The sequence below is a fragment of the Myodes glareolus genome, chromosome 10 (assembly GCF_982192425.1).
Source record: "Myodes glareolus chromosome 10, mMyoGla1.1, whole genome shotgun sequence".
Lineage (NCBI taxonomy): Eukaryota > Metazoa > Chordata > Mammalia > Rodentia > Cricetidae > Myodes > Myodes glareolus.
Window position 1 is genome coordinate 1082299 of NC_142035.1, and position 126068 is coordinate 1208366.

General features: G+C 46.5%; 3 protein-coding genes across 13 annotated transcripts; 1 reads left to right on the forward strand and 2 right to left on the reverse strand.

Moving 5' to 3' along the window:
• Positions 1 to 24071: 24071 nt before the first annotated feature.
• Slc17a9 (solute carrier family 17 member 9) lies at positions 24072 to 41507 on the reverse strand. 5 transcript variants are annotated; one of them, XM_087910902.1, is made up of 13 exons: positions 39767 to 41451; positions 33872 to 34069; positions 33404 to 33543; positions 32112 to 32211; positions 30187 to 30317; positions 29117 to 29213; positions 28840 to 28936; positions 28184 to 28271; positions 27473 to 27507; positions 26522 to 26650; positions 25891 to 25946; positions 25749 to 25778; positions 24072 to 25156 (listed from the first exon to the last, which is right to left on the reverse strand). In XM_087910902.1, exons 1-13 carry the CDS (start codon positions 39856 to 39858, stop codon positions 25120 to 25122), a joined length of 1230 nt encoding a protein of 409 aa, XP_087767028.1. In that variant the 5' UTR covers positions 39859 to 41451; the 3' UTR covers positions 24072 to 25119. The 5 variants fall into 5 exon arrangements, with proteins under 5 accessions (XP_087767028.1, XP_087767026.1, XP_087767030.1 ...); XM_087910900.1 differs by having other exon boundaries at positions 26522 to 26637; positions 39767 to 41437; XM_087910904.1 differs by having other exon boundaries at positions 26522 to 26637; positions 33942 to 34069; positions 39767 to 39923.
• A 6028-nt stretch (positions 41508 to 47535) lies between these two features.
• Positions 47536 to 54822, reverse strand: Gid8 (GID complex subunit 8 homolog). Of its 4 annotated transcripts, none has more exons than XM_048441312.3 (5): positions 54664 to 54822; positions 51588 to 51717; positions 50252 to 50469; positions 49316 to 49513; positions 47536 to 48445 (listed from the first exon to the last, which is right to left on the reverse strand). In XM_048441312.3, exons 2-5 carry the CDS (start codon positions 51703 to 51705, stop codon positions 48272 to 48274), a joined length of 708 nt encoding a protein of 235 aa, XP_048297269.1. In that variant the 5' UTR covers positions 51706 to 51717; positions 54664 to 54822; the 3' UTR covers positions 47536 to 48271. The 4 variants fall into 4 exon arrangements, with proteins under 4 accessions (XP_048297269.1, XP_048297271.1, XP_048297270.1 ...); XM_048441314.3 differs by having other exon boundaries at positions 50252 to 50448; positions 54664 to 54821; XM_048441313.3 differs by lacking the exon at positions 54664 to 54822 and adding an exon at positions 54249 to 54451.
• A 147-nt stretch (positions 54823 to 54969) lies between these two features.
• Dido1 (death inducer-obliterator 1) lies at positions 54970 to 109261 on the forward strand. 4 transcript variants are annotated; one of them, XM_048441310.3, is made up of 17 exons: positions 54970 to 55119; positions 75781 to 75966; positions 77184 to 77295; positions 78101 to 78929; positions 79756 to 80077; positions 82564 to 82776; positions 83620 to 83839; positions 91957 to 92386; positions 92504 to 92663; positions 93720 to 93836; positions 93979 to 94083; positions 94914 to 95049; positions 95276 to 95804; positions 96160 to 96313; positions 96618 to 96707; positions 97397 to 97592; positions 104600 to 109261. In XM_048441310.3, exons 4-17 carry the CDS (start codon positions 78103 to 78105, stop codon positions 107860 to 107862), a joined length of 6762 nt encoding a protein of 2253 aa, XP_048297267.1. In that variant the 5' UTR covers positions 54970 to 55119; positions 75781 to 75966; positions 77184 to 77295; positions 78101 to 78102; the 3' UTR covers positions 107863 to 109261. The 4 variants fall into 4 exon arrangements, with proteins under 4 accessions (XP_048297267.1, XP_048297266.1, XP_087767025.1 ...); XM_048441309.3 differs by having other exon boundaries at positions 54978 to 55126; XM_048441307.3 differs by lacking the exon at positions 54970 to 55119 and adding an exon at positions 65488 to 65643.
• Positions 109262 to 126068: the final 16807 nt, after the last annotated feature.

Sequence of the window (126068 nt, forward strand, 5' to 3'; positions counted from 1 at the left end):
CCCAGGCAGGAGTTTTTGCCAAAATGCTAAGACACACATGAGACCTGTGATGCTTTTGGTAGCCACAAGGCCTCTGACAGGGTATGTTTTTGATGCTGTTCTCTGCTGCCCTTGCAAGCTGACGGCTTTCATGGCTGTGCCCAGCCCGCTCAGCACTTCCTTCTTTCTGACCACTCACAGCACCGATGTTCTAAAACCCCAGAAACAAACAGTCTCTGTGCACAGGGAAAATTCCGTCTTATAAAGCCCTAGCATTCTCAGACTGCCTTGGTCTGTGCCGTGGTGCCATGGTCTGATGAGGGGCAGAGGCAATCCCAGAGGAGCTTGCCATGACCTGCCTGTCTGACTGGCATGGCATGGGTGGGAACCTGGACTCCAAAGTCTACAGACTTTCTGGGTGTGTCTTACACATGTGCAACATGCCAGTGTGTACGTGTGTGCATATCTGTGGAGGCACACAAAACTTTCTCCCCATTGAGACTCCTGAGTTCTAGGTTTCAGTCTTTAAAAAAAAAAAGATTTATTTATTTATTTTATGTTTATGAGTGCTCTAGGCCTTTAGGCCAGAAGAAAACATCAGATCCCATTACAAATGGTCCTGAGCCAGTATGTGATTGCTAGGAATTGAACTCAGGACCTCTGGAAGAACAACCAGTGTTCTTAACCACTGAGCCATCTCTCCAGGCCTAGGTTCTAGTCTTGAAGTAGACTGTTCACAGCTCTTTGGATCACCAAGCTTCCGATCTCCTCTGGCTCAGAGAGATCCTTGGTTGTCCAGCTTTGCAAAGGGCTGAAAAGGATCTTCCTATCAGCCCAGGTGTGGTGATTTTTTTTTTCAAGACAGGGTTTCTTTGTGCAACAGCCCTAGCTGTCCTGGAACTAGCTCTTGTAGACTAGGCTGGCCTCAAACTCACAGAAATCCACCTGCCTCTGCCTCCAAAGTGCTGGGATTAAAGGCATACACCACCACTGCCTGGCGTGTGGTGATATTTTATTTATGCTATAATAAAGCATGCCTGAGGATCGGAGTATGGATAGAGCCACTAGGCAGCCATGGTAGGCAGTGGTGGCACACATCCTTAATCCCAGCACTTGGGGGGTACAACAGAGGTAGGTGACTCTCTGTTTGTTCAAGGACACACATCCTTACTCCCAGCACTTGGGGGGGTACGACAGAGGTAGGTGACTCTCTGTTTGTTCAAGGACACCCTGGGCTACACTAGATTGATCCAGTCTCAAAGAGAAACAGAGCCAGGTGGTGATGCCTCCACACCTTTAATTCCAGTACTTGGGAGTCACACGCCTTTAATCCCAACACTAGGAAGGTGGAGACAGGAAGGGATATGTCTGGGCGGAGAGGGGAATATAAGGCAGGAGGAGACAGGAACTCAAGGCATTCAGTCTGAGGATTCGTGGAGACAGGATCTTGCCTCCATGAGTCTGAGGTTAAAAAGTCTCTCCAGTGACTGGATCCTTTATTTCTCTGGTCTTTCAACCTTCGTCCCCTTATATCTGACTCTGGGTTTTTATTATTAAGACCAATTAGAATCTAAGCTACACCCAGGAAAGGGCCATGTGGGGCCGGGTGGCTCCTAGTTTGAAAAGATGTGGTACCTGTTCATTAGAATTGCAGGACAGACTTCCCAGCACGACAAGGAACAGGGACACTGTGCGATATCCCATTGGAAAATGGCTACACTAACAGATGGCAGAATGGACAGATTCCAAAGACACTGCCTTTCTTAGGAATCTCACTGCAACCTGTAGCCCTCCGAACACACCCGTAAGACGAACAGGCCCACAAGAGGATGTTGGGTTTCAACTGTTCCTACCCCGCACTCTGCCCCACCTCACGGGTGAGCAAGTTCTCTCTGGCACTGTGAGCTCTTTCCTCAGACCCTGTCCCCAGAGACCATGCTTGAGATGGGCACTCAGGCCTCCCCCTGAATCCCACCTGGGCTCCCCCTCTCTGTGGAGTGGTGGTGACGTGACGAGGCCGTGAGGGTGAAGTGGGACAGTCACATTCTCCAGGTCCTCAAGTCATTGTTTAAGCAGCTGAGAGTCACATGGCTTCTGCTAAAACATCAGTGACGTAGCCTTGTGGCTCTTTGGTCAAACTCCCCGGTTAGGGACTTTCAGGTAAAACCAGGACCTGGGCTCCCACTGAAAGAATATTTGTGGCCAACAAAACAAAACATCATTGTTCTGAAAGACCTGAAGGCGAGAGAATGCACGATTGCTCTTCAAGGGAGTAGATTGGTCTCCCGCGATAGGATTCTTTCCTTTTCTTTTCCTAATTTATTTTGTTCATATTGGTGTCTTTCCAAATGATGTCAGAAGAGGGCATCATAGCCCCTGGAACCAGAGAAACAAACAATTGTGAGTCACCGTGTGGGTGCTGGGAATCAAGCCTGGGTCCTCTGGAAGAGCAGTCAGTGCTCTTAGTCACTAACATGTTCCAGACCCTTCTGCCCCTCTTCCTCCTCCTTCCCCTCCTCCCCCTCCTCTTCCTCTTCCTCCTCCTTGTCCTCCTCCTCCCCCTCCTCCTCCACCACTACTTCTTCTTCTTCTTCTTCTTCTTCTTCTTCTTCTTTAATCACAATAAACATATGAATAACATATATCACCTGAACATTTTCTTACATGATTCTAGAGACAAACCTGAGTCTTGCACATGCTAAATAAACAATTCTATCACCGAGCAACACCCCAGCCCGATTTTAACCAATTTTAGGTGTCTCATCCAGCAACACTAAGGATGTTCAGAATGTCAGGCAACCCCCATCTTTCTCCAAAACGTTTTTACAGCTCACAATTTTCTTTTTAAGGCACGTTTATTGAGGAATTATACCTGTACAGAAAAGTGTCCCCTTCTGAGATCTTCAGTTCTGTGGGTGCTGATACTACATATCAACACCTGTGACCACGACAAGCTATAAGATATTGCCATTACCTACCCAACCCCCCAGCACTCTGACCCTGTGTCTCTGATCTTCCTTTGTGCAGGTGATGGCTCCAGAGTGTTGCTTCAGTTCAGCAATTAAAAGGGAGGCTTTGCTCAGCACAGACCAACCCAAGTTTCTTATTATGGGTTTCTCAACCCATCACAAGGGTGAGAACCGATCTACATCTGGCATTGAAAAAACAGGACAATATTGGGAGTTTAGCCTTGCTCTCACGCATGCATTGCCTGCCTGCAACTACCATGGCTGTCACCCTTAGAGAGTCCACACCCCTGATTTCTATAGGTGTTTCCTCAAGGGAGACTCTGGGGTAGGAGAGATGTTTGGGGATGAAGACCCCAGTTTGAACTTAATAGATTGCGGGAAAGATCCCACACTCTATCCCAAGACATCTAAAGATGTTCCTGCTTGCAGCTTCTAGTCACCAAATAGCATATACAGAGAAGCCCCACCATGAAGGACCACTGCTGAAAGCCCCTTCTGAGTGAGCTTGTCTCCTGCATTCCTAGAGAGGCTTTTATGGCTCAAGTACAGTTAGGGCTGCAGATCCGCCCAGCAGGTGAAGATAAAATGGAGGGAGAGTCAGGGTCAGCCTGAGCAACTTGAGGTGGGGGGAAGTCCCCACGAGTTGACTAAGCAGAAATGGCAACCTAAGAGGGAACACGTGGGCCAGGAGCTGCAGCTGAGCGCTTGGTTCTCATGGCTGGAAGCCTAAGCAACCACAGACTTTAACCCAGTCCTGAGGGATCTTACCAGAGAATGCTCCTATGAATGGCAAGGAAGAAAGCCCTGGATACATTGAAACCATCCTTAATGAGCTCCAGGGAAAGATACCACTGAATGCTGGCTGCCTCCCAGAGACAGAAATGGAGGAGGGGGGAGGTTTCCAACTCACATGTCATCTCCTGTTTTCCCTTTGGTTCTTCTTTGATCAGGAGATATCTTTAATAAGTAAAATAAGTTGTCAGGATTGAGCCACACACTGCTCAGGTGACAGGACACACACACACACACACATGCTCTGGAGGGTTATTCAGGGCCACTTCCTGCACTGATGCAGAGCACACACCGGGATTTAAAATCCCCCAGTGGTAACAGTTATGCCTCCAGCCAATGGATGGTAGAGATGAAGCTGTGATTAAATTTCCTCCTGTAATGACCCTAAGTAAATCTTTGCAATTTTCATTTTGCTGAGAATTAATATAGATCGGTGCCCTTGTCGCGGACTCCCACTTTAATCCAAAATCGCTCGTTAAGAAGAGACCAGCAGACGTCGGTGGGCGAGACCTGTGGCTGAGCCCTGGATGGGAATAGCAGGGCAGGCAGGCTCCAGATGGACAGAAGCAGCTGCCCTCGTTACGTGCTGGGCGCTGACCTGCTTCTCTTCACATTAGACATATTAAACAAGACCGAGAAATCAGGAGAAGTTACACAGCGAGGGCCCCCAGGGAAAACACTCTGCTGTTTCTTCTGAATGATGACGGACATTCATGCTCCCTGGGATGCTGGAAGCAGGGCTGGGAGTTTGCAGTCCAAGCCCAGAATGAAATAAGAACCCTTATTCCAAAACCATTAAGGATTTTAGAACAATGACAGCAGAGACTTGAACCATGCTCGGATCCCTTTACAGTCTCCAGGCCCTGGAAAATGCCCAGGTCGTAACGTCAGAAGACACCTAAGCCCAGGGAGTTCCTTGCACCCAAAACTGGCTTACATCATATTTACTATCTTCTTCCTTCTCCTTGCATAGCCAGGACCTAAAAGTCACAGCCACATGTGTCACTTGCCCATACACTCACATACCACACATACACACACACACACATTTGTACATGTATGCACATGCACACACAAGTGCACACCCACACATACCTGCATATGTTTGTGCATGCAGTCCATACATGTCTAGACAGGTACACACCTATGCTTGCACATGCCCATGCATACTCATCCACATACCTGTACATGTGTGTTCATATGTATATATACACACTTGCATATGAATGCCTTACACACAATTCTCTGGACACTAATGCCTCTTGGGAAGTGGTAGCAAATGTGTCTGCTGCTATAACCCTTGCTTTGCTCAGAAGAATGAAACCCATTTGGTCTTGGTGTAAAGATCTAATACAGAGTGACAACTGGCAGCTCTGCCCTCGGCACTGCCAGACCCTGGTATGAGGCCCAAGCAGCCCGGTGACTGGATGCCAGTAACTTCCATTTCCAGGACCAGGAAAGGACTAGGCCACTCACTGAGAGGATACTATGCAGCCACCCACTAATAGCATCCATCTGCCTTGTCCCTCTGATGCAGACAGTTCTAGGACCCAAGCAAACACATGAGCAGAACTGTTTGCAGCTTATACAGCCTCCATTTTGATTCTTGTTGTTTGAGACAGGGTTCCATTTTGTAACCCTGCCTGGCTTTGAACTCCCTATGGAGCTAGGCTAGTGCTGTATTTGGTAGAGATCCATCCACCTCTGCCTCCTGAATGCAGGGACTAAAGGCTTGTGCCGCCATGCCAGCTTGGCCTGAGTGATGATCCTCACAGGGTATATATAGTCCCAGCATAGCATGACCTTAGCCACCATGAACAGTAACTTTGATGATGGGTCCTAAGTGACTCTGGTTGGATGTTTAGCATAAATTTCCAGAAAACCATAGTTGAAACAAATCTGCTACAGTGATGCATACAGCTCTCCCAGTCAGCGATCAGGCAGGGATCTGAAGTGAGCTTGAGATAAACCAGCACATCCCAGTGAATAAAGCTATTGCGTTGTCTTGTGTTCATGCTCCTCCTGTCCAAACCTGAGACCCACTGGGCCTGCTGCCATTCAGGAAGAGGGAGACTCGGTGAGTTCCCAGCTAACTGAGCTCCATCCCCATATAATTCTGGACCTGCTTGCCTCTCTTGGCCTCACGGTACCTTGGGCCAGTCCTCATTCACAGGACTTTCATCAGTCCAAAGTAGGCCACCATCCTGTTTTCAGGATCCGTGACCATGCTCTCTCTGATGAAAAGTGAGAAAACTGTGAGTATGGAGAGGGGAAAATATCCCCCTTGTCCTGTTCTGTGCATCCTTGGGAGATCCACTGCAGGAGCTCAGGACAGAGCATAAAGATGGGGCTGAGAGAGGCAGGAGAGAGGATCGTCTTTTTTGTTTGTTTGCTTGCTTTTTTTTGTTTGTTTGTTTTTAGAGACAGGGTTTCTCTGTGTAACAGCCCTAGGTGTCCTGGAATTAGCTCTTGTAGACCAGGCTGGCCTCGAACTCACAGAGATCCACCTGCCTCTGCCTCCCTAGTGCTGGAATTAAAGGCGTGCGCCGCCACTGCCCGGCTCAGGAAAGAGGATTGTCACCATTGATTCTGGGTTCCTGTTTCCAGGTGTAAGAGGGAGCATATTTTGTTCTCGGTCACCTGGTGTAAAAGGTTCTTCTGTTCATGTGTTGCTTTCATTGGTTAATGAATAAAGAAACTGCTTTTGGCCTGATAGGGCAGAACTTAGATAGGCGGAGAAGACAAAGCTGAATGCTGGGAAGAGGGGCAGAGTGAGAGACACCATGGATCTTCTGCCTGAGACGAACGCTGGTTAGAATCTTGCCAGTAAGCCACAGTCACGTGGCAATACACAGATTAATAGAAACGGGTTAAATTAAGATGTAAGAATTAGCCAATAAGAAACTAGAGCTAATGGGCCAACCAGTATTTTAAAGAATACAGTTTCTGTGTGGTTATTTCAAGGCTAAGCCAGCCGGGCAGCTGTGAAGAACAAGCAGTGGGCCATCTCCTTGCCAGTCACCTAGCTCATGGCACTTAGTGTGGAGCTTCAGGGCCTCTGGCAGCAGCCTCAGGAAGATCCTCCAATTCTGTGTAGAGTCAGTCACTCAGCTATGCCTCAGGCCCACCCAGGATACCGGGTTTACACTTCCTCTTTGGGCACATTCAAGCCTTACCTCTGACTTTCTTCTGTCAGAGGAACCAGAGGCTCAGAGCTGGTCAGCCGTGTGTTCCTTAACCCTGTCCATCCTGGCATACATGTGAGGGCAAAAGGCTGCACACCTGTGAACATGGTGTGGGGAAGCTACCTGATTCCAAAAACTACTCAGCAAAGTCACCCACCAGCCCAACAGCCTCTCAGCTGTCCGCCCAGGAGCTCCACGGTACCCGTGGGCCCGGTGCTATTGCTGTGTGTGCCGCTCGCTCTGGAAACACAAGTACCAGTGAAAAGAATCATAGAGTCATATCTTGTTACTCTCACCTCACAGGGGAGACAAGAGGAGGAGGTGAGGGGGTTCATCGCAGGTCCTTCAGGTGCTGCCTAAGGTACATAAACCAAGGTCTCTGTGACTCACCCTCACCCACAGAAGACCCATGCCCTACCTAGTCCAGTCAGGGTTGAAACGTTTCTGGAAAGGGATTCCATGCAAATTTCCCTGAACTCTGGTTTTCTAGACACTCACTTTAAGACATTTATAACCATAGCCAGGCAGTGGTAGCTCATGCTTTTAATCCCAGCACTTGGGAGGCAGAGGAAGACGGATCTCTCTGAGTTCGAGGCCAGCCTGGTCTCGAACCCTATCTCGAAACCCTATCTCGAAAACAACAACAACAACAACAAAAACAATAACAAAAAAAGACCTCCCAGCCACACAGCATGGAGAGTTACCAGAAGCTAGAGGCATGTTGTGAGCCACCCTAAGAATGCTAAGATTGTAGAGGGCCACCCTAAGAAACAAACTATAGTAGCCAGGCTTTCTGTAACAGGTTGAATCCCAGTAGCCAGGAGGGTGGCCTCAGCCCTCAATAGCTTCAGGAAGTGGTGTCTGATCCAATGGAAAGGAAAGATCAAGGGAAGGAAGAGGAAGGGAGGATGAAGAAAGGAAAGAAGAGAGAAGAGGCATAAGCATGAAGGGGTAAGAAATAGATCAGGGGAAGAGAGGTGAGGTGAGGAGAAGGGAGGTGAGATGAGGGGAGGGGAGGGGAGGGGAGTGGAGAGATAAGGGTTGGAGATGTGCTGGTTTGGAGTAACACCTTCCCATCTGCTCCCCTTCCCACCCCTCCCCTTCCCTGTATCCTCCCACACGCATTCCTGTGACCTGCACTGTGCCGTATCTGCCCTCTCCATCATTCGCGGTGCCTATTGCAGATCTGTGGCCCTAACTCCTCGTGTTCAGCCAGCATGATGGGCCAGTTCCCTGCTTATCTGTAATTTTCAGGCTCAGAAATACCTTCAGGGTAGACAAAGCTCATCAAAAGGTTGGGTATAGGTTGCTGACCTCTCACACAGATTCTGTGTGATGGCCAAAAGTGCCCCATGAAGGGAACTTTGGGGGCATGGGTAGAGAAGGCTTTGAGTGGGCTGGGCCAGTGCTGCCAGGATGGATGAGTTTTTAATCACCGTAGCTATGAGAACCTGTGAGTCGGCCTAGTGGTGAGTCCCCAGCTCAGCTCAGCTGAGCAGTGACTATTTTACCTGTATGCCCCATCTGCTTGTTTTACCTGCACACATCACCTGTCCAAGTTGGTCACCTCGTAAAAGGGGTAATTGTATTTATCAGGTTAGCCTGTGGATGTATCTATGAGGGATTGTCTTAATTATTAAATGATGTATAAGACTTCAGTCCACTGTGGGAAGTACCACCCCTAGGCATGTGTTTGTGGACTATATAAGAAAGCTAGCAAGCCAGGCAGTGGTGGCACATGCCTTCAAGCCCAGCACTCAGGAGGCAGAGGAAGCAGATCTCTGGGAGTGCAAGGCCAGTCTGGTCTACAGAGTTAGTTCTCAGATAGCCAATAGCCAAGGCTATACAAAGAAAATCTGTCTTGAATCCCATCACACACACACACACACACACACACACACACACACACACACACACACACACACAAGGAAAGAAACAAGGCCAGATGGTGGTGGTGCATGCCTTTAATTTGGGAGACAGAGGCAGGTGGATCTTATTGAGTTTGAGGCCAGCCTCGTCTACAAAGTGAGTTCCAGGCAACCAGGACTATTATACAGAGAAACCCTCTCAAAAAAGAAAGGAAGGAAGGAAGGAAGGGAGGGAGGGAGGGAGGGAGGGAGGGAGGAAGGAAGGAAGGAAGGAAGGAAGGAAGGAAGGAAGGAAGGAAGCTAGCAAATAGTCTGGAGAGATGGGCACTTGCTGGTCTTACAGAGGAGTTGGGTTTGGTTCCCAGTACCCGCATGGTGGCTTTAACATCAATTCCAGAGGATCTGATACTCTCTTCAGGACCCCACAGATACCAGGTACCTATGTGGTATGCATACATTCATACAGGTAAAACACTTATATAAAGTAAATAAACCTAAAGAAAAAAGAGAGCTAGGTAAGTAGAAGCCTGAGGTGAGTAAGCATGACAGCAAGCCAGCAATGATTGCTACACCAGGTTCCCACTGAGTTCCTGCCTGACGTCCCTCAATGATAGATGTGATGTCATAGAATGCCTTCCATGTCAGTCACACAGCCTGTCCTGGATCTGTGTCAGCGCTAGGGACCTCCATGTAACCATATGCGTGCAGTGGTTTGAAAATCAGTCCCCTGGGTGATAAATCACAGCTGGGGTCAGGAGCTCTGCTGATCCCCACAGGATGTTCTTAGCTCTTTCTTTGTACCATGTGATAGTGTGGGCTGTCCCTGACTCCTGGAAAACCTCAGTGGCCCTAGCCCCTCCCAGGGCCTTCTCTCTTTCCTCTCCCTTATTGTCTGGGTTGACATCTGGTTTTGCGCAGGCCCTGGACCCATGTCCACCTCTGCACAGGAGAGAACTATGACCCCCATAGATCCTTCCTGTTCTTCGGGGTCTCCTGGCTGTCAGAGATAGTTCTCCAAGAAGCAATTATCTCCAGCAAGCAGAGTTGGGAGACAAAGCTGGGGAGAGGCTTCCACAGACCGGCCTATGCCCTCTTCATAAGCCCAGCTCAGCTCCGCCAGGCACAGCCCAACTCATACATATTGATGATGCTCCCTCGGTGTGGAGCCAGCTCCTGGCTTCATGGTCCTACTCGGACTGCTGCAAAGTGCCCTGCTCCAAGATCGATCAGGCTTTGTTGAGTATCAGGCCACACTGTGGCGACAGATGGATGCCCACTTCAAACCTCCATGCACAGAGCCCGCACAAAGGATCCGGGGATGTTTTTAATATCACACACTTGCCTCAGGCGAGTTTTCAATCTCCGTCTAGCGGGGGCTCGGGCTTTTTATCAGGCAAACGCCTTAAGCACTTTGTCAACTTGGACATCTGGCCACTCCGTTAAAAAAATGTTCCTTTGCTGAAATATTTAGCGGTGTAGCAGGGGCCTAGCTGGAGACTCCAGCTGCCATACAGACACTCGTGCCTAGCAAAACACAAGTACCCACTAGCAACTGGGGACCCCAGACCGAATGGGGTCCACTATGATCCCCAAGCCCTGGCCTGGTAGAAGCCTGGTATTGTCTACCTATCAGAATCTGTTGCATCTTGAGGCAAGATGGATGGTCCTCTTTGACTTCTCTCTGTAGTGTTTCCAGCCAAAGATCCTGGGAGACTCTGTGAGTCCAAGGGTCACAAACAGACACAGAATGAGACAAATGCTAGACACACAGCAGCAAGCCTTGGTGCACTTAACTCTGTGCAGGCCTCCACAGGAACAACACATCAGCCAATGCCTAGACAGACAAGCCATGTCCCATTGTGGCCGATCGCTTGGTCATGAAGAGCTCAGAGCTCTGACATGCTACAACACAGATGAGACTTGAACTGTGGTCGAAGGAGAGCCACAAAGGCCACATATGTCTCTGGTTCTTTCATTTCTAGGTAGAGCAGACAATAGTGAACCCACAGGGACCAAGAATGGCCACTGGGGGCCACCAGGACCTGTCTGTGTTAAGCGGGGAATGAGAGTGACTGGTTCTGAGTAGTGAATATTCTGTGAAAGGTGAAAAAGATGTGGAGACAAGTGTGCTAGTTGCACAATTACAACTTATTTGGTGCAGCTGAAATGAGCCTTAACAACACTCAAGTGATTCAGCTTGTTTTATTATTGTATTACACACACACACACACACACACACACACACACACACACACTAAAGTTAAAAAAAACTCAAAAAAAAAAAAGCTGGGTAAATGCCTTTAATCCCAGTAATCAGGTGTCAGAAGCAGGTGGATTTCTGTGAGTTCAAGACCAGCCTGGTTATATATATTGAGTTATATAACAACTAGAGCCATGTAGAGAGACCCTGTTTCTAAAATCCAAACAGCAGGGGCTGGAGAGATGGCCTGGTTTCAAGAGCCCTTGCTGTTCTTACAGACGACCCAGGTTCAGTTGTCACTGTTATCCATGATTCCAGTTGAAGGTGATCTGACATCCTCTTCATGGTGCATGTATACATATGTAAGTAAACATGCATACATACAAAATGAAATCTTTTTTAAAAAATGTAGGAGGTAGTAAAGAGAAGGAAGAAAGAAGGCAATTGTAATGTCATTTCAGAAAAAAATCCAAAAAGTTTTGCAATTTTTTAAGTAATTTCTGAGTAGAGAGGGTGAGGTATTGGCTATAGCAGCTGCAGCCTGCTGGAGGGCAAAGGTCACTGCACTGGTTTGTGTCCCACCAGGCAATGGTGTGAGAGGGGCTGAGGCACAGTGGCACATGGGAGAGGAGAAGAAGACATTTTAGTGGGACACAGGAAGCTGAGGGACTGTGGGAAAGGAGCCCTGGCCAGGGTGGAGGTCAGGAGAGAGGCAGTGAGGACATGGACTCAAGTCTGGTTTTTGCCCGGCAGAGAACTGCTATAGGAAATAAAGGGAAACGGAGGTAGCTGGAATCACTGTGATTGGAAACCTAGCCTGTAAACACATCCCAGAAGGCAGCTCTGCCAGCAGATGCATGGTGTAGACTCATGCACGGCAACATTTGCCTTTGCCTACTTCCTGGGACCCTACCCAGTTCCCAACAAGACACCTGTGTGCCTCCACCTACCCACTTCCTGAAGAGCATTTGTCCGTCAGAACCCAGTTCCTGATGCAGAGGCTAAGGCTCAGAGGCAGACTTCATTACAGATGGCTGTGAGCCACCATGTGGTTGCTGGGAATTGAACTCAGAGCAGTTCAATTGGCCTCCTTGGCACCCAACAGCTCCTGAGCTGGTTTCTCAGGACTGGCTCATGCTGACCCCAGTCTCCTCTCTCTGGGACCCACTCTGGGGCAACAGAGCTACTGCCCCTCTTCCTGCCCTCAGAGGTGGCTCACTGCAGCCCTGCGGAGTGTTTGGACCCAAACTTGGCCTTAAGTCCTTGTTTGCATCTTGAAAGCTGCAGACTTGGCCAGGGGCCAACCTCCTCTGAGCCTTAGCCTCTGCATCAGGAATTGGGTTCCGAAGGGACAGACTCCATCACACTGCAGGAGCTGGCCCTGCTCAGTGCAACTTCTTCAAAAGGAACATTTGTTCTTCTTTCAAGGAGACGGGGCTTCTCCCGCACTGCTCCTCAGATGAGCTTTCATGTCCCAGCAAAGGCTCAGCGACATGAAACACTCCTGCTTGGAGCCTGCCAATTATGTCCTGTCCTGAGACACAGTGTTACCCTCTCCTGTGGCTGCCATGCTTCACGACAGCAATGTACGACTGCCCATGGTGCTCCTTCCATCTGAGAAAGTCCTGGGCCTGTCACCCCCACTTTGGGGGCTTTTTGTGTCACTTGCCTGCATCTGTTCCCTGGGGACTCCAGTGGGTCTGGGCCCACAGCCTCTCCCCTGTGGCACTGGGACCAGAGCCACCGGCCCAATTCTGCTGTTCCCTGCCTTTAGATGTTCAGCAACATGAATATTCTTATTTTTTATTTAAAACTAATTTGGAGCCCTCACTCTCCAAGGGGCTTCTAATCACCAAAAAGTGCCTACGGCAAAAACTGATTGACAGGCCAACGTGGGCACTTCTGAGGAACAAATTGGCCATTGGCAGCGCCACCTACAAAGAGAGATGCTAAGTGCTTGTTATTTATGAGCTATTAGGAAAACGCTTTCCACAGCTGCTTCCCACATGGGCAAAACACCTGTCAGACATCAGCAAACCATGAAAAGGCACTCAACCCATAGTTACTTTGTTTAGAAAGTCATTAAAATTAAATGTCAGCTAAAACTTAGGAAAACATTTATTCTTCAAACCCCTTTGAATCCTGCCCGCGAGCCAACAGACACCGACCCTGTCTTTGTGATAGGAAGATGTGGGGATTTTGTGAATTGCAAGACAAGACTATGAGAGGAAGCCAGAGCCTCCTGGGGCAAGACCTAGTGGGCCACACATGTGGTATGGGCATGGGAGCATGGCCATTGCTTCCTGGGGTCACTGCTCTAAACAGGAAATACTCTAATTGTGGATATGCTCAGAGTCTTCTCCCTGCCACGGAGACTGATTTCAATGGCCAGCTCCAGAGAGCAGCTGATCTCACAGGGTTGGGTGAAGGCTGTCCCCAGTGCTTCTATATGGTCCTGTCCTCACCAACATAGGCAGGCTGGTTCTCCACACATCAGGAGGCAGCTGCAGCCTCTCTCTCTCTCTCTCTCTCTCTCTCTCTCTCTCTCTCTCTCTCTCTCTCTCTCTCTGTAAAAGTACAAGAGGCTGCCAATTAAGGCCAATTCCAAAGATGCCTCCTGACAGACTCCGGGCCCAGGGTGAGGTCATGGAGACAAGCAGGGGAACTAATTAAAGAGGCAGAGGGTCTCCTTTGCTGGAGGTTAATGCAAGTGTCCATCTGTCTCCCAAGAACACGAATAATAAAAACCCAGAGACAGAAATAGGGGTTAAAACTGAAGATCAGAGAAGCAGAGCCACTAACGAGATCTTTTACCTCTACCAAGACTCAGACTACCTTGACTGCACTGTGTCTCTACCAGACCTCAGACTCCAAGAGCTCTTTTCTCTTTCCCTTTATATTCTCTCTCCACCCAGCTACATCACTCCTGTCTCCACCTCCCTCGTGCTGGGTTTAAAGGCATGGGATCCCAAGCGCTGGGATCACCTTTGTGTGAGTTCTATTTCTCTTTTTAGACAGATTCAATCTCGTGTGGCCCGGAGTGGCCTTGAGTCCTGGAATTAAAGGTGTGTGCCACTACTCCTTGGCCTCTTGTGGCTTAGCTCTGCACTCTGCGATCTTCAGGCAAGCTTTATTTATTAAAACACGCACCAAAAAAATCACTATAAGACTGGCCCAAGGCACTTGCTTTCTGCAATCTTCTCAATATGGACAGAACATTGGGTTTGAGGGGCAAGAACCTTCACTATGGGCAAAGGTCAGTGGACAGGAATGAGAGGCTACATCCATGACTGATGCTGGCCAGAGGGGCAGAATCCCACAAGCTACCAAGAGAGGTTCCTAAGAGACTGTAGTCAGTAGCAGATCTGGCTCCAAGAATGCTGCCTTTAGCTAGAATTTTTTGCCTGTTCTTGGCTGCCTGGTCCTTGGACTAGGCTGGAGGGTCACTTGCTGTCCATTAAAGGCAGATGGATGAACAAACAGTAAGATTACAATTAGACTCCAAATCAGCTAGGATATCTGTAGCGCCTGCCCTACGGGACGGTGCATGAGCCGGGAACTAGGCTGGAGACTTAAAAACACACGCACACAGACAGAGCCACAGGGACACAGGCCATCCTTGATACAAGAACGCCAACTTTATTGTGTTCCAGGGAAGTTTATATAGGGATCCTTAACTGATAGCCACGCCCCAGCTCTTGGGATTTCCAGATGTTAAACCCACCAGAAACCACTCCCCTGCCATCAGGAACTCATGAGGGTTTCAGGCTCAGAGCAGCTGCAGGCACAGGTAAACAAGCTGTTTGTTCAGTTCAAAGACAAAGGGTCTGAGGCAAGCAAAGAAAGTCATGGGGCCAGGGGTCTGCAGGCCCCAACAGATATCAAACCGGAGAATGTGGGGACCCTAAATGGAATATCAACTCTGATGCACTGGGAATGCCTGCAGGTACGTTCTCAGCTCTGTTTACAGAATAGACACATGACTCTTAGATGGAGAGACCAGATGACCAGAAAATCCCAGAAAGTCAGAACTGAGGTGTAAGCTGGCTTGTGTGGACACCAATACCTCTGTAGTCAGATAAGAGGTTCTCTGTGACCCTATTCAAGGCAGGGGCCAGTCTTGCTCTTCTTGATGAAACCAGGGAAATATTAGGATATATTTCCAGACTGCATCCTGGCCCAAAAAAGGTGGGAGCATGGGTACCACTCATGTGTTCAGAGGATGGTAATTAATACTTAATGCATTAAATAATTTAACTGGACAGGCTATGTTTTATGTCACATATCTTCCATGCTTACTGGTGTCTCTACCAGCATGACCTTGACACAGATTCTCCCAACTAAGGGTTTCTTCCTGAAACAGCTCTGAGTTCTGGCTGCCCACTCTGATAAGATGGAGCACAGCTTTGAGATAAGGTAGGCTATCCATGTTGGTCAAAATCCCTCCAAGCCACAGTCGTGAGCTGACTAAGGCATGAAGCATCAGAGACTCTTGAGGATGGCCACTGGACCAAACTGGATGCTCAGACAGCACTACCTAGTGGACAAGCTCTCTGGCCACCAGGCTCCCCCAGGAAATGGTCACTCCTAGAAAGCAGTCCCTGTCCTTACTCCAGAGCTTGTCACTGTCCCAGCTCAGACCCTATTCCCAGTGCCTTACCTGCTTCTGCACACTCCTTACCGTCTGCGCCTGTGATCTCGATTCAGAACCCCAGCACCTAGCCTGGCACCAGGATGCTGGGCCTGGCCATTCCTTTCCTGTGGACTCCTTTCTCCTCCTAATCTATAGTGGAAGTGGCCACTACTTGAGAAATAACCCCCTTGAAAGGCCAAGTGTGGTAGCACATGCCTTTATTTCCAGCACCTGGGAGGCAGAAGCAGGCAGATCTCTGAGTTCAAGGCCAGCCTGGTCTACAGAGCAAGTTCCAGGACAGTCAGGACTGTTTCACAGAGAAACCCTGTATCAAAAAAACCAAACAGACAATTAAAAAAGAAAAGAATCTTTGCACAGCATGACAGCTGGAATCCAACACTAAATGTCCCAGACGTGTGCAGGACAGGGAAGCTGCAGAAGCCATGATCTAGCTTCTGAGGCCACCAGAATCAGGGGGTTGAAAGACATGCAGTCACATTTTCAATGGCCTCAGCAGAGAGGGGCCCCAACCTTGAGCTCCTGCCCTCTCAGGGGAGACAAGGACTCTCAGGTACTTCCTGCAGCTCATGCTTCCCAGGCCAGGGGAGGGGCTCTTGAGTTTTCCTGTCACTGATCCCTACCAACTGGGCCGACTCCATACCAATGAGCACTACTCAAGGACTACAGGAAACAGGGACCCCAACATGGACCCCTTAGGGTGCCTTAGGATGGAAAGTGCATGTGTGCCAAGCTGTTAAAAACCTGTGAGCGCTTCCTTGCCTGTAAACCCGAGTCCATACATGTGTACACACACAATCACACATACATTGCATTTGTGTGTATGCAGATATGTGCATGTGTGGTGACGTGTTGATATGCCCATGTATTCTGAATGTGTATATGTGTGTGTCTGTCTGAGTGTATGAGTTGTGCCGTGTTACACAAACGTAAGTGAATACTGACTGGTGTGTGTGCAGTGTGTGACCATGTCCTGTGTAAGACAGAAACAGAGAAATGGAGAGACAAAGACAGGTAGAGACAGAAAAGTGGGCATGGTAGGGACAGAGCGGGACTGGAGAAGTGAGGGGCCAGCAGCTTTCTGCTCGAGTGTTTGTCCAGCAGGAGCTGGGGTAGTGAGAGGACCCTGCAGCCTGAGACAGGCAGGAACTTTCTGCTGCTGTGTGTCAGGGGTTGAGCAGGAAGCCCTCCCTCACTGGCCACAGTCACTTTCTCCAGGCAGAGAGCAGCTTGGTCGCCTGCATCAGGGCTGTCTGGGGTGATCCAGCAGGGAGAGGAAAGCTGGGCACAGCACTAATCTCAACAGGCGACCTTGTTCATCAAAGCAGGTAGCAGGGCTTCTGTCTCCTGTTCCTTCTCCCTTCCGGGGCCCAGCGTCACTGCCAGGGGCTAGGGTGCTGCCCGCTGCGCTCTGGGTGTCACTTTTACAGCTGTGCCTTAAAGCCCTGGGAACCCGTGTGTAGAAAGGAATCTTTCCACGGGTGTTAGAAGCTGAAGCCCTTCTGCGTGTTGCTGAACTGGATGAGGAACTGTAGCCTCCCTACCGCTCATGATAAAGGAGAATAAAGCTGGCACCAGGAACTTTATGTCCCTAAAGACAGGCCTCCCCTCCAGTACTCTGGGCCCTTGGGGAATCAGTGGGCACAAGGTGCAGCATTCAGGGGACTCTTATTCTCCCTCCCTTCTGTAGCCTTCGGCCAAGGTCCTCTCCTGTACTGGCCTATGACCCTCATGGCCGTTAGCCTCCCTGTAACTTCACTGAATCAAGAGTGTCTTTTGTATTCCAAAGGCCAAAGGGCCAGGCTTGCCTTTAATTAAAATGCACATCCTTTAATTAAAGGCCCCGTAACACATGAAGGGCATCACTGAAATACGACGTGTGACATAGTCATTACCCTGCTGTTAATTACTAATTAATGAAGCTATTTCAATTAATAGCTTCTCCACCACTGCTCCCCCTTGGACAGACCCCATGCTGAGGTGAGTCCCTGAATCACCAAAAACTGGCTTCTTTCCAGAGACTCCAACCTGAATATTCATGACTCAACTTCAGTGCTTTTCAATTAAACATAATAAAATAAATCCCATCAAAAGTATATTTCTAGCTCACAAACCATCTCCCTTCACTACCTTACCTAGCAGGAGCTGGTGGATGGGGGAAGGGCTGGCAAACAGGTGAACAGAGTAACCTGGGGTCTTGGGAGTCTCCTCAGCCCAGGGCACATCCCAGGTCTGATGGCTTCACCCAGAAAACTGATGTCCAGAAATTCCCAAGAGAGCGAGTGGGCACCTCAAGGCATTGTTATCCTACAGCTGAAGGACAATAATCCAGACATGGGGAGAGCCCCGAGATGTGGAGGGGACATTAACATACTAATTATGAATATTAAACAGCCATTAAAGACTCTGCCTTGAAGAAATGACAGGGGAGTCTTACTTAAGGTAACTAGGAGGGGGCAGCCCTGTCCCCGAGCTGGAACCAGAGGGTGGGGGACCCCTAGGGAGGTCTGCACAGGGCTTCAGCAGTTTGGGTAGGCACAGTCTCAGCTGGAGGGACATTTAGGCAGAAAGAGGTAGGAGGACTCCAGGCAGGTGGTTCAGGGAGACACTAGCCATGACCAGGACAGGCCTCCAGGGCCACAACAGGACCCCAGGTTGCAGGAGATGTGTCCACTCCTCCCCACTCCCTTATGAACATTCTAACAACTATCATGTAGATTATGGTCAATCCCAGAATCATCACATGAGAAAACAATGTATAAAGTGAGGTGGGCGCTGCTGCCTCCCGCTCCAGCCCTAACCTGGTTCTCTTGCTCTAGGTTGGGTTCCCAGGAGAACCTGCCCAGGATGGATCTTTTCTTGATGGGCCCCAGTGTGAGGGAATGAGCCTCTTTTTCCATGAAGGATTATCCCCTGAGGTAGAGATTGCGTGTCTCCGGTGCAGAGTACTGGAGATCCACATGTATTCAGGTGGAGGACAGCCCTTACCACTGACACTGAGCCCAGCATCTCATGCCCACTCTTGCCCTGAGAGGGGTTGAGGACAGGTTTCTGAGGCAGCAAAGTGCCTATGATGTGGAGAGGAGGATGTGGGAGGGCAGGTGGTGGAGTACCACACCTCAGCATCATTGGGAGACCGGACCTGCAACCTCTCTGCTCCAGCGTTCTGCATCTTCTCATCAAAGATGGAGTCAGGAACCCATGTCCAGCTCTGCTGGCCAGCAGGAGATACTCAATGCAAATGTCCCAGACTCAGGCTCCTCCCCAGCACCCAACATGCCTCTCCCAGCCCTGGAGAAGGAAGGACTGAAGGCCTAGAGAAGGTTCTTCCTCGGTGTCATCTCTGTCTTTGTCTCCGTATGGACTGGGTTTGACTTCTCCCCTGCCATCTTCAATATTCTCTCCGCCCCTTCTCTTCAACACAGAAGACCGCCCCTCTCCCCCTTCTATCCTGAGAAGGACACTAGGTAGTACCAGTCCCCACAGAATCCCGAGGTTGACACGGCTCTGTCCGGCAGTGCCCTCTTTTGGCCAGAAGTGGAATATGTCAATGACTGTGTGCAAGGCTGTGGGCTGAGCAAACAAAAACACTCCCAGCCTGGTCAAAGGCGCCCACACACATTCATGCCCACACTCTCTACCGACTCTGTTTCTGGGAAGCAAAGAGGATTTGTTCTCAGTGTTCCAGGCCTGCAGGAGAGAGACCCCCCCGGACAGCAACAGGAATCCTGAACTGATCTGGAAGCCCTAAAAACATGTTTCGAGACACTGAATCAGGAGGAAGGGTCTGGCATTGATCAATCTAAGGATCTGAGAACCTGATGACTGTGGCTCAGCCTTCAAACACAGCCAGGCGAGCTCTGTGCACGGTGCAGGGCTGAGGAGGTGGGCCCAGCTGAGCTCCACAAGCTGATAAGGGAATGGTAAGTGAGGGAAGAAGAAAGGGAGTCAAGCTTCCCCTCACTGCTCACTCTGGTGTCTCCAGGGTGTCTGCTCCCGAGCTTCTGAACCCACTGCCCTGTATGTGAAGACCACTCTTCAAGACAAATGCAGCTTACACATGATCGCTGTAAGATCCTAACACCTCGACCAGCCCTCCCCAGGAAGGCTCCCTCTTACGCCCTTCTAGCTACCTCTGAAAGGCCCCCTGTCCATCGTGGCCAAGATTTTCTACCCAAAACTCCTCGGGACAGCCAGAGGACCTCCACATCCCAGTGACTGCTTCTAGAGCCTGGAACTGTGAGAAGCAGGTTATAGGATCTTGCTGAGAATTTACCAGAAAACAAATTATCTAGCTGACTCCGTCGGCACTCGGCTAGCTGCTGCACGCTCACCCTCTCATGGCCCACCTCATCCTGGGCTGTGGCAGAAGCCTGCCTATCCTACCCTGATTATGGCTGCCTAAGGTTACAGACACTCAGCCCCACCTTGCTATAGTTTCTACATTCTCCTTCCACAAGACACAGCCTGAGGGTGTCAGAACCCGGGTCTGAGCTGATGGCCCAGGTGAAGCGGCTGAGGAGAGGAGGTGGTACCCCTGAAGCCCAGGCAGCAGTCTCTGCTTACCCTTTGAAGGTGACTGCATCAATTCAGGGGGCTTCAAGGTACTGAGAGGCCGTATCACTCAGGGCCTCCAGGAGAGGGGAACTTCCCCCACAGGGAAAGACTGCCCAGCTAGCTGCGGACAAAGTCCTAAAGTGTCAGTTTTATACCCACATGGGCTGCAGCACGGTTCACACAAGGACAGAAACAACCCATCACCTGTCAGCAGGCGGATGAACAGGTGAGTGAAGTGGGGGCCATCCCTGCAGTCCCAGCTAACGGGAGGCTGAGGTAGGCTGACTGAACCCAGTAGCCAAGAGACAACACAGCAAGACCCTCTTTCCCCAACTGTTTTAGTTACAGTTTTTTAAAATATCTATTTATTTATTTTAAATATTTATTTATTTATTATGTATACAATATTGTGTCTGTGTGTATGTCTGCAGGCCAGAAGAGGGCACCTCATTAAAGATGGTTGTGAGCCACCATATGGTTGCTGGGAATTGAACTCAGGACCTTTGGAAGAGCAGGCAATACTCTTAACCACTGAGCCATCTCTCCAGCCCTTAGTTACAGTTTTATAGTGCTGTGAAGAGACATCATGACCACAGCAACTCTTACAAAGGAAAGCATTTAATTGGGGCTGGCTTACAGTTCAGAGTTCAGTCCATTATCAGCAAGGCAGCAAGCAGGCAGACATGGTGCTGGAGAAGAGCTAAGAGTTCTACATCTGGATCTGCAGGCAGCAGGAAGAGACAGGAGCCACTGGACCTGATTTGAGCTTCTGAAACCTCAATCCCTGCCCCCATAACACACTGCCTTCAATAAGGTCAACCCCCCATAACATACTTTCTTCAATAAGGTCAACTCCTGCCCCCATAACACACTTCCTTCAATAAGGTCAACGCCCCCATAACACACTTCCTTCAATAAGGTCAACCCCACACACACATAACACACTTCCCCCAATAAGGCCAACCCCCCCTCCCCATAACACACTTCCTTCAAAAAGGTCACACCTCCAAACAATGCTGCTTCCTCTGGGCCTATGGGAGCCATTTTCATCAAAGCACCACACTCACCCAGTGGCCAATGGAATATTTTAAGTTGGCTTTCCTTCCAGCCCTGTGGTACTGAAACTGACTGAACCCAGATACTCTCACATATGAAGCAAGAGCTGGAGTACTGAACTCCGTCCTAGATGCAAACAATGGAGTATTATCCAGTTTTGGAAAGGTAGAAACTTGGTTTTTTTTTTTTTTTCAAAACAGGGTTTCTCTGTGTAGCCCTGGCTGTGCTAGAACTCACGCTGTAGACTGGGCTGGCCCCAAACGCAGAGATCCACCTGCCCCTACCTGCCAAGTGCTGGGATTAAGGTGTGTATCACCACCGTCCGGCTAAAGTAGGGAATGTTGACGCCTGCCTCAACATAGGTGAATCCTGAGGACATCGTGCTGAAGAGATAATTTCTTCACAAAGGTACAAAAGGAGTCAAACTCATCCATAAAAAGTAGGGAGATGGGTGCTAGGAGCTAAGGGTAGGGAGGGGAGTTAATATTTGACAGGGACAGTCTGTTTTGCAAGTTAACAAAGTTCTTAATGCTGGTGTGATGATTGCACAATGCGATCAGCTTAACATCGCCCCACTACACTTTTTTAAATGCAAGATAATAAATGTTGCATTACCTGTGAGACGGTGGGGGAGCAGGAAGGAGAGGAGACTGTCTTGAGACAGACTCCACCCCTCGCACCGATAGGATGGAGTTGTCTTAGGGTTTTCATTACTGTGATAAAACATCATGATCAAAAGCAAATTCAGGGAAATGGGTAATTTCACCTTACAACTTCCAGGTCACAGGTCGTCACTGAGGGCAGGAACTCAAGGCAGAAACTGAAGCAAAGCTACCAGCTTGCTCCTCATGACTTGCTCAATCTGTTTTCTTTTCCTTTTTTGTTTTGTGAGACAGAGTTTCTCTGTGTAGCTTTTGGAGCCTATCCTGGAACTGGTGCTGTAGACCAGGCTGGCCTTGAACTCACAGAAATTCACCTACCTCTGCCCCAGAGTGCCGGGATTAAAGGCGGCATGTGCCACCGCTGCCTGGCTCAATTCTTATAAAGCTCAGGATCACTTGTCCAGTGATGGCATCATCCACAATGGGCTGGGCCCTCCCACACAATGGCTGCACAGGGTCCATCCAGATTGCCTGTAGGCATTTTCTCAACTGAGGCTCCCTCTTCCCAAATGGTTTTCACTTGTGTTAAACTGAAAATCACGAGTCAGCACAGAGGTCTTCTTGGGTATAGCACCCCAGCCTCAGGAACTCAACTATGGAGTCTTCTGGAAGCCCAGCCTGAGCTTCTTAGAAAGTTCCCACTAAGTGAAAATCAGGCCCTATCCTACAGGGCAGGCTAGAGAGACAGCTCACTGGTTAAGAGCATGCTCTTTCAGAAGACCCAAGTTTGATTCTCCCTCTCTGGGCAGCTTACAACTGTCCATAAGGCCAGCTCCAGAGGATCTGATGTCCTCTTCTGGCCTCTGTGAGTGCCCCACACATGTAGCGTACATTCACACACGCATGCATAAAAATAAACCTTAAAATATTGCTTTTATCAAAATTGGGAGACTATGGGGAAAATTTATGTTCGTATGTTACTTTACGGTCCTTCTGATGATTTGGTTTAAGGCTACTTGCTCTGGAAATTTGTGCACAGTACCGACAGAGTTGCACAGACAGGCGAGAGAGCACTGTGGTTACTGAGTAAAGCAGTTGGGGTCTTACAGCCACACCAGTGCTCCTGAATCACTGATGTCTCTGCTTTGAGGAGCTCCTCTGACTGCCTGGCACCTCGCTGCTTTCCTTCTGAGCAGGTTATAAAACATCCTCAAAACATGTTCATTCTTTTTAAAATAAATAAATAAATAATTGTATGGGTGTATGTGTGCTTGCCTGTGCTGGTGCGTGTGGAGACTAAAGGCAGGCATGGATGTTTTCTTCAACAGTGCTCCTTCTTCTGACAAGGTCTCTCCTTATACCTGGAGTCCGCCAATTACGCTAGACTGGCTGGTCAGTGATCCCCAGGACTTGTTGGGGTTACACGTGTACACCACAGTACCTGGCTTTTGTATATGGGTTCTGGAAATCCAAACTCGGGTCCTCATACTTGTTCAACAAGTATTTTACCCACAGAGCCTTCTACCCAGACTCCATAATGCTCATTCTTAGAAATACAAGAGAATTATGTAATGCTCTCCTCCAGGCTGGACATGGTCAGAGGCCCTCACAAGTCCGTTAGCATGCCCTCACAGAGGAGAGGGAGAGCATGAGGCAGTTTAGCCACGCAAAGCCCTCCCACAATGGTTGCTGAGTGAGGAAGGCTTTTCTTGTGGTATAGCTGTCTGTAAGTTGCCCCATGTTCCTACAAATAACTCCAATGAAACTCACTGGTAAATTGGGCATTGTGGCATAAACCTTTAACCCCAGCACTTGAGAGGCAGAGGCAGGAGGATCTCTGTGAGTTCTAGGCTAGCCTGGTCTACATAGTGAGTTCCCAGGATAGCCAGAGCTATCTATCTCAAAACAAAACAAAACTCATTGGACTTGGGTAGAACCATTTTTTGTTTGTGTTTTGTTTTGAAACATAGCCCTGGCTGTCCTGAAACTCACTATGTAGACCAGGCTGGCCTCCAACTCATAGAGATTCACCTGCCTCCTAAGTGCTAGGATTAATGGTACGTGTCACTGTGCCTGGCTATGTAGAACCATTTTGTGTGTGTGTGTGTGTGTGTGTGTGTGTCATTGGTGATCTAACTAGGAGTGAATAAAAGTTTGTTTGTCTCCCCAGTAAAAGTTCATGCAACAAAAGGTGTTGAATAAAACAGTGATCTTCTTTTAAATAGTTTAATAGCTTTCACTTAAATAAGGCTCTGGTGAGACTCACCATGTCTATAAAGATAATCTCTAACAGGCATCTTGGAGAGTTCATGATCAGTTCATAAAACCACTGGCTCCACAAATGTATAAAAGGGGAGGTAGAAAAACAAGGTCAGAAAGTAGGGGGAAGTTTCACCGCGTCCTGGGATCTGTGATAGCTGAAGTGTCCAGCAAAGCCCAAGGAGTTCCAGGCACCTACCTACCCAGGACACATCAGTAGTGCGGAGGAATCCACAGGAAGGGAACCAAGGGCTGTGCAGGGTCTGCAGAGGCTGGCAAGGACCCCTAGCTACTACACACTGGTCCAACTGGAGTGGCAGTCTGACTTCTGGGGGAAAATGGGAACCATGTCCTCTCCAGCGCTGTGGTTCTTGTGGGCCTGTCTTACCACAGGGACATGGCTGAATGTCTATAGACATCTTGGATTATCTCTACTGGAGAGATGGAGGTTGGAAGATGCCTGGAAGTGGGGGAGGGTCACAGCTGCTTCTGAACATCTTCTAGCACACAAAACATTTTCAGCACAGAGAAACAACCCACATAGACGGGAGCTGGGAAGACCCTGTCAGCAGTGCAGAATCCTTAAGAGCAGGCAGCAGTCCTTCTGAGTCTGGGAGGGGGGCAGGATAGTCCTGACCAGCAGATGGGTACACTGATGTCCAGAGAGGCCACGACCCTACTCCTGACACAGGCCCGTGTGGGTTCAGGTGTCTGTCTCCACCAATCTCTCCGACTCATTGGGATTCTCCAGGAGACCGTGGTCTTTGTTGTTTGCTTCACACATGTGAGGTGCAGATTCAGGGTTTCACCAACAGAGCTGTTTTCCTTAGGCTGCCGACATCAGGGTCCTGGGTGGGACCGGATAGTCAGGGAGCTAGAGGTCCTCATGATCAGGGGTCAGGTCCACCCTCTGGGCCTTCCCAAACACCAGAAAGGTGCCCAGTCCCAGGTTGCTGATGATGGCCACCAGGTCGAATATACATGTCCAGGAGCCAGTGGCCTCAATCAAGTAGCCACTCAGACACACGCCTATCACACCTGGACAAGAGAGGCAGAGGCTGAGTGATGCTCCAGGGAAGCTGGCCCCACACATTCGTGGGCTCCAGGGGCAGAGCAGGGCAAGGCATGGATGCCCTGAAAACCCTGGGATAAGTTTCAAAGTCTGAGCTGTGGGCCACAGGAGTCTCAGAGGACAGAGACGTCACAGGCCACTCCAAATCACACACTGATGGTGTCCCCATACCGTGTCCCACCCAAGGGAAACAACAGAAGGTAGGAAATGAGCCTGTTAGCCCAGGTACTCAGTGGAGGGACCAGGGGGTGCCCTAAACTATGGGACTTGGGGTGAGTCAGGGGAAAATGGCTTGCGAGGCCCCCACCATCAGCCATGTCCAGTGGCACCTCAGCTGAAATATCTGTGATCCCCCTGGGTCATCTTGGGGCTTGTGCTGTACCTTGACTCTGGGACCCCGTTGACTTTTGGATCACATTGGCTTTGGGATCCCACTCAGTAGCCCTGGTTGAGTGAGATGGGGCAAACCCCATTTAAGCTCCGCTCTGAGCTCATTTCCTGACTGCCCCAAACCTAAGAACAAGAGAACCTCTAGCCTGGACCTAGAGCCCCCCTTACCTGCCAAGGCCCCTGCAGTGTTGGCCACACCTGTGAACAGGACATGGAGAGAGACACCATGAGAAGACCTCCCCTGTTGCTCCGACAGCCCAACCACCTGGGACAGCCCACCGGCGTGGGTGGAGATAAACAAGTGGCTCACCGAACAGAAAACCAGCACAGGATGGGGCCAGGTCCTGAATATTGACTGAAATACCACTGTAGGAAACAGGAAGGAAGGCGTGTGAATGGCCACAGGCTTGGCCACCGCCACTTTACCTGAAGGGGCTACTAGAGTGAAAGAGAGGGTGGTTGTAAGTCACCAAAGACACCCAGACCTGCCCTGCCTCTACCTGCCAGGCGCTGGTAGGCTGCTGGCGCCATCTACCCCATGCCCTAGAAGCTGCTCCTGAGAATGTACGCAAGGCCAGAGAAGCATGCTCACAGTAGGCTCGCTGTCTGTTCATTTGAAACAACTTTGAACTGGGTTCCTGAGATGCTTAATTGGGATTGCTATTGCTCAGAATAACACACAAGATACAAAAAGAAGGGACAGACTGCAGAGTGATATCAAGCTGGTATTTATGTTCACTCATCTTCCTGGGCTCTCCTCCTAGCACGGGGGTAGGGGTGGGGGAAGCTTTCCTATTTTCTTGAATGACCCTGGTTTGGTACCCAGATTTGCTCACTGTGACAGATTATACTGAGCTGTCCCTAGCTCCACCTTTATAAACCCCCAAACTAGAATGCACTAAAACCTGGCAGCCCTTTGGGATGGAACTGTGGACTCTTACCTTTGGTTGAAGGTCTGCAAGCCAATGGAAGCTGATGCAAAGATGACAGCCTTGGGGAAGCTTGTGGTGTGACCCAGACACAGGGCAAAAATGCTTGACAGACCAAGACCCATCACCTGGAGGACAGCACTGGTGAGAAACCAGGAGCCATGCTAGCCAATATGGCTCTATCTTGGCCCTGCCCAAAATACCCCTAGTGTTTTGAACAAGATCAGGATGGTTCTACCTAAGAAATCCCCTCCCAGGCTGGGGCTTCCCTGCTCTCCATGCCCTGGCACAAAAGGGGACTGAGACCATGTTTAGAGGGTCTCAGGTCCGTTAATATGGACCCCAGAGCATCTTCCAGGGGCCACCTACAGCAGCCCCTTTCTGGGTCCTATTGATGTGGATTGACCTCCAACGGTTTGATATCCCAGCCTTTCGAATCTAAGCTGACCCTGCCAGGGGCAGGTACTGTATCTGGAGCCATGAAACCTGTTGGTGTAGTTTTCCCAGCCCATATCTTTGATCTCAGCCTGTGGAGTACACAACCCTCGGGTCCTAGGAGTCCATAACAAAGTAGGGACGAACATAGAAGAATGTGGCGGTTTGATTAAGAATGGCCCCCATAGATTCATATAGTTAAATACTTGGCTTCTAGTTGGTGGAACCATTTGGGAAAGATTAGATGTGGCCTTGTTGGAGGAGGGGTGTCTTAGAGTGGACTTTGAAGTTTCGAAAGGCCACACCATTCCCAGTGTTTCTTTCCCTGCTTTGTGGCCGTGTCTCAAAATGAGAGCTCTCTCAGGTACTGCCTGACCGTTGCCATGCTCCCGGCCATGATGGTCTCAGACCCCAGCCCTATGAAACTGGATGCTCTAAACAAACCCTTTCTTCTGTAAGTTGCTGTGGCCACAGTGCCTTACCACAGCAACAGAAAGAGTGGACAAGGGATTCCAGGGATTTTCCTACCTGCATGAACTTACGCACTGTGATGACTCTGTAACCTAAGAGGGAGAGAGACCCAGAATGAGTTTCCATCAGCTTATCCGGGTGACCCTTAAAGATGTCCAAAGTCACAGAAGAGGAACTGGGGTGCCCAGGGCAACACTCAGGGCTCCCCTATCATGCATGGATTGAACCCTTCCTTGTTCGGTATTGAACCCTTGTGTCAGAGGGTTTCCTGTTGTGCGGTTTAGGTAGAAATATGGAAAGGTAGCCCCCATGGGCCATCGCAAAAGTGACAGCTATCAGGCAAGCTTAGCCCAAATTATCTGATCTTACCACAGCGAATATGTGCGACTTTCTATTGAGGAACACCTGTATCCTGACAAATGAGCACACGTGTGCATGTGGCCTCTACACCTGAGTCTGTAAGGGCATTGCCCCATGGGGCTGCAGTGTGGCCCCTGGAGCAAATATGGCTACCTGTGACATTTGATGCACGTCTTCCTTTCCCTGTAGAGGGTTCACTAGGATTCCCTTGATGACCCCAACCTCTACCCATTAAAGGGGAGACTCCTTAGCCCCAGGCTGCATCCATTCCTGAGCTGACTCTAAAGGATGGTCTGTCTGTCACAGCACGGTGGTACGGTCTTTCCCCAGTGATGCAGCGGCATTGCCAGAGCGGAGTGAGATCCCTGAGGCAGTGGTTTACCCAGGACATTTTTCCCCAACACTCACCCTGACTGATGAGACGATCAGAGAGGAAGCCACTGAATAGACTGGCGGGAATTGCCAGCAGCCAGGGTACTACATTGAAGACCCAGCCCTGCAGGGAGAGGTGCAGCCTCAAAGGTGGCCAGGGTGGCACCGAGCCTCTGGATGATAGCCAGGCAAGGGGACCACCCCAGTTACCCCAGCTCCTCGTTGTCATCTGAGCTCTACCCAACAGGACAGCCTTAACCAGCTCATTACCAGCCCCTGGGCAAGTGTTGAGTCCACACTAACGGCTGACACCTGAAGCCACGTTCCCCACATGTTCCATGTGACAGGGCGAGAGCCAAGTGGGTCTGCCTGGGAATGTACAGCCAAGAACTCCAGGGTTCACTGATCTCCCTTGGATGTGGCATCAGCAGATTAGCCAGCCAGTCCTGAGAGAGGGGGCTCTTCTGGGCAACAAGTCAAAGTCTTGTGCTGAGGTAGCTACCACTATTATAATGTGTAGCTCTCATAGCCTTGAACTAACGTCTGTTCCCAGATGGACTGTCATCTCAAGACCTGAAGCTCGTAGGGTGATGGGGTTGCCAAGCAAAGGATGTTACCACCCCCATACCAGGACCTTCACATCCCAGGCTTAGCCCTCTTTACCCTGTGAGGACCCAGGCAGCATTACCCACCTTGGAGTGGGGGAAGGTCTCCTTGAAGAAGGTGGGCAACCAGGAGAGTAGAATGAAGAAGGAGCAGGCTGAGGACAGCTGGGAGCAGACTGCAGCCCTGTGTGGGGCACCGGTCTCAGGGTTCTACCCACTGCCTGTCCATGACACTGATTCCATGTGGTACCCAGTCCTTCCCCCAAGACACTAAGGCCCTACCCTCTGAAACCTGGGACATTTGCTGGAGTGAGAGGACTGGATCCTGCCCAGCACAGCCAGCTCCATGCCAACCCTAGCTCACCAGACAGAGGGCTTCCGGAAGAGTTGTCTCCAGGGCACCTTGGAGGGCCTGACCATAGGCAGGTCTTGTGCCAGGACATCCAGGGCAAGGTCAAGGTCTAGGGGAACAAATGATGTCACAGTGATAGCTCCCAGCCATGATGGTCTCAGACCCCAGCCCTGAGAAACTGGACACTCTAAACAAACCCTTTCTTCTGTAAGTTGCTGTGGTCACAGTGCCTTACCACAGCAACAGAAAAAGTGGACAAGGGATTCCAGGGATTTTCCTACCTGCATGAACTTACACACTGTGTCCCTGACACAGCAGCCAGTTAGGAGCTGCTAGGCAGAGGAGTCGGGGTGCCTCCTACCATCCCTTCTAAGGAGTGGTTATCAGGTGCCAACACCCGTGAGAGTGCACTTCTGTGTCTAACCTGGACCCGTGCCCAGAGTCCCTCTGGGGCCTCCTCTTGCTACCCGAAGACTCAACTTAGTCCTACCACCTGCCTTAATGTGCTAGATTCCCTGTGTCAGCCTGAGCCTCAATGGAACAATATGACAAGAATCCAGGGCTGAGGCAGGCTAAGGGATCAGCACTTGGGTTTTCAGAACTATTTTCACCAGGCAGCTATGACTACCCACAAAGATACCCTCAATACTGATACCTATTGGCATCAGACCCTCACCTAAGATTCCAGCCACTCTTGCCTTTGCTTCCCCCCCACCCCGAAGAAAGGGTTTCTCTGCGTAGCCCTGTGTCCTGTAGACCAGGCTGGCCTGGAACTCTGAGATATGCCTGCTTCTGCTTCCCAAGTGCTGGGATTGTAGGCAGGCACCCCCACCCCCCATGCTCTTTGTAATATTGCTCCAGCTACAGTGGTTTGGGAAATTATGTGAGGAGAGATTCCATCCACGCTGGGGTGAGACCAAGCTAGACTCGAGTGGAATTGTTTTTTTGATCTGTTGTTGGTGGCCTGTCTGGGGCGAGCGCATTTTTATTCGTGCTTCCCAGAAAATGTCCATGCAACAGATGTTTGAAGCACGGCCGGCAGGGGAGGAGGCACAAGGACTGGCCCGCACGGCCATAGTTACCTTTCTCATTCAGCAGGTACCTGTACACGTAGTATACCCAGAGCAAGGTGAGACCACCGGAGAAGTAGAAGACACTCTGCCAGCCACACCAGTCCAGGAGCACCGAGCCTATGCCCCCAGTCACCAGGGTCCTGGGAGATACAGAGGAGGGAGGGCTGCAGTGACCTTGGTGGCCATCCACAGATGAGTCAAACCCCAAGGGAAAGGAGCTACTCAGATGGCCTGTCTCACCTATTTTGCTCTTCAGGGAGACTGGGGGGTGGGACGGTTGGGGCAAGGGGAATTGGGGAGCAGCTAAGAACTCAGCACGAGAATTGTTGCCATTGCGTTTTTAATTTCTTTCTTCTAGACCTTCAAACTGACATACAATTTGTCATGTCGATGCTTGGAAGGAAAAACGGTAACAATGAAAGGGTAGTTTAGGAAGCACTGAAGTGAAAATACTCCTTCTTTCTTTCCTTTTTCCCCTCCATACATTGTGGAGTATAATAGTCTAGAAAATCTTCCAAGTGCAAAAACATGGCTGTGAACACCAAACCCCACAGTCTTCCTCTTTACTGACTCCAGGGTACTATGGCCTCAGATGCAGTAAAGGGCACCTCTGCCTCACCCTTCAACCTCATCACCCTGTGCACTCAGCCAAGAAAGAGAGCGAGAACACTGGGCTCTAGGGTGAGGTTGAGCAGCCTTCCTTCTTCCTGGACATTCATCTGTGTCCCAGGCACAGCACCTGGGGCAGTAACCTACCCTTGGTGGGGGCAGCACTTTCTCTCCCATCCCTCCTGGTCATGCATAGAACCCGGATTGCTGTGCTGGGATTGACGATGTATCCTGGATCCCTCTGCAGAATTTGAGCCCTAGTATGTCTTTGACATCCACACCTCCCAATGTGAACTGAGCCTTTAGTGTTAAATCAGGTCACCCTAATCCGTAGAGTTGGCCCCTCACACAGGTGGCCTCTGTGCTCCCATCCCCCAGCCCCCAATCCTGAACTCAGAAATCGTAGACCCAGGCCTGGATGATCCAAGAAGTTCCCATCAACCTCCCAGGAGTCTATCCAGTATGACAGTTAGGGGCCCTTCCTCCATGCATGCTCACATAGGGATGTCTTGCAGAGGTGGGGCAGCTTCTGGCTCCCCTAGGGAAAAGCGGGTGCTCAACCAGTCCGCATGCTGGAGCTTCAGCTTACAGTATCCAGAAAGGCAGAGACGTGCTGTGATGGTTAACCTTATTGTCAACTTGACAAGATATAGAAGCATCATAGAAACACACCTCTGGGTCTACAAAGGTATTTCCAGAAAGGTTAATTTCCAGAGAGGGAGGTAGAACTATCCTGAGTGCTGGCAGCGCCAAGCCACGGGCTGGGGTCCTGGGCTGAATAAAGAGCAGAAAGTGAGCCAGTGTGGTGGCACACACCTTTAATTCCAGCACTCAGGAGGCAGAGGCAAGAGGCGTCTCTGTGAGTTCCAGGCCAGCCAGAGCACAAAGTGAGACCTTGTCTCAAACAAACACCCCCCCCCCCAAGGAGAAAGTGAGCCGAGTACCAACAGGTATCTCTCAGCTTCTGACAGTGATACAGTGTGTCCAGCTGTCTCATTTCCTGCTGTCATGACTACCCTGCACTAAGGACTGTACCCTCAAACTGCAAGCTAAAGCAAATCCTGTCTTCTTAATCTGCTTCTTGTCCGTTGTTTTGTCAAAGCAACAAATGCAGCAACTGTCACAGACTTGAGGGACAGCGATCAGCCATCGAATCTAGCAGTAGTCAACAGAGTCCTCAAGGGACAGTGACCAGCCATCGGAACCTAGCAGTAGCCAACAGAATCATCAAGCACCTCTACTCTGACCATCACTGCTGGACTTGAAGGATGGCCCTTAAGGGCTCAAGTGAAAGCTTCCCGAATCCCTGGTAGGTGAGGCCTTACCCGAACTGGGACCCAGCACCCACAGTGCTGTAGGTAAAGGCTCTTTCACTCTCCGGTACTCTCTGGGACAGCAGACTGGCCAGGGCTGGGAAGTAAACACCTGAAATGAACAGAAAATGATGTTGCTGGGTGGCAAGAGACAGCCAGTGAGGGCCAGGACACCATTTGGGTTCGGGCTGTGAATCCCAAGGACATCCATGTCTCCTTTCCATTACTTCACTGGGCTGTAAGGGACCAGAAGGGCTGGGCTTTTGACAATATTTAGGGAAGAAACCAAACTAATTCAGGGTGAGAGTTACAATGTAAAGCATCCCTTGAAGAAAACTTTACTTCAAAGCAAAACACCTCTGCCCCCAGGCAAACTACCTTGCACCCAGGGGTGTTGTGCATGCACACATATGCTTATACGCCTCACATCAGCTCCCCGGAGACACTCAATAGCCTTCCCACTAACACATTTACACATATATGTGCACACAGAGTCTACACAGCAGATTCTCAGCTGTGCTCTGGCACTTTCAGACACTTTCATGTGTGAGCCATGTACATACATGTACCTTTCCAGAAAAGCACCTCTACCTGTGCTTCTTACAAACAGTTTCCTCCTTTGGTTCATAGGCAGCTTAAAAGCTTGGAAATAGTGGGGCACACAATGCTAAGCCCAGCACTCGGGAGGCAAAGGCAGGCAAATCGCTATGAGTTTGAGATCGGTTAATCTGGTCTACATAGTGAGTTCCAGACCAGTCAGAGCTGCACAAAGTAAGACCCTACCTCAAAATAAATGAAAAAGTGTGAGTATTCTCTCCATTATAAAGTGTTCTAAACCCCAGTCTGAAGAGACTCCTTGAGAAGTCCCTTTGTGGGTGTGAAAATAGGAACCCACAGCTTCCCTGTTATTCTTACTCATAACGGGGAGGCAGGAACCATCAGCCTTTTTCCCCTTTGGAACTTTTTATCACCATGTCAATAAATGGGGGATCCTCAGAAGGCAGCTCTTGCTCCTTGAGAGTGTGGGACCTGGGACTTTTTCAGAGGACAAAGACCCACCACCCTGTGAAGGAGAACCACAGGTTTGGGGAACTCCATCACCTCTCTCTGCACATAGATAGCAACATTTTGTCAAGACACACACACCCATCCTTGCCCGGAGTCAATACTCACAGGCTGTCATTCAAATAAATATCTTAGTTATACAGAACAGACTTTTGAGCAAAGGGTAGCACACAGGCACACGGGTGTGTATGCCGCTCTGTCCAACCTTTCCCAAGGTGAAAACTGGAGATGGCCCTTACCTTGGAGCAGACCCGTGAGGACTCGAGAAAATGTCATGAAGGCCAGGTGGCCATTGCCAAGATGAGCAAGCAGTGGCGTGACGGCCGTAATGAAGCCCCAGGTGGAGGCAGACAGCAAGATGACCTTCTCACCTCCGATGCTGGAGCAGACGTGGGGACAGGATGAAGGACTTTTTGAGAGGGCTGAGGGGCGCCACCACTAACCACTTGAAGTGAGCAGTGCAGTGACCTGCCCTATCGAGAAGGGGCCTCGGGCTGAGTGCAGCGCATGGGGCTGAGCCTGGCCTGTCTGTGTCATGTTTCTGTACCCACTGCCTTAGAGCTGCCACACCCGACCTCCTCTTCCCAAATATCTGTTGAGCTCCTCCTCCACCGGCCCCTCCTCTCCTGTGACCATACTGCCTCTCGGAGGCACCCAGGTGATGGCCCCCCTTCGAGCCCGAGCAATGGGGAGAAGGGTTTGGTTACCGATCCCCAAGGTGGCCGCCCACCACCTGAGTCAGGCAGTAGCCCCAGAAGAAGCTGCTGAGCACGATACCAGCCTCCTTCTTGTTCCAGCCGAAGTCCTGGCTCATGGCAACGGTACAGACGGGCATGGTGACGCGAGCACAGTACAGCAGGCATGTGCCCAGCAGCAGCATCCCCGTCCACGTCTGGCACTCAGGCCTGTGACACAGACACACAGAGAGAGGTCAGGACCTGGAGAAGGCCCCCAGACAGCATCCCCGTCCACGCCTGGCACTCAGGCCTGTGACACAGACACACAGAGAGAGGTCAGGACCTGGAGAAGGCCCCCAGACAGCATCCCCGTCCACGCCTGGCACTTGGGCCTGTGACACAGACACAGAGAGAGGTCAGGACCCGGAGAGGGCCCCTAGACAGCCTTGATTACTCAGATACCGACCCATGGGCTAGGGACCGGAGAAGTCGTGCATACCTAAGGGTGGGAATCAAGATAACCTTTTTGGTGGGGGAGTTGGGCAGGTTAATAAACTTTTAAAGGCACTGAGTCCACTGACTTCTAGAAGATAAGGTCCATACTAAACTTGGGGACTGAGAACAACACAAGAGCCCTCAGGACGGAGGCAGGGCAAACACGTGACAGCACATTCACAAGGCTCAGAGCCTGGGTCCATGCTTCAGGGTGCCAGGACTACACCAGAATCCCACACTGAGGACCAGATGCCAGCATTGCCCATATCCTCAAGTCTCTTGTTGACCATGGGGTTGCAGAAAGGGAGTCAGAACAAGTAGACAGTTAACAATGTGCAGGGCAATGTGCTAAGCATGGGAATCCAAAGAAGGCAAGGTTCAGGGGGAGCAGAAGGCTCCTAGGGAGGAGTACAGTCAGCCCTCAAAGGTCCCCAGCAAAGCCTTTGAGCCTTCCCAGAAAGAGGCTGTCAGGAGAGGATAAGGAACTGTGGGGGGAATTTGCCTTGGAGGAATTCGGGCAGGGCAAGGTTGCTGGGCAGCTGGAGCTCACACAGCAGCTCACACAACTGGGAGCTCAGGGCTTCCCCCTGAGTGGGGTTTATTGTACGTCGGACAGTGGGGAGGCAAAGAGCCTCGGAGGGGGAACAGAACCTGCCTAGGCTTCCAACTAAGAAAGGGTCTCTTAGAGTGAGGTATGTGGCCCAATTACAGGGGTCAGGTTCATGCTTCCTGGGAGGATCTATGAAGATATAATTAACTCTCTGATATGGTTAGGGTCACGTGGTAGACTGGTGGGTTTGGCTGGAGGGAAGGGGGGGTAGCAAGCAAAGCACCCCCCACCCCCATCTTATCGTGCAGACTAGCCTAGAATGATGGAGTCTAGGGTGACTTCAGACTCAAAGCAATCCCCCTGTTTCAGCTTTCAGAGTGCTAGGCCTACAGGTGTAAGCTACTAACTAGCTTGCTGTTCCTGCTTCTCCTTTTTAAGACAGGGTCTCTCTGTTTTGTCCTGGAGCTGGCCTCAACTCACAGAGATCCTCCTGCCTCTACCTCCTGAGTGCTGGAATGAAAGGCATGTGCCGGCTAGCTTCTTAATCATTCAAGTTTTGAATTAACATCTGCCTGGAGAATTCTATTGACAACAGGGAAACAGGAAATCTTCATGACCTCGTCTGCCCTGGCTCCTTGCTCTTTATCAGCAATTTTAGGAGATGGTGATGACAGACATGTAGGTCTGGGTCCTGCTAGTGAATCTGATCACACATGCATAGACCTAAGGCCCACATTATTCCCTCACCTCAGCCTGGAAAGACCCCAGCTCTGGGGGGGGGGGGATCTGATTCCTTTTTTTATTTTTTTTATATTTATTTATTTATTATGTATACAATATTCTGTCTGTGTGTATGTCTGCAGACCAGAAGAGGGCACCAGACCTCATTGCAGATGGTTGTGAGCCACCATGTGGTTGCTGGGAATTGAACTCAGGACCTTTGGAAGAGCAGGCAATGCTCTTAACCACTGAGCCATCTCTCCAGCCCCTGATTCCTTTTTTTATTATTGTTCTTTCTATTAGTGGGAATCAAATATAAGATCTCACTCTTACTAGGCAAGTACTCAACCACTGAGTCATGTCTCTAGTGGGAGGTGGATTTGAGATTTGCTCTTCTGTCTGAGTGGTCACCTGGCAAGCAGATTCTCTTTTGTAAGAGCTCATTGTTTGAGTGACTGACGTAGTTTATGGTAGGCAAACCTGGCCTGATTCTGCCACAACAGGACAGTGGAGAATTGCCCTTGGCCCATGAGACACTCCTCTTAAAGACACCCTGTACAACAATATCAACACGGATGTTCTGCAGAGCACTGGCCAGTCAGTCACCAGCCATTAGAATGTCACACTGACTCACAAGAGCATACCATCCATCTAGGACAGCAATGGAGAAGTGGGTTGGGACGTCTGGGGATTCTGCATAACTATCTTCATGATGATTCTAGAAGAAATCTACAGTTAAGGTTTTTTAAATAGGAAATGGGTTTGAGCTCTGGGGAAGTGGGTGCCCAGTACAGGAGGAGGGAGGGCATGAGGGAGGACCACCTTTCTGGCAGGGGGCAGGCAGGAGGGTGGCATGACTGGACACAAATTCTTTGGAGGTGGTGTCCTGAGGCAGGTGATACCGCCCACCTCCTCAACACAGGCACAGATGGAGCAGGGAAGAGACAAACTAGCAGATACCCAGTTAGAGTAGCAGGCTTGGGGGACCCAAGGTCGCAGCACAGGTAAACAGGAGCAGGGTCAAAGGTGAAGGCCAAAAGGCAGAATGGACTGACCATGGGAGCAGCAAAGTCAGAATAAAATGGCACAGAGAAGACTTTGAGTCACAAGCCAGGAACCTAAATTGTGTGATCCCTGTCTAGCGGGGGAAGAAGGTGGTGTGGGTGTCAAGGAGCAGCAGGCAGAACAGAGGAGAAGGAACAGCGAGACAGGCAGCAGAAAGACGGGCTTCTGGAGGCAACACACCCTGTACTCCCCAAAAGATGTGTGGGGTCCTGGGGACCAGCCGCAGGCTCCTTCCAGAGAGCTCAGGAGAGGTGGAAACTTCTGAGGTCTGCCCTGGTAATGGCCAACGTGGTGTCTACTGTGTGGCAAGGAACCTCTGAACCCCAGAGTCAGGAAGGAATCTCTTGAGTAGGTCCAGGAAGAACTGAGCCCTCTGCCACCTATCCGGGGACCCAGGCACTGGGGAGGGCAGCAAGCTGTAAGCTTAGCAAATATGATGTCAACAAATCTTCTGTTGGCTGAGGAGGAAGACTCAGAGCTCAAGCTACTTTCAGGCTGGGCTCCCGAGAAACTACTTTCTTCCATAGTCAGAGAAGACGAGGCATGGACAGCAGGCAGGAGGGGATCGTCGTCTGGTGAGACTCCATGTGAAATCAGTGGGTCTGAAGCGTATTAGCTGGGGAAACTACCAACAGTTGGTCCAAGTAATGTTTTGTCCCCATTAGCTGGTGCCACATGTACATAGTCCAGGCCTCTAGGAGCTGGGCTTTTGAGTCTTCCCCTCCTATCTCCTCAAGACTCTGTTCTTGGATTTAACAGAACTCTTCCCAGTAAGAGCCCAGAACACAGCAACCCCTGCCCCCCAATTCTGCTTTTATTTCTTGTCAGTATCCTGAGCAAACATTGTCACTGGATTATTGAAAACACGGGGCATCCAGTAAAGCATTAAAGCCGCCCTGGAGGGGCTGGAGAGATGGCTCAGTGGTTAAGAGCACTGCCTGCTCTTCCTGAGGTTCTGAGTTCAATTCCCAGCAACCACATGGAGTCTCACAACCATCTATGAGATGTGGTGCCCTCTTCTGGTCCGCAGGCATACATGCAGGCAGAGCACTGCTGCCCTGGAGGGTGTCCTGCTTGCAGAAGCCCAGCCCTAGGTGAGGACTCTATATGCAAAAGAGCAGAACGGGTGGCTTGTTTCAGCTGACTGGAGGGTCTCAGCAGGAGCACAGGAGCGGCACTCAGTCACCCACTAAAGTACACAATCCAAAGGTGTCCTCTATGTGACCAATGCAGCAGAGAGTCACCTGTGCTCAAGAGGGAGCCACACAGCATGCTGTTCTTCCCCAGACCTGTTATTGCTAGAGACCAGTTAGAAGCAGGAAGTCAATTAGACCCACACCCTCCAGATGAGAGGAGTCTCAAACTTCCTGGTGGCCCCTTAGAAAAGGCCTAGGCAACACTTAAGTCCTTCTGGAGGGGCCCTGCTAGGTCAGCTGCCTGAGGACTAATTAGAACCCCAGGTCCAAGATCCCTTATCAGCTGGGTGGTGGTGGTGGTGCACACCTTTAATCCCAGTACTTGGGAGGCAGAGGCAGGCAGATCTTTGTGAGTTCGAGGCCAGCCTGGTCTACAGAGTGAGTTCCGGGACAGCCAGGGCTACACAGAGAAACTCTGTTTCAAAAAAACTAAAAACAAAAGAAAACACCCAAAAACAACAAAACAAAAAAATATGATCCCTCATCTTGCCGAGAGCTTGAGTCAGGATTGCCTGAAAAGTTCCACCTGCCCGACTGGCGCCAGACTGCCAGACTGGTACTCTTAGCAGGCATGACACTTCCTCCCAGGCTCCCAGAAGCCTGTGCAGAGCATCCAGGGCTGAGCAAATGGGTGGTCACATGGCCCTTGGTTCAGAAAGGGAAAATGTGCTGGCACCAGTAGGCAGGGCATCAGAGAGACCAGAGCGTACCCTGGAACCATATCTCCCTAACTCAGCCTCCACCAACCTCCCCACACCCCAAAATTTGCACTGCCTCCCAAGTCACAAAGAGGACTGGACGAGATGGTGGGTAGACAGAACACTTATTACCCGCCCCCCCCCCAAATTCTCGCCACAGCCTCGGCCAGAGGTGATGGGAGCAAGCTTACAGGGAGAGCAGCAAAGGGCCAGGCAGAGTCATTAAATTATAACCTACAGCAAAACTGGCACATAGTTTAGAGTTCTCAGAAAGTCCAGAGTGGTGCCTCCAGGGGCCAGGTGGTGCAGAGGCATTGGGACAAACGTGGGGTAGGATGGGAGGTAGTAAACCAGAGAGCGAGAGCAAGCGCGAGCGAGAGAGCACATGATGCTCCTCTTCTGGCCCTCTCCTAATTGTCCTCGGGGGTGGAGATCTGGTTCTGCACCTCTCCATGACCTCCTGCTGTGCCTTTTAGCTGCTCTAGGAGGACCTAGAAATTCCTCCCTGTAGATCCAGGGCTCTTGCCTCAGGTGACTGGGAGGTGCCAAGGTTTGACTCTGGCTCTGGGTCCAGCACCTCCACCTGGGGGCCTCAAAATCCAGAGCAGGGTGTGAGTTCTTTTGTACTCTGAGTCTCTTCTGGGCTTTTGGTCTCCTGTTTGAACCCTCTCTCGGTGGTCCCTTGGCCAGATGCCACCTTCTTGCGCCTGGTTTCTGTGGGGCTACTTGCCTGAAGGGCAGTGGGAACAGTGGGAAAGTAATATGACTGAGGATGGGTAACTGCTGTCTGTGTTTCTTCTTAGTTCAGAAGCCTTGTGAACTCAAGACCTGCCTCTGTGACACAGAGGTGCTGCTTGGATCGCCAGGTTGTGAGCATCTGTCTAGCCCAGTGCTTTCACTGAGCATCCCAGACCTCAGAAAACTGGGAGAAGAGCTAAGGGGCCATTTGCCAGATTTTGGTACTTGATTAGAAAAGAAGGGTCCCTTTACTTGGTTGAGCATTTGTGTCCTCCCTCTCTTGGGGGGGGGCTAAGCCGCCCAGGGAGGAGCATGCCAGTTCCAGAAGTGAAGGTGGCAGGTTACAGAGAGGTTGGAAGGTACCCCTAAAGTCTGGTGCTCCCTGAACTCAGGTCCCGTGAAGCAGCGTCTCCTTAAACGTAAACGTCTTCCTTGCCCGGGCGACACCCACATCCCCATTCACCTGGACCATTGTGTATCCTCTGCTGCTGCAGATGGGGTCTTGCGGGCTTCCTCCGGTGTTGGCTGCATCAGGCTGGGGAGCTGAGATGGCATGGGCACCGTTGTGTCCCGGTACCGTGCCCTCCCACCTCAGGCCGAGGCCAACCCACAGGGCAGCACCGCCCAAGTCCACGTGTCAGACCCAGTGCTTCCGTCTAGCTCTCCTAGGACGTGTCGCCCCCGGAATTGAGTCCCGCCCCACTGATGTCTGGGGAGGCAGGGCCAGGGACCTTTCAGCTCCGAAGCCCCAGGCTTACCACTTGGACTTCCGGCTGGAGAAGAGAATTCCCTGGGGGATTGTGGCCCCAAACCTGCCAGCAGTAACTTTCAGCGAAGTATGTATGAAGGTCTCTGGTCCTGTCTACAAGTCGTGGGGGGGTAACTTTAAAAATGGATCTTTGGGGGCGAATCTGAGTTGGTAAAAGCACTAAGGGCAGTGAAGTCACTGACCATGAAATCCTGGGCAAAGTGAGTGATGACCACCTGCTAGGCGCTAGGGTGGGTCCCAGCCACGCCTCACCAGCGGGCTTGAGGCTCCCTCCTTACACCGGCTCATCCAGCCTTCCTAAATAAATCCCTCCCCCACACAGCTGCAGGCCACCAGGGACACCCTCACTAAAGGCTTCCCACTGCGCTCGGAATCTCCACTTTTCTCTCCATCCTCCACAGAATGCCTTCTGAGCCTTCAACAGCCCAGCCCCACCACAGGTCTTCACTATAGTATACATATGCATTAAAAAAAATATTAGGACCTGAGGCTAGGGTGTGCTCAGCATAGTTGAGGACCTGCATTCAATTCCCAGAACTGGAGAAAACAATCAGGACCGAAAAGCAAAGCTAATCTTCCATCTACATCAGTTATCCAGAGAAAGGTTTGCTTCCCTAGTAGCCCAGGGATGGCTTGTTAGTGTATGGTACTAATCTGTTATCTTCTAGTTAACCATCTTATTATGTGATGTCCTTCAGAAACTGTATTGGATGATCCAAAATCAGAGCGGGCAGCCGTTTAGCATTTCTTCTTGAGGGGTCACTGCTCTGGGGACAGATGGACAAAAGTAGAGAAGAGATGTTACCCTAAAGCAGGAGCAGCCACAAGGTGCTGGAGATGCATCTCTAAGGCCAGAGCATCAGCGGTAGGGTAGCTAGTGAGCTACACTGCCAGACTGAAAGGGCAGGGGAGGCCAAGGTACAGGGGAGATTTAACGGCAGATTCTGAGGACAGAGTCCCCACCCCTTCAGTGTTGGGACACCCTTGCTATTATGTGAATAGCTGAGTAACCAAGGTACTGCCAGCGGTGTGGTGGGGAGTGGAGGGTACAGACTCCAACACCACCCAGGTCCTGGGGAGGGAGAGGTCTGAGTTTGGGGCTGTGGATAAGAATTTAGGGCTTTCTTCCCCAGGCTCCCACAGTCATTAAAGGGGAAGGTATGGGTACAGCCAGAATTGCCCGAAAGATCACAACTGGCTGGGAGGTGAGCAATATCAGCAGTTGGCAGTAGCTGGGGTGGACATTCTCTAGTTGATACTATGAGCTGCCCCACACCCAACTAACAAAACCATCTTTGCAGTTAAATTGGAAGACTCCACATGGAGACAGCAGACAGGTAATACCTGTCATAGGCCACCGTGCACAGGCTTCTTGCTCTGTAGGGTGCTGTGCCTTTTGGGTGCATCTGCCTGCCCTGTGTTATCTGTTTTGTTATACAAATCTGGCACAGGGAGCCATGACACGCTTCCTTGAGCTGAGTGACTCACGCCTTGCTGCTTATGCTATCATCCTGGCTTTCTTTGGTTATATTCTACTGAGAATCAAGGCAGTGTGGTTCAGATGACCGGGTTCATGAGCAACAGCAACCCCCAGACCTTACCCTGGGCCTAAGTGTCCTCCAAGATTCCATTTATCTCCTGCTTCCTCTGCAACCCAACATACACAGTTCTGAAGATGAGAAGTCCAAATAAACCAATAAAATAGACTTTACTCCACTCTTACTGACAGGGAACGGTAAGAAATAAGTCTTCAGGAGCCAGATGCAGTGTTGCAGGCCTGCGGCACAGTTGTAGGCAGATTGGGTTACAAAGTAAAAACTGAAAGTAAAAAAGATTTTCGTACTGAACATTATTTGCAGTCACCTTCTAAGCTGAATGTGCTTAGAGCAGAGTTCAAGCAGTTAGGTCCGAGTCTACGGGAAGCTACACAGTGGACATCATGACAACCAAAGATGCCTGTGTGTGGTCAATGCCCTACACAAAATGATCTCTGGGGCTATGGAACAGCTCTTCTTTGGGTGCTGGTGCCTTCCGCTGAACCTTATAAACACCCAAAGTGCTGAGAGGTACCACCACCACCACCTCCACTACTCCCTCCCTCCCTCTCCACACCACAGGGTGGTCTGTTTTACATCTGAGCACAAGTTGGGAGGGGTTGCCAGATATCTGACTTACAAGAGGGAGAACTCCTGTGTGTGCACGTGGGTGAAACCTGTAAAACAACCTCCAGGCACTGCAGGTCGGGCCTGAGGAGATGGGCAGTCATGCGTGGCATAGCAGATTCAGCAAGTGGACAGTCGCACGCAGAATTAGCTACCACACTATCGTCCAAAAGTCCTCAATCCAGAGTCTCCACCAAACTTTCAAAGAAGCCAGACAAGAGAAATTTCATCAGGACCTGCATCTCAGGAGGAAATTCCCTTGAAGTCACATGCAAGCAGCTGGAGAGATGGTTCAGTGATTAAGAGACCTTGTTCTGACAAGGACCTGAGTTTGAAGTCTAGAACCCACATGGCAGCTCGCAACCGTCCATAATTCCAGTTCCAAGGGAACTGATACCCTCTTCTGACTTCTGTGGGCACTAGGCACACATACAGTGCACAGATATGCACCCAGGCAGAACAATCATACACAGAAAAGTTTTAAACATCTAAAGAAAAAGAGAAGTCATATACAGGCAGCATTCAGTGGTCACATCTGGTTACAGTTGGGCATAAACAGGTCTGCAGTCTTCTTCTGTATTAGGGTCACACTGGGCCTTTAACCTGGTCTTCATCTAGGGGCATGGATGAACTGCAGATACAGAAGACTCCATAACTCTCCATAACGCCCATACCAGCCCCAAGGCCACAACACTCACGTCCTACCAGTACATCAGATTCACATATAACACCACTGATGGGCAGCCAGGACTTATACCACCAGGGCTATTCCGTTCCAAAACAATCAATCTCAGGACATATTACCTATAGTGCACAGAACTGTCAGCATCTGCGATAGGTAGTGACATCAGAGGCCATTCAAATTCTGTGTTCTTTCATGTAAATATAAAGTCTCAAGTCAGGATGATATTCCAAAGTTGAGTGAGTATTCATGATAGGAAGGTGGTCCCCCAAACCCCTCACACTCAACACTCAAGAGTTCACGTTCAAGCATATCAGAGATCTCTGACACTGGGAAGTTTAGCAGTTACCCTCTTGGCACAGGAGGAAACTGTGAGTGATGGTCAACAGTGCCAAATCATGGCCCTGCCATGAGGACCCAGGGATGGCAAAGGCTCTTTCCTGTATAGTCACCACCCACCACCCAATGCAGGATGCCTCTGTAGTGTGCTGATGGTGCTTGGAGGCTTCGTCTTCCTGCAGTTCTCTCAAGCCCAGCTGAGAAAGCGGCTGTGGACAGTCCATCCACATGACCAGCAGCATGGGAGCCACTGCATACTACACAGGGCACCCACAGCCACCTCATCCTGGGGCCCACAAATGCTGCAGTTGTCAATGGAGTGGACTGGCACCATGCTATGGCACAGTGGTGCTTGCATTTTTCATTTCTGGAAGCATTCTTATAACAAGGTAAATACTGCTGAAGTGGGGACAGAGCAAAACCAAGTGCAGCCACATCTTCCAACTCTTCCAAGTCTAATACACTGACTTGCACAGGTACCTCTCCAGGGAAGTGGGGGCGGGGCAGAGCTTTCAGACAATCATTCTGTGAAAAACATATAAACTTTCACTAACAAATCCACAGCAGACAGCCAGAAGCTACCCAACTGTACTTCTCAGATGATGCGTGGGTGGGGCAAAAATGCCCCTGAATGAAGAATTACAATTAAGTATGCAGAAGTACTCTACCAAGCTAAGGATTTATACAGACTCTATATATCTACTGCTGCCAAATACATTTGTGAAACAAAAAAATACACACATAGTGTCAGAACAAGATGTATGAACAGACCAACAGTGAGTGAAGGTTGGCGGTCAGACTGTATACCCACGCGTGGTCTCCACTGCACACAGCCATACAATTCAGTGTGCAGATGCAGGGGTGTAGACAGAGTGAAGGTTGGTGGTCAGACTGTATACCCACGCGTGGTCTCCACTGCACACAGCCATACAATTCAGTGTGCAGATGCAGGGGTGTAGACAGAGTGAAGGTTGGCGGTCAGACTGTACCCACGCGTGGTGTCCACTGCACACAGTTCAGTCTGCAGATGCAGGAGTGTAGACAGAGTGAAGGTTGGTGGTCAGACTGTACCCACGCGTGGTCTCCACTGCACAGTTCAGTGTGCAGATGCAGGGGTGTAGACAGAGTGAAGGTTGGTGGTCAGACTGTACCCACGCGTGGTCTCCACTGCACACAGCCATACAATTCAGTGTGCAGATGCAGGGGTGCAGACAGAGTGAAGGTTGGCGGTCAGACTGTACCCATGCATGGTGTCCACTGCACACAGCCATACAATTCAGTGTGCAGATGCAGGGGTGTAGACAGAGTGAAGGTTGGCGGTCAGACTGTACCCACGCGTGGTGTCCACTGCACACAGTTCAGTGTGCAGATGCAGGGGTGTAGACAGTGAAGGTTGGTGGTCAGACTGTACCCACGCGTGGTGTCCACTGCACACAGTTCAGTGTGCAGATGCAGGGGTGTAGACAGAGTGAAGGTTGGCAGTCAGACTGTACCCATGCGTGGTGTCCACTGCACACAGTCATACAATTCAGTGTGCAGATGCAGGGGTGTAGACAGAGTGAAGGTTGGAGATTAGACTGTACCCACGTGTGGTGTCCACTGCCACAGTTCAGTGTGCAGATGCAGGGGTGTAGACAGAGTGAAGGCTGGCGATTAGACTGTACTAGACTGTACCCACGCGTGGTGTCCACTGCACACAGTTCAGTGTGCAGATGCAGGGGTGTGGACAGACCATGCTGTTCACGTGACACTTGGGATTTGGTCTTTTGTTCATTCTGAGACCAGAGAGCAACAACCCGTAAAGAAATCCCATTCCCATTTCATTCTCTTGATGACATCAGTGTCTTTATCATGGAACAAGTTAAGAGTCTTTTGGGAACCCTGATTCCTCCTCTCTAAACTATGGCACAGAAGAAAATAAAGACATCACACTGCCCACCAGGTCGGCAGGCCCGACCTCAAGGCACTACTTTTCTGGTACATACACTACCGAAGTCTCAAATACCAACTCTGAGCTATAATTCAAGTGACAAAACAAATACACTCCATCTTCAGTGTGCAATAATTACCATGCTTTAGAAGTACATCCCATTTTCAGTGAGCAATAAACACCATGCTTTAGAAATACACCCCATATCTTCAGTGAGCAATGAACACCATGCTTTAGAAGTACATCCCATCTTTAGTGTGCAATAATCACCATGCTTTAGAAATACACCCCACATCTTCAGTGTGCAATAATCACCATGCTTTAGGAGATTTCAAACTGGGGTTACTCCTTGCACAATTCTATGATGCTGGAACTGAGCACCAGAATATTCTCAAGTTCCATTTATTTCAAGGCACTTTCCATCAAAAGGTGCAAAAAGAAATAAAGCTACTTTGTAAAAAGCCAAAAACAATTCTTTTGAGTAAGACACAAAGGAGACAAGTAGAAAAAAACTAATCTATCCTGCATGCAAGTAACTTAACTTCATTTTTTGCTGAAACAGAGTCTACATGTACCCCCTTGGAAGAGGATTTCTGGACACTGGCAGATCATGGATAAATAAGCAGTTCTATTTGAAGTCCTCCAGCTTCACTTGACATCTGTGACATTGGCTGATTAAGCTACTGACTGAAGTGGTTAAGATTTATGTCTTAGAGCTGTCTAACATTTCATACATGCAGCCAGGCTCTTTTGTGTGTATGTGGCTAGCCCTACAGAAGAAACCAGCCTCTTTTGTGTGTATGTGGCTAGCCCTACAGAAGAAACAAGCCTGTGTGTATGTGGCTAGCCCTACAGAAGAAACCTGTCTTTATTATACATTTCGTGCCCTCTCATTTTCAGAACATATCAAACTCATTAGCTATAAGAAAGACCTTATACATATTAACAAAAGATTAGTTTTCTGGTGCTTGTTTGTTTGTTTGTTTGTTTAAAAGAGGATCTCATACATAATACAGCTTAGGCTGAACTGGAAAAATTCTCCCTCAGTCTCATGAATGCTGTAATTACAGGCAGGAGCAACCACACCTAGCTTTATATGGTGCTTTAAAAACAAACACTGCATCTTTATTGATACCCCGCCCCAGCCACTGCTTCATTTAACTTACTACCTGAAAATTAAATCTTCCTTTCCCTCTACCTTAAAAAAAAATATTTTGTGTTTGTGAAAGTACACACATGTGCCTGCATGTCTGTGTATATGGAGGCCTCAGAGCTGGGAGACACATGACTTGTTACGTGGATGCTAGACTCTGGTCCTCGTGACTATTCGTCATGTCCTCTTAACCAAGGACCCATCTCTCCAGTAACTCCTTCTATCTTATTCTTATCCTCAAACCTGGCGACGCCGAAGGACATTTGTCTAGGAGGTCAGGGGAGGTCTGCTCACTCCTCACTCACAAACCAGGAGAGCAGCAACAACTGCATCCTTGATCCTGTTACTAATGGGATCCTGAGAGGAATACTGCCAAAGCACCTGCCTTTTGATCCGAAAGCAGAGAGCTGGAAGACTCTCCACTCCATCCCAACAAGGAAAGTCTCCTGTGGGAGAAAAACAGATGCCAATGAACAACACTCAAGTAGGGACACGAGACTGCTGGTTAGTTGTGTCACCTTGCTGCTCAGGTGACAGCAAGCTGAACAAACCCTGGCTGACCTAGCTGGTCAGTGTGCACTGCACTGCTCAAGATCCAGGCGAACAATCCCAACTCAGCAGTCAGCAGGGACACTGCTTGTGAGCACCAGGCACCGGAACTCTCTGCTCTGGTGTCAGACAGGGAAGAGCTCCCAGCAAAGGACGGCGCCCATACCATCTCCACATTCACAGATAACCGTGAGGGCTCTGCAGATCTGTGCACCCCATCCCTACCCCAGCCTTAAGCATTGCTCCAAAAATGCCCATCGGGCCTGGGCCGCTGCCAAGGATCAACAAAACACACCTGCACCCGGCATGACACATGCACACGCTCAACACTTGGAGCAGTGACCTCAAAGATAATGTCCCCCAGTCTTCCACTAAGGAGGAAACAGCTCGTGAGAAGCAGACATTGCAGCACTACCAGCATACAAGCAAAAGATGAGAAGCTACTTTGTCAAGCAGAAAGAAGACCAAACTGGCTATGACCACCCAGCCACCCCTACCAGCACCCAGTTGCCATGCTGTCATGAAGGGCATTCCCTAGGTAGACGGACTCTTCAGCTACGAGTACAGGTGCTGTCCCTGTGCCAACAGGGGAAGGACACCCAAACAAGGGCTGCGTGGATGAGAACTCTTTAGAGGCCATGGTGGTCATTCTGGAAGTAGAGAGAAATCTTTATTTTCAACAAAGTTGCCTACAAGAGATAGTTCATTGATTCACTATGAATGAGTCTCTCATCACATACAGCACCAAAAAAATATATTTAAAAAATTAAGAAAACACAGCCTCATCCCTCACGCACACACATACATATCCCCTCCCAAAAGCCACACAGCTCAAACCAAAAGGTAAAGAACTAAACCAAACTCAATACCCACACACAAGTTATCTTTGAATTAAGATTTACAAATTTATATATTCTTTCCTATGCAGGAACAAAAAGAGGAGGAAGAAAAGAGAAAAGAAGAAAATCTTGAAGAAAGTCTATGAAGACCCAGGAGAATAAACACTGCCTGCTCGCACACTAGCAGAAAGCAAAAGGACGTCAGTGCTTTTCATAGACTGAGCATGAGCCGCCGGTTGGAGTGACACTCCCTAGCAGCGCAGCACACATCTGGCAAACCAGATCTTCTAGGGTCAGCAATACCGGAAGCACTGGGAGAGTCAACTGCAGTGTGCAACCCTCGGGATGCAGGGCAAGGCAGAGGTGGTGTCTTCCATCATGGGTTTCCTAGTGTTTAAAAAGGCCATTTCCCCTTTTTAAACAATAAGGGCCAAAGAAAATTACAGGGGGAAAAGGTTCTCTACTGCAGTGACAAATTTGCCAGTCACAGCCAGAAGGGAATGAGTCCTGTGCTGTTTGACAGTGCTGGGTCCGTTGCACAGGCTCTACTTGGGCTCCTCAATCACACCTTTGCTGAGGTCTGTCATTTTGGGATATTTTACTTTCTTCTGGTCTAGCTCATTCTGAGCCCAAAGTAGCAGTTTCAGTAATTTTGCCAGCTTGGGTGTGGACTCTCGATTTTCATAATCCAGAACAGCCTGGTTAACTTCACTCCACACCTAGAAAAGAAACAAATCCAACAGAGATGGCCACACACGTGGACTACCAGCAAGTCTGATAATATACTTAAGACATCTTTTCTTCCACCATCGCCTAGCCCAAGACATCTTCTTTCAGTGCTAGGGATAAAACCCTGGTCCTTATGCACGTCAGGCAAGCACTCTATCATTAAGCTATAGTCCAGCCCATCTGGACACTGTTCACACCTGAGAAGCTTGTTACTAATTTAAAAACACATTAAACATGTGAGTAGAAGCCACTCCAGGGACCCTAAAAGGTCATCATCTGCAGGGGCTCTTACACTTTCTGCAATGTCACAGTGAGGTCAGCTAAGTGTCCTGGCCCTTTAAAACAGAAGTGTTGTGAGGTGTGGAGGAAGAAGAGCAGCACAAGGGCTGTGAGCTCCCTGCAGGCAAGCCTTAACGAGACATCCTCAAAGAGGGGCAGTCCTTCTAATAGATGTGAAGGATGGAGACCTAGGAGAGAGGGATCCAGCCTATGGGGAAAGGAGGACATGGTTCTGGGGAGGCAATGAGCTGTAATGCTTACAGCACACAGAAGGAACAAACAAAAGTTTCAGTAGAATAAACAGATCTTAGTTGGAAATACTAAGGATACACATTTCTAAATTGATGGGAAAGTTAAGAGAATAAAAATTGGTAAAGGGTTTTGGATACCGACAGTCATAATGCTGCCTCTCCTACTGTACAAGATAAAGGGGTACAGAGCAGAGGCGCTGCAGTACCCTACTGAAGTACCCTCACCCAGGGCTCTGTGTCTCACCCCATCACAAGTGTAGCATGTGTATCATCTTTACACAGGTCCCCTGAGTGTCCATGAACACAGCTCTTCCCTTACCAGCCTTTTACCTTTTGCCTCTGCATCATGTGGAGAAGGTCTCCAAAAGGTGACTCCTCAGGACTGTCAAATGCCAACAAGGCCAGCGTGCGCTCCATTTCTGTGAGGCACTCTCTGCTCTCCTCACCCTGCTCCGCCAGTTGCGTCTGGGCGAACTCCAAAGCTGCTTCGGTCTCACGTTGACGGATGAGCTCAATCAAGTGCTGTTGCTGGTCAGTATCAAAGACAGACAAGCTGAGCTAGCACACACCCTTGTAGGTGACACCCAGTATGGTCAACAGCAAAGACAGCCAAGTTTGGTACACACACACACCTAGATAAACACTTGGCCCCAGACGGCCAAGTTTGGTAGACACACACCTAGATAAACACTTGGCCCCAGCCAAAAGTTTATCTTTTGGGGTTGAGGGCGTAATCTAGTGTTAAAGCACTTGTTTAGCATGTAGTCAAGGTCCTGGGTTCTACCCAACACTGCCACAAAAAGAAAAAAAAAGATGTTTCAACGGAAAAATTTTTCTAGCATCTCTAAGACAGTGCATTTCCCTTAAGAGCAAAAAGGAGGTTGGTGAGATTGCTGCAGTGAAAGCGTTTGATCCCCAGGACCTGGGTAAGGGTAGAGGGAGCAGACTCCCAGGACTGTCCTCTTACTTTCATACACACTATGTCTTGTCTTGTCTTCTCTTGTCTTCTCTTCCTCCCCTTTCTTTTCTCTCTCTCTCTCTCTCTCTCTCTCTCTCTCTCTCTCTCTCTCTCACTCACTCACACACACACACATACACACACCTTTAAAAAGTATTGATTTCTACAGTACATACAGCAGCAGTTACCTCAAGGCCTGCTATTCCCTTCCCAACACTAAGCAATCTTTTACTAATACATACCGCCAATGTCTTTCATTGCAAACAAGCCTAACTTACCAAGCAACCACCACAGACTCTGGAACTCACCTGAAGGTGGAAGTAAAGGTATCGGTTTGTGTCCAGGAGCTCTGGGTGAAGGCTGTTGATCAGGGCAATGGCCTCCTGGATCTGACCTTTCAGAATCATCTCCCGAATTTTGATTCGTTCATCAAGTGTTTCTAGGTCTACACTTGGTTCGATCCCAGACTCCATTCGAAACTTCTCTGCTGCTTCCTTAAAGCCCTCTGAAAAGAAAACTACCTTCACTGCCAGGAAAAGATCAAGAATTAAGGCTTTGTAGCTCTAGAGAGCCAACCACCATTAACTGACCCTACATGTAAAGCACACTTTCCCAGGGACTTTTATTTATTTATTTCTGTGATTAATAGTCAATGCTGTCATTTTTTTGCAGCTATCCACAATGCCTAGCCCCAACCTGGAGGTTACAGACTGCTAGTCATTGTGTGCTATGACACCTTCAACACCTTCAGATGGGAAATGATTATAGGCCAGGATGCCAGAGCGAAAGAGCCAAGTTCAGGTGAAGCAGACATCTTGCTGGATTCTTGCAGGGCCGCTGTGCTTTTTGTCACTTTACCCACAGGAGCTTGGTGACATGGCAGGCTGAGATTTCTGCAGTCACTTTCCAAGAAATTTTAGCAGAAATTAACTGGAGAGGTGCAGGAGACTACAGATTGCTGGAAAACTTCCATTCCTCACTTGTGAGAACTGGGCAGAAAGATAGCTGACTCTCACTCCAGGTGGCAGTGCCCTCCCTGCGACAGGAGCATCAAAGTGCTGCCTCTCTGCATACTCCTCCCATTATCCTTCTCTTCCCTGTTTGGAGTTGGGCACACCAAGTTTTCCAAACTGGCCAGAAGGCATCAATTATTTAGACTTTAAACCTACACTAAAACTTTTTTAATTTTGAAATAAGGTCTTGCTGTGCAGTCCAGGCTAGCCTAGAATTCAGAATCCTCCTGCCTCAGTCTTCTGAGTCAGAAGACCCTGAATGATCATGAAGGTTTAACTATAAAAGTGTCAAAAGCCTAGAAAGGATGCTGCTTTAAGGGCTCAGAGATTTGGCACAATTATTTTATTAACAGGAAAAATATATATATATTTTTTAAGGGAGTAGGGAAGTTGAGAAAAACGTATCACATTCACATTACAGCCCAGGCTCCCAAGTGTGGGGATTATGGGTGTGACCCATACCACCAGGGCTAGAAAAAGACCATCCTTAACAAGTCTATTTGATTTACAAACATCAAGTTAATTTTGTGTTTTTATGGTTTCTCAGCATAACCTAACATTATCGTTATGCTTCCCGGGTAAAGGGCTACTTACTTAAGGGAGAGCTATGGCCAAGGGGCAGCAGCCTTACCTGTGACTAGGTAGTTCATGATGAGACGGTTCATGTCTGCTCGTTGAACATGTAAATTATTGAGCTTTTCCATCCATTCATCTTTGGTTATTTCATCGGGTTTTTCTGCATAACTCATTATGATTTATTTCTACAGGAAAAAGATACAATTGAGGAAGAATTATATGCCCATCGTAATCATTTCAGAAAATAAATATAGCAATATAGTAAGAAATGGAAGAGTAGGAGGATACTTTTAATCTTAAAACTGACAGGCAAAACAGGTCTGAGAAAAACATATGTCTAGGTAACACGGTCAAGGGTAGGATGCTGTGGGATAATTCTTTAGTACACTGCAAAGATTTGTCACTTATACTGATTTAATAAAATGTTGATTGACCAGTAGTCAGGCAGGAAATATAGACGGGACAATCAGACTAAGAATTCTGGGAAAAGAAAAGGCAGAGATGCAGTCACCAGCCAGATACAGAGGAAGCAAGATGAAAATGCCTCACTGAGAAAAGTTACCAAGTCATGCAGTTAAACACAGACAAGAATTATGGGTTAATTTAAGCTGTAAGACTTAGTTAATAATAAGCCCGAGCTAATAGGCCAAACAATTTATAATTAAGAAAAGCCTCTATGTGTTTCTTTGGGACTCAACAGGACTGGGCAGGACAGAAACTTCCATCTCCAGTAGGAAGTGTGGTTAATGAAGCAAAGAATCAAAAATCTTAGAATGAGGAGGCCAAGACATCAGATTGTGTCAGATAGAAAAGTCATCACACTTTGAAGGAGGTGGTTAGTTTTGAAGTGAGGTATAAAGGGCAGTCATTGGAGAATTCTGTACTAAAAATTACATGCTATGATGTAAAAAAAACAGACACTAATCATATAGGCAAAATGAAGACAAGTCTTAGCGATAGATGGAGTCTTTTCCAACTCTTTTGTTGGAACACACATGGTGAAAACACATTCCTTATAAGGGCACACGATGCCTCCTGCAGTGCAGCAACTGTACTCCTGCATCCTAGAAAGGGTCTAACATGCACTGAAGATGTGCTATTCTCCAATGCACACCTTGAGATAGCAAAACTGTGGACACTACTCCCCAAAACGTTCATTCACCAGTCTGAATAAAGGAACTTTGAGACATAGATGACATGCCCAAATTTCTGGGTAGGTGTGTTCTGCAGCTTGCATACAGATAAGATGGTACATGTTCCGGTCTGCACTATGCATGACAGTCTCTCCAGAGACTCAGGAGCATGGAACAAGCATACATCATTTGTGAGGCATGCATATTCACACTCAGTGGAAAGGAAGTCGAAACATGTTACCAAGTTTTATCAACAAATAGATTTTAGAAAACTGTTTTGGCTGGGTGTGGTAGCACACAACTTTAATCCCAGCATTTGTGAGGCAGAGACAGATAGATCTCTCTAAACTGAGCCTGGTCTACAGATCAAGTTCTGGGCCAGCCAGAGTTACACGGTCAGACCTTGTCTTAAAAATAAACAAATAAAATTAAAGTTAAAAAACTGCTTCTACATTCATAGTATTTAGACTTTAGAAGGAAATATGGCTGTGTATCATTTTAAAACAACATTGAGGGGGGGCGCTAAAAGTCCAACTGTGGTCTGAGTTTTGCAAAAATCAACCATGAAACAAACTACATGGCAAGTCTTTAGCACTAAACATTGAGTACTTTAAAGCAAAGACATGGAATCTGACAGGAATTGTTTCATGTGGGAGGAAGGCAGGATGGCAGAGCCCCAGTAAGGCAGCTGGGGTAGCTCTGGGAGCACCAGCTGGACCGTTTTTCACACTTTGTTACCAACATATACCTCATGGATGTTACTTTGCACACTACAAAGGGCAAGCTAACTTGCTTTAATAAATCATAAAACTGAAAGATAGCTCTGGTTTCTGGACTGACAACGGAACACATACTGGGTGGAGAGTCCAACAGAAACATCCTAGGGCTGTCACAGGGGACAGCAGAAGAGAAAAGACACTTGGAATCACACTCTAGCCTCCATACCAATGGCAGCTGTCACTGGACTGAATACAAAGGGAGAAAAGGCAGGCATGGGGCAACCAGAGACTGGAGATTTCAAGTGTCAAGCCTTAGAAATTGGACCACAACACCGTGGGAGGGATGAGTAGAACAGGTTGGAGGAGCAGGGCAAGTCTGGGTGCAGAGGACTCAGGCAGTGGAAGAGGTGTGGTAGGCCTCTGGATTACAGGTCCTGGGACCCACGCTGGAAACAGCAATTAGGGAAACACACATTTGCACACGCCGGAAGGAGGAAAGTTATTTAAACAAGAGTGTCCAAGAATAAAAACCATAAGATATTAAAGTTTCAAAGCCCACTTTCGGAGAATGTGGGCTTGAAATGAGGAGGCGCTTCGAATTTGAGGCATAGGAGGATATCCACTTCTGGCAGACTTGGAGGCCCCAACCGCCTGAAAAGTAGCAGCGGAGGAGGGGTTGTCATAGGACTGTGCCTCTCCACAGCCACAGGGTAACAGCAGAATTTACTCTGATTCAACTTTTATTCTGGACACATAGCCAAGATAACAATTAGTTTGGGAAGATGTTCCCTGATTAGGCCCCTTCCTCTCGATTTCCACTCTGCAGCCCGAAGCAGTTATCAAGCAAGACAGCGGACAAGAGACCTGGCGACAGCGTTTCTGTAGGACTCAGGGATCCCAAAGCCAGCGATTACACAGGCGACAGGGGAGCATCCTAAGCCCTGAGGATGACTTTCAACGAAGCAACTGCATCTTCATCTTCCAGTCTCCGATTTACTGCGGCTTTCATCACAGAGACACGGGAACATTTGCAGTAACTTATTCCGGTCTCGGCAGCACCCTGACCGAGCGCAGCCTCCGGACCTCCCGCTCCGGGGCAAGGCCGTGCAGGGCAGGACCGACTTGCCTGACCCCGGCTCCCGTTGCAGGCTTCACATACCCGGGGCAGGTCAGCTTGGCGGGCACAGGCCCCCGGCCTCTGACCTCCGCGCCCCGGCCCACCCCGGAGCCCCATGGAGACGCTCGGCACGGCCGCCAGGGCCTGCTGCGGCCATCTTACCGTGCGGATCCCGCCTCCCTCGCGACACGGTCTGGGCGGCGGCTCCGCGGCCGCTCCAGGGGCCGGGGAGGAGCGGCGGCGATAGCGGGAGATAGGGAGGAGAAGCAGGGGGAGGCGGAGACGGCGGCGGCGGCGGCGGCGGGGGCGGGGCGCGAAGCGGAGGTAGACACACCAGCGTCCGCCTCGCAGACACCTCTCGCGAGATCGCGAGATCTCGAGATGCGAACCGGCAACCAATGGAATCCTCTCGCGAAGGGGCCGGCCGGCCGGTCACCGGACGCTTGGATCGCGACTTCCGTTCTTGCGCATAACTCTGCGACGGTGCCCTAGCTCTACGGGTTGGCGCGAGAGTCAAAAGACCTATGCCCCTCCTGCGCAAGATGGCTGCAGCGGGGGCGTCTGCGTCCTGAGTGCTAGCACCGGAATGGAGATCTGTAGACTGAGTTCGAGGCAAAGGTTCCAGGTCTTTTCTTGGTTTTGGTTTTTTTGCGTGTGTGTGTGAAGCCGGGGGAGGGGAATAGGTGTGTGGGAACGCGGGAATGCGCGAGAAGGGAAGGACGTTCTTCGGCGTGTAGTCCGCCGGGCTCTAGTCCCAAAGGCAAGGCCTCCGGATTTTACTCGGCGAACGTTATAACCGAGTCCAGACCAGCGTCAGGACAGCACTGCCTGGAGCTCGGGAGCGGACCGCGGAGGTTTCTGTTTCCTGGGCAGGGATGTCTCGTTTCTGGGCATCCTCGAAGGTGACTCCTTAGTGTTGGGACTCTCATGGATGGGAGCATGCACGGAAGTGACTCCCAGCTTCTAAGGTACTCATGGAGCGGAGCGCATCCATGCTTCAGAAACACTCACGGTGGGGACTCCTTTCCCCCGGGCACAGAGGGACTTCCTACGTCTGGGGCGCTCATGGAGTGTAGCTGCGTATGGTGGGGACCCTGCTCGAGACGCCGGCGGAAGGGATCCCTGCCGCCAGAGAAGGGACCCCCACGCCCTGGGAGTCGCGGTTACTCCTTGCGGTAAGGGCCGGGGGTAGCTGGAGGCCCTAGAAAACTGCCTCGCCGTAGTTGGTAGATAGGTATTTGCATGTTTATGTGCTTATTGTCTACCCGAGGAAAATGCAAATTCGGTCATTGCAATGCAAATGTATTCTGGAATGCTTCTGTTTGGAATGTTGGACATCCTGCTTTGAGATGGTTGAGTGTACTTGCTTAAAAATGAACTGAGTTAGCTAGGTGTTGGTGGCGTGAATTTTTAATCCCAGCACTCGGGAGGCCGAGGTAGGCGTACTTCTGTGAGTTCGGGGACAGCCGCCAGGACTATTACACTGAGAAACTCTGTTTCGGAAAACCAAAAAAGACAGAACACAGCAAACTGTGACTTTAAAAAGAAGAAGAAGAAGGGGTGGGGGAGAACTGAGTCTAGAGAAAGCAACTTATTGAATCACCAAAAGTAAATCCAATATAGCAGATTATGTTGGATAATGACTACGCTGGCTATGAACATTTTATTACATGCACTAAAGCTGCTGCCCCAAAGTTCTGACCAAAGCTGTTGAGGAAGTGCTGCAGTAAATAAACGCTTTGTACTGCTTACCCCTGATTAAAGTGCAAGGAAAGAGGCTAGTATCCTAAAGAGAGAACGATTCACTCAGAAGTTCAGTGTCTGGGATGGGCTCTCTTTCTTCTCTGTAGTCCTTCATCCACACTGTTCCTCAGCCACAGCGTCTTTCCTAATGTGACAGGCATGCTCACTTACATTATTTCTCTTACCCCACCTCCTTTAGGTAAGGCATTCTATTCTTCAGTTGTTTACCTATTGTAAGCCCAGCTAAAAATCTCTTACTCCTTTCATCCTAATTCCTATGTGAAGCGCTTCCCCTCAGATGCTTGGACTTCCTGGGCCGTCTTTCCTAAACACCAGTAGGTTCTGTCTATGTCTTTTGCTCAGGTCATTATTTTTGTATTTTGGATTTTTCAGATACAAGTTTCTCAGTGTGTCCCTGGCTGTTCTGGAACTCGAGGCCTTGTTCCGTAGACCAGGCTGGTCGTGAACTTACAGAGATCTGCCTGCCTCTGCCTCATGAGTACTGGATTAAATAAAGGTGTGTGTGCCACCATACCTGCTAAATCTTTTTTAAAAAGAAAGAAATTTGGCTGGATGAGGTGGCATAGACCTTTAGTCTCAGTATTTGAGTTGAAGGTCAACCTGATCTACATAGAGAGTTCCAGGTCAGACAGGCCTACATGGAGAGACCCTGTGTCAAAAAGACAAGGTCTTCTGTAGTCTATGCTGGCTTTAAATGTATGTATAGGCAAGAATGACAGTGAATTTATGATTTCCTGCGTCTACCTTAAGTGCTGGGATTAGAGATTTACAACAGGCTTTCTTGGACCACCAGCCCCCAAACCATGACTTATTATTGTTATTATTAATTATGAGTACTCGGCCATAGCTTATGCTTGTTTCTAGCCAGAATTTTTTTGTTTGTTTTTCAAGGCAGAGTTTCACTGTGTGCCAGTCCTGGCTGTTCTGGCACTCATTTTGTAGATTAGGCTGGCTTTTAACTCTCAGAGATCAGCCTGCCTCTGCCTCCCAAGTACTAGGATTAAAGGCATAAACCACCACTGCCTACTTCTAGCTAGATTTATTTTTTAAACTTAACCCATTTCTATTAATCTATTTGCTGCCCCAGGCTTGCTTACTTCATTTACATACTGTTTATCTTGCTTTTCTGTTTTCTCTATGTCTGACTGGCAGCCTCACCCATCCTTCCTCTGCCTACCTATTGACTGTTCAACTTTTTAATAAACCAATCAGGTGCCTTAGGCAGTCAAAGTAAAGTGGCAACACATCTTTACATAGCTAAACAAATATTCTATCCCACAACATAGATATGCTACTACACCTAGTTTATATGGTGCTAGGGTATGAACTCAGAGCCTAGTGCATACTAGGTCAGCAGTCTACCAGCTAACAACAGCCCAACTCTGATCTTTGTTATTGACAAAACTCAAGTAAACAAATTCAACAACAATTTTTAAAATTAATATTCTATTACACAATCCAAAATTCCTAATTTTACACTCAAACTAAAATGCTGAAGAATGACCATAGGAGAGTGTTTTCAAAATTAATAACTTATTTTTTTTGAGACAGGGTCTAAATCTGCTTCCCAAGTACTGGGATTAAAGGTGTATACCGTGGTATCTGTATTCTGTTATGTTTCTATAAGAGCATAAATACATTGTAAAGCAAAAACACTGCAGTTCATAACAAGCAATAGTCTTGGGCAAGGTGCTTTTGTAGGTGTTTCGTAGCATATAAAGTATTCATGTTTTGTATTCAGAACCAAGACTGCAGGGCCCAGAGATCAGTATTTGCTGATCTTGCTTGGTAGTTTAATTCCCAGCCCCCACATCTGATGGTTTATAACTACTTGTAACTCCAGCTCCAGGGGATGTGATCTCCTCCTCTTCTTCTTCTTTTTTTTTTCTTTTTTGTTTTGTTTTGTTTGTTTGAGACAGGGGTTTTCTCTGTAGCTTTGGAACATGTCCTGGAACTCAGTCTGTAGACCAGGCTGACCTCAAACTCACAGAGATTCCCGCCTGCCTCTGCCTCCCAAGTGCTGAAATTAAAGGAATGTGCCACCACCACCTGGCTCTGGTGTCCTTTTCTAAATTCTGCAGGCATCTGCACCCGTGTGCACAGACACACACACACATAATTTTAAAATAGTAAAAACATCTTTAGCCGGGTGGTGGTGGTGCATGCCTTTAATCCCAGCACTTAGAAGGCAGAGGCAGGTGGATCTATGAGTTCTAGGCCAGCCTGGCAGCCTGGGCTACAAGAAACAGGCTCCAAAAGCTACAGAGAACCCTGTCTCAAAAAAAAAACAAAAACAAGCAAACAAAAAAAAACCCAAATCATTAAAAAGAACCAAGAAAGCAGTTGATCAGTGCAGCATGGGTGAAGGGTGAACCTTGCTAGAAACATCTCAGATTCAGTATGTGTTTGATTTTGATTTATTTGTTGCACGCTTAGAAACCCATAGTGGCTACCAAATTTTTCATGATCTACTCTCCCCATTTCAGTTATGCAATCCCATAGAGGATGGCAACTCCCAGTTTGAGAAAGTTGGCTCAGCAGCTAGGAGCACTTACTGCTTGTAACTCCCACTTCAGGGGATTTGGTTCCCTCTTCTGACCTCCATGAGCACTGTTCATGCATATGGTGCACATACATATAGATACAGGCAAGACACTCATAAATAAAGTGTCTATAGTAATAATAATAATAATAATACATGTAATATAATACTATAATAAACCTATCTATGCAGGCAAGGCACTCATAAATAAACTGTCAATAATAATATTGCATATAATATAATAAACCTGTCTATGCAGGCAAGACACTCATACACATAAGTATGGTGGTGCATACCTTTAATCTCAGCACTTGGAGGCAGAGGAGTTTGAGGCCAACCCAATCTACACAGTGAGTTCTAGGTCAACCAGGGTTATGTAGAGAGACCTTGTCTCAAAGGAAAAAGAGCAGGACTACAATTTTTTTTCTTGGATCTTAACATTCTACCCCCATATTGCTAGTGCCTTATATCATGATTCTCTAAAAACATAAGGTTCACTGTGCTGGGGAAATGACTTAGTAAAGTGCTCACTACCCAGACATCAGAACCTGAAGACTGACATTGGAGCTCCTCTCTGTAATCCCAGTGCTAGGAGGCAGACACGAGAATCCCCGAGACTTCCTGGCAAGGCCACCTATCTGAACTAGAGCTCCCAATTCAATGAGGGTCATTCTCAAAAGTAAGATAGAGATTGAGGAAGACATCTGACCAACACTGACCTGCTTGAGTATGCATGTGCATCTTAACACATATACACACATGAACACACAAAGACAAGGTTTTTGTATATTGGGCATCTCAGTTAATAAAAGTATCCAGTACATTTTAGGTACTTTATATGAAATCTGTTGAGTAGATGGGGAAATAAATGACTGAATATAACTGAGGTCCTTCCCCAGGATGAATACTAGCAAAGGGGAGAGGGTTTGAAGACAATAGCTCATTTTTTTCTTTATGTGGGGATGGGTACATCGAGGGATACATAAGGGCCAGGGGAGATGGCCTGTGTTTTCTGTCACTTAATCATATTTCTTCAAGACAAGGTCTCTCACTAAACCTGAAGCTAGACTTGTAGCCAGCAAACCCCAGCAATCCTGTCTGCCCCCTCACCAATACCCACACACAGCGCTAAGGTTACAGGCACATGCTTAACTCTGGCTTTTTATGTGGGTGCTAGGGGTTAGAACTCAGATGCCTCTGCTTGAGCTTCAGATGCCCTTACCCACTGAGCTATCTTCCAACCCCTGTGAGCCGATTTTTGTGTGTTAGGCTTTGAAATGCTTTTGAGTTTGAGGTATCCAAGAGAAGGTTCTGGGGAGCAGGTGAAAGGGTAAGTCCAGATGAGTAGAGGTGGATTTCTACAGTACGTGGGGAACAGATAGGATAGTGGGCAGTATGTGCAATGGTACTAAGGGTGTAGGAGAGTAGGAAATGGGTGGGCTTGTCCAGAGACAGCCACACTGACTACAACCTGAGACAGCTGCCAAGTCGATAAAAATATCACCAGCCTGGTGGAATCATTAACTAGCCAAACTTCCTGTGTGTACTAGGTGGACCTAAGGGAGAAAAGCCATAAGGTTTGGCCCTGAAGTAGGAGGGGCTACCCTGTGGTCAAAGGTGCCACTGTTCTGCAAGCCAAGACAGAGATTTGAAGTTGTTTCATTGTTAAAGAGTAGCACTTCTCAAGCCTGGTGTTGGTGATACATAGCTTTAATACCAGCACTTGGGAGGCAGAGACAGGTGGATCTCCCCAGTTTGAGCTCAGACTGGTCTACATAGCGAGTTCCAGTACAGCCAAAGCAACACAGAGAAACCCTGTCTTAGGAAAAGAAAAGGAAACAGTGGCAGTTCTGGAGAGAAGAACTAAAAGTATATTGGCTTGAAAGAACTGGCAGGTAAGGTAACTCAACAGGTAAAAAGTATTTGTGCTTGCTGCATGATGCTATAAACCTGATGACCTGTGTACTAGGCCCTGGGAACCCATGTAAAAGTGGAAGGAGAGAAGATTCCACCACACCTATGCTGGTGGTATGGGTATACACATAGCACAATAATAAACAATTTTAAATAAAATTTGAAAGAACATTATCAAGGATCTGAGGTGGTAGCTCAGTGGTAGAGCAAATGTCCAGCACAGACACATCCATAGTGGATTCAGTCCCCACACTGAATAATCAAATATCATAGAGTTTTTTGTAAGAGGGAAAAACATTCTGAGGATAAAATACAGAACACTTCACTTAGCCAGGATGCTAGCTATGTTGTACAGAATGGCTTTTTTCCCACCTTGAGACAGGGTGTAATTGTAGACAGACTAATCTTGAACTCAGAGACTATCCTGCCTCTCTCTGCTTTTCAAATTCTGGGATTAAATATGTATGCCACCAGGCATGGTCAGAACTACATTGTTTCTGTGGATACTTTTACTCTCAACAAAAACATATAAACCCTGGTATTCTGGAGTCTTTGGCTTTTATAGAAAAGATCTGCAAAACAGCTTCACATTTACTCTTCATGCATTTTTTTTTTCTTCTGTTAGAAGGAAGGAACTTTTCCTTCCAGTTCCAGGGGAACTGACTCGCGCTTCTGACTTATTTGGGGGCCCTAGGCACACATATGGTGCGCATACATATATGCAAGCAGAACACTTATATACATAAAATAAATCTCCAAAAGAGACTATGATTGACCTCTCACCCTTCAAAAAAAAAGATTTATTTATTTATTTAATATATGTGAGTACTCTGTGGACTTTATATCAAGAAAGTATCAGATCCCATTATAAATGGTTGTGAACCACCATGTAGGTACTGGTAATTCAACTTAAGACCTCTGGAAGAGCAGCCAGTACTTTTAACTGCTGAGCTGTCTCTCCAGCCCTGCCCAACCTTTCACCTTCTGTAGGTATTTTTGCATAGATTCTGTTCTCCTTTGGACATATTAGTTTGTAACACACACACACACACAAGCTTTGATGTGTGTTTGTTTTTGAGATAGGGTCTCACAGTGTTTCCCTGGCTGGTTTTTGGTTTTTGTTGTTGTTGTTATTGTTGTTTGTTTGGTTGTTTTTTTATATTTATTTATTTTTTAAAGACAGGATTTCTCTTACCCTGTCTGCCCTGGAATTCACTCTTTAGAACAGGCTGGTTTAAAACTTAGTTCCACTTGCTTCCTGCCTCACCAATGCTGTGATTAAAGGTGTGCACTACCACTGCTTGTTGGGTTTTTTGTTTTGTTTTTAAAGACAGTGTTTCAGTATGTAGCCAAAGCTAGACTAAAAGGCACTCCTTGCTGCTTCAGTCTCTTCTTGTGCTGGCAATACAAATGTTACCACACATGGCTACAAAGTCTGTGAATTGTTTTCTTGGCTCTTTTCTGTTCTGCCATTACCTTATGCTTTTTTTACTGTGGTGGCTGGTGATGCTGGTTCTCAGTTGTGTATGGATGTAGCCTTACCAGATAAAGATCTGCTGCAAATCTGAATCTACTATTGTCTTAAAGAGGAACCAAAGGCTTCTGCTTTACTTTGCTCTGCTTTGTGCAAAGCAGCTGGTGATTTGTTAATGGGTTGTTGGGTGCTGTGTAAATAAATGTATCTAAAATTAACTTTTGGGGCTACCAGATCACTCATGCCTGGCATCTCTCTAGTTTGGCTCTGGGTTCAATCCCTAGTACTGCACATAATAAAATGAACTAGAAGCTGTTGGTTTTCATTTTTGTTTTTGTTTTGTGTGTGTGTATGAGTGTTCTGCTTGTATGTATGTGCACATACAGTGGGGGCCTGGTGCCTGAGGAGACCAGAGGAGAGTAGTGGATCCCTGGAACTGGAGTTAAGGGCAGTTGTTTGCCTCTTTTGGATCTGAGAACTTAAGTCCTCTGTAAGAGCAACAAGTGCTCTTATAACCACTGAGCCATCACTCCAGTTGTTTTTATATAGGGTTTATCAGTTGCTCAAAAAGCAAAATAAAAAAAGAAACACTCAGTGATTTAAGCTTTTCTTAGAAATAAGAAAACACGTCATCTTTGCATGCCCTCCCCCTCCCCTCAGTGACCAGTGTATCTGCATGTTCTGCACATGTAGACCCAGCTGGCTTAGGATCAGTAATGCTCTGGAGCCAGCCTTGGTGGCACAAGCTTGTGATGTTAACAGTTTGGAGGCTGAAGCAGAAGGATCTTAAGTTTTAGGATGGTTGGCTACATAGACAGATTGTGGCGCTGGGGGTGGGGTGCAGCTGCACTGAACAAGTACCGTCTTGTTTCTTGTCCTTAGTCCCTAGACAATACAGCATACCATTTATGTAGTATTTACATCATATCTGGTGTAAGTCATCCAGAGACTTGTGTGTGCAGGTTCCAAGGAAATAATTGACATAAAGGACTTGAGGGTCTATGAATGTTGGCATCCTGAGGAGGGAGGGCTATGCCAGGTTTCTCTTCTGGGAATCTGCATTCTGTCTGTAGAATAGGAGTTGTGTCGTAATCAGTCCGTACACTTGTTAGGTTTCTGTGGGTGAGAGTGTGCCACAGGTGTAGCTGGCCAAGTGCAGGTGCACAGCACCACCCTTGTGCATGACCTGTCAGCAGTGTAGGCAGGGATTCTCCAAAGGGAGTGTAAACAAACCCTGTCTGGGGGTAGGTCAGGGCACAGGGGACAAGAGGAAGCAGGTCAAGCCAGCCTGCCTTTCCCTCCTTTCAAACCCTGATTTGTCTCAGGGTCCACACACCCCTGTGATGGTTTATTGTTGCCTACCTGGAAGGCCAGCAGTACTTTGGGCCTAGACCACTTAAGTCTGGATCTCATATTGTTTTGAGATAAGATCTTATTGTGGTGAGTAGTCTGGGCTGGTCTGAAACTGCCATCTTTCTGCCTCCTCCGTCCCAGGCATGGGCTGAGTTGGAAAGTGGTCCTATCTACTAAGTTTCCAATGTTTGCTGAAAATCTCCAGGGTCTTGAAATTTTGGGTTGGGGGTTTCAGAGCAGAATTGTAAGTGGCACAATCCATAGGATTTAACTTTTTGTATTGCACTCTATTATATGTGTTGCCATTGTGTCTGTTGTGGATGTTATCAGAGGACAACTTGGAGTGGGATCTCTCTTTTTGCCACATGGATCCTGGGGATCAAACTTGGGTCTTGGTGACAAGCACCTTTATTGTTGAGCTATCTTGCCAGGCCTGCTATTCCTTTCCTTTCCTTTCCTTTCCTTTCCTTTCCTTTCCTTTCCTTTCCTTTCCTTTCCTCTTTCCTTTTTTTCTGAAATTCGTCTGTGTATGCACATAAGCATGGTGGGTGGTGTCCAGTGTCCTCTTAGGCTAGAAGCCAGAAAGCGGTAGGATCCTCCCATCTTGGAACCAGGGTTACAGACATTTGCCAGAATGCCAGCTTGTTATGTGGGTGCTCGTGATTGGGAACAAGATCTTAACTGGTGACTGTTCTTCTGTCTTCTGGTTTTTACTTTTAAAGAATAGAAATGATTATTTGGTTAGTAGAATCCAACTTAAAAACATCCAAACTACAGATGTTTTTCACCAAGGAGGGTGGTACCTATTGGAAATGACAGAAACAGTGAGCTGATAGTTGTTCCGTAGATGGCCACTCAGGCACAGCTTCCCAGCACACTTCAGGGTGGTCCACTGAGGCTGAGTTCCTGCTTCCGTCCTGTTCTGTAATATCTGGGCCTTCACTGTGCCCCCGTTCTGCGCTTGCACACGCTCACACTGGATTCAACCCTGTCTGGTTCTGTGTCTGAGGGTAGAAACCTCCCTCAACTCAAGGGCAGAGTTGAGAAATCAGAGTAGACTCTTTGACAAGAGTCAGAAAAGTGGTCTTGAAGAATCTCACCAAGGGAAGCAGAAGCAGCTTCCTACTTCACTGAATTCCTAGGAGTTAGCATGTAACCTTGCGACTGTTAGAGAGAAAACAAACCTACTTAAGCCCTGGCACAGTATGGGTGAGGCTTTACTAGACAAGGGCACATCTTGGTTCTTCGAGAGGCCAGAACACTGACTTCCAAGCGACGTGCCTGTGTACCTAAGTAAATTAGAAACTGACTGTATGGAGCAAAGGTGAACGCTCTACCCTGTTGTTCACTGCTCTCAAGACAAGCGGCTAGTTAGTGTTCATGGTAGGGAATAACGACCTGCCTCCGCTTTCCTGAAGTATTTGGGGGACAGTGAAGGAATGTCACTCTAGTTAGCACTAGGGGAAAATACGTAATGTCGGGCTGGGGGTCCGACCCTCATATTCACGTACACCCAGGCATTGAGAACTGGCTCCAGGAAGGAACGGTCACGGGGCAGGGGTGTTTCTAGTACGGGGGTGAAGCGGGTCAAGTCCTGGGGAATTCCTTCTTGGCGGACGCCCCTCCCTACCCCGCACACACCCCGTCAGAGGTCAAGTGAGCCTTGCCCCCTGCGGAAGGACTTTGGGGTCTTTTCTTCCTGGCTCCGCCCCAACGGAATAGGACGCAGGTTCACCCCAAGCACCCATCCCCGCTGGCGCAGAGAGCTTTTAAAGAGTACTGCCTCAGGATAGCCCGAGGAATCTCTCGGTGGCATTGGATCCCAGTTTAGCCCCCTTGGTTCGAGACGCGGGAATCTGTCTAGCGTGTCTAAGACACAGGACCAGGCAGGCACTCCCGGGAACCTGGGTAGCAGCGGTGGCGCATGCGTGCGGTCAGGACGGCATAGGCGCTCTATCCTCGCGGCATCTCGGTGGCCGCTTGATTTCTTCCGCTTGCTGTGCGGCTTGCCGCTCTAGGCCGGCAGTCTCGCTGGCCTCCTCCGCTCTAGTTCCGTGGCTGCTCTGAAAATGGCTGCGGGATCCCGGCGGCCGCGGTAAGTGGCTCTGTGCAAAGAAGGAGGGCGGGAGCCGTGTGGACCCGGACGGCACTTGGAACCGGGACTAGTCGGAGCGGCGCCTTGCCCCGCAGCCCAATTCCTGCGAGCGGCGTTATCGCGCCGAGAAAATGGCGTCGCGGCCCGCGGGGCCCTTTCCGGCCCCTGACAGAGGAGTCGCGGAGGAGCGCGCGAGGCCGGGCGGGCGGTCTGCGTCTGGTTGAATTGTGTGGTTCAGGCTGGTCCGGGCCTCGGAGGCTGTGGAGCCCATGAGTGCGAGTCGGAGTTGCGGGCCCGCACGCCCGCGGCCGCAGGCCCTCGGCACTGTGGTAGAGCACTGTGGGACGATAACTGGGCCTGGGCGCGCGTTCGCGGGTGTGCGGCTCGGTAACTCGTGGCGGGGGAGGGGTGCTTTGAGGAAGATTCAGTCCGGGTCTCGTGTGTGACTTAGCGCCTGGGCGTTGCCCTCCCCCTCAAATTACCTATTACCGATACTGGTGGCCAGGTGCGTGTTAATTTAGATGGATCTTAAGTGACTGATTAAAAGACCTTGGTTTTGATTGGGACTGTATGTTTAATTTTCCACAAAAAGGTTTCTTGTTATACTTGATTAACTGGAGATTCTGTCAGGTAAACTCAGTTGTGTACAGAAGAGAAACAGCGCACAAAAAGGTTGTGCAGTTGATTGCCCCTGCCAGCACCCATGACCAGCGCTTTCCTCCTGGCACTCCGGGCATGTGTAGCATCACAATGGCTGCTGGGACTATGTGCTAGGGGCTGAGGGAGGCCCAGGTCGGTCTTGAGGTGAGGTGGCATGTCTCGCTGGAGTTTTCTATTGCCATTAAAGCTCTCTGGACCTCTGGTAGGTACTGCCTTAATAGGCTAGAGTCTTAATTCCCCAGTCAATGGTGAGCAGCTCAATGAATGATGTCTCAGTGTATGGGTGCTGTGCCAGGCTTTACACATCTGTCAGCAGGACTTGTTTTACCATGTGATACACCTGTACGACGATGTCAGATGTCCATATGTATACCAGCCTGTTTCACGTTGCTCTTAGATCCCTGCACGGTGTCCCATGTCTTAGGATCAGTTTCTCATGCTCAAGTCCCAATTAAGAAATTGTCCCGAAACAGTCTCTTTTGAATCTTAATTAGATGACTGGGTACTATGTAGATAGAAGCCCATTAGTTTCTATGATTGTATCAAATGATGTGTGTTGGTTCAGTTACGAAGGTTATATGATTAACAGACGGTGATACAGTGCTCTTAGGAAAGAGGCGGTCAAAGCCCAAAGTCTAAATTGTGCTTTTTTTTTTCCCTCAGTGTGCAAGCTCACCTGTGAGACAGACCATGTTGACCAGACTTTAGTTTATTCTCTGAGCAGTCATTTTGAGAAGTTGATAGGGAAGGTGAATAGGCAGTTGAGGCTGGAGAGATGGGTCAGCTGTTAGGAGCTCCTGTTTCTCTTCTAGAGGATCAGAGCTGAGTTCCCAAGCATCTGTCATCTGGAGGGCTCACAACTACTTGTAACTTCAGTTCCAGGAAATCCTATGCCCTCTTCTGGCCTCTTTGGGCATCTGCACAGAGGTAGCAGACACATTTTTAAAAGAATGATTCTGTGCTTGTCTCTATACAATTTATCACTAGGGGTTGATTATCTTTTGCACTATTTGTAGGTCAGATACTTCTTTTTGTGTGTCAGATGTGTGAGTGCTAGGGGTATGTTTTTTTATGTGCTAATAGAAACTGAAGTGGTACGTAATACACCATGAAAGGGTAAATCAGTTTTTTCCAAAATGAAGGTGGCTGGTAACTTGATCCCCTGGAACTGGAGTTACAGGTGGTTATAAGTTGTTATGTGGGTGCTGGTTATCAAACGCTGGTTCTCTGGAACAGCATTCAGTAATCAACCATCTCTCCAGCCTCATAAAAATTTTAAGGATACTATTTATACAGAAAAATCGTAAAGCAGTACAGAAAAAGTGGAAACACTGCGAGTAGCCCATGTTAAAGCTGTTCGTGTGTTCAGAAGTGCGGCTGTTTGCTGGTGCTCTTCCCCAGTGCTGTGGCCCTCTCAGTGGCACTTTCCATGTCTTGAAATTTCAAATTAGTTACCTCTTGTGACAACATGACTGTGTGTACTCTTACATTAGTTGACTAAATTAGATGGAAGCAGGCTTCTCCAGCATGAACACAGGCATGATAATACCTGCTTTGGTGCTCTTGGTTAAATTCGTCCCTAAATCCTTCAGGAAATGTGGACACTTGTCATTTTGGTAGGTGACATTATCCATCTCTTGCACATTTGCCAAGTGGGGTGCTGACCTGGTAGGACTTCAGAAAGGATTTTAGGAAACTTGAGGTCTGTTTTGACCTCACTTCAGGAAGGAGGTGGTAACAGCCCAGTGCAAAGTCCACAATTTGCAGCCAAGTTCCTTTTCACACTTGGTTCTTCCTGAGACTCTACCCCACCCCCACTTAGCTAACCCTAACCCCCAAATGTCTTACAAGGGAATAATTTCTCTGTTGAGGATAAAAAGTACTGGTTATTGGAATTGGAGCAGGAATTGGGAGCCTATATCTAGAGAGCTATCCCCTGAGAAGCCTGATAGGGAGGAACCATCAGGATTTGTTAGATTGTAACTAAAGAAAGTCATGCATCTTTGAATTGAGATAGCCTGCTTTTTACCTGTTTTTACTTGTGCTAATGTTAAGTGCTGGCTGTTGCTCTTAACTGGCTTGAATGGAGTTCAGCTGTGCATGGATCTGCACAAGATAATACAGGAAACTCTGCTTTATCAGTGCCGTACTTCAATATCCTACCCCCCAACCCCATAAAACCAAAGGGAAGAAAAACCCATGCATTGTTCCCAGCTAGTCTCAGAGAAGGAAGATTCCAGCCGGAGTCCAGTGCCTGACTTGAGTTTCCCAAGCCTTACAGCCTCCTCAGCATAATAACTGAACCTCAGTGAGGAGGGAAAGAGATAGAATCAGATTGGATGTAGTTACTGCCCTTGTGAATCCTGGCTAGATAGAAAGGGTGCTTTATACGGGTAGCAGCAAGTGTGGGAGCTCTGTGCTCAGCCCAGACTCCAGGGTCTTTACACTCAGAAATTCCTGGTGACACTAAAGAGCTTTTGATTTAGGCTTTGTTAATCTTGATTGTTTGATTTTACAACTGATACATTTAAAATAAACATTTTAGTCATTTTAAAACACTTAGTTAAACTCACCTACCTTTATGTTAATAAATATATTGTGGAACTGATTTCTAAGTCTAAGACCACTTCATGAGAAAAGTACAGGTTATGCTTTTTATAAATCTGTTTATCTCACAGTGACTGGTTTCTCAGTGACAATAGAAAGGGCATATGATACCTTACTGCTGTGCAGATAGCTTTGATCCGGGGTCCAGCTAGCCATTGTGACCAGTACTATTCATAATAATTAAAAGTGTTCATTTTGGTTTTTTGTTTTGTTTCAGTTTTGCAATAGAGTCTCACTATGTGGCTCTGGCTGTTCTGTTAATCACTATGTAGACCAGGCTAGCCTGCCTATGCCTCCTTATTGCCAGATGAGGCGGCGCAGCATTCCGGAGACAAAGGCAGGCAGATCTCTGTAACTTCTAGGTCAGCCTGGACTATAGAGCAAGTTCTAGGACAGACAGCCAGGGCTACACAGAGAAACTCTCAAAAAGGGTGCTCTTGTTATTGAAATGAGTTCAAAGAATAGTTGACTCTAAACACCTAGAAAAACAGATCACCTTTATACTGTTAGACAGTTTGAACTATTTTTATTGTCTCAACTAGTTTCTTCCCTTTGGGGGAAGGTATGGAACAAATTATTTTCTTGTGCTTTCATCCAGTTCATGCTTCTCCAAGAGATGTGAGTTAGGAACTGCCATTGCCATGACACTTAGGACAATGCCACATTCAGCTGAAGGTGTCAGCGTGGGAGAGGAACCTGGGTTGTGTTTGACGAGCCCTTTGCATTTCCCATAGTATGTAATATGCTTTCATTGTAGGCAGTGGTACATAAGATGGTGAAACTAGCCTTCATCTGAGGCTGTGGAAGGGAATAAATAGTACTAGCTCCAGGTTGTAGGATTATCTTGGAAACACTAAAAGAGGGCCTCCAAGTTACGTGCGTGCGTGTGTGAACACATTGTTGGGTAGTCAGCCTCGGAGTGCAGTGTGGATGCTGCTAGGTTTCCTGATGGGCACAAGAAATGACACATGGTGGTGACCATAAGAGCAACAGTTACCTTACGTGCGTGCGTGTGTGAACACATTGTTAGGTAGTCAGCCTCGGAGCGCAGTGTGGATGCTGCTAGGTTTCCTGATGGGCACAAGAAATGACACATGGTGGTGACCATAAGAGCAACAGTTACTATAAAGAGCCCCACTGTCTCTGGGAATGGAAAGGGGCAGGAGGGGAGCCCACCCTTTGTGTAGTTGTTTGAAGAGACTTGGCGTCCTGCTCCAAACAAGGCAGAACTGTCACAGAGTTTCTTGTTCCTAGTCACCACTAGAAGAGTTGAAATTTACTCCCTGAATTGCCACCAAACTTAAAAGCGTGTGTGTGTGTGTGTGTATAATTTTTTAAAAACTAGATATTGGAAGGAGTGAATCTAGGATACACTGGAGGCCTAGTTTCAACAATTCTCAAAGTTGATTTTCTCTTGACAAGTGTTGCTGTTTGTCTCCGTTTTTATAAAGCAGTAATAACTATAAAGGATATTTTGGGTTTTTTGTTTGTTTGTTGTTTTGAGACATGGTTTTTGTGTGTAGCCTTGACTGTCCTAGTCAACTCTGTAGACCAGGTTGGCCTCGAACTCAAGAGATTCATCTGCCTCTGCCTCCCAAGTGCTGGGATTAAAGGTATGTACCACCAATTCCCAGCTTTTTCTAATGATTTCCTCATAATTTTCTTTCACCTAACCAGAATAATTTAATAACATGTAATTTGGTAAATAGCATTTGTATTGTTGAGAGAAATAAAACCTGGGCTTCTTAATTTTCCTTCATAGTCCCCAGCATCAACATGTGTGATAGAAAATTTTTGCAGCTTGCAGACCTTGGAGCTCAATAACAAGAACCAGGCCTTTCAGCCTGCTGGGTAAGACTCATATGGACAGCAAGCTCCTCCCGCTGAGGCCATGAGGAGAGGAAGTTTTCCCGTTTCTGAGCAAGCTGAATTTTCTAGGCAGATTCTAACTATTAATTTACTTTATGGGATTAAAACTGAGTTTAAAAAGAGCCTTTTCTTGGATAATCTTTGATTTTTTTTTTTCATAAACTGGGTTAGCACCTTCTAAGTCCCATTTACTTCACAGAGATTGCCCAGATAGAAGTTCTTTTAAAATGGAAAATATCAGTAATGATAAACTGCCCTAACCTGTTAGCATTAACAAATTCTTAGTTAGAGCCATATCATCTAATTCCTAACAAGTTAAAATTGCTTCAAAACTTAACTCTTGCTGGTGTTCTGTACAGTGCTCAGCCCCAGGCTCATCCCCCAGCACTGCCTAAGTCAGGGGAAGCACGGTATTCTCAGCATCCTAACAATATTCAGGAGGTAGAGTCGGGGTCATCCTTAGCTGCATAGGAAATTGGAGATCAGTCTAGACTACATGAGAGCCTTCTAAAATAAAATAGTTTTGATTAGCATTTCAAGAAAAACTGAAGTTTGCAAACATATTTTGTGATTCAGTAAGGCAGAGTACATGTACACATGTGTATTAAGTGTCATGACTGGTTCTCTGGGATTGCTGTGGCGTGCGTTTAGGAGCTTCATGTGACCGTCTGTCACATTTTAAAATAGTTCCTACTGAGAGCTAAGAATTTGGTTTTGTGTCTGTGACTGTAGACATCTTTAAGTTCACAACTGTTAGAATAGTGATAATCGAATCTTCAGATTAGAATGGTTAAAAAGCCATGTACCACACTATAAAGTTTTTAAAAGTGACATTTAACATTTTGGGAGAGTGGGTCTTGCTTAATTTCTCCTTTGCAATGGTAATGATGTTTTGCTGAGTCAGGAAATGGGAAGGGATTTTGGAGGTTGTTGTGGGGCACATAAGATGGAAGGTGGTGCATTGTAGATGCTGCTACTGACTCTTGAACTGTCCAGCATTATCTTAATTAATAGAAATGGCACAGAGCTAAAGTTCTTTTTATGCTCCATGGGCTTCTGTGGGATGCCTGAAACCTGCCTTGGACTTGCGTGGTCAAAACTTTCTGAAATAATAGAGCCACATGCTGAGTTTTCCTGACAGCTGATTTGTGCACTCATGCATAAAGGACTCTGTGCTCCCCCTGTGGACTGGGTTTGTAGAATACACATTTCCCTTTAGAATATCTTTGAAGCCGAGGAAGATGGCTCGCTCAGTGGGTAAGAGTGTTTGCTGCCAAGCCTAATAGGCTGAGTTTGATCTTCAGACCTGTATGGTGAAAGGAGATAATGACAACTGCCAGTTGCCCTCTGACATGTGTATGTACATACAGAGAAAATAAGTGTAATTTAAAAATTTTTAATATCCTCGAACAAAATGTACATGTACATGCTACTTATATTAGGCTTAGTCCTCAGGTGCATACTATATCACTTTCCTGTGAGGAGTTGATACCTGTAATTCTTGTAGAATATCTCCTTGGATGATAAGGCACTGCAGCTGTCAGGCTCAGTGTTTGGCAGGCATGTTCTCCCATACAAATTATGTAAGTCTCAAGAAAAGCAACTGAGGATTTCTTGTTAAACATAAAATTTGCACTTCTAAGAGAAATGGAAACTTATATCTGTCAGTGTGAACTTGATAGATTTCCAGTAATTAAACATTGCTGAGGCAATCTAAGCCATTACAGATACTTTTCTTTAACTCTGCCTGATCTTCTGTGTTCTAGTATTTTCTAATGGGTCAGAAGATGCAGTTTGGGTAAAAGATTCACATAATGTCAGACAAGACAGTGGATTAATGCAAGAAAGAGACCTTGATTGGGTTACAGTCCACAGCACTGCTGACTTTTGAAACTGCTGCTGTTGATTTGATGCAGTTTCAAAGAACATCCACAACTATGTAAAATGAATGACATACCTCTGTAAGGCAGGGGCTTTCTTCATAGAGTTCACACAAAATCATATATGATAGAAGCATGTTTGGAAATCCTGTTATCTGTTGTTAAGCCAGAGAATTACCATTCTTAATGCTTGTATGGTTTTAGAAATAACAAAGCGTGATATTAAATATTGTGTTCCACATTAAAAAAATCATTGAAGTCTTCAGTGTGTACTTCACTGAGACCAAAAGCTTTGAAACCTACCACCTAAGAACGCTGGTCAGCCATATAACCTGTTTCTCTTCAGCATGTACTTGGCATTGAATCTCTGGAGACTCTGTCTCTCAGCACTGCTGAGAAATGGTAGCTCTTTTTAAGGACACTAATATAGCCCATGTTCTTGAATTTGCTACAGTCCTCCTGTCTGCTCCCTGAGTACTGAGATTATAAGTGTATGCCTTCACACCTTACTGGCTTTAAGTTGTGTGTGTGTTGTATGTATATGGTGTGTACGTGTGAATGTGCATGTCTGTGTGCTTGGCATTCTGTATCTTAATCTATTGCTTTCTACATTACTTGTTTAGATAGAGTCTCACTGAACTGGAAGCTTGGCATTTTAGCTGGACTGATGGTGGCCATCAAGTGTTCAGGATCTGCCTTTCTGAGCACTTTTCTAATGTGGTTACCAGTGTAGTGCATGGAGCCATATAAGCTTTAGATGTGGGTGCTGGGGATTTGAACTTGAGTCCCACTGAGTCATCTCCCCAACCCCCTACATAATATTTTAATGCTGTAATTTCACTGTGTAATCTGTACTTCTGGCTAATAGGAAACAGTGGGTTTAACTAAGGAGGGGAGAATGCCTTTTATAGTATCTGGTTTAGTGTTGCACACCTTCATTTCTAGCATTCAGGAGGAGACTAAAGTCAGTAGGACTGCCACAGGCTCCAGGGCATCTTGGCCTAAAATCAGACCCTGTTCAGAAAGAGACTGACAGATCATGCACACACTTAGAAATGTAGAAAGTTAATTGTAACTTTAGCACACTCAGAAATGGCCACTTTTTTCTTTGGGGAAGAATTGTTAATGTGATGTGATTACAATTTCATGACTACTTTTTGTATGGACTGTGCTATATAGTGTGCAGAATTATATACTAATTTGGGTTAGAAATGTAACACAATTTTTTACTTATTCTTTATTGAAGCTGGACTTGGACTCAGGACCTTGTGCATGTTAGGCAAGAGTTCACTACTGTGCTACAGCCCAGCTCTTACTTAGTTTTATAATATGGTCTTATATAACTGAGGTTGGCCCTGAACTAGCCATTCTCCTATCCTCCCTATCTCCTCAGTACTGAGATTTACACGCCTGTTGCCATGTAGTAACTAATTTTTACTTATAGCTTATGAATGTTTCATTTTGTTTATACTTTTGTCTTGATACATTTATGTGCATTTATTTCACAAACTGAATTTTCAATAGTTTTCTGCATTGTCAGAGTTATGAAAAATCTTGGAAATATAGATTTCCATAATTTATTACAGATGACCTCTATCTCTTTCTTTGTAGCAGAAATAACTGCATGTTTACTTCTTAGTATTCAGGACTCTAAATCCTTAGACATGTTTCTTTTTTCATGTTAACCTGTACTTTTTACCCGTGTTGGGGATCCAGTCCGTGCTTTACAGACACTACCAGTGAGCTGCATTCTGCTTTATAAATTAACTCTTTAAGAAATTCGGTTTTTTTAAGTTATTTTATATGTATGTTTTGTCTGCAAGTATGTCAGGGCACCACACATGTGCCTGTTGTCTGTGTAGGTCAGATGAGGGTGTTAGATTTTCTGGGAATACTCTGGAACTGGAATTATGGATGCTGGGGACCAAACCCAGGTCCTCTGCAAAAGCAATAAATGATCTTAGCAGCCATCCCTCTAATCCCTATAAGTGTTTTGTTGTTTGTTTTTTATACTTTTCACTCCTCCTAAGAAATAGTTTCTGCTTGTTGTCTGTTTAGTTTTGGGCGTGCTATAGATTCAACCCAGGTCCTGTGATCTGGTCCAGCCAGTAGTTTCTGAACTCTTGAAGTTGACTTTTTGTGGCTAGCTTTCCATGTGACAGAAACTATAATGACACCCCTTGTAGCTACATGGATTGAACATGAGGTCCAAAAGGTTATTGTCACTTTAAGGCTACATGGAATGTTTGCCCTTTGTCTTTAGTTACTAGGGAGACCACAGTTAGCTGGAAGGCAGTTGGAGCCAGGCAGAGAGAGGAGGTAAGAGGTGGGTTCTGCTCAGAATTGCTGGCTCTGGCCCTTATGGTTTGACCTGGCTAGAAACAAAGACATCTGGAGAGGGCCTTTAGGTTATGACTATATGAAGGAGGAAAGGAGAGGGCTGAGGGTGGAAGGTATTTTGCTTTTCTGAGATAGAGCCTGAGAACAGTGTCATTAGGACCTTACCAGGAAGACTGGACAAAATCAAAATGATTATTTATTTGTTTACTTACTTATTTTGAAATACACAGTCTCCTTGTATATTCCAGACTGGCCTCAACAAACTCATGATCTTCTGTTTGCTTCAGCTTCTGTGTGCTGGGATTATAGATAGGTACCACCTTGCCTGGCTCTCAAATATACAAAGATACCCACATCACATTGATTTTTTTTTTTAGCAAATATAAATTTAGTCCTCTAAATTGCTTAGATTTTAAATTAACTTATACTTCTACATTACTAAATTTTAAAGAAAAACAATTACATAATTTTTTTATTCAGGCTCATAACTTTTTTGTGTTTCTTCTCTCGATGTTGGGTTTCTCTGTGCTGGGTCTCCTTCATGATAGGTTCTTGAATTCTGAAGTGGCTGATACCCTGAGCCTTCTTCTCACCTTGCCTTTGACTCTTGCCTGGATGGCCCCGTCTTTCAGAGTATACCAGTATCACTACTTCCCTGTTCTTCAGATATCTTTGTAGCTCACTCAGAATAGGTTAGGTAGAATTTGCATTTTCATGGTTGTTGGTGCGTGGTTTTGTCACGGTTGCTTAAGATCTGTAATATGTTTTCCCTCTCCTGTAGGAGCTTGCCCGGGAAGCGGTCTACACTATCCCTTTGGTTGTTGGAAGCTCCAGAATCTTCTCACTGATGGACTGAGACTGACAGAGGTGTGGTGAGGCCTGGCTATCTGCTGGACCTGGTTTCCAGGTTCATTGTTATATGTAGGATTTTCAGCCAAAGATTTCCAAGCTTTCAGTTTGGGGACAGGTAAGTAGCATTATTTGTATAAATAAATGAGTGTAATGTAGCATTTATATGTATTTTTAATAATCTAAAGTACCAGATTTTATACCCTTAACAGCAGCACAGCTGTGTTTAATGAATGGCCATTATTGAGAATTTTACTCAGTTGTTTTTTTTTTAAAGAAAGAATTTTACTGTTTCTTTGTTTTCATTTTGACTATGTTATCAGTTTGTAAGCCTTAATTGTGTAGTTTCTGTTAAATGAAAAAAAAAACAGTTTTGTAGACAAAAAGTGGTCTTGCCTCTTGGGTTCTGGGCAGGACAACGACTTAGGAAGGCAGGCTGGCCCCTAAACTGCACTCTGAGTAGAGGTACAGTGTTGCTTCAGCTTGTCTGGAGTGTGGCTCCGTGGTGAAATAGAGGAGCTTAGTGTAAAAAATGTTCTGTTGCCTGAATGACAAGACCATACTTCTCCCTAAGATTTTCTGACTAGAATGAACAAGCCATTGCAGTGGATAGTTTGATATTTACTCGGCTGTGTATATTTAGGGTTTTTTTTTTTACATTTAAAAATTTTTAACTTTTATATGTATAGACATTTTGTCTGTGTGCATGACTGTGCCCCATGTGTATGCAGTACCCACAGGGGCCAGAGGGGCTGAGTGTAGAATAAGTTATTAGTCTCTGTCGGGGCTGGGAGTTGTTTAGCTCCTGAAGAGTGGCCAGTGCTCTTAACTGCTGAGCATCGCTCCAGCCCTAGCTATGTGTATTTAAAAGGAATACAGTAGGTGGGCATGGTGGTGATGTCTTTAATTCTAGCAATGGGAAGGCAGAGGTGGGTGGATCTCTGAGTTCTAGGCCAGTCAGTTACAGGGTGAGACCCAGTCTCCAAAAGGATAAAGAAGGGAGCACATCTCCGCCTTAGGAGGCCAGCCCCACCTCTGAATAAAATCAGTTTAATGCCATTGTTTCTGCTCTTGATGGTGTCCAGGTGAGGGGTTGTACTGTGACTCAGTTGGCACCTGACTTAGTTGACTTCTAGCTTTTACCATTTTAGGGAAAGACACCTAAGGTGACTAAAGAAGTGATTCTTCACTCAACAGCTTCATCTGAAGGCCAAGGTTACAGGGTGATAAAGATTAGTGCTAGACAGCCTGTGACAATTATCTACTAAACTACTAGGAAGGCAAACATTATTTAGGGAACTGATAATTTTAAATTTTCTGTGTTTGCATTTTTAGGGTTTTCGTTTACTACCAATCCTTTCCCTAAAATGGAGCATGTGATAAAATCATTCATCACTAGCATTTAAATGCTATTGAAGTTTGGACAGCTAGGAAAAGAATTCTCAAGGTATATACCTTTTTCAATTTTATCAATTTTAAACAAGAATAAAAATTTCATCTTTTAAAAAGAAAATGAAAGACCTGAGTGTGTGGTGGTACCTGATATAATCTCAGCACTTGGAATGCTAAGGTATGAGGGCTGCCACAAGTTTTAAGCTGATCTTTGCCACATAGTAATACAAGATCATAGGGAGGGATACACGCACGGCGATGCTTGGGCAGTCAGTAAGATACCTTAAAGGTTGTTGCTTATGTCAGTAGGTACAGTGGACTAAACTGTGGTCAGGAATCAGGGCAGTTGTTGTTCTTAACTTGGTGTCCACAGGAGTTACTCCATGCTCAGTTGGCTCCAGTGTTCAAGACACCGTCCCTCCCAGTCTAGGCCCTGCATGAAAATAAAAAAGTCAGGGCCAAAGCCCCAGTCAGACTTGGCCCAGAAGTGGCATGCAGCATGTGCCCTGTACTCACTGATGGCCACGAACAGCCTAACTCTCTACAGAGGGCCTTGAGAATAGTCTGGCCTCTGGCACCACTCATGTCTGTTGGCCTCACTGGTTGAATGTGTTTTCATGCTGCTTGGACTGCCCTCCCTTGTTAGTTTCCTAGCCAGTGTGTATGCGTTCACTCTCATTATTGGCTGCATAACTTAGACTCTCTTTATAAGTTACTTCACATCGTCTCATACACACCATGGGAAACAGTGATCAGAGCAGTTCTGCTCCTCTAGAAATGCCTTAGCTTGCCATCCAGGACTACATGGTGTGGTGGCTTGGTAGTCTGCTGGTCACGGTGTAATTGCCTTTTATCATTAGGTATGGATGATAAAGGGCACCTGAGCAATGAGGAAGCACCCAAGGCTATCAAACCCACCAGTAAAGAGTTCAGGAAAACCTGGGGGTTTCGAAGAACCACGATTGCCAAACGTGAGGGTGCAGGAGACACCGAGGTGGACCCCAGTGAGCAGCCACCACAACATAGCCTCTCCCTGCGCCGCAGTGGACGGCAGCCAAAGCGCACCGAGAGAGTGGAAGAGTTCCTAACCACAGTTCGCCGCCGAGGGAGAAAGAATGTGCCGGTCTCCCTGGAGGATTCCAGTGAACCCACGTCTTCCACAGTCACTGACGTGGAAACAGCCTCAGAGGGGAGTGTGGAGAGTAGTTCTGAGATCAGAAGTGGCCCTGCTCCGGGCTCCTCAGGAAAAGAACATCCTGCCTCTTCTGAAAAGGCAAAAGGAGGTGATGAGGAAGAAGACACCTCTGACAGTGACAGCGATGGCCTAACTTTGAAGGAACTTCAGAACCGCCTTCGAAGGAAGCGAGAACATGAACCCATTGAGAGGCCCCTGAGAGGCGCTCAGAATCGCCTAAGGAAGAAACGCCAAGAGGAGGACCCTGCTGAAACTGGGAGCGTCCTAGCGGGCAGTGCTGATGAGAACACACCTCTCTGTAAGCAGGAGCCTGAGGCTAGTCAGGGACCAGTGTCCCAGTCAGAGAAAGATGACAGAGAAAATCAGTCAGAGGGGAAAGCAACTCAGGGAAGTAAAGAGGAAGGCCCCAGGGATGCGGGCAAACCAAAGCCTGAGTGTGAGGTTTACGACCCCAATGCCCTGTACTGCATCTGCCGCCAGCCTCACAACAACAGGTAGGTGGCGGGAGGGAGCTTGTGCCCATTTGCTTTGATGCCAAAGAGCTTAAAAGCTGGGCTTGCCAGGCAGTTGGTTTATTGAAAAAGGATGAATGAGTCCTGTGGAAAAAGAAACAAAAGGAGTGAATCCATGTGGACTACCTAGAGCCACCCTTTCCACTGTGGCAGACACATATGATCACTGTATACAGTCAGAGTGTCCAGCATGAGATGAAAGCTCACTGCCTCGGTCTCTCAAGCCATGTGGACACTATAGATAGTTGAGAGCCATCTGTTGTTCCAAAGATCCTATGGGAGAGTGTTACTCAGGACATGACTGCATCCAGTGTGGTACTTTGCTTGAGGTGGCTGCCAAGTGGTGATGGGACATCCTTGTGGGGTTGTTAGGGGATGAAGTGTTGCTCCTGCTGCGTAGAGATGCTCTGAAGCCTCTAGTTCACTCTTAAAGTGGTCCAGCCAAAAGATGAAGAGCTAAGGAGTAGCGCAATGGGTAGAAGCCCTGGGTTTGATCTCCAGTGCCTCATAAAATGATATGGTGGCATATACCTGTTATCTCAGCTTTCAGTAGAGACAGGAAGATCAAAAATTCAAGATCATTCTTGGCTACCTAGGAAGTTTGAGACACAAGAAACCTTGTCTCAAAAAATAAATAAGTAAATAGAAAAATATATGGATCAGATTTGGAATACTGGTAACAACAAGAAGGGCACATGGATGTTTTAGTTCTGATCTCACTTTTCATTTGCATGTTTTTTATAATAGAATATTAAAAGTTTGACTTGGTAATATGTTAGACAGTGACCACATAATCTTCCAATTTCAGGTTTATGATCTGCTGTGATCGATGTGAGGAGTGGTTCCATGGTGACTGTGTGGGTATTTCTGAGGCCCGAGGGCGACTCCTGGAGAGGAATGGGGAAGACTACATCTGCCCAAATTGCACCATTTTGCAAGTGCAGGATGAGACAAGTGCCAGTGCCACTGATGAGCAGGACACTGGGTGCAGACCTATAGGTGCTGATGGCACAGACTGTACAAGTATAGGGATAGTAGAACAGAAGTCTGGTGAAGACCAGGGGATAAAGGGTAGAATTGAAAAGGCGGCAAACCCCAGCGGCAAGAAAAAACTCAAGATATTCCAGCCTGTAAGTATCTGTCTGCTATGACAAGCACAAATTTCAGACTCACCGCTGGTGAAAACACAAGACTAGGAAGGCGTTCCTTTGCAGTGATTAGGCTTCTGAGGGGGCAGATCCTATATCTGATATGGATCTGGGCCAGACAAAGGGACATCATGCTACTGCTTCCGTCTTAACTCAGCTCACGTGTATCTGTGCCACTCTGGTTGGCCTACAGTTTGTGACCCCTCTGCCTTAGCCTCCATAGTACTTAGTACTAGGATTACAGATAATGTACCACCAACACCATACTCGAATGGTCCCTTAAAGGAAAAAAAAAAACCATTTCTCCGTGCTGCTGTTGACTAAAGTTGGGGGGAATTAGCCTTTTCACATGTTGTTGGTGTTCCGTGTTTTGAATGCTTCAGAATCACTGAGAGAAAGGTAACTTATATTCTCCTCTTATAATCTTGACCTGAGTTGTTGCAGGCCTTTACTCATTGGGTTGTTTCTCTGCCTGCCCAGTGTTTCCTCATTCTTCCTTCTTGATCCATATTCTCTCATGGGGCCCTGATGTGCACATTTCCTGTGAACTGAGCCTAGCAGTCTTTGCTGCTGAGGAGAACCATCTCCAGCAGGTGTAGAGTCTAGAATGTCACTGCCTTGGCATGCACTGTGTGCCACAAGGCGAAAGAGTGATGGCTGTGTGAAATTGTGCTGTTGGCACCGTTTACTCGAAGTTATCAGTTTGATGTTTTTATTGCCAGTATATTAGACATGGCCTGAATTTTATTCTTTGTAAACTTAGATCTGGTAGAAGAAAAGCGACTATGTTAAATATTTAAACTGAAAACTGGCTCAGTGTAAGGGACATGTTAACTGTGTCCTTAGCTTTTCCATCAACAGAATAGTAGAAATTGTAGCAGAGACGTCACATGTTCTGTTGCTGTGTGTGATTTCTGCTGCTGAGTTACATACTTTGCTTAAAATTCCACCCTGGTATCCATGAGTCAGATCTTGGTACAGAGCCCTGACCCCCAAGGGGAACAAGAGTGTCCTTTCCCAAGGCTTCATCTTGGCTGGAGGATGTGGTCTCATTAGAAGATAGCTAAGATGACCCTCTGAGGTCTCCGGCTGTCAGGCTTTTGTCCCATCCAGTCTTTCTGATATACTTCAAACTAAATGGTCACTAATTATCCAAAATGAATATTTAATTGTGTATCCTGAGTGTTACCACCACCCAAAAAAAGCCTGCTTTTCTTCAAAACCCATTGGATTTCTTCTCTTTTAGGGAATGGCACATTTTCTCTTAATTTTCACCTGAGGGCTGGGTGTGACAGAGTCCACACTCTGGAGGCAGTATGAGTTCAAGACTAGCCTGGTCTATATAGTGAGTTCCAGGCCAGCCAAGAAAGACTACATTAGGAGACCTTTTTCTTTCTCCTGGGGGCCTGGAGAGGTAACTCAGTGACTAAAAACAGCTGCTCTTACAGAGGATCTGGGTTCAGTTCATAGCACCCACATGACATCTCACTGCCATCTCAAGTAACTCAGGCATCGGGAACTTGAATGCCCACTTCTGACTTCTGTGGCAAATCACCCATGCTCATAAGGGAGTTTCCACCTGGGCCTCTGAGGTGGCTCATTGAGTAAAGGTGCCTGTCATCAAACTAATGACCTGAGTTTGATCTTCAGATCCCACATGATAAAAGGAGGGAGCTGACTCTTGAAAACTGTACACATGTGTGCACCCCTACACACACAAAAATGCACAAAATGTAAGAATTTTAAGGGCATAATTTGTGCCTCATTAAATAGACATTTTTGACCTTTTTTTTATAATGTTTTATTTTAAGGTATTTGTCGGGGGGGGGATGTTAATGTATACAGTGCCCTTCAGAGGCCAGGAGTCTAAAGTTACAGGTGGTGAGCTGCTTGACTTGGTCTTCTGTAAAAGCATTCTAGGCCATATTTCCAGCCCCATTCTAACTCTAGTTATCATTTAAGACCTTCACATGTTTTCTGTAGGAGGCATGTTGATCTGAAGCTCCCATGTATACAGAGTTTGTCAGGACAGTTAAGGGGGAAATGGGTTTGTATAGTTCACATAAACAAAGACAGGGTCTTACTATATAGCCTGTGCTGGTCTAGAACTTGGGAAGCTGCTGCCTTCCTTTTCCAAGTACTAGAATTGTATTAAAGATTATGCCATCATGCATAGCTAACAAATAAAAAATACGTTTTATTCATGTCAAAAATATTGTTAGAACCAGTCATAGTGGTATAGACTTTGTTGTGCCTTTAGTCCTAGCAGTGAGAGGCATAAGCAGGTAGCTCTCTGAGTTCCGGGCCAGCCAGAGTTAGTGAGACATCCTCTCAAAAAAAGAAAAGAACACTACTAGTGTCTCGATCACAGTAGCCATCAATGATCAATGCCATCAATAGAGCTGTCACAGTGCTCAGTACTAGTGTTGGCATGTATATTGTCTGAAGTCACCTGTTTCGTTCTGCAGGTCGTAGAGGCTCCTGGTGCTGCTAAGTGCATTGGCCCTGGGTGTTCCAATGTAGCACAGCCTGATTCAGTGTATTGCAGTAATGATTGCATTCTCAAACACGCTGCAGCTACAATGAAATTTCTAAGTTCAGGTAAAGAACAAAAACCAAAACCCAAGGAAAAGGTCAAGATGAAGCCAGAAAAGTTCAATCTTCCAAAATGCAGTGTTCAGGTAAGCTGATGAAAGTCACCTTCGGGACAATTGAAACAGGGAGTGTTTGAAAGTACTCTTCATAGATCTTTTGTTGTTTGCATGAGGAGTGCAGGGAACAACAGTTGTCAACAAAATCTAGATCACATTTTTCTTACCTCCTATCTTCCCCATTTGCTGAGGACATGAATGTACAGCAAGCTCGTAGCTCCTGTTTGTTTGTTTCTCAAGCCAGGGTCTCACTGTGTATCCTTGACAGAGATCCTCCTGCTTCTGCCTACTGAGTGCTTGGGACTAAAGGTGTGTACCACTGCCGCCTGGGCAGTCCTAGGATTTCTACATATCCCACGGGAAGAGTGTTTCCTTTGTTTTAAAGGCGCTACTTTAGCCAGGCAGGCCTTAGCCTCCCACTCAGCTGGGATTACAGTCCTGTGCCATCAAGCCTGACATTTTTGTTTTTGTTTTTGTTTGTTTTTCAAGGCTATCATATTGGATCCCAGAAAAGTAGTTGCTTTATACAGTGTGCGGGTCTAGTGCAGAGCACTGGAGTCTGCTCTTTGCACATTCTCATGCCTGGGTGCAGGCCCTTTTCATTTTGTTTTTAGCTTGGTTTGCTGTTTTGCCAAGAGGGATTCATGCCTCCACTGGGTTACAGACCAATCTGGGTCAGGAACCTTTACATTACCCAGATGTTAAGTGGGAGTACTAAGGTGATTGGGTGTGTAGACAGCCATATGGAATCTCAAGATTCCAGAGTCTGCTTCAGCTTGGGTCTTCAGGTGCCAACATAACAATAAAAGGCAACATCCTGTCTCTAACTGGTCACTTCAGACCTTAATAATTGGGATTTCACTGATTATCCAGGTGGGGATTAAAATCTCTTCTGTGCACAAGAGAGTAGCTTCAGAAAAAAAAGAAAACCCAGTGAAGAAAGTGATGGTGGCTCCTAGGAGTGAAGCTCCAGGGAAGGAGATAACCTGCGAAAGCACCACCCCATCCTGGGCGAGTGACCACAACTACAATGCCGTGAAGCCCGAGAAGCCCGAGAAGCCCACTGCGCTCTCACCCACCCTATTGAGCAAATGTACGTATCACCCGAAGGCTGGCTTCACAGGCCCCTCCCATCGTCTGGATGGCTGCTTGGGGCTGCCCCAGGTATTCCTGTCTAGCCTGTGGAGCTTCTCTGGGTGTTTCCTAAAGAGCTGTGTAGGTCTCACTACTGAGAGTCTCACATTGGAGGCAATTCCTTATTTGAGTTCAGGTTTGGTAAGTATTTGCACTGCTCTCAAGATGGGACTACATCAGTACACTGTTCAGATTCCAGGTTCAGTACTGTGCAGACTCCAACTTCTCACAGGACAGCTCTGCACAATCTATGAGAAATTTTCCACATTACCTATTTTCTGCACACATAGGCGTCATTGCTCATCTATAGCAAAAACTTTTTTTTCCAGGAGCTAGGACATTTGAAAGGACAGGTAGATAATTTGCTTGTGTTTGTTTTCACACACTACACACCTACATGACAAACAGGTTCGCAGTTTGAAGGTCATTCATCATTGCTGCTCAGACCCTAATGTGAACAATTATGTGGACCTTTATACTGAGGTAGTGTCCTCATCAAAGGGAGAATTGTGGGTAGTGGCTTCCAGGTTCCTTTTAGATGTTTAGATTAGTAGTCTGCCCCAGATTTCAAATAATTGTAATGGCAATAGTTTGAGTAAATTTTTGAAATCCTGGATTAGATCACAAAATCTGAAGCCATTCTTGTTTCATAGCCCCCGGCTCTATAAGGTACACTTTCTGTGCAGTGGTTTCAAGTGAGTTCTCAGTTGTGTTCTTGATAGTGTTTGTTCCATCTTTGCCCACCCTCAGCCCAAGATGGGGGCTCGTATAGTCCAGGCTAGCCATAAATTTGTCTTGAAGCTGAGGATGACTTTGAACTTGTGATCCTCCTGCCTCCACCTGTAAAGAGTGTTGGGATATACAGGCATGCACCTAATTTATGTTCTGGGGTGTAAACTTGGGGCATATTAGTGAAGCAGTCTGCCAGCTGAGCTGCATTCCTAGCCCATGATCTTCCTGTCTTCACTTCCTGAGTGCTGGGATTACAGGCATGTGGTGCTGGGCGTCAAACCCAGGACTTCATGCATGACTAGGTAAGTGCTACTGACCAGTCTGTACCCTAACCCATCAGTGCATTTGTAACCTTTAATAAGTATCACACTCTGAATTTCACACGTATAAACGTGCTGCATCTCTTATTAGCCCTTTAGCAAGTTCACTAAGGGAGGGACATCTTTCAGGTAGGTTCACAAAATGAGAATGCAGCTTTGCATGGAGTTGTGGGTTCAGAGTTCTAACTTAAGTTGAGATGAGAATGTTGAGTCTAGGTTGCAGAGTGAAAACCTGTCTCTAGGGCAAGGAGGAGGGAAAGGAATGTAAAAGATCCAAGAACAGGAGTAAATTGGCGAACCCTGCTGTTTTATGGCAGCCCCTGTGCACTTCAGGCAATCAAGTAGTGAGTTTTGTTTGCAGAAGACATGTCTGGTCTCAGGTGTCCAGTTACAGCAGCTCTACAGCAGCAGCATGGTGAGCCAATGAGTAGACTTGGAGCCAAGTACCCCTCTCAGAACAGGAAAAGGCCCGCCACCTATAGGGCTCCCCTGCTTTTTAAGTATCTGTAGACCTAACAATAAAGGATAGAAACCTGGGGCCTGAAGAGTGACAACAACTCGGTTCGCCTTTATTGTGTGCCCGGAATGGGAAAGCTGCTCTTGAGATTCTGGCTCAGGGTCTCACTTTAGAAGCAATTAAACCTCTAGTTTCAGTTTCAGACCCTGGTAAGTATATTCCCTGTGTGACATGATAGAAGTTCCTGTGTCCTGGAGAGAGAGGATATTGGTGAGGAAGATGGAGAATAGTGGACCTAAGATCTAAGTACTGTCTTCTGTCTCCCTTCCGTGACATTGGGAGAGATGGAAGGTTTCCCAGGGGTCAACAAGGTGACCAGTCTATTTTTGTTTTGAGATAGGATTTCTTTATGTAGCCTTGGCTGTCCTGGAACTTACTCTGTAGACCAGGCGAACTCAAGAGATCCACCTGCCTCTCCTGAGTGCTGGGACTAAGGGTGTGCGCCACCACTGCCCAGCTGGTTACGAGTTTCTGTGCTCAAGTTCTTCTCTGTCCTATCTCACCTGTCTTCCACATCGGCTCTGTAGTAGAGCTGATAGGCTCCAGGTGCAGGAAAGTGGGACAAGTTAACAACTGGTTAATCTTCCCAACATACCAGCATCTCAAAGTTGACCGGCATTCAAAATACAGCATGCATTAGGGACATGTTTCTGAACCAGTTGCCTGTTTTTTCCCCTGTATTCCACAAATGTTATCTTCCAAACATTAAGAAGAAGAGTCGTGTCATCAGTGGGGAGCAATGTCCCTTCTGCCTCTTGCTGTCCAAACAGAGCCTGGCCCCTTTGACCCCTCTTGCCCTGCCTGCACAGTGGTGAGGCACCATCACACAGTCTGCAACTGTGTCTCAAGGACTCTGGCCCTGTCTCCCACTGCCTGTGTGCAAAACACACATGAGGGGATGGGGAGGGACCGAGTGGGGGTGGTTCAAAGTGAAACCAGTGCTGGGAACACATCCTCCAATCTGCCGAATGGATGCTCACCATGTTCACTGACTGAGAAGACTGCATGGCAGAGCCGAGCCCTGCTGCTGCCGCCCTCTAGGTGGATGCAGGCAGGCAGTATGCTGCCCTGCACAGGAAGCCACTCCTCCACATGCAGGTGATTCCATTTCACGCACAGTTGTTCCTCTGATTTTTTTCTAGGATATCTGTATGGTTTCTTTAATTTATAGAAACAATTGTCATTTTTAAAATACCTGAAGATCCTGATACTGCTGTTACCCTTCTTTGTTTCCTTTTGTTTCTTATTTTTACTGACACCTCCCATTGTCGGGAGGGAAGTGGGCTAAACACTTGACTAAAATATTCTTGATTTATTAGTTTTGAAACAGAATTTGGCATTTATACTGTATGCACAATTAATATTTTGGATTCATTAAATGGCTCATCAAGTGACTTAAAACACTGGGTGTTTGAATAGGTCTTGACATGACAACACTGCATCTGACTGGGGGGATTAGTGGAAACCTATAAACCCACATCTTGGGAATTGACTGCATCCTGCCCATGTGGAAACATGTTTTCTTGTTGGTGCATCCATCCTGCACAGGCAACTAGGTAGGGGAGTGGGTGGAGCAGGGAGAAGTGGATTTTTACCAGGTTGTCTCAAGGTGTGGGCTCCAGAAGCACATGTGATGGGATCATGAAGGACTAATTCTCTAGTACATGGAGGGACCTGGAGACCTAAGGGTGGACCTGTGTTTTATCAGCTGTATGAGCCGTTTATTTGTCTCCTCCGGAGTTTTTAGTGGCAATAAAATGGGGATTAGGAGGGCAGCTTTCACATCTAAAAGCCCCTCCCAAAACAAAATTTGTACCAAGGGGGTTAAACTTGGTAGCCATTTTATAATATACATTGAGCATCTTTTGGTATTTTAAATCATTTTACTTTTTATAAATCTCTATTAAAAATTGGATCATAGCACTAACCTGAACCTGCCAAATGAGCCCCTAAGAACACTACGTCTGTCCTACAACTGTCCCTCCTGTGTGTGTCCTTCACCTCTCTGAATGACCTTGCTGTGGATCCCAGGGGTAACACTCCAAGAAAATTCTTTTGATTGCATTTCTCCGGTCAACAGTACAAAGGTCACCTCTGAAGATGCCTGCCACAACTCATCATTAGTGTATTTATTATTAGTCTGTATAAAGTGGTAAAATGCTACACACCGACATGCATATAGTTGCTATGTTAGGGTCCAAAAGTTAGAGAGTAAGCATGAAATATCAGATTCTTTGCTGCTTTAATGATTGGGCAACATTGATTTGCCACAAACCTGGACAAGTTTGGCAAGAACTTAATGTAATGTTGCATTCTCTTCACCTGTTCTCAGCTGCGCCTCCAGCTTTGGACCCTTAAGGTCTAGAGGGTTCAAGGAAGGCACATGAACTTTTTTTTAACATGTTCCTGTCTTGTTGGTTTCAGTAAACAATAGGTACAAAGAAATAATGGTTAAAATGGACTTTATTGAAGTCATCTGTGCCTGTGTTTGGAGAAATCTGAGAAACAGCTCAGTTTCCACATAGCTGGACAAGACAAAATACCTACATGGCCTTCACCAACTGCATTCCAGTGAAATTAACATTACCAAGCCAATGTAATTTAAGTTAAAAATGTCAAGATACTAGTGAAGTGATTAAGATAATTTGCAAGTTTCTTAGACTTGATCTCTGCATTAAGATGGAAGTTAAATACTGGACATCAGTAAGAAATAAAAATTTGGTTTTCATTCCCCCGAACATAGCAGTTGGATGCGGACCTCTACAGGGTCATTGTAGTCACAGTAGGCATCCAAAGAGCATCTCTGACATAGCCTGTGCTGCCTTTGTCCAGATCTTATATAAAAGTACCTGCTTTTAAAAAGATAATTTGTTTTTGAGATGATTTCAGTACCCCTGGCCACCTCTCCCTCGGTCCTGCCTCAGCCTCTTTAAGGGTGTTAATTTGAAGATACTTCAACATGTTTAGGGAGCAACAGCAGAAACATTTCCACTTGCTACTGCCATCTCGCCGGGAAGAGGTGCAATGACACAATGGGAAACCCTGTGTTACATTGCCCACACAGCTAAGGAGCAGAATTCAACTTGGTGCTGCTTATAGTCACTCCACAAGGCAGTTCTCTTAAGGTGCTGGAGGTGAAATACCTGCATGGGGACAAGCTTAGCCGCCTCCTGCAAGAACAATCACCAGACAAGGTGTCTGGAGGTGGTTGACACCTTCCCTGTGTGTGACCCCCTACTCCCTGTTAGGCTTCAACATGCAGTTCCAGGGTTTTGCCTGGGGAGCACATAAGCCCAGAGTTTGTCCCCTAATTCCTTTCTCCTTACTTCCACTGTGAGTCACTACTGCCATCTGGTGGCCAGTGGTGCTATAGCCTTGCTAATGAACCCATGGTGTGACGAGAGTAGTTCAGCTGCTGTGATCCTGTGTAGAGCATCCTGCAGCACTCCATCAAACTTGAAACAACTTAGTTTTGATTACAAACAAAGAACTGGCCTTAGCAGCAGTTCCCTTAAGACAGTGGTCAACAATAGCACTGGAAACAATCTTCTTCCTGCTACTCAGTGATGCTCAGTACCTTCTTACCCCCACAAGAGGGCAGGGAAGGATGTTAGAATATCTCAACTAGCGGGATGGACATGTGAATGGGAACTCAGCATTGTCGGTTGCCTAGTGGCACCAGGTATGGCTTTTTGCTGGCCAACAGAGAAAACACACAAGTTGTAAGATAGGTCTCCCATTGGTTACAACTAATTTTATACAGTATAGAGCTAAAAGTGAGTTTTGGGGCTGAGGAAGTGACTTGATTAAGGCAGGGGTTTTAAACCCAGGAGTTGGGGAAGGGAATGGAACTAGGATTTACGAATTTGTTTATTGCTCTACTCAAAAATGAAAGTGAATCTCTGCTGCTGGCATTGCAGCAGTTGCTGCTCTAAATCGTCACTGCTTTTTCTGTCTATAGGGACTAGAGCATGTCAGTCCCTTGAGCAATGGCAGAGCATGACTTTTGCCAGGTTTGACCCCCTCCAAAATAAAAGAGTGGAGTGTCAAGATGCTGATTGGCAGATGACTAGTGACACCCATCATTTGTGTAACATTTTTGGCAGTTTATAATTATATAGCATGACCTTTTGCACACTGCTGGAAGTATCACTAAAGGGTCTTGACTTTTTGGCCTTAAATGGGCAAAAAGAACTGGACCTGTAAGTCTGCAGAGTGATGGTTAGTGATGAGTGACATATAGGTATCCCTGCTCTTAGGTCATTAAGTGCGTCCTGGAAGTATTAGAAATAATTAGAATGCAGTCAGATCAAGAGAGATTGGATCTAGGCCAGGCGGTGGTGGCGCACACCTTTAATCCCAGCACTTGGGAGGCAGAGGCAGGCGGATCTCTGAGTTCGAGGCCAGCCTGGTCTACAAGAGCTAGTTCCAGGGCTGGCACCAAAAGCTACAGAGAAACCCTGTCTCAAAAATCAAAATAAATATAAAAAGAGAGAGATTGGATCTGTGGCTTTGAGGTCCACATTTGTAACCAGAAGCAAGGAAATCCTATCACGGGTGCTTCAGGCTATGTAGATGGGCTTTGTTGAGGTTCTGGCAGTGCCTTTTACAGAGGGAAGACAGCTGGTTTTAGGTCCTGCTTTTGTTACCACTTCACTGTTGTAGTCTCAGATGGCTGGCAGTCTAATACACATTTATTATACCCCTGCCCAGTATCAGCGCCTTATGTAGCACTTGGTCCTTACTGTTCTCCGAGTTCTAATACCTTCCTGGCCCTTCCTAAAAGAAATCTGCACTTTTTTTACCCAGCAGCCAGACATACAGGTGAATTGCTGAACCCCCTGGAGCTGAGAGTTAGAAATGAGACACCCACTGCAGAGTCCTTGGACTTTGACCTTGATCTATGGGAAGCTTGGCTAAGAATGTGCTCTCTTCTAATAAACCAATTGTCTTACACACTGTATTATAAAAACAGGTTCATGACCAAAGAAATAGTATATTCCTTTGTTCAGAGTATGCTCCTAATTTCTATTTTGTACCGATCTGCCTCTGGATATTTTCTGTCCTCGTCTAGAAAAAATGCAGTATTGATAGATGTGACTTCACTCTGCACAGCCCCTCAAGTGCTTTAAGGCAGGGGTTTAGTGTCATCCTGAGAACTTACCACAAAGGGCCGTTGGGGTGAAATTGGAAGGGTTTCAGATGAAATGCAAGACTTGCGTCTTCTAGGTTTTTAGTGCGACTTTGTAATTGGCCATATGGCAGTGGTACAGACTACCAGTGATAGGGTGGTAGCCAGATCTGGCAAGTTTTGGTGGTGCCCCTAGAACCTAGAGTAGTTTGTTGAAATGAGCTTTCTTTGTACATGGGGTCTCCACTCTTCCTGAGCTTTCTGGGCTTCCTGGTGTTTTAGAAGTGGTTACTGGGAACAGAAGGGATGATCTTGAAATCATGCTTCAGGACTGGCTGGAACTGCCTGTGTAGTGTGGGTTTTGCCAGCACACACTGTTTAGATTGCCTGTCTAAATGAGCCATCTCATAGTTCCTTGCCTGACAAGACAGCAGCCCTGAGCCACATGTTCACAGATGTTTCTTTGCCTTGTTTGATCCCTTATGCTACTGGTCATCGTGTTGGACAAGCACCATGCAATTCCATGACCCAGGCTGTGGTACTGACCCACTGATCTAACCCAGAACAAGTATTTAAAACACCAGGTTGTCATTTTACCATGCTGACTGAATTGAGAAGGGGGTGGGGGGTTGGCATCTGATGTTCATTGCTTCCTTGCCTCAAGAAAAGGAGTCTGCTGATTTGATTTCATGTGATATCTGTGCAGACATGCAGGTGAAATGCCAAATACCCTAGGAGCTGAGAGTTCTTAGGAATAGACAGCCACTAGAGTCTTCTATTTTGGTGTCTGACTTGTGATGTGAAAATAGGTTGACTGATCTTCCCTATGTTGTAGATGTTACCAGTCTATATTTTTATCAATTATGTGTCCAGGGGACTCCTGCAGAGGGATAATGAAGTAATGTGTGTTCCTTGTGCTAAAGAAAGGTGTCAGTCTCCAGGGCACTAAGGGTTGACTGGTGGGCGAGTTTGTCTGATATTCCCCTTGAGAAGATTTTTTTTAATTCAAGTTTATACAAAAATACCTTGACTTGTTAATAAAAATTATCTTTGTCAATCTGCTCTATTTTGATGGGAAGCCTGTACTTTAGTTTTAGAGCTTAGCTGGTGATTAATTGGAGCCTTTGATAATTGACTTGTTTAGAGTAAAAGGTTTAATGGAATGAGACACGAAAGCCTTTTCTTTCTAAATAATAATCACCACCATGAAATACTGTGGAAAATCTTTCTGGGTTTCAAGATTTTAAAACCTTATCTGCAAGTGTATCTGTCAAATGCCTAGGTTGCAGTGGGTATTTCCAGGGTGGCCGTGATATAATGGCCTGAAGTTTGTGTGTGTTGCCTGTGTCTTACTCTGTCTGCATTCTGCTTTCCAGCCGTGAAGGACGACAGAAGGATGGAGGACAGAGCGGTGGCAGCAGCTGCAGCCCCAAAGAAGACAGTTCCTCCAGGTTCCTTGATGGGCAGACAGACTTCACCTAGAAATCCTGTTCCAAAGAAGCGTCCTCCTTATGCTAACGTGGCAGGAGCCAAACCAGCCTTTAAGAAGCTGCCCTCAGGCTTCAAGGGTACCATCCCCAAGAGGCCATGGCCCTCGACCACCCCTTCAGGCACTTCTTCCAGGCAGGCAGGACCAACACCAGTGACAGTTGCTTCCAAAAAGTTGCCTGGCGCTGCTGCTGTGATGGGAGTTATGAGGAAGCCAGTGGCTGCCAATGTCTCTGCAGCCTCTCCAGCCCCAGCACAACCCAATTCACAAATTCGGCAAAATATAAGGCGCTCCTTGAAAGAGATTTTATGGAAAAGGTGGGCTGTTGTACATGTCATACCTTTTGCAGAGAAAGCATTGGTGATAGTATTCTGGATTTCCCCACTAGGCAAGTGCCCCCCGATTTATATAATCCCTCTTTTCATTCTATTCAGAGTCAATGACAGCGATGACTTAATAATGACAGAAAATGAAGTAGGAAAAATTGCCCTCCACATTGAGAAGGAGATGTTTAACTTGTTCCAGGTTACTGATAATCGTTATAAGAGCAAATATCGCAGCATCATGTTCAACCTTAAGGATCCTAAGAATCAGGTCTGTGTGCCCCCAACTAGATGTTGGGACTTTTTGACCTAGAATAGAGCCCTGCCTTCTTTTCTCTTAGCTTTACGGTGACATAGCAAATCACATTTGGAGCATCCTTTCCGTCTTTGTGGGTTGTCTTCTCTGCTAGAACAGATTTTATAACTCCTCACCTTCCATTTTACTAGGTTAGCCTAAATTGCTTCAAAAATCACATGCCCACTACCCTGAGATTAAAAGTTTTCCATCCTAATTTTCAGGGATGTCTGGTGGACCTTGTTTGGTTTGGTTTGATTTTCTTGGGACAAGGTCTCACTGTACCTTTGGCTGCCCTGGGTCTTACTTTGTAGACCAGGCTAGCCTCAAACTCTTAAGAGATCCACTTGTTTCTGCCTAGCAGGTGCTGGGATTAAAGATTCAAGCAACCTTTTTTTCCTTAACCTCTCTTCCTCAGCCACACAAAACATGGCACCCTGCAGTTCTCAATGATGCTTCTCCTCCTTTCTACTGCTGGGATTGTTTATAGTGTTCTTTGGACTCTGAGCACACACAATTCTGAGTTTTAGGGCCGGAATCAAGTGTCTTGGCTGCATCGTATGCTCTGCAATCCCGTGGTAGAAGTGATACATATTCCTGCCTTTATTTCTAACTTTTTTTTTCGGGGCACACAGTCTCACTGTGTAGCTCTGGCTGGCCTCAAGCTCAGAGCTCAGTGCTGGCATTAAAGTCATGTACTATCTGGCCTTCTAACTACTCCAAGTGTGTATCACCTCTACGGGCTTCCAACTTTTTAAACTGGATTTCAAGTTGTGTATGTGATTTGTGATCCTGAGAAGGCATAGACTCTGCAGATGACCTTGAAGCCGGCTCTCAGTTGTACTATTGCCTATTTCATCGTGGGTGGAGGGTGCACTTCTGCAGGGTGTGTGCAGTTAAAGTTGTTGGAGTATTCAGGGTCCATCTGATTTCCACTGTGCTGCTTTATTTCTTCACACTGACCCAGAGTAAAAGATAACACTGAAGACTTATGGGTGAGGAAATGAACGTGACTTTTTTTTTTTTCATTAGGGGCTTTTCCATCGAGTTCTTAGAGAAGAAATCTCCTTGGCAAAACTTGTCAGAATGAAACCTGAAGAACTTGTATCTAAAGAACTTTCCATGTGGACAGAGAAGCCTACAAAATCTGTGAGTGCTGAGGAGGGTGACTGCCTGAGGCCCTGGAGGTTTCATTTTTCTAGAATCAATTAAGCTGTTTATAGGATGGATGGATATTCTTTCTACCTAGAACCCAAAGCTGAAGCCTTCATTTCTGTCCTTCACATTGTAGGTAATGGAGTCCAGGACTAAGTTGCTTAATGAAAGCAAGAAGAACACTGCTAAGCCAGAAACTATTCCTGACATGGAAGATTCTCCACCAGTGTCAGATTCAGAAGTGAGTATTTGGGGTGTCTAGTGTTTACACAGAGACTAAAACTAACATCTCTTACTTACCTGCTTTCAGGTGTCTTAAGTCACCGAGCAAGTCACTGACCTTTGAACAGTATATATGTATGTGTGGTGTAGTATTTCCCAAGTGCTTCTCTTCATTGGGACGATTTGGGTTCCTTTAGTTTCTTGAGACAATCTCTCTTCATCTGGCCTAAAATATGTCACCTCTGGAATTTGGGGATTATAGACATGTCTTAGTGGGCTTTTTCTCCATTATTTTTTGTTTTGTTTTGTTTTTTTGAGACAGGGTTTTGGAATTTGTTCTGTAGATCTGGGTGGCCTTGAACTCAGAGGTCCACCTGCCTCCATTTCCAAGTGCCTCGGCACCACACCTGGCTCTCCATTGTGCTATTAACTCAGAGATAGATTGAATTTAGGAAGGAAATTATCTACTTGAGCCAAGCATGTTCTCACTTAACCTGTAATCCCAGCACGTACTAGATATATTTTTCTCAACCTGTGGGTTATGAGTCCTTTGAGGGTAGAACAACCCTTTCACAAGGGTTCATAGATAGATATCCTGCATATCAGCTGTTTACATTAGAATTCATAACAGTAGCAAAATTACAGTTATAAAGTAGCACCAAAAATAATTTTATGATTAAGGGTCACCACAACATGAGGAACTGTGTTAAAGGATGGCGGTGGTAGGAGGGTCGAGAACCTCTGCTAGATGGAAGCAGATCAGGAGTTTAGGGGTCATCCTCTGCTACATTTCAAGACATTGTCTCAAGAAAACAACAAAGACAAGACCTGTTTGCGTTTCAATCGTAGGACCAGCAGGAGTCAGTGAGAGCTGCCCCTGAAAAGAATACGACTCCTCTTCTGGATGTCTTCAGCAGCATGCTAAAGGACACCACAAGTCAGCATCGGGCTCATCTTTTTGATCTAAACTGTAAAATTTGTACAGGTGAGCATAATCTAGGGCTTAAAACTTTGGAAATGAGACAAGACAGGGCTTTGGCTAAAGTCGCTTTTGTAAAGGTAGCAGTGTTCCAGCCCAGTTTAGACAGGGTAGCTTTCTGGTGCTTATGTAGCCCTGGTTCCAATATCTTTTGATTAGCATAAGTCATTGCCTCCTCTCATGACTGAGCTGTGCTCTTGAATGTGTCTTCCTTGTACCTCATACTCTTCAGGTCAGGTTCCATCACTGGAGGATGAACCAGCTCCTAAAAAGCAAAAGCTTTCAGCTTCTGCTAAGAAAGACGACTTGAAGCCCAAGCATGACAGTCCTCCATCTGATCCAGTTCCTACCACTGCTGATGAAGGAATTGCAGAGACACTGCCTGAAAATGCCCCTGAGCCAGACCTGGAGAGTATTTCTAGTCTGAACCAGGAAAGAAAATGTTTCCCTGGGCCTCCAGGTGATGGCCAACCTGACCCCTCCCCACTGGATGGTCTCTCTCCCTGCTCTGCCTCTGGTGGCAATGGGGTGGTCACCACAGTCACTGTGTCTGGCCGAGACCCCAGGACCGCCCTGAGTGGGTCATGCACAGTCACAGCCTCCATGGCAGCCCACCTGGATAACTCCCATACTTCAGAAGCCAAACTGGACATGCTAAAGCCTGCTTTGACTCCTGCAGTGGTGCCTAAGTCCATACTGGCAAAGCCGTCCTCCTCTCCTGACCCAAGATACCTGTCAGTACCACCATCACCAAATACGAGGTGTGTGTTTAGGATGGGGTCTAAGCAAACCTCAAACTCTTGCTTTAGACTGACAAGGAAGTCTGGTGAATAGATTTATCAGAAACCTGGCTTCATTATCCTAAAGATGCTCCATCTCTTGGATGCCTAATTAATAGTTTGGTCTCAATCAGATCTTGAGTACAAAGTTTTTAATTAACTTAATGGCCATTGGTTTGTTGTCTGACTTAAGTAGTTACTTGGTAAAGGGAGCCACTAACCTTGGGCTTTTTTTTTTTTTTTTTTTTTTTTTTGCTCCCAAGTCTGAAGTCATCACGGTTTGAAAGATCTATTGTACAAAAAGAAATTAACACTTTTTTATGGTTTGGTTTTACAGCATTTCAGAATCACGATCCCCACCAGAAGGAGATACAACCCTCTTTTTGTCTCGGCTCAACACAATTTGGAAAGGATTTATTAATATGCAGAGTGTAGCAAAATTTGTCACTAAGGCATATCCTGTCTCTGGGTGTTTGGATTATCTCAGTGAGGTTAGAACCAAGAAATCAATCTCTCCCGCTACCTTCCCCCCTCTCCTTTCCTCCCTTCTTCCGGGTGTATGAGTGTATCTTGGAGAAGTCAGATTCATGCTGTTCCTCTGTTGTATGGCCAGAGACAGAAATGTGATCCAGCAGCTTCTGAACATAATATCCTTGGGAGGGTGGGTTTTTCCCTCCCACCCGACTTTAGGGGACACTTGTAAAGTGGTGCTGTTTCTGTTGTGTGATCTGGTGCTTTGGAATTAATTGTGTCAACCTGCAGCTCTGGTGTTGACTGCATGCTCTTCTTGTGTAGGATTTGCCAGACACCATCCACATCGGTGGAAGGATTGCTCCAAAGACAGTTTGGGATTATGTTGGCAAGCTCAAGTCATCCGTGTCTAAGGTACCTGCTCACAATGTGGTCTCTTCAACAGTGGGCAATTGTGTTTGCTGAAACCTTTTTAATTTCTTATTTTATTGGGCTAAGGTTTGAAACATCAGTTTTAACTTCCTAGATGTTAAGAGTGTGAGAAGCACATAAAGCTATGAAGCTATACTTGACTAATAGTGGTAGCCGTTTGCTTCTGACTTACAATGGTGTGAATGTATTCAGATTTTAGTAAATACACAGGCTTTGCTTCCTTCTTTTGTGACTAAGGGTAAAGAAGGCAGGAACGTAGAGGCATCCTGGCTCAGGCACAATTTTTCCTCACATACAGGCTTTGGCTTCCTAAAAATCCCTCAAGTTAGCTGCAGGTGATGTGTGTGAGGTTTCTATTGAAAATGGTCCATAGTTTGTACCACTCACAAGAGGAAGTAAGCCATATAGACTGGCCTTCTAGTGTGGAGACACCCAGATGGCGCCTGCTGCTGGTGTGTCCTGTGTCCTGTGTGCTGTGATCCCCATCATCTCAAAGCCCTGGGAATGGAAGTGGCTCTGACCAGAACCTGTGTCCTTTACACTTGATGTGAATTAGTACAGGCAGTAGATCTGACAGAACTGCTAGGCAGGGTGTCTCAGGGTCTGCATCTGAAGGAGGGGCGTTAGGGCAGCCCAGGTGCATGCTTCCCTGTGCTCTCTTTGTCTTACAGGAGCTCTGTCTGATTCGCTTTCACCCTGCCACAGAGGAGGAGGAGGTTGCCTACATCTCTCTCTACTCCTATTTTAGCAGCCGTGGCCGATTTGGGGTTGTAGCTAATAACAACAGGCATGTCAAGGACCTGTACCTGATTCCACTGAGTGCTAAGGACCCTGTGCCATCCAAACTCTTGCCCTTTGAGGGCCCAGGTAAGCAAGCACCCAGTATCTGGGAGGTGTAGGCACAACCAGTCTCACACGATCCTCTACACTGACACAGTCCTCTCAGGTTGTCAACAACATCTGCCACCTGGCCCCGGAACTAGATTAGGACAACCAATGGAACCAAGCATGGCAGGAGAACCTGTTATCTGAGATCTAGGCTCATGGCTCTAAAAGTATCTTAGTTCATGTGAAAATTGACTCACTCCTTACAAGTAAATTGTTTCCTGCCTCAGACCAGGGAGTTGTTCAAATGCCAGGACCAAGAACCAGACCCAAAGAGGGAGGACAGGGTTTGCCTGGATCCAGGGGTGCCTTTCACTCTGAAAAGACGGTTGCTATTACTGTTTCTGCTCTGCTCAAGGTGAACTGGCCTGTTCCATTCTAAGGTGCTTCTCCGCAGGACCTGATTCTTAAGGGGTCTTGTAATGGTGCCGTGGAGAAGCATCTCAAAATGACTACTTTTCAATCGCTACACACTGTAGTAAATTCTTTTACCTTTTCAAACTATTTAGATTTGTTCTTTCCTTGGAAGTATTACTTAGCAGATTACATATAAAGAAACACAAACTGGGCTCAGATGACACGGAGGGCTCTGGTCCAGTGATATCCTACTCTGCTAAGCACCTTCAAGGAGTTGTCATGGCTTCAATTGGGGAATTGGCACTAGTTGCCTAAATCGGTCTCTTTTCCCCAGTGGACTAATCTTACCTAAAATCCAATGGGTTTGACATTGCTACACATTCTTTAAAATGCTGTCGTAGAGGTAGCTGATGAGTGCCCCAGGCCCTGTACGCTACACCGCTGCACTGCATCTAAACTGGCTGGAATGCTGAAGGACAGCCCTCGGCCAACTACAGCCTGTTCCTAGTTCATGGCTTGAGTTTTTACCTGTGCTTGCAGTTTCAAAACACATGCACATTAAGGTATTGGTTGGTGTCATAATACAGGGTTAAATGTTAATGGGCATGATGCAGTAGGTAATTGTAGTGCCCAGCACATTTCACAAGCAAAGTGTATTAGTGTGTTCTGTGAAGCCATATTGGGGATAAGAAAAAGAGAATACCACTGTGAGTGGCAGAAAGTGCCCTGGAAGTGCTCGATGACAGCCATGTGAAGAGCTCTGGCCAGCATCTTCCATGACCAAGGGGAAAGAGGTATCCAGTTCTCCTGGAAGTGAAGATCCAGAAGCTGACCCTTGGCACCTGTGTGAAGAGCGGCCGGTTGCTTAGATTTGTCTCAGCTCGTGGGTAGGAATTAGTGTCCATGGGTGGTGCCTGAAGTGAGGGCAGGTATTGCCCCTGGGCACCCTCCTCTCTGGTGGAAAAGCACACCATTTATTGCAGAAGTGTGAGTTAGATCCCTTGCCTCCAGTTTGCTTAGAAAAAGCAGTGCTTCATCCTTTATACTCTGTCTCCCCATCTCCGTCAGCATTACCAAATGAGGCCAGTGTTGAGAAACCTGCAGAGTACATGGGCATTGGGATACATGAAGCCCTTACCCAAATAGTACTTGGGCGAGGTTCCCAGTGGCCAGGGCCAGGAAGGAGACAACCAGAGGAATGGTACCATCCATTGTGACTACACAATCATTTGGGTGCACGGTTTTGGGATAGCCAGCTGCGACAGGATAAGGCTACACTGGGCTTCCAAGATGACGGGTTGGGGGTTGACATATTGTATCCCACTAAGAGATAGGCACTGCCCACCCAGACTCATGTGCGGTGACTGGCCGGGTGAAGGGCCACACTCGCTGAGGCCGTGGCACTGGAGAGTGTGCTCAAAAGACAGGCAAATTTTCCTCCACAGAAGTCATAAGTGTGTCTTGTTAAAATAAGAATTTAAAAAAGTAACGAAGTATTACCTACAGACTTCTAAAGATTTTTTTTTAACTTAAGGACTGAAAAATACAGTTTTTAATGATATTGTTGCCACAATTACATGTGTGGTATTTGCACACTATCAGTGCAAACAGCCTTGGCCTAGGCCAGGCTTGTGGCTGGACCTGCTTACATACTGATGGTTTGACTTGGCATTTTCTAGGTGTAGGTGTGTGAGTGTGTGTGTTTATGCTTATGCTTATGTGTGCTATATGTGTGTAAGATTGAGCTGGAGCCTTGTTACTGGCTTATTTATTTTTCCCCAGTCCCCCATAGCATGTAATCATCCCAAAAGCCTTGGACACCTGGGCCATCTACAGGTAATAGCTCTGCCCCCTCAGCCCAGCCAGTGGCCCCATCTGAGTACCAGCTACCCAACAAGCTGGGGGTCTCTCCACATACCTAGGGTCTGCATTCCCAAAACCTTTTTCAATGCAGAGGCTTTGCCCATAGTCTCTGTAAGAGTGATACAGCACTCATCTTGAGCTGCTGTCCTCATAGCAGGGGCTAGGATGTCCTCACAGGATCAGATAAAGTCGGAGCCCCATGTAGTGTGCATGCAGATCCTGATGGGAGAGAGGACGTTACACATGGAGCTCCTCTCCACCCGAACTCAGAGCCTAGAACTTTCTGACATTGGCCTTTTGAACTCTAGCCTTACTTTAAGAATGACAAAACCTCAAAAGTACTTGGGCCACAACTTGAGAACACCTATTGCCAGCATTTATTTGATTCTTGGCTTAGCACGTGTAAAATTCACAGACCCAGTCAGCACATCCTGAGCTGCTGGGTTTTTTTAATGACTCTAGTGCCCTTGTCTTTTGTAATGATTTTATACAAAAAATACTGTTGGTCTGTTAGACACTGGTTTTTATACCTAATGTGATTACTTCAAAGGACAGCTAAAAAGCCTAGGTCCTTCTGACCCCACTGTCGGTCCTCTTCACACTAGTTTAGATGCTGTTTTAGAGCCACCAACAGTTTCTCAGGCAACTTGTGACCTTAATCAAGGGAGTGAGCCTAGTTTATTTATAGGAGCTCTTCCCTTCTACCTGGCCCTGACAACCCATGTACCCACCTCATATTCATCAGGGTTCACTGCCAGGTTGAAGAAAACCAAGGCACTTCATTTGGTGTCGGTGCCTGTTGCACTCCCCAGTACACCAGCATGCAGCCAGTCTCCTCTCCAAACCACCCTCAGGGAGTGTCACACCCCAGTGTCTGTGTTCACACAAACAATTCAATTAGCTGGCAAGTTCTATGCTTTGAAATATTAGCAGGTAAGCGCTCCAGTTTTCTTGTGTGTGTATCAAAGCTTTGCATAGAAACTGTAATCAAAGTCAAATACAGTATTGAATGGAATGTACTTAAACTTTGTCTATCTTAAATCAATAAAAATATGTCATGGAAACTGGTCATTGTTTGTTTGACTTGGAACCATGTGATAGCTAGGGCCACTTGCCCTAGGTCTACCTCTGCTTCTTGTAAGCCAGCATAATTCTCTTCTGGTAGTACAGGGGCTCCCAGTGTCCTGCCAAGTGGTGCACAGCAGAGGGCATGCAGACTGACATGCTCCATGGTGTCCTTTGTACTCGGGCACCTGGAAGAAGATGGACAGCGCCCTTGTTACCCCAAGCATGCACTGGGTGCAGTGGCTTTACCCTAGTCTTACAGCTTCAGAGTCGGAAGAGGGAGGACATGTGCGTGAGTGTGTGTGTGTTAAGTGGGCTGGGAAGTATTCAGTTCCCCTCATAGTTGCCAAGTGTGTCCAAGTCATACCTAAAAACACAGTTTCTGATCCAGCAGGTGTGTACATTTTGTTTTGACAGATTCAAACCATAAAAGAGCTTTTATCTTGAACATGTTGAACATACTGTTAGACTGGGGAATAGAGGTGTCGATTTGATAGGTGTGAGGTCAGCGGGAGTCTACTTTGGGGATTCTGATAACTGGGAACACCAACATGCACACCATTCACAGCACCACCTCCCATATCTATAGAAGCAGATGGTTGTCTTCAGCCACATCTGCAGACTCTGTTGCTAACATGTCTGGATACCAGTCCCAAGAAATTAACTAGCACACCTCTTCAGTCTGGTTTATCTTCTATCTGATACCCCTGAGTCCAAAGGCTAAGTAGGCATTTGCACCTTAAAAACGGGAACAGAGGTGGAGCTTAAAGAGCTTGCTTTCATACACACTAAGCAGCGTATCCCTTGCAGTTGAAGAGCACATTTTAACTGCGCCTGCTATGTCAGTCTCCCACTGCTTGTTTTGTGTAGTTGTGAATTGACAGCCTCAAAAGAGCCCCAAAGAGTAAGTGTGTAAGTAACTGCCATTCTGTCCAGTGCTGGCTCTTGTGGAAGCCCCATCAGCACTGCAGCTGGGGTGACCATTGTTTCTCAGGCCATACTTCCCACACTCTGGGGAGCTGAATTCTTAACCTGATGACTGACAAAATGCAACAAGCCTGGAAAGTGAACCCCAAGAAACCTGGATCTCCACTGCCCCTCCTAGAGGTGTGGGGTAGAGACAGAGACTTGGGGCGTCTGACCTTCATTGACATTTCCTGTTACATGACTTACCTTACATACACAATGGAGCAGCATCGTTAACTTTGGGACATGCCCCTCCTCAGCGAAGATACTTCCAAGGCCCATGACGGATAATTGAATTTGATTGTTCACAGAATGATGATGCTTCCAGGGTACTAGCTATGGTTGGATTTGGGTGGGTGGGTTTTTTTTTTTTTCCTTTGTCTTATTTGGTTTTGGCTCAGTCTGCCCTCACCACATAGTCTTAAGTTGGCCTTGAACTCATGAAGATCTGACTGCCCTCAGACTCCTGAGCAGATAATACATATGAGTCACCATTCCTTGTGGATATTTATGTAGTTGTAGGTATACTTGAGACAGGCAGTAAGGATTGTTTCAGAATTGGACTGCATTCTGGGGAGGTTTGCCAGAAATTTAGAGAACACGGACCAGTCTTGGAGCCCTGCAGTATGCATATGGATAACCAGGTGATTAGAAACAGCTGCTAGTGAGATTCCGTTCTAGGCAGCCTACTGAGCGCACAACCAGCATGAACTCTACCACAGCTACCAGCTTACTGTGGATGCTGGAGCATCCTGCTGTGCTGGGACACAGTACCCTGGACCACCTGAGTTTTGGTTGCAATTTAAGCAGGAGTCTAATACAGTAGAGGACCCATCACCTGCACTTGGGTGGTCTGGAAGTCCTTTCTGGAGTGAGGCAGAAAGTCCTCTGTCTAGGACTAGTGACCCACGTTAAATTGCCAGCCCTGCCTCCTCACACCAGGACCCCTAGCCCTTAGCACGATAACCCCACACCCAGTGTCAGATTCTGAAAAGAGCCTGGTTTACAGAGCTGCCCTGTAAAACTTCAGCTTGTGGCTCAAATGTTCCAACAAGTTTTTGTGACTCAAACTCGTAAGCTCTGGCCATTTTCTACAGGTTCTTCCAGAAAGCCTAAAACACTGGTTTAGCAATTAATCCAAACTATAAATGTTAAGCTTTATAGTATCCAGGAAGCAGCCAGCAGCTGCCGTTTTAAGTTTAAAAGCCTCTTAATTTTTCCTTAGAACTTGATAGCCTTCCACACATTCTGAGCGCTCAGTAGAATCAGCCAACGCCTCAAGTTTGGTTGTTTTTTTTCCCTACTGCCTAGCTCTTTTCTCTGAAACACTAGGCATTTACAGCACTATTTAGTTTTTATACATCCCTCCAAGAAGCAGGGGGCTGGCGCAGACATTCCTGGAAAGAGGGAGGAGGTCTAGGTGTGGGGGCTGGGTGGTCAGCTCTCAGTGGCTGGCCAGTCTGCCACCTCCATTACCCATTGTGTGCTAAGCCTTACTGGAATTTAGGATTTGTAACACCCTTAGAACTAACTACATAACAGTGTCTAGAAGCAGTTGTTTACAGTAGCTTAAAACAAATAAAATCTTTGGTAGTGATTTAATCGCTTAAAAATCATAGGATTGTATTTTTATAACAGTAAATTAATAGTGTGGTCAGATTGATTAGCTTGTTTCCTTTTACATTTGTACTCTTGACGCTATGTCCCCTTTCCCCCACCCCTGCCCAAGCTACTAGTTTTGGGACTGCACTTTTCATTGCTTTGTTGTACATATAGAGGATTGAGAAGCAGCACTGAAAACTGGCATTCCTGAGCTGACTTGGCCACACTGTCTTAGGTCCTTGCCTTTGAGAGCAGTGTGCCCTGAGTCTCCCCAGTGCTTCCTCCCTGGAGTGTGCTCCTTACCACCATTTGCAGATGCCCTGTGCTTCACTGATTCATGGGAGTCTTTATGAAGACTTGAGCAGTAGGTGACAGGCCAGCAGTTGTGCCACCATTCACAGCCCAGTAGGAATGTGATTTATTAATGCCCAGTGAATTTTGTTTTAAATTGAGCTTTATTTTCTCATTACTATAATTATGACATCAGACACTAAGTTCACTATCATTGTTCATTTCAATTTGAGTTGAATTGATCCCTCACTATTTGCTAACTTAGTATATTTAACTTGATCTGTGCAGCTCGCATGTTAACCCCCTGGTGTGCCATGGCGGCAAATGAGAGAGCATAGCTGAGACTTATAAACATTGTTTGCCCTCAGGAAGCCGAGACAGGTGGATCTATGAGTTCAAGACCAGCCTGATCTATAGAGTGAGTTCCAGGACAGCCATGGTTACACAAAGAAACCATTGTGTGCCAACCCTCCCAGTCAAATGTCCCGACAATGAGTAGATGTCTCATTTCACCTTCTGTAGCTTTGGCATTTTAGCAACTGGAAAAACAGCATGATTTCTGATGTGGGATGGGTTTGCTTGTGACTTAAGTTCTTGTTTTGTGGTTTCTAATGGGTACTGATCTGTCATGGGTCCTTTTCAGACCACTAGAGCTGGAACTAGGTGGGTATGCCAGTACATTCAAAGACTACAATTCCTTAGTTTTCTACAATAAGCTTCTTAAACGTGGGATTTTATTTTGCAACAGAATCTCTTCTATTGAAGTTCCCCATTAGTGAAAGTTCCTCCGAAGGGTGGAAGCTAAGCTTAGATTCTAAAGTTTGTATAAATATTTTGTTTTCCAGGTCTTGAATCACCACGTCCAAATATAATACTTGGGTTAGTAATATGTCAGAAAGTCAAACGTCCTTCAAGTGCTGGAGAGTTAGACAAAATAGATGAGAAACGGACTCGACTCCAGCAGGAAGAGGTAGAAACTTCAGTGTATCCCAAAGTAACTGCAACTTTGCCATCTGAGAAGAAGACTCCCAAATACCACCTGCACTCTGCAGACACGGCTGCCAGCAGCACTACACCCCCTGATTCTCCTCCACCCCCTCCTCCTCTTCCTGAACCCCCAGTACTGAAAATACTGTCATCCCTCAAGCCAGGGTCCACCAGCACTGTCACAGCACCCACCACATCAGCAGTGATGACCACCACAGCTTCCCCTGTTGTTTCTGCCACTTCAAAAACAGCCTCGCCTCTGGAACACATCCTGCAGACTCTGTTTGGGAAAAAGAAGTCATTTGAACCCTCCACGAAAGAATCTGTTGTGTCTGTATCTCAGGATTCCACATCACATCAGGATTCCAAGGCCAAGGGGGAGGATGCCATGTCAGCAGCTCCTTTGTTGGATCCAATTGTTCAACAGTTTGGTCAGTTCTCAAAAGACAAGGCTCTGGAGGAAGAGGAGGAAGATGACAGGCCCTATGACCCAGAAGAAGAGTACAACCCTGAGCGAGCCTTTCATACCCTGATTGCTGAGCCAGGGAAGCACCATGATGTGGAAAATGTTCCTGAGACAGCTGAGAAGGAAGAGGTGGCCTATGATCCAGAAGATGAGACCATCTTAGAAGAAGCTAAGGTGACCATTGATGACCTGCCCAATCGGATGTGCGTGAAAGCCAGCTCCACGGAGAGGCCTGCTGACTTTACCACTGATGCCACGAATGCCTCTCTGGTGGAGCAACAGAAAATGTTAGAAGAGCTAAATAAGCAGATTGAGGAGCAAAAGAGGCAGCTGGAGGAACAAGAAGAAGCCCTTCGGCAGCAGAGGGCTGCAGTTGGTGTCTCCATGGCACACTTCTCTGTGTCAGATGCCTTGATGTCACCACCTCCCAAGTCTTCCTTGGCCAAGACAGACCTATTCTCCCAGGAACAGCAGGCCCCAGACCCAAGTCATGGGGCCTTGGGTGCCAACCACAACTTAGACTCAAGACAAAGTAGGGATCCAAGGCAGGCCAGGAGACTGGCTGCTGAGAACATTGAGAATGAATCTCTTCCCAGGGCCCCTACAGGAAGCACACCTGGCCCACAAGGTACCCTGCCTGCCAGGGAGACTACTGTTGCTGGGATCGCAGCAGCTCAGGGGCCTGGGCTGGCTCCAGAAGCCAAGGAACCAGTGGCTGTTCCCTGGGCTCCAGGCGAAAACACTGTGTTGAGACCTGAACATGACATTCAGAAATGTGAGCACCCTGGTAACCCTGTCTCATTGCCCCTGGACAGCGGTCACCTTCCTACTGCTGGTGATGGCACAGCCAGGCCAGCAGCACCCCGCAGAGTGCTGCTGCCCACACCCCCAAGCACCGCCTTTCCACCCAGCTTCCCTTTGCACCCTGAAGAAGCCCAGAATTTTAGTTCTGGAGGCAGGGAGCCTTTTCCAGGGCCCGTGTTTCTGTCTCAGGAAACATCTCTTGGCTCATCTCAATTCGAGGACCCTCGGGGTGCACAATCTGCTGGGAGGAGTGAGAGCCCAGTAGCTGATACCGAGGACAGCAGAGAACCACAGCCCAGGCCTGGTGAGGGCAATACTCCATTCCCCCAATCTGGGCAGAGGGGAGGGGGCCCTCAGCCCCAGTTTCCTGGCCAGCGTGAACCTCTACCGCGCACTTTTGGGATGTCAGGGCATCATGGCCCTGGTTTCCCAGGACCTAGGGGGCCAGTCCCTCCATTTTCAGAAGAGAATATTCCTAACAATGATGGACCAAGAGGCCCTTCACCTGCCAAATTTGGGGCCCAGAAACCACCAATCCCTTCCTTATTCTCTGGGCAACATGGGCCACCTCCCTATGGGGACAACAGGGGACTCTCACCTTCCTATCTCAGTGGTCCCAGAGGAGGAGCACCTGCCCAATTTGAAGAACGCAAGGATCCACATGGGGAGAACAGGGAATTCCAGGACGCTTCATACAGTGAGATGACAGGTGCCCCTACTCAGTGTGAAGGGCCAGATCAGGCCCCGTTCATGGGGAACAGGGCACCCTTCCAGTTTGGAGGCCAGAGACGGCCACTTCTGACTCAGATGAAAGGGCCCCGTGGAGGACCGCCACCAACTCAGTTTGGAGGTCAAAGGGGTCCACCTCCTGGCCATTTTGTGGGCCCACGTGGACCCCATCCTAGTCAGTTCGAAACTTCCCGGGGTCCTCACCCTGGCCAATTTGAAGGGCCCAGGGGCCAAGCACCAGGTTTCATGCCAGGCCCCCGGGGTGTTCAGCCCCAGCAGTTCGAAGAGCAGAGGGTGAATTCGCCACCACGGTTTGCAGGTCAGAGGGCACTTGCACCTCTGCCATATGGAGGACCAAGGGGTCCTGCACCCTTTGCTGAGAAAAACGAACAGCCACCTCGATTTCACTTTCAAGGCCCATCTTCACAGCCCGTGAAGCCTCCCCCTCGGCCCCTGCTGGAGCTGCCAAGCCACCACCCTCAGCATAGGAAGGACCGATGGGATGAGGCAGGCCCAGCTACTGCCCTGCCTTCCAATGCTGGACCTGGGCAAGGCCCTGAGACTGATGGACAGTGGGCCACATCAGAGTTCCGAGAAGGCAAAGGTCATGAGTATAGGAACCCAACTTTTGAAGGGAGACAGAGGGAGCGGTTTGAATCAGGACCTAAAGAAAAGCCTCTGGATGAGCCTGAAGCTCAAGGGTTAGAGAATCGGCAGGGCCGGGCGTTTGAGGATCGGAGACGAGAGCGAGAGAGAGGCAGAAACTGGAGTCGAGAAAGAGACTGGGAGAGGAGCCGGGAGTGGGACCGACATCGGGAATGGGACAAAGGCAGGGATAGAAGCTCCAACAGGGACAGGGAGCGAGATAACGACCGGGCTAAGGAGTGGGATCGTAACCGGGAGAGAAGCAGGAATCGCGACCGTGACCGTGACAGGCGGCGAGACCGAGATCGAGACAGGTCCCGGAGCAGAGACCGGGACAGGGACCGTGAGAGAACCCGAGACAGAGATCGGGACCGAGGCCGGGACCGGAAAGACCGCAGCAAGAGCAGAGAGAGCCCGCGGGACCTGAAGTCTGAGGCTAGGACCTCTGATGCGGGCTCTGCTGCAGCCCAGGCCTAGAGGCCATTGCACTCAGGGCTGGGGACAAGACAGATACTCTGGTGAGGACAACGACCTCGCGTCAGCTATTGTTAAAATATAGGCTCAGCCTGGCAAAGACCCCTTTAAAAGCCAAGTGCATAAAATGTGTTGAGCAAAGAGTTTTTGAAATAGCTATGAAATTAGATACAGAATATAATATTCTGGACTTCAGGAATTACTGTAATTTTGTGTATAATGGTTTGTTACAAAATTTCCCAACTTTACAATTCTGATGTTTTTTAATAACTTAATATTTCCATTTAAAATTACAAAAATGGGAAAGTATCTACAAAAGCATATTGCTTTTTTTCAGATTATAAAGTTATCTTTTCCAATAATTTGACTGGTGTAAGTTTTAAGGGGATTTCAGTGGACTGTAGAGCTAGCTTTCCCTGTGCTGTCATCTCTGCTTTCGCAGATCCAGACCTATCCAGGGACTCTCGGTGCTGTCCTGAGTGGAAAGCACTGGCGAGGTATGAGCTTGGGGTGTGTGCTTGCAGCCGGGGGAGAACAGTCTTCCTAGGCCTGGCTCCCCACAATGCATCACTTTAGAAGTTTTTTTCAGAACATAATTAGAAATAATTCGTCCTAGTGAAAATTGTTACATTTTAAATAACAATTTATTTTTAAATGTTCAAATTTATCAGCCTAAAGAAAAGCAAAACTGTTCAGAGTAGCTTAAGAGAAAAGAGGCAGGAATCAATCAGAAAAGCATTGCCCAATGCTGTCCTCTGAGTGGCTCTGCAGAGTCACAGACCCTGGGCAGGTGTTGGGGTTGGAAACTTCAGTGGGGTGGGGCATGTTTGTACCAAATTTGGAAGAGAGGAGGATAATGGTGAAACAGACTGCTTCGTGAAAGGCTACTCCCCTGCTGCCACATAGACCCTCTGAAAATGCCGAGAAGGCCAGCTAACTTATTTGACTGTGCAAATATGTTTGATAGTTCCTTTTATATTTTCATAAACTTAATTTTTCAGATAGAGAATTGGAGAGCTTCGTTTGTTCTTTGGAGTCTTTTATTTCATTGTACATCACTACAGATTTTTTTTTCACTTTATAGCACAAATTTTTTAAGTTGAGAAGACATGGAAAAATAGCAGTTTGGGATATTTGCTATTATAAACCAAATATCAGTAGGTTAAATTACATGACTGTCAGTTTCAACATCTAATAAGATGTGAAGTTTTTTTTAACATATAAAGTAAAATTTTCTAACTTAAATGCACAAGCATACAAATCAAGTGTGTTTCTTTTAAGTTTACTTGGTAGAAATTTCTGTACATTGTATTTTGTATTGCAGAGTGTTATATCACTGTCCATTTAAACACAGGACTTCATAGGTTTTGTTACTTGAAGTAGAATAAATATCTACAGAGTTCTTGTTTCTCTCTTCACTCAGCCTTGACACACACCACACCACCCCATCCCCCCACTCCCAGCTAGCGGCCCTAGTCCCTGTGTTGGATGCTGCCTGCTGCGTGGTGTCAGGACCCAGAGAGTAATGTGCTGGCTGGTATCCTATGTAGAACCCAGACTGCAATGTATGGCCTTGCAGGAAGCCTGAGGGTGTCCCTGAAGGCAGCCTGTGTTGGAGCAGGAAGTAGTGGATCAGGAATGCCCAGGTGTCATGGATAGAGTCCAGGCCTTCATTGCTAGCTTTTTAAAAGGAGCGGAGTCGGTGGCCCTGCCCTTGACTGCCACCTGCTGGTCAGAATTGAACCTAAATCTGGCTGCTGTATCTCCACGTAGGTACCCAGTGCAGCAAGAACTTGGCAGCGCCAGGCAATGGTGGGATGCTTTAATCCCAGCACTCAGGGGCGGGGTGTGTGTGTGTGTGTGTGTATGTGTGGAGCAACTTGGCAGGAAGATTCTGACGCGGATCCAGCTGGTGAGGTACTTACTGGGGCTTGGAGGCTGACTACAACTCGTCTCTGACAGCCATAGCATCTTTTTGGTTTGAGATAGACCCGCGATAAAGCCTCGAGTTCACAGCAATTCTCCTTCAGCCTCCTGAGTTATGTCACTTGTCTTCACAACTCTGAAGCCTCCTGCAGGGTCATGTGACACCTGAAAGGGCAGATTACAGGGGAAGGAAAAGAGCTGTCAGGGCCCAATGTACGCTAGTACCCTCCACTCATCTGCAGCCAGGACACGCATTACCAAGTCCAGTAGCAAGCAAGCAATAGTATCTGTGTTCCCCGGAAAGCAGTAGACACTGGTTATGGCCCAGCCCAGGAAGGGCCTGACCTACTAGAGCAGAGAGGGGAGCTGTTCACAGTCATAACAAGGGCAACAATCACTGGGAAGGTAACTTGATCTCATACCTGCTCCCTACAGCAGCAACATACATCTGTATGGCTCTTAGCAAAAGTGCGTGTGTGTGTGTGTGTTGTGGGGGGGGGGGGGAGGTCCCAGTCATAGTTTTACACCCAGCAAACAGTTAGTAATGCTTGGAATACCCTTAGATGTTTGCCTTTCCCATTGCTGAGACAGGATATGTAATAAAAAACAAGGGAGGATTTATTCTAACTAGCAGTTTTCGGGGGATTCAGTCCATCGTGGAGCCTGGAGCAGCTGTCACATGTCCTGTTCACATCTTAGTGAATCAAGATGCTTTGCTTGGGACCTAAAGCACAGCTAGGCTGTAACCCTCAAAGCCACCCTTTCCCACTTGGTGGACTGTCTTCCAGCCAGGTCCACGGTCTTAAAGGTTTTATTAGCTCCCGAACAGCACCACCAACTGAGGACCAAGTATTCAAACACTTGAACCTGTGGGGGACATTTCAGACCCAACCATATTTAATCTTTTTTTCCTTAAAGATTGTTTTATTTATTATGTATACAGTGTTTTGCCTCCTGGCCAGAAGAGGGCACCAGATCTCATTACAGATGGTTGTGAGCCATCATGTGGTTGATGGGAATTGAACTCAGGACCTGAGTGCTGGGATTAAAGGTGTGCACCACCATTACTTGGCTTATCTTTTTTTTTTAGTTAATAAAATTTGGATCGTATAGTATCATACATTTATTAGTGTGGTTTTTGGGGGTTTTGTTTTTGTTTTTGTTTTTCAGTAAACTGGATCATTCCGAAAGGCAGCACACATTTACCAAAAACTCTTGTTTACAGGAAGGCTTGGTGGCCTACGCTTCATAGGCAGACAGAGATCTGTGAGTTTAAGGCCAGGTTGCCTCAAAACCAGTACTGTTTGCATTTTTGCAAGGTTTGTATCTACTTTTTAAAAAGAGAGCTATAGGGGGCTGGAGAGATGGCTCAGCCGTTAAGAGCACTGCCTGCTGTTCCAGAGGTCCTGAGTTCAATTCCCAGCAACCACATGGTGGCTCACAACCATCTGTAGTAACATCTGGTGCCCTCTTCTGGCCTGCAGTACACTGTATACATAATGAATAAATAAATCTAAAAAAAAAAGAGAGAGAGAGAGAGAGAGAGACCTATAGTAGGTCTTTTTCTTTTAGGCATAAACATGATGCCATCTGAGAGAACAGATTAACTTGGCCTGGTCGCCATGGCAAACTAAACTAAGCAGGATAATGCAAGAATAGCAGGTAATGGTGCTGATACTCCCTGCTCTCCCCTGCTACAAGTGGGGCTCCCTGATGTAGCTTCTGTGAGGTCACCATCTACAATGGGCGGGACTTTGCAGTCATGCAGCCATTTGGGAATCACTCCTGCACCAAGCAGGCCTCATCAACTCATGGGTTGACCAAATTGGACTTTGGTAGAATTATTTCTTTGTTCTGTTGCCAGCACCCTATCTGGAGTGGACAGACATGTTCGTATCGTCCCAGGAAAAGTTAACAGGATACAAGCTCACCATGTGTGGTTTGGTGGTGTACCTGTAATCCCAGCACTTGGGAGCTTGAGTGTGGTAGGAAGACAGGAATTCAAGACTAGCCTGGGCTACATAGTGAAACAGCTAAAAAAAAAAATAAATAAAATAGATGTTCCTTGTAGGTTCGTGAAGTCCCTGATGCTCCTGGCAGGGAAAACGGGAGATGAAGTGTGTGTAAAAGCCCAAAGCTACAGTGCACTGCCTGGAGCAGCCACTGTAATGGTTTGCTCACTTCTTTCTGCCTTGCTGTGTTACTACTGGCTGGGGGGAACGACATGACAGAAACATATCCTTACCAGAAATGAAGCTCCAGGGAACAAAGGGCTTTGCGTGTGGCTCCGTGTAAGCCTGGTGCAGTAGAGAATCTGGACCCTGCCAGTGCGCGGTTCTCAGGCTGGCTACTGCTATACCCTTTGCCCTCACAACTGCCAGAAGACTGAGCTCCAGGCTTTGTACCAAAGAGAGTGAGAGAATAGGCCTCATAGGCATTTTTGCTGCAGACTTGTGGCCATCTCTTAGCTCTGTGAAGCGAGGCTGCCTGAGTTCTTTGTCCCTGAGCAAATCAGAGCCTAAGAGGACAGGAAAATCTGAGTGTAGTGTGTTGTTCTACAGTACGTACCAGTGCTGTATGTCAGGTGTTGACACAACACAGGATGTAGAGCCCTGGGCCATGAAGACGCAACAGGTAGCAAGCAAAACACCTAGTCGCTTAATTAAGCGAGCACTCCTCGGATGACCCATACAGTCACCACTCACCCAGCAACAACCAGAGCCAGCCTCCTCTGAGGGGCTAATGGGCTCCTGGGAGCAGAGATTGAGCTATAAAAGATGGAGGATTGGGGAAAGCAAGAAGGTAGGCTCTGAGAAGCTCTGCCTTGAGGGAATGATGTGGATTCCTTCAGAACTGTCTGGCCCGGGAAAGGCCCAAGGTCGTTGCATCTGTTCATGATCACAGCCTGAGTGACAGCCATGTTTGTGAGGCCAGGACCCTCCTGAGTCTGTCATGGAGTGGCTATGTAAGGTGATACTTTGAGAACAGAAGGAAGATCAGGGTGGCTGGGCTGGGACAAGGATAAAGGCAGCACAGGGAACAGCCTGGGGAACTGGGACTGCTCTGTATCACGTGACATAGAAAAGGCTCCAGACATGGATATCCATCTAGTGATGGGTGGCAGCTCCCGCAGGCTTCAGGAGGATGGAGTCCGTGATGGGGAAGGAGGAGACTGGCGCTGTTAGATCCTGGGGAGGCACAAATGATGGGAATCAGACCGCAGAAGTGTTGTTGGATTTTCTTTTGCTTTACTCTAGCCTCATGCTGGAATGCCAAAATGTTGGTTTTTTACTCTTTTGGCTCTTTAGGAGGGCCCACTATCCAGCTCCCAAATAAATCACATGTGGAGGTTTAGAAATGCCCGGCCTTAGCTTGACTTGTTTCTAGCTAGCTTTTCTTAAATTATCCCATCTTTCTCTATTTCTATATACCTTTCTTTACTTCTTTCTCCATGGCTTGCTGTGTAGCTGGGTGACTGGCCCCTGATGGCCTCCTCTCCTCCCAGTTTCTCCTCCAATTTGTTTTCTGCCAGCCCCACCTATTTTTTCTCCTGCCTCACTACTAGCTCTTTATTAGACCAATCAGGTGTTATAGGCAGGCAAAGTAACACAGCTTCGCAGAGTTAAACAAATACAACCTAAAAGAATGCAACATATCTTTGCATCCTTAAACAAATGTTCCATAATGTTAACAAATGTAACACATCTTTGAATAACATTCTATAACACCAAAGTCTATTAGCCAGAAGCAACTTTATTTCATCTTCGCAGGGTACAAAAACTTTTAACTAGTTAGGGTCATAGGTAGGTATCTGGCTCTGTGACCCCAAGAAGGGACCGTACGTGTCTTTTTATGACAAAAGACAGTAAGCAGTGGGGGAGTCCATCCCTGGAGGTGGAATTTACAGTCTCTGGGGAATGCATTCCTGGGGTCCGGATTTATGACCATTGGGGAGTGCACCCCCAAGTTGAAGTAGGGATTTACACCCTCTGATTATAGGATATTAGTTCAAGATGTTTACACAGTTGTGGGTCTGTTTTAACTGCTTTTCCCATCTCTGGGGAGAATGAAAAGCAAAGGGTCGGGTAGCTTGTTTAGAGCAGCTATCAGCCCCAAGACCCCCAGAATATGCTTTATAGGCTATAGGCATACAAGTTTTCCTATCCCTGGGCTCTTCAGCACAGTCTGAGGGTGAATTGGGATGGCTGCTCCTTTATAGAAAAAAGGCTACATCTTTTTACACTCTGTAATTGCACAAAGGGTTAAGTGGGAGAAAGGGGGCACGTGAGATGAGGTGTGGCTTGTGATCAGGAATTGAGAAAGTTAGCATTGACCTTGACAAGTTAATAGGCACCAGTCACCGTGTTAAAGGGAGGGCCACAAGTTCCTCTTGCTGGAGATAGGAATGTCTCCCTTTTTAGCAAGTAGAAACTTTCTTTTAACCCCTGAGAGAATTTTTTTTTTAATCTAAATGCCTGGTCTGGGGAAAAGGGACTTTCTTGGGGGATCAGCCACTCCATTATAGAATATTGCAGTTTCTTACATGACTCAGTTTATCCAAATAGCTAAAGCTTAAAAGTGAGCAAAGATGAAGCTAGAGAAATATTACTGTGAACCTTACTAGACCTTAGAATTTATAAATCTTGATTATCATGTGTACCTTATTTATCAAGCATATGTTACGTATCTAGACTTTCTAGGAGCTTGGTGTTAACTTGTGTGGAAGCAGGCAGAGCTATCACACTATATGGTTCCATGGTGGCAGGGACTTTTTTTCAATAGACAGAAGAATTACTTTGTTTAAAGCAATTACCACTGTATACATCCTCACCCTCCATTGAAACCCACGGGAAAGGCATAATGGTGAGTGTTCAGTTGGAACCTGCAGCTCCCTCCTGCACCATCTGGGAAGTCCCGGTCCTGTCTCTCCAAAGAAACCCCGCCCACTCAGTCCACATCCTTGGCAGCTATGGCAGCTTCGTCCCCTGAAGTTGCCAGCCTCCCAAGTCCCCACCTAAAGCATTCAGCTTTTGACCATACTTGGCACAAGCCCAATTTGTGGTAGACAAACTGCCACACCTTGCCTACAACCCATGTAATCTCCTTTAGTCCAGGTATACAGCTTCTCCAGCCCCATCTCTGGGACTGGATATTCCCCCAAGAGGGAGTTGCCTTGCTCAAATAAACCTGTTGTTATACATTTTCAATTCCACTTGATCTGGTGTGCTGCATTGGCAGAGAAATCTGTTATTGGAGGACAGAAAACTGATTGGTGAGAATTATTAAGAAAGGAAAGCGAAAGGTACCAGAGAATTGGGATCCACAAGATCAAAATGTTAGAACTTTGTCAAGCAGCAGTGGTTGCCACGCAGTCCGTGTCAGAGTGGAGTCTCAATTCCTTTGCACATGTATGTGCAAACAAGTGCATACCCACCCACACATGTTCATACACAGGCACATACACTAAAGCAGAGAAACTGAGCAGGTCCAGGAATGGCACAGTCAAATCTTCATAGGCAGCAACAAAATCAGGGCTAAGACATCACCGATAGCCTAGAAACACAGCCCATCTGTCCTGTCAGGAGACATATCTCCCCTAGCTCTTCACGGCAGGCTAAGTAAGGAGTTCTCAACTGGGATTGATGGCTTCGATGCTAAAAAGGATTTCAGGACTGTTGTATATTTTTTAAATTTCTTATTGTATTTACTCATTCACTCGTACACACATTGATGAACATCTGTGCTGCAGCTATGAATTGTCACAGTATGTCTGCCAAGGGTCAGGGGACAGCTTGTGGGAACTGGTTCTCCACTGGGAATTCTGTTTAAATCTGTACCCCCATTTTAAATTGGATCATTTGTTTTCTTGATATCTAGTTTCTTGAGTTCTTTATATATTCTGGACGTTATCTATCTATCAGATGTGGCGTTGATGAAAATCTTTCCCCAGTGTGCAGGCTGTTGCTTTGCCCTTTATCTTACAGAGACTTTTCAGCTTAGTGAGGTTCTGTTTATTAACTGTTGGCCTTAGTGTCTGTGCTCTCAGTGTTCTGTCCAGGAAGCTGTCTCCTGTACCAGTGCATCCAGGGTATTCCTCACGTTCTCTTCTACAGGCTCAACTTAACAACCTGCGATCTATCCCACCTACAAGATGTGTTGGGACAATAGAGGTGCAGAACTTGTAGGAGTGACCAACCAATGACTGGTCTAATTTGAGATCCGCACCAAAAGAGGGAGCCCATGCCATACACTGCCTGGGTGACCAGCAACAGGAGGCTGGATAGCCCAGAGACCTATGGCAGAAAAAGTAAACAATAAAATGTTTCCTAATGATATTCTTTTTTAATTGATATTTATTGAGCTGTACATTTTTCTCTGCTCCCCTCCCTGCCTCTCCCATTCCCCCTTCAACCCTTCTCCAAGGTCCCCATGCTCTCAATTTACTCAGGAGAGCTTGCCTTTTTCTCTTTTTTTAAAGATTTACTTATTATTGTTACAGTATTCTGCCTGCATGTGTGCCTGCATGCCAGAAGAGGGCACCAGATCTCATTACAGATGGTTGTGAGCCACCATGTGGAAGCTGGGAATTGATCTCAGGACCTCTGGAAGAGCACTCAGTGTTCTTAACCTCTGAGCCATCTCTCCAGCCCCTATGTCTTTTTCTACTTTCTACTTCCCATGTAGTTTAACTCTATGTAAGTCTCTCTTAATGTCTGCATTGTTGTCTAAGTTTTCTGGGATTGTGGTTTGTAGGCTGACTTTCTTTGCTTTATGTTTAAAAACCACCTATGAGTGAGTACATGTGATAATTGTCTTTCTGCATCTGGGTTACCTCACTCAAAATAATGTTTTCTAGCTCCATCCATTTTCCTGCAAAATTCAAGATGTCGTTATTTTTTTCTGCTGTGTAGTACTCCATTGTATAAATGTACCACATTTTCCTTATCCATTCTTTGGTCAAGGGGCATTTAGGTGGTTTCCAGGTTCTGGCTATGACAAACAAAGCTGCTATGAACATAGCTGAGCACATGTCCTTGTGGCACAATTGAGCATCCTTTGGATATAGACCCAAAAGTGGTATTATTGGGTCTTGAGGAAGGTTGTTTCCTAATTTTCTGAGAAATAGCCACACTGACATCCAAAGTGGTTGCACCGGCTTGCATTCCCACCAGCAATGCAGAAGTGTTCCCTTTTCCCCACAACCTCTCCAACATAAGTTGTCATCAGTGTTTTTGATCTTGGTGTAAGATGGAATCTCAGAGTTGTTTTGATTTGCATTTCTCTGATGACTAAGGATGTTGAACATTTTCTCAAGTGTCTTTCAGCCATTTTAGATCCTCTCTGTTGAGAGTTCTCTGTTTAGGTCTGTACTCCATTTTTTATTGGCTTATGTGATCTTTTGGTGTCCAATTTCTTGAGTTCTTTGTATATTTTGGAGATCAGAAGACCTCTGTCTGATGCGGGGTTAGTGAAGTTCTTTTCCCATTCTGTAGGCTGTCGTTTTGTCTTGTTGACTGTGTCCTTTGCTTTACAGAAACTTTTCAGTTTCAGGAAGTCCCATTTATTAATTGTTTCTTTCAGTGTCTGTGCTGCGGGGGTTATATTTAGGAAGTGGTTCCCTGTGCCAATGCATTCAAGTGTACTTCCCACTTTCTCTTCTATAAGGTTCTCTTCTATAAAGTATGGCTGGCTTTATGTTGAGGTCTTTGATCCATTTGGACTTGAGTTTTGTTCATGGTGATAGATATGGGTCTATTTTCATTCTTCTACATGTTGATATCCAGTTATGCCAACACCACTTGTTAAATATGCTTTCTTTTTTCCATTTGATAATTTTTGCTTCCTTGTCAAAGATCAGGTGTTCGAAGATGTGTGGATTGATATCCAGGTCTGCTGTTCGGTTCCATTGGTCCTCCTGTCTGTTCTTATGCCAATACCAGGCTGTTTTCAGTACTGTAGCTCTATAGTAGAGTTTGAAGTCAGGGATTGTGATGCCTCCAGAAGTTCTTTTATTGCCCAGGATTGTTTTGGCTATCCTGGTTTTTTTTTGTTTTTTTTTTTTTTTTTTGTTTTTTGTTTTTTTTGCTTTTCCGTATGAAGTTGAGTACCGTTCTTTCGAGGTCTTTGAAGAATTTTGCTGGGATTTTGATAGGCATTGCATTGAATCTGTAGATTGCTTTTGGTAAGATTGCCATTTTTACTATGTTAATTCTGCTACCCAAGAGCATGGGAGATCTTTCCACTTTCTGGTGTCTTCTTCAATTTCTTTCTTCAAAGATTTAAAGTTCTTGTCATACAAGTCTTCCACTTGTTTGGTTAGAGTTACTCTGAGATATTTTATGCTATTTGTGGCTATTGTGAAGGGTGTTGATTCTCTGATTTCTTCCCTAGCCCTCTCATACACAGAATATCTGTGTATGAGAGGGCTATTCTGTGTATGAGAGGGCTACAGATTTTTTTTTTAGTTAATCTTGTATCCTGCTACATTGCTGAAAGTGTTTATGAGTTGTAGAAGTTTCTTGGTAGAATTTTTTGGGATCACTTATGTAAACTGTTATCATCAGCAAACAGTGAGAGTTTGACTTCTTCTATTCCAATTTGTATCCCCTTGATCTCCTTATAGTGTCTTATTGCTCTAGCTAGGACCTCAAGAACTATCTTGAATAGATATAGAGGGAATGGACAACCTTGTCTTGTTCCTGATTTCAGTGGGATCGTTATGAGTTTTTTTCCAGTTAGTTTAATGTTGGCTGATGGCTTGCTGTATATTTCCTTTATTATGTTTAGATATGTTCCTTGTATCCCTGCTTTCTCCAAGACCTTTATCATGAAGGGATGTTGTATTTTGTCAAAAGCATTTCGGCATCTAATGAGATGATCATGTGGTTTTTATTTTTCAGCTTGTTTATATGGTGGATTATGTTGACAGATTTTCATATGTTGAACCATCCCTACATCTTTGGGATGAAGCCTACTTGATCATGGTGGATGATGGTTCTGATGTATTCTTGGATTCGATTTACCAGTATTTTATTTAGTATTTTTGCATCAATGTTCATGAGTGAGATTGGTCTGTAATTCTCTTTCTTAGTAATGTCTCTCTGTGGTTTGGGTATCAGGGTAATTGTAGCCTCATAAAAAGAGTTTGGCAATGTTCCTTCTGCTTCTATTGTGTGGATTAATTTGAGAAGTATTGATATTATTTGAAAGCCTTATAGAATTCTGAGCTGAAACTATCTGGTCCTGGGCTTCTTTTGGTTGGGAGACTTTTGATGACTGTTTCTATTTCTTCAGCAGTTATAGGTCTGTTTAATTTGCTTATCTGGTCTTGATTTAATTTTGGTAAGTGATATTTATTCAGAAAATTGTTCATTTCCTTTAAGTTTTCCAATTTTGTGGAGTACAGGTTTTTGAAATATGACCAGATGATTCTCTGTTATTTGCTTCATGTCTGTTGTTATGTCCCCCTTTTCATTTCTGATTTTGTTAATTTGGATATTCTCTCTCTGCCTTTTGGTTATTTTGGATAAAGGTTTGTCTATTTTATTGATTTTCTCAAAGAACCAGCTCTTTGTCTCATTGATTCTTTGTATTGGTTTCTTTGTTTCTATTTTTTGATTTCAGCTCTCAACTTGATTATTTCCTGCTGTCTAGTTCTCTTAGGTGAGTTTGCTTCTTTTTGTTCTAAAGTTTTCAAATGTTCTGTTAATTCACTAGTGCGGGATTTTTCTAGCTTCTTTATGTAGGTGTTTAGTGCTATGAACTTGCCTCTTAACACTGCTTTCATTGTGTCCCATAAATTTAAGTATGTTGTGTGGTCATTTTCATTGAATTTTAGGAAGTCTTTAATTTCTCCTTTTATTTCTTTCTTGACCCACTGATGAGTCAGGTGAGCATTATTTAATTTCCATGTGTTTGTGGGTTTTCTGGGATTAGTATTGCTGTTGACTTCTAGTTTTTTACCATTGTGATCTGATATGGTATATTGGGTTATTCCTTTTTTTTGTATTTGTTGAGGTTTGTTTTGTTACCGAGTATGTAGTCATTTTTTGAAAAGGTTCCATGAGGTGTTGAGAAGAAGGTATATTCTTTTCTGTTTGGATGAAATATTCTATAGATGTCTGTTAAGTTCATTTGAGTCATAACATCTGTTAGTTCTCTTATTTCTCTGTTCATTTTTTTTGTCTGATTGACTTGTCCAGTGGTAAGAGGGGATGATGTTTCCCACTATTAGTGTGTGGGGTTTAATGCATGATTTAAGCTTTAGAAGTGTTTCTTTCACATATAAGGGTGCCCTTGTATTTGGGGCATAGATGTTCAGTATTGAAATTTTCTCTTGATGGATTTTTCCTGTGACTAATATGAAATGACCCTCTTTGTCTCTTTTGACTGATTTAGCTTGAAGTCTATTTTGATAGATATTAGGATAGCTACACTCACTTGTTTCTTAAGTCCATTTGATTGGTATATTTTTCCCAACCCTTTACTCTGAGACAATGTCTGTCTTTAAGGTTGAGTTGTGTTTCTTATATGCAGAAGAAGGATGGATTCTGTTTTTGTATCCAATCTGTTAGCCTGTGCCTTTTTATAAGTGAATTGAGTCCATTTACATTAATTGATATTAATGACCAGTGATTGCTATCTCCTGTTAATTTAGTTTTCATCGTTGGTGATGTTAATTTGTGTGTTTTTTTCTTCTTCTTCAGAATTTACTGTTATGAGATCATCAATTGTCTGTGTTTTTGTTGGTGTCGTCATCTTCCTTGGGTTGGAGTTTTCTTTCTAGTATTTTGTGTAGGGCTGGATTTGTGGCTAGGTATTGGTGAAATCTAGATTTGTCATGGAATATCTTGTTTTGTCCTTCTATGGTGATTGACAGTTTTGCTGGGTATAGTAGTCTTGGCTGGCATCCATGGTCTCTTAATGTCTGTATAATGCTTGACCATGACCTTCTGGCTTTCACTGTCTCCAATGAGAAGTCACATGTAATTCTGAGAGGTCTACTTTTATATGTTACTTGGCCGTTTTCCTTTGCAGTTCTTAATATTTTTTCTTTATTCTGTATATTTAGTGTTTTCATTATTATGTGGCTAGAGGAGTTATTTTTTTGGATCCAGTCTATTTGGTGTTCTGTAAGCTTCTTGTATCTTCATAGGCATATCTTTCTTTACGTAGGGAAAGTTTTCTTCTATGATTTTGTTAAATAAATTTTCTGTGCCTTTGAGTTGAACTTCTCCTTCTTCTATACCTATTATTCTAAGATTTGACCTTTTAATGTTGTCCCATTTTTCCTGGAGATTTTGGGTTAAGCTTTTGTTAGATTTAATGTTTTCTTTAACTGATGAGTCTATTTCCTCTATTGTATCTTCAGCGCTTGAGATTCTCTCTTCCATCTCTTGTTTTCTGCTGCTCGTGCCTGCGTTTGTGGTTTCTAATCTTTTTCTCATGATTTCTGTTTCTATAATTCCTTCAGCTTGTGTTTTCTTTATTGTTTCTATTTCAGTTTTCAAGTCCTGAATAGTTTCTTTTATATGTTTGATTCCTTTTTCTTGGTTTTCTTTAAGTGATTTGCTGCTATCTTCCAATTGTTTGTTTGTCTTTTCCTCAATTTCTTTAAGTTACAAGAGTTAATAAGAAGTATGAGCTACTAAGTCAATCAGTTTATAACTAATGTATATCTCTGTGTGATTTCTGTGGGACTAAACGGCTGTGGGACCTGGTGATATGGAAAACCTCAGTTAACAACATTGGACACCAAATTGTAGTAATATCAAAGAGTTCCACAATAGTCCGGAATTGAGTATAACAAAGGTTTATTTATTTATTTATGAGTATAACAAAGGCTTCTCTGTGTAGCCCTGGTTGTCCTGGAACTCTCTCTGTAGACCAAGCTGGCCTCAAACTCACAGAGATCTGCCTGTCTATGCCTCCTGAGTATTTTTTTGAGGGTTGTTAGGAAATCTAATTGAGATCACTTAGGTTTCTGAGGGGCATTTGTCTGGAGTACATTTGATGAGGTAAAAGTTGATGTAGGAAGGTTTTGTTTAAGATTCTCTAGAAAGGAATGAGGCACTGCCCAAGGTCATACATAGTCAGGCCTCAACCCTGAGTTATTACTTCTTTAACATACAATACGTATCTGAAAGGAGTGTTTACTCTGTTGGCTGCTTTCATGGCAGATGTGATTTATGATGCTGGAATTCTTGATTCTCAGTCATCAGAGTTTCCTTATTTTGTTTTTTAGACAGGGTTTCCCTATGTAGCTCTGGATAGCCTGGAACACCCTATGTAGTAGACCAGGCTAGCTTCAAACTCAGAGATCCACTTGCCTTCCAAGTGCTGGGACTAAAGGAATGTGATATAATGCCTAGCAGTGAGAGAGAGGTTTTACTCACTCAGAGGTGAGAAGTCCTTTTTCCTTCTCATGCCAGATGATTACCCATTCTTCTATCCTGCTGCTCTGTGCGGTGCATCACACCCGTCTGCACTCTATGCACTACCATACAGTTCATGAACCGGGCAAAGAGCTGGAGATTGAAACACACAAAGACTCACAGAGACATGGGTCATCCTTGAAACAGGAATGCCCCCTTTATTGTGTACCAGAGCCGCCTATATAGGGACCCTTAACTGATAGCCACGCCCCAGCCAAACCCACCAGAAATCACTCCCCTTCCATGAGGAACTCCTGAGGGTCTCGTGCTTAGAGCAGCTGCAGGCTGTCTCAGAACAGAGGAAAACAAATTGTTTACAAGAAATTCAGGATCTGGGGATTCACAGCTCCCAACAGTTCTGGGTGCTGTTTGCCCTTCTCAGCGTCATCTCACACAGAGAATAAAACCACTGCACTTGGTGCATCTCATTTTAGTAGAAAACCAGACATGGTGGTACCTGCTTGCGGAGGCCAGAGGACATCAGACCCTCCTAAAGATGGAGTTAGGGGTGATTGGGAGCCACCTGACACAGATACTGGGATCCAAACTCAGGTCCTGTGGAAATGCGATATGTGCTCTTAACCACTGAGTCTTATCTCCAAGTCCCCAGCTCACTGTTTTTAAAAGAAGGTCTGGATATCAGTATCATGCCTAAGAACCTAACCCTGGGTTCTGAAGGGGTTTGCCTTCACTTTTATTATTTCTTCTTCTTCCTCTTTTTCCTCCTCCTCCTTCTTCTCCTCCTTCTCCTCCTCCTCCTCCTTCTCCTTCTTCTTTCTCCTCCTCCTTCTCCCTTTCCCCCCTTCTCCTCCTCCTCCTCCTTCTTGAAAAGGCATGTGGTACTACCTCTGATTTCATTCTCCTATAAATGAAGCTTTCAGTCTTTCTTTTGAGTTAAGCTTCATGTAAGACTCAAGGTTGACGTAGCGATTCCCTTTCACTGCCCATTCTTTCTTTACTGAGTTGGTTTTGTGCCTTTGTGTAGTCAACTGGCCCTGCTTGTGGAAGACTGGTCATAGAGCTCTGCTCTGTTTTCTTAATCTCATACCTATTTCTTCTCTAATACTACACCATCTTTGTTTTAGTCTCTCAAACATAAAATATATTTATTTGGTGTGAGTGTTTGTCAGTATGCATGTACGGTGGGCATGTATGGAGGTCAGAGGACCACTGTGGCAATCAGTTTTCTCCTACCAAAATGGAACTTAGAGATTGAATTTAGGTCATCAGGCTTTCTGGCAGGCACCTTTACTGCCGGCAGCCTCTGACCGAACTCATAGCCATTCAAGTTTGTTTTTCCATTAAATGTAGAATAATTTTGTATCTACAACAAAAATTTGCTGGGTTTTAATAAACATTTCATCAGATCTATTACTTCGGGACGACTATATGGTTACTGTTGGGTTTTCCTACAATAACTGTCTAACTCTCCAGTTTCTAAGAGTGTAACTTCCAGCATTCTTGCTCCTAATGCATATTTTTAGATTTATACCCAAGTGCATTTTTGAGAAGTTATAAATGTAATTTAAATTCAGCGTCTACAAGTTTGTTGTTGAGATACAGAAATATACCAGTATTTCCACAATCTTGGATTCTGCAACCTAACCAGATTTCCTGGTTTTTTTCTTTAACAGATTCCATGGAATTGTTTACAAAGACCAGGTGCTGTTTCCACCCTGCATCTTGACGTGCAGTATAACTTTTTCTCTAAGCTTAACGTGACCTTTCCTGTACTGATGGAGAGCAGCTGTGACCACCATGTGAGTGTCTCCCAAAATTGGGCATTCCCTCATAGAGAGAGGGGTGGTCTCACAGGTCTGATGTTGATGCCCCTCTTATTGGAGTGAACAAACCTTTACTTTCTTTGTTTTGTTTTTGAGGGAAAAGTTAACTCTGTAGTCAGACGTACCTGGAACTCTGTAACCCAGGCTGTCTTGAAGTACATAACAACTTTTCCTGCAACCTTAAGTGCTGAGATGACAGGTGTAAGACACATCTGTCGCTAGAGGGGTAGTTTTTGACACAGAGTCTCTGGAACTCATTATGGAGATCAGTGGGCCTCATACTCACAGATATCCCTCTGCCTCTGCACCTAAGTGCCGAATTAAAGGTGTGTGCCATCACACAACAGCCTAGAGGATTTTATATATAGGTACTCCAGGGCTTGGCTTTGTGTCCATCTTGGTAACCATCGCTTTTCCAAATTTAGTGTTTTTTAGATTTATGTATGTGTTTTGCCTGCATGTGAAGTACATGCATCATGTGCATATCTGGTGCCTGTGGGGTTCTAAAGAGAGCATTGGATTTCCAAAACTCAAGTTATGGATGACATGAACCATCACTTAGGTACTAGGAACCAAACCCAGGTCCTCTGGAAGAGCAACAAGTGCTTTTAACTGCTGAGCCGTCTCTCCAGTCTGCTTTTCCACATTTAAGCCATTTCTATTTTATGTGATCTTGTTGAACATAAACCTTCCATCTGTTTATTCCACATTTGTCTCTTGTGTCCATCTTTCTGCTGTTTCCTCTTATGCCTCTTTACACTGCAACCCCATGTTCTTTTTGTCATTTTCCTATCAGTAGTTACTTTAAGGCTTTTGTTGAACATTTTTAACCTATCCAGATCTTCCTTGGGTTGTGTAGATCCAAATTTATACCTTCTCTGTGTACAATATGATGGATTGCCTTAACTTCTCCTGTAGTACAAGTCTACTAGTAATGGATGGTTATTTAACATTTTTTCTTTCAGTGCTAGAGATCAAACCTGGGCCCTTATACATCTATCACTGAGCTCTATTCCAGCCCTATTTACATTTACTTTTTTGTTTGCCTTGTTTTCTCAAGACAGGTTTCTCTGTGTAGCAGCCCTGGCTGTCCTGGAAATTGCTCTGTAGACCAGGCTGGCCTCAAACTCACAGATATCTGCCTGCTTTTGTCTCCCAAGTGCTGGAATCAAAGGAGTGCTCCACCACTGCCTGGCTTACATTTTTAAAAAATATATATATTAGAAAAAGTCATCATTGTGTTAAGTGTGGTAGCACATGCCTCCAATGCCAGTATCCAGAGGGTGAGGCAGGCGATCATACTAGGTTTGAGGCAGGTCTGGGTACAGTGTCAATCTTGTTTTAAAAAATGAAAAAAGAAATAGGAAAGGAAGGATTACTTTATCTTTGCTTCTCAAGAGATAGCGTTGTTAGGCGTAGAACTAGAGGTGATGCTATAACTTTGTGGTCAAGCCTGTGGTGCACTTCCTTGATTGACAATTGATGTGGGTGATCCCAGTTCTCTTAAGTTGCTCTGATCTCCATCATTGATGGTTACCTAGAAGCATTAAGAGGAAATAAATCCTTTCCTCCATAAGCTGATTTTGGCCATGCTGTTTTACCACAGCAGTAGAAATCCTAACTAAGACACTGGGTATAGAATATAGTGATGCCATCTTTGCTGGGTATAAAAGAGTAGCTCAGCAGGTCAGAGGCTCAAGCTCTAATCCTCAGCTTGACTAAAAAAATGAAAATCCAGAGTGTATGTGGCATGGTACTGCACATAAAGCACCCAAAGTAGGTGGACTCCATGGCCTAGACTGGACACAGGGAAGCTGGACGTGTCCAGTAGAGAGTGTGATAGCAGTACAGAAGCATGGCTAGGAAAGGTCGTGACTGGATCCACAGGGTTAACTGGTGCGTGCATGCAGGAGCAGCACCAAGTAGCTAGCACCTTGACAGTGGGGGGGAGGGGACAGCCTGAGACCGATATTGGGCCAATGGGCGTGTCTTAAGAGGGAGAGATCGAAACTGGGCGTGGCCACACGGGGCGTGACCCGTCCAGGGTTTGAGCACAAAGGTGCAG

Excerpts from the sequence above, each read along its gene's own strand:
- Gid8 (XM_048441312.3), bottom strand. The coding sequence starts at position 51,705 with ATGAGTTATGCAGAAAAACCCGATGAAATAACCAAAGATGAATGGATG. Across the intron at positions 49,514-50,251 it reads ACCTTTACTTCCACCTTCAG|CAACAGCACTTGATTGAGCT; the intron begins GTGAGTTCCAGA and ends GATACTGACCAG. Across the intron at positions 48,446-49,315 it reads ACATGATGCAGAGGCAAAAG|GTGTGGAGTGAAGTTAACCA; the intron begins GTAAAAGGCTGG and ends TTTCTTTTCTAG.
- Slc17a9 (XM_087910900.1), bottom strand. The coding sequence starts at position 39,858 with ATGCCATCTCAGCTCCCCAGCCTGATGCAGCCAACACCGGAGGAAGCC. Across the intron at positions 32,212-33,403 it reads CCTCACGGGTCTGCTCCAAG|GTGTTTACTTCCCAGCCCTG; the intron begins GTAAGGGCCATC and ends TGTTCATTTCAG. Across the intron at positions 27,508-28,183 it reads TGATCGTCTCATCAGTCAGG|GTTACAGAGTCATCACAGTG; the intron begins GTGAGTGTTGGG and ends TCTCCCTCTTAG.
- Dido1 (XM_048441310.3), top strand. The coding sequence starts at position 78,103 with ATGGATGATAAAGGGCACCTGAGCAATGAGGAAGCACCCAAGGCTATC. Across the intron at positions 95,050-95,275 it reads AAACTGTAAAATTTGTACAG|GTCAGGTTCCATCACTGGAG; the intron begins GTGAGCATAATC and ends CATACTCTTCAG. Across the intron at positions 96,314-96,617 it reads GTTTGGATTATCTCAGTGAG|GATTTGCCAGACACCATCCA; the intron begins GTTAGAACCAAG and ends CTTCTTGTGTAG.